The following is a 144,179-nucleotide window of genomic DNA, read 5'->3' as shown; positions in this document are numbered from 1 at the left end:
CATCACATTTCACCACCTGGTTGGTGCCACGAAGATGAGTTCTTTCTTCACTTGGTTGGTGGCATGAGTGGCAAGTTGCCAAATGATGTTAGAGTACGGGTTGTACATTTCATCACCTGGTTGGTGGCACGAAGATGAGTTCCTTCTTCACTTGGTTGATGGCATGAGTGGCAAGTTGCCAAATGATTTTAGAGTACGGATTGTACATTTCATCACCTGGTTGGTGGCATGAAGGAGAGTACGAGTTGTACATTTCATCACCTATTTGGTGGCATGAAAATAAGTTCCTTCTTCACCTGGTTGGTGGCATGAGTGGCAAGTTCCCAAATGATATTAGAGTACATGTTGTACATTTTATCACCTGGTTGGTGGCATGAAGGAGGGTACAGGTTGTACATTTCATCACCTCGTTGGTGACATGAAGATGAGTTCTTTCTTCACATTTCATCACTTGGTTGGGGAGAAAAAGGGCGAGGTGTCGAGGCACATTGTAGCAAGTGTCGAATGACACAAAGTATGTTGAACCCTTTCGAAGCACAGTTGGCTTATGTATGGATGTGTTGGAATGTATGATGTTTATGTATGAATGTGTTGGAATGTATGATGTTCATGTTTATTAACATGAGTGATGCTTATGAATGTTTTGCTATGCATGAAGGGATCCATGCTTTCGATATGTGAACCATGTTGGTTGTAACACTTAGTATCACATACTTTGTGTCAAAGTACGCATGTTGAAGCTCTGAGTTGGAGTATAGGGGTAGGTCAGCATAGACCAAGTGTTCTAGTGCTAGGAATGCAAAAGACTCAGAATAAGTTGTCTGAATTCCCTCTTCTTTAAATATTTGCCGAATGGCTTGTGTGACAAAAGATCTCAAGTGGTTGAGAGTCAAAACATTTGTAAGGTGTATGCCTTCTTATAATGGCATTTCCTTCAGTACCTAGTCCTCCACTTTGAAAAAATGAGGCTTGGCCCCATAGTCATAATAGTCAACGGTACGTTCACCCCTGGTTGTGTTGATACGAACTTTTATCCCTCTTGTTGTAATAAGCTTGCTGAGAGTAAAAATTCTTCCTCTTACCAAGAGACAAATACGTTTGGTGACTTAGCGAGTAGCTAAATAAGGCAGGAGATGATGCAATGGGTGTCTGAATGGCTAAGATCTCCTCACTTGGTAGAACTTGACTTCCACTTCCCATTTGTTGATAGGGGTTAACCATATAGGGGTTCCTTTGGTATGTCCTTGCTTCGATGGAGGCGTGGTTGTACGCCTGTGCCATCACCCCAGAGTAAGTCTTCTAAGTGTTGGCATTGATCATGTACTTGAAGAAACAATCATGTAGGCCTGCCATGAAGGCTTTGAAGGCGGTCTTGTTATTAACCTTAGCGCAGCAATAATACTTATGGCTGAAGCGACCGGCATACTTTCGTAGTGGCTCGTCCGGCTTCTGGCGAATAGTGTACAAGTCATCTGCGGAATGCAAGCGATCTGTCTGGAAGATGTGTTGAGAGATAAACAGTTTCCTCAGTTCCTCAAATGAGTTTACTGTCTCAGGTGGAAGACGACAATATCAATTCAGAGCTCTGCCAGAAAAGGTAGAGGGGAAGAGAAGACATCGTTCTTCGTCGGTGTGCATCTGATATGCCATGGTGGACTCAAAAAGGTTAAGGTGTTCAATCGGGTCCTCCCTTCCAGTGTAGAGCTGTAAGCCAAGCTTTTGCTTTGTCTTTGCTTGGAGGGGGGTGTCGAGGATCCTCCTTGTAAGAGGGCCAGGCCTAGGTTGGTTCCAGTCTAGTATTTCGGCCTGACGTTCGGCCTTCAACTTGTTTACTTCCTCAAGGAGTTGTAGGACAAGGGGGTCCTGAGTGGAGTCAGGTACTGCTGGATCCTTCTTCCGTAACTCTTCATCTCCTCTTGGAAGTAGGAAAGCTTGATCAAGGGCATGAGATTTTTCTTTGGACTCACCATACTGACTTCCAGGGCGAGCCTGTCGAAACGCCCCTGAGTTCCCTGTACCTTCATATTCCTCTAGGACATGTCGCGCATTCCCTAGATTAGCAGTTGGCTTGGGGCATGGGAGATGACTGAATCTTTCAGAAACCCTTGGGTTATTGACCTTCAAGCTTATGTGGATGGGGTTCTCTCGACGTTGCCTCAGGAAGTCCCGACAGTGTGCACGGTATGTGCACTGATTCTTAACCCTTAAATATCTCCTCTTCCTTTTGTAACTTGATGATAATTGAAAGAGAAGAAAGAAATCTATACTTGAAATTCAAGATGGTATCAGAGTGGGCCTTCATTTGAGCCCGTCTCTGTGTGTATCACACTGTAAAGATCTCCAATCTTTAAACAAATGGTTGAGGAAAATTCAGTCAACCAGGAAGTTGAAAACACCATCACTTCTTGACCTGAGAATCCGTCTGAAGTGGATACCAATCCCAACCAAAGGCTCAGCTCAGTACTACTAAATGAGTTCAATTATCTCTCGTGGTCAAAGGCAATTGCTCTAGCTCTTGGTGGAAGAAACAAACTCGGGTTCATCAATGGTAATGTTCCTACTCCAGATGCTTCATCCTCAAATTATGAAGCTTGGCTATGTAAAGATCAACTTGTTATGTCATGGTTACTCAACTCCTTGGAAAGAAAAATAGCTGAGATCTTCAATTATTCTGAGTCTTCTTTCTTGCTGTGGACAGCTGTGAAGGAGATGTATAGGAACCAAAACAACTCCACTCATGTATTCCAACTTAAAAGAGACATCTCATGTATCCAGCGTGAAGGTAAGAGCTTTACTCAGCATCTTGGATCTCTAAAAGGTATGTGGAATGAACTGGATGTCTACCGGCCACATACCACTGACTCCACAGTTCTCCTAAAAAGGGCTAAGGAGGATAAAATATTTTAGCTCTTGTCTAGCCTAAGCTTATACTATAAAGATCTAAGAAGTCATATCCTCATAAATCTCGAATTGCTAACCTTCACAAGCATTTGTGCTACCATTCAATGAGAGGAAATGAGAATGAAGGTTATGAATGCAGGAACCAAAGCGAATGTTATTGAAGCTCGATCCTATATGACCAGTGAAAAGAGATACAAGGGTAAAAACCCTAACTTGAAGTGTGAGCATTGTTACTACAAAGGCCATGATAAAGAGACTTGCTGGATTTTGCATCCAGAGTTGAAACCTGATTTTCTAAAAAACAAGGTTCCACCTCAAAGATATCAACCACCACAACTTTCACACCAAGCCAACATGGCTTCATCTTCAACTATCAATAGTCATGATCATTACAAGCAATTCACAGCTAATCATGTAGATCTTATAAATGAGTTTACAACCTTCCTACAAAGGGAAGGAGGAAGAGAAGAAGCCGATCAAGCTGTTGATCCTGAAGATGGAAATACCACTGCGTTGTTGGGCAAGTTTGCTGGTTTTTTGGCAGTTGCTGATCACATAGCAAAGTAAGACCATCAAGGTATCTTAAATGCTTTCAAAACTGCTCTAAATGTTAATTTGTTGCATGATTTTTGGATTGTTGATTCTGGAACCAAATACCACATGACTAACCAAATGTCAAAACTAAAAGAGTTTGAAAAATTGAATGAACCATCACAAGTGTCAGTTGCAAACGGTGAAGGGGCTAAGGTTGTAGGAAAGGGAATAGTTCATCTAATTTTAGATAAATCGAGTCAATGGCTTTGTATGTGCCTTCATTTCCTTTCCAGCTCTTATCTATGGGGAAAATCACAAATACTTTGAACTGTTAGGTCATTTTTTCACCACAAAGTGTCATTTTTTAGGATTGTATCACTAAGAAGATGATTGGTGAGGGTTCTTATCTAGATGGACTGTATTACATCTCAAAAAATATTCCAAGTGGATTTCAGGTCAAGTCAATTCCCAACCAAGACAATTTTTTTGTGGCATCAACGTCTAGCTCATCATTCCCAACATGTTTTGTCCACTTTGTTTCCCAATTCAAGCAAAAAAGCAATTGAGTGTGAAACTTGTCATATGTCCAAAGCTACTAGATTACCCTTGGGAGAGTCTATATCTAGGGCTAGCAAGATTTTTGAACTTGTACACTCAGATATTTGGGGTCCTACTAGTGAATCTTTTGATGGTTACAAGTATTTTGTAACTTTTGTTGATGATTATTCAAGGGCCACTTGGTTGTATCTTTTGAAATCAAAAAGTCAAGTAACGGATATGTTTAAAGACTTTCATAACCTTGTCAAAAATCATTTATGTTCAAATATTCAAACTCTAAGGTCTGATAATGGCTTAGAATACATGTCTCAAATCATGACATAATACTTTAGCAACAATGGCATTATGCATCAAACTAGTTGTGTTGGAACCCTTCAGCAAAATGGCATTGCTGAGAGAAAAAATCGCGACTTATTGGAGAAAACTAGGGCACTGATGTTGCAAATGAATGTGCCTAATAAATTCTGGTCACATGGGGTCATGTCAGCTGCTTATTTATTAACGGATTGCCTAGTAAGGTGTTGAAGTTAAAGTCTCCAATGGAGATAATAAAAAGAAGAAAAGTGGATCTCTCTCATCTTAGAGTCTTTGGATGTATATGTTTTGTGCACATTCAATCTCTATATCGAGACAAACTTGATCCTTGAGCAGCAAAGTGCATCTTTCTTGGGTATTCGTCATCTCAAAAAGGATATAAATGTTACAACCCTCAACTTAAGAAACTTATTGTGTCTAAGGATGTTAGGTTTCATGAAACTAACCCTTTTTACAGTAAGAATCTTGAAGTTAACACTCTAATTTCTTCAAAGTAACAGCACCGGAGGCACGACCTGGCCAATTAAGGCCAGGAGCGTATCGTCGGCAAAAGGGACGAGCCGACCAGTGCACACCAGAGACTGCCCAGTGCCCACCACCCTTGAATCAAAGTTGACTCCAGAGAAATGAAGTAAATCTGAACCTTTGGAGGAAACCAGAATGCTCTCTGGCCAAAGAAAACACTTATGTTCTTCACCAAGCTTGCGGACAATCAACAAGCACAACTACACATGCCGATTCAACACCACCAAAGTTAAAGATCACCCGCCAAGTGAAGCTCCTCGTGGTCCCATTCATTCAAGATCAAGCCTCGACAGCCCTTGAAGAAATCACAAGTCTGATTCAAGGTCCAGTGTCCACCACCCTTGAATCAAAGTTGACTCCAGAGAAATGAAGTTAATTTGAACCTTTGGAGGAAAGCCAGAAAGCTCTCTAGCCAAAGCTAACACTCAGTGATCTTCATCAAGCTCGTGGAGAATCAACAAGCGCAACAAACACGTGTTTATTTATCCACTACCAAAGCCGAAGATCACCAGCCATGTGAAAATTCCTCGCGATATCGTTTCATTCAAGACCAAGCCTCTACGGCCCTTGAAGAAATTGACAGCCCAATTCAAAACCAACCCTCAACAGCCCTTGAATAAATTGTCAGCCCAATTCAAGATCAAGACTCAACAACCCTTGAATAAACTTTCAGCCCAATTCAAGATCTAGCCTCAACGACCCTTAAATTGACATCTACATTGAAGGACTTCAAAGCACAGTGGTCAAAGTACATTCACTATGCAGAGGGACTTCAAAACATATCTTCTACACGTTACAAGCACATGCATACGATGCACCTTGAAGTGGGGGCATTTATAGACATCGAAATATCGGTGAAATAAATGTTCACCAACACATTAAAGTTTCGACATGCCAGGGCATACGTGGCATGTGCCATGTGTCTCATAAATTGTACATGTGGCGTGTGACTTAACAAAATCAGACAAGTCATCAAGAAGGACACGTGTCAACACTTAGTGGAAAGGAATTATTTGATTTTTAATTTAATTAAATCAAATGTTAATTGATGGAGACAAATCATGAACCGGCCCATAAATCGAGTCCTGGTTTTTTCGTCAATTAATGAAGCCCACAATCAAGGCCAAATCCATACGTGGGCAAGGCTTGGAGAGTCTATAAATAGAAGGCCCCAAGACAAAGAAAGGGGTCCAAAAATCAATTCACACCCAGACGTTGAAGCTTTGAAATTCTGAAGCTCTCAAGCACTTAAACCCACTAAACACTCAAACACTCAAGAAGACTCAGAAAATCCTTCATGTTCTTCGTCAAATCTCATGAAGAGCCACCAAGCACCTCTACACATGTCGGTTCCTCCATTACCAAGAGCCAAAACCTTACGGCATTCATTCATCCAAGATCAAGTCATCGCGACCCTTGGATTAACAACACTACACTTCTACACATTTCAGAGATCGAATCAGAGGATCAAGTTGTAAAGAGATTGTAACCCTACAACTTCATTAACACAAACCTTCTATTTTGTACACGTGTTCTTGTTTCATTCGTCGCAGGATTTTTGTGTTTACAGAAACCAAGACTACGTTAAAGATGGTTCGTTCCAAGTCAACCAATCTCTTTGATTGTAGTCACCTTAAGCTACCAACTAGCTTTGAAGGTTTCATTATTTTGGGTTAAATGGTATTATATCATTTCCTTGTGTATATGTTATACACACACTCAATCTTCATTCTAATTCTTTTGAATTAAGAGGTGTAACTCTATGATCTAGTCACAAAGTTTAAACCATTCAACTGAGATGGATTATAGATCCTTCTTGACTATCTTGGAGCTTATGGAGAAGGAACTAGATTGTTAAGTTTGTTGAGTATCTTCTTGTCTCTCAAAGAACTCTTTACCTGAGTTCTATCTCTCGTTCATTTGCTCTTAGGCAAATCCTATTGTAAGATTACAATGAACTACCTTGTGACAGCCCGTCCTGAATGGGTATATTATTTTATCCTCGATAGCATGAAATCACTTTTATACCCTTGGACATTAGATGGTGTTGTGACATGCATTTTGGTTGTGGTCCAATTCATGTTTTCCTTAGTTTTTGGAACCAATTAGAACTTAGGTTTTATTTTATTTTCTTTTGTTTTGGTTGGCTGCCATCTGGACCACACACACATATCCATACCACTCTCCCGTTGACTTTCTCTCCTCCCTCTCAGATTTCTTTCCATTTTCGTACAATTATATGTACAATTTCTCAAACTACTTGAGCATTCATGGATCGAGGTTGTGGTTGGTGTTTTTGGACTTCTTGCAAGCTCAGAAGTCGATCTTTAGTCGTAGTTGGACGTGAGAACTTCGAAAGCTCAAGAACCAGGAAACCCCGATGAGGTGCACTGTTCATCCATCATGATCGAGTAGGTTTTTCGAGTTTGGAGGTGTTAGAGAGCCTTAGAACTTCTTCATGAAGCTTAGGGAAGAATTTTGGAAGGTTTTGGCCGTTAGGAAGCTTGGGTTTAACAAGTTGCAAAGGTGACCAGATTATTGTGATTTTTCCGGCGAGATCCCATAAGTTTTAGGACCTAAAAGTGGTAAGGTTTTGTTCCTTTCATCCTAAGCTTCATTTTGGTTTAAATTTTTCTAGTTTCCGACGACGTAGACGGCAGCCAGTGGCGACTCCAGCGAGGATCACCATAAAAGACGAAAAATATTCCGTCAACTTTGACGGAATATACTAACGGCGTTACTAACATCGTCAGGTATATTTAACGGTATATTCCATTTTTGGGCAAAATATTCCCTAACGCCGTTAGGGTTTCCGTAATTGTGCCAGGCACATGCATGCGCATGACCAGCGCGTGGGTGATCAGAAATTTTTTCTGAAAATATGGGGATGTTCGTGGGGTTGAGTAGATTACGTTGGTATATTCAAACATCCCAATTGAGCAACGGGTGAGAAGTTATTACCTAGTTTTGTTTATATTCTTTAAAATAACATTTATATAGTTGTTTCGCATATAGGTGAGACCTATCCAGAGGACGAGCGCAGTCAACCGAGACCCAGGGGCTACGACCCTTCCACATATCAGTGAGTGGGCTTTTGGTTTTTAGTATATATATGCTTGGTATTTTTCCTAGAAAATTGATTTAAATAATTCATGTGTTTGAAATGCCATGCCAAATGTCTTATACTTAGAATATGCATTTAGTAGTTGCATATATTGTCGTTGATGCTGCGAATGCTAAGTACCAGGTTAGTTTATTGATTGTGGATGTGAGTTGCATGATTATGTTGAGATGTATTTTGAGCTCATAACCTGCACCCCAGTGTTAGTGCTCCCGCCTGTGGTTAGGGCACAGTCCTTCACGTGATGTTCACCTCCCACACCATACACTCACCTTGGATCCAAGTTAGGTGCACAGTCCTTTCATACAGACCACTATAGGTGGTTCCGACTCGTAGGTGACCCGCGATTAATTGCTTAGTCTTCACGTGATCGTAACACTTGAGCGTATTTATTTACACCTAGTCATGTCGTACATACCACTTTAGGTGGTTCCGACTCGTGTGCAAGTATATTTGTTGAGATGTGGATTTGAGCCTTACAGGTCACGTTAGGTGACTCCCGCTAGATGGATGAGCTCTAGATTCAGCCGTACAGGTCACGTTAGGTGACCCAGCTGACATATCATTTTGCATTGATTTATATCACTTGGCTTACATATTTTTATGCTAAGATATTTGACATGGAATATATGAGGATTTTGCTATTCTAAGCATGGTTGTGGTATAGATATGTATTCTATTTTCTGGGAAATTATACAGGTTTTACGGCGAGCGGTTACTATCTTTGATATTGAAATGGTTTTGAAAAGCTTTGTTTTTGCCCACTCACACTTTCTGTTTGGAGTGCTTATTGGTGGCTTGCGAGGAATCCACAACAGCTCTGACAGATTATCACCATTGTAGGATCACCTTTGGTGTTGTATAATTAGTATTCGTCCTACTGGACTGCACTTAGGTTACTTATGCTCTGGCTATGAATTCACACTTATTTTCGTCTTGCACTTATTCTTATCTAGTGCTCTAGTTAGTTCGGTTTTTATTTATTCGCATTTCTTATATTATTATTGCTTCCGCACTGTGCACATGGCTACGTCACCCTCACGTGACGGCCAGTATGCCTTGATTTCGGTCGAGGTGTGTCATTTTCGTATCAGAGCCTAGGTTCAGTAATCCTGCATATCGTGTGAATATTCTAATTATTTTGATGTTTTCTGTCAGAACTATGTCGCCTCATAGAGAGCCACATTCCTCAACTGGGTCTAGTTTCCCTGATATTGTTCAGTTAGGAGAAGCTATAGCCAATGTTATTCAGTCTTCGCTTCGCCCTACCCAGAGGACTCCTCTGGAGATTATGTATAATTTGAAGTTGGATAAGTTTGAGGGTAATGAAGGATATGAGGGAGCTGAGCAGTGGCTCAATCATCTTGAGAAGACTTTCTGTTTGATGCATAGGTAGGGAAATCTCCCTAAGGATAGGTGGGTCAAGATGACTACCTGGTTTTTAGGTCTAGAGCCTGCATCCTGGTGGAGACAAGAGTCTTATCAGTTAGCACTAGAATATTTCAGAAGAGATTTATTCCTCCAGAGCATATAGATCGCAAGAAGCAAGAATTTACGCATCTGAAACAGGGGAAGATGATAGCTAACTAGTACTACAGAAGGTTTACTGATTTGTCTTTCTATCACCTAGAGATTGCTGCTAATCTAGTTGAGATGCTCCATCGTTTTAAGTTGGGTACTCGAAAGAAGTGGTGCTCTATAACGACCACGACTCTCTGTGCTACTTACCAGGAGTTTTATGAGATTTTTCTTTGAATTGAAGATTCAGAGAATATGCCTAGTGAGAGTGAGGATGAAGAAAAAGATGGAAATCAGAAGAAAGATGGTAAAAGTAAAGGTCAATCATCTTTGGGACTTCAGAAGACTCAAAGCTTTAAGAGAGATAGAGCTAGTTCCAGTTCTTCCAATGGGAGTTGGGGCTCCACTGGTCAGAGGAGAGGTGGGAGATTTTCAAGAGGTCCTCGTTTTCAGAGACAGAGGGATTCTAGTGGCACAGGAGCACCTTTATGTCATAGGTGTAATAATAAGCATTTTGGGGAGTGTAGGCGAGGCAATAACGGATGTAATACTTGTGGTCAATTGGGGCATTGTGTTATGCATTGTCCTCAGAATCAGCAGAGGCCCCAGCAGCCTTCCTTACCACCACTAGTATCGATCTAGCAAGTTCCAGGATCTAGCAGTTATGGTCAAACTGGTCATGGGGGTGCTTATCATTATCAGGGCGATGTAGCTCTTTATTCTGCAGGGCAGTATCAGTATCCGTAAAATCCATATTATCAAAGTGGTTACCCTCAATATCTTGGAGGTTATACGTCGTATCATCCCTATTCAGCAGGTGGATCTCAATGGTATCTTGGAGGACAGTCCCAGTACGTGGAGGTTGCTTCTAGTAGTGCTAGACCATCGAGGCAGCCTAGTCAGCCAAGTCAGGGGCGTAGTGTGCAAGGACGAGGTAATCAGGCTAGCAGAGGTCGAGAAGGACGACAGCAGGCTCAGGAACGTTTTCACCACATTACACTGCAGGATACTCAGAATAATCCTGATTTGATCATGGGTACGTTGAACATTCTTGGTCATTTTGCTAGAGTATTAATTGATTATGGTGCTACGCATTCTGTTATTTCTCATATATTTGCTCAGTTGACATAACCTCATCCCACACCTCTTGGGTATGATATAGAGTTTGCAATGCCTAGAGGGGAGACTTGTTATATTAGTTATGTGTATCCAGGATATCCAATGATAGTGGAAGATATAGTTATGCTAGCTGACCTCATCCCTTTAGATATTGTTGATTTTGATGTGATTTTAGGCACAGACTGGTAGCATTACAATTGTGCCAATATAGATTGCTATGGGAAGTCAGTTATTTTTCGTCGTCCTGGATTACCTGAGGTTACATTTGTGGGTGAGAGTAGTGGGGTGAGGCACGGTGTTATTTCTACCATGACAGCTAAAAAGTTGTTAACGAAAGGTTGTCAGGGATATTTGGCTCATGTGGTGCTGAACGATAATGTTCTTAACAATGTGGAGGATGTGCGAGTAGTCAGGCATTTTCCTGATGTGTTCCCTGATGATTTACCTGGATTGCCGCCAGACCGAGATGTGGAGTTCACTATTGATTTGCTTCCAAGTATAGACCCTATATCTTTAACTCCTTATCGAATGGCTCCTGCTAAATTGAGGGAATTGAAAATCCAGTTGCAGGAATTAGTTGATAAGGGTTTTATTTAGCCTAGTACTTCACCCTGGGGAGCTTAAGTTTTATTCGTTCAAAAGAAAGACGGGAATTTGAGGCTATGTATTGACTATCAGCATTTGAATCAGGCAACGATTAAAAATTATTATCCGTTGCCGCTTATAGATGACTTGTTTCATCAGCTTCAAGGCGCCTGCGTGTTTTCTAAGATTGACTTGAGGTCTGGTTACTATCAATTGAAGATTAAAAGTAAGGATGTTCCTAAGACAGTTTTTAGGACTCAATATGGTCATTATGAGTTTCTTGTGTTGCCATTCGGGTTGATTAATGCACATGCAACTTTTATGGATTTGATGAATCGAGTATTCCAGCCATATTTAGACAGGTTTGTCATTGTCTTTATCGATGATATTCTGGTGTACTCTAAGTCTAAAGCAGAGCATGTTCGACATCTCACTTTGGTGTTAAAGAGATTGAGGGAACACCAATTGTATGCTATGTTTAGCAAATGCCAATTTTGGTTAGATCAAATGGCATTTTTGGGACATGTTATATCCGCCCAAGGTATTTTGGTGGACCCTCAAAAGGTATCTGCTGTTGAGAATTGGGAGCAGCACGAGCCGTCACGGAGGTACGGAGTTTCCTTGGTCTAGTAGGTTATTATCAACAGTTTGTTAAAGATTTTTCAGTTATTGCATGACCACTAACAAGGTTGACAAGGAACGATGTTAAATTTGAGTGGGACGATAATTGTGAGCAAAGCGTCTAGCAGTTGAAGTATTGTCTCACTCATGCACCTGTTTTGGCGCTCCCAGATGATAGTGGTAATTTCGAGATCTACAGTGATGCTTCTTTGAATGGTCTGGGTTGTGTGTTGATGCAGCATGGTAGCGTGATTGCTTATGCTTCGCGACAATTGAAACCTCATGAGATGAATTATCCTACTCATGACCTTGAATTAGTAACCATTATTTTTGCCCTGAAGATTTGGAGACATTACCTTTATGGTGAAAAATGTAAGATTTTTACATATCATAAAAGTCTTCAGTATCTTTTCACTCAGAGGGATCTTAATCTTCGTCAGCGTAGGTGGATATAATTATTCAGTGATTATGATTGCATGATTGAGTATCACCCTGGTCGTGCAAATGTGGTGGCAGACGCACTTAGTAGGAAGTCTCAAGGCCGAATTAATGCTTTATACACTAGTCATATCCTTCTTCTTGCATACTTGAGGGCCGCTGCAGTGAAGTTAGGAAAATTGGGAGGAAGCTTTACTTGATAATTTTCAGGTCAGGCCAATTTTAATTGATCGTGTGCTCGAGGCTTAAATGAATGATGAAGAAATCCAGGAGTCATTTGAAGCAAGAAGTCAGGGGAAGAAGAAAGATCTAAGGATTCGAGAGTCTGACGGTATGCTTATGTAGGAGAACCGAATGTATGTGCCGAATAATGCAAAGTTAAAAAAAGGAAATTCTTGATGAAGCGCATATTTCAGCATAGGCAATGCATCCTGGAGGTACTAAAATGTATCATACCATTCGACCATTTTATTATTAGCCGGGTATGAAGAGAGAAATTGCTGAGTATGTGTGCCATTTGTCAGCAGATTAAAGCTGAAAGGAAAAGGCCATTTGGATTGATGCAGTCGCTTCCTATTCCACAGTGGAAATGGCAAAACATTACCATGGATTTCATGTACAAGTTTCCTCGTACACGAAATGGTTATGATGGCATTTGGGTGATAGTTGATCTGCTTACTAAATCAGTGCATTTTATTCTAGTGAGGGAGAAATATTCTTTAAGCCAATTAGCTAAATTATTCATATCAAAGATTATTAAATACCATGGGGTTCCGGTTAGTATCATTTCAGATCGGGATTCTAGGTTCACTTCTAAGTTCTGGGTGGCGTTTCATGAGGCTCTGGATTCAAGATTACTTTATAGTACAGTATATCATCCTCAGATAGATGAGCAATCTGAAAGGACTATTCAAACACTAGAGGATATGATAAGATCTTTTGTCTTACAATTTGGTGACGTTTGGCATCAGCGGTTAGATTTGATGGAGTTTGCCTACAATAACAACTACCATTCGAGCATTGGTATGTCACCTTTCGAGGCACTTTATAGTAAGTCTTGTCGTACGCCATTATGCTGGTCGGAGGTTGGTGACAGAGTATTGGTGGCCCCTGAGATTTTAGATAAGACTACTCAGAATGTTCAGGTAATTAAGTCTAACCTGAAAGCGGCCCAGGATCGACAAAAGAGTTTGGCAGACAAGCATGCCACTGACTGGGTGTATAACATTGGTGATTGGGTGTTTCTAAAGTTGTCACCGTGGAGAGGTGTTGTACGGTTTGGGACCAAAGGTAAGCTAAATCCTAGGTATATTGGACCGTGTCGGATCACCGAGTGAGTCGGTGAAGTTGCTTACAGGCTTGAGTTGCCTCCAGAGTTGTCTAAAGTGCTCGATGCTTCGTCATTATATTTCAGATCTGTCACATGTGATACCTCATTAACCATTGGAAATTAACCCAGATTTGACTTATGATGAGGAACCAGTGACAATTTTGGATTGGAAAGATAAAGTTATGAGGAATAAGACAATGTGTTTAGTGAAAGTTTTGTGGAGGAATCACTCAGTGGAGGAAGCTACCTGAGAGACAGAGGAGCACATGAAAGAGATGTATCCACGCTTGTTTTATGATTATTAGAGGTTTGTTTGTTGTTGTGTGAATTTCGGGGTTAAATTTTCTTAAGGGGGTAGGTTGTGATAGCCCATCCCGAATGGGTATATTATTCTATCCTCGATAGCGTGAAATGACTTGTATACCCTTGGACATTAGATCGTGTTGTGACATGCATTTTGGTTATGGTCCAATTCATGTTTTCCTTAGTTTTTGGAATCAATTAGAACTTAGGTTTTATTTTATTTTCTTTTATTTTGGTTGGCTGCCATCTGAACCACACACACACACACATCCATACCACTCTCCCGTTGACTTTCTGTCCTCCCTCTCGGATTTCTTTCCATTTCCATACAATTGTACGGACAATTTCTCAAACTACTTGAGCATTCACGGATCGAGGTTGTGGTTGGTGTTTTTGGACTCCTTGCAAGCTCAGAAGTCGATCTTTACTCGTAGTTGGACGTGAGAACTTCGAAAGCTCGGGAACCAGGAAACCCTAATGAGGTGCATTGTTCATCCATCATGATCGAGTAGGTTTTGTCGAGTTTGAAGGTGTTAGAGAGCCTTAGAACTTCTTCACGAAGCTTAGGGAAGAATTTTGGAAGGTTTTGGCCGTTAGGAAGCTCGGGTTTGACAAGTTGCAAAGGTGGTCGATTTATCATGATTTTTCTGGCGAGATCCCGTGAGTTTTAGGACCTATAAGGTTTTGTTCCTTTCACCCTAAGCTTTATTTTGGTTTAAATTTCGTGAAGTTTGGTTGAAAAATGAAGAAGATATGATGATTAGAAGTTTTTCCAGTTTCTGGCGACGCAGACGGCGGCCGGCGGCGGCTCCGGCGAGGATCACCGAAGAAGACGAAGATTGACGGAATATACTAACGATGTTACTAACGATGTCAGGTATATTTAACGGTATATTCCATTTTTGGGCGGAATATTCCTTAATGCCGTTAGTGTTTCTGTACGTGTGCCAGGCACGTGCCTGCGCGTGGCCAGTGCGTGAGGGCGCGTGGGAGATTGGAATTTTTTTCTAAAAATATGGGGATGGTCTTGGGGTTGAGTAGATCACGTTGGTATATTCAAACATCCCAATTGAGCAACGTGTGAGAAGTTATTACCTAGTTTTGTTTATGTGCTTGAAAATAACGTTTATATAGTTGTTTTGCATATAGGTGAGACCTATCCAGAGGACGAGCGCAATCAAGCGAGAATAGATATGGCATATATGAGGATTTTGCTATTCTAAGCATGGTTATAGAATAGATATGTATTCTATTTTCTGAGAAATTATACAGGTTTTACGGCGAGGGGTTACTATCTTTGATATTGAAATGGTTTTGAAAAGCTTTGGTTTTGCCCACTCACACTTTATGTTTTGCGCCCCTCAGGTTCTAGTTAGGAGTGCTTATTGGTGGCTTGTGAGGAATCCACAGCAGCTCTGACAGATTATCACCATTGCAGGATCACCTTTGGTGTTGTATAATTAGTATTCGTCCTACTGGACTGCACTTAGGCTATTTATGCTCTGGTTGTGAATTCACACTTATTTTCGTCTTGCACTTATTCTTATCTAGTGCTCTAGTTAGTTCGGTTTTTATTTATTTTCATTTCTTATATTATTATTGCTTCTGCACTGTGCACATGGCTACGTCACCCTCACGTGACGGCCAGCATGCCTTGATTTCGGTCGGGGTGTGTCATACCTAACATACAACCTATGTTAGTTGGTCCATATAAGTGATATCCTAAGGTTAATTTAAGGATGTTGAATCACAAAATCAGTGAGGCTTTGGAACAATGTAAATTGTCAAGTTTGTGACCTTCACAAGGTTGCTCCAGTCACCTAGTGAGGATAATATGTAAAGAGATAGATATAGGAAAGAAAACACAAGATGTACATGGTTCACCCTAAGTTGGGATACGTCCACGGGATAGAGGAGTTCTCATTAATAGTGAAGAGTTTACACAATGCATAGGTTCAAGCTTAATCATCTTAAGTGAGTTCTAATGACGAGTTTAAGTACAATAGTGGCATTCAAGATTAATTATAGGAGAATGGTCTCTTTTTATAGTTGAGGAGAGTCTCCAGCTTCCGTCCATGGTCAATGTGGGACTCTAGGAGCTTTATTTTGATGTTGATACATGTCGCATTGTGATTGACCTCCTGGTTGGAGAGAAACTCTTGTGCTTAGGCAAAGGTGAATCAACACGAATCCTCCAATGGGTCTTTAAAGGTATGAAGTTGACCAGTGCTCGGTAGTTATTGGTGAACTATGGTACAAACAAAGGATATCCCACAAGAGTGTTCTTAAACAAATATTCCTTATTAGCACACAACCCCAAATCTTAACTTGATTAAAACTTGTCTTTCTTTCTAACTACATCCTATGGAGTTATGAAACATTTTGGAAGACTCTAATTGACAATCAAATTGTCATAGAAGTGCATAGCATAGATATGGGTAATTTGATAATTTCCAACGAATTACATCTAATTAGAACTCGTTCGTCTCCTAATGGAGAAGTCCATTATCATATGATGCTACTATCCCTAATACCTTTCAGGGTAACTCTTCTCAAGTGTTGTTTTTCTTTGATCAAATCCAAGGAGACTAATACTTTAGACGTCTTACTCATCAACTTACATTCTTGAATTCTTTGAAACCTTTTGCAAAGTATTCGGACTTGTGTTTATTCGAAATATACAATAGTCCAACCGAGAGTGATCTTCGGTGAATGTCACACAACATGAGTTTATATAGTGGGCATATGCCACTAACATCTAAGTGAATTAACCTCAACAATTTTGTGACTCTTTCTTCTTTCCAAAAGAATAAAGATTCGAACATTTCTCCTTTATACAAGTTTAATAAGAAGGCATTGGATCCAGATCTAACGATCCAAAGCATCCATCTATGGGCAACTTGTAATTCAGGTTTTTGATGTGTCACAATCAAGTTAGTCATTACCTTGTAACCTTTTGGGTTTTAAGCATCATTATATTCTAAACAGTTATTACTACCGCATTATTTCTACAATGTAGAGACAATCAATTGAATTGCAAGAATCCAATTATTCATTAATAAAGAACAATGTTTTGTCAAACAAATCTATCCATCCATATCTTAAAATAATAGTGTTGGAATTATGTTCTTTATTCAAATTGGAACGTAAAGAAAATCTTTGTTTTTCCAATTTCTTTGGTAGCTTATATGAGGAAGTAAGTACCAACTGCTTTCTCAGAGATCTATATCTTTATTCATGTTCTAAGTGCTCGGCCCGACCAAGATAGAAGAAAAACTACCTGACCGAGAAGAGCACGTGGACCCGCTGACAGTTTTATTGGACAAGTCTCCAAAAATATAACTACTCAAGTGCTACTTAGACTATTCAAAAACGTGCAGACAACAGTAGAGACCTATGATGGGACATATGAGACATATGGGCAGTCGAGGCAATGCTCGACAAAGCGACGCAGAGTAATCGAGGTCTGAGCGAGATGCTCAGGTAAGATAGGCCTTAGAAGATGTGCCATCTGACTGCAAGCACGTCACTTTATCAAAAAAGGCCTCGCTGAATAGGTGAAAAATTATTAGTAAGCTAGTACAAGTGGTTGGCTCATTAAATGCCATTTTGAGATACCTCAATGGGGTAAGGCTTATCTAAAGGTGTGAAAATATTCATTATGAGGGTCGAACAAATTCACACACCCCCGCCTGAATCGAGGCTTGATGGCCATCACATGCTGGTAACGTAGCCATAAGTGCAGTGCAGAAGTGATAGTGATATGAAAATGTGAGTAATTAAAAGCCAAAACTAACTAATTTAAACTAAGATAACCATAAAAGGATGCAGAGATGTTTAATGTAGTAATACGAGTACTCAAAGCGTAGGTAACCTAAATGCAGTCCAGCAGGCTAAGAATTAATTATACAAGACAAGAGAGAAATTCCTACATTAGTTGAAGTCTGTCAGAACCGCCATAAAGTCCTCGTAAGCCACCAAAACAAACATCTAACTAGAACCTGAAAGGGGCACAAAATAGAAAACGTGAGTGGGCAAAAACAAAGCTTTTTAAAACCATTTCTCTTTCCAAAAATAATAACCCCTCACTGTAAAACCCGTATAATTTCCCAGAAAATAATAATACATATATAGATAAAAATCATGCCTGAGAGCAATGAAAACCAAAGTATATGCCATGCCAAGTATCTCAGTAACAAATATGTAAGCCAGGTGATGTGAATGAACATAAAATGATATGCCAGTCGGAGTCACCTAACGTGACCTATACGGCTGAACCTACAACTCATAGACCAATTCTTTCACACAAGTCGGAACCACCTATTGTGGTCTGTACGACAGGGCTAGGTGTAAATAAGTACGCCCAAGTGCTTCGATCACGTGAAGGCTGTGCGAATAATCGCGGGTCACCTACAAGTCGGAATCACCTAATATGGTATGTACAACAAGGATGTGCACCAAACTTGGATCCAAGGTGAGCGTGTGGTGTGGGAGGTGAACATCACGTGAAGGATTGTGCCCTACCCACGGGCGGGAGCATTAACACCGAGGTGCAGGATAATGAGCTCTCAATGCATCTACGCATAATCATAACAATGCAAACACTATCATCACATAGTACTCACCTGAAACTTACCTGGCCTCCACAACGTCATACAATGTTATGCATACACATGCTAATGCATATAATAAAATGGAGTGCAAGCATGACATGGCATTTAGAAGAATACACTCATTTGAAATAGTTTATGGGAAAATGTAAAGCATATATACGTATATATAGAAAACCAAAAGCCCACTCACTGGTATGTAGCAGGGTCGTAACCCCCAAGACTCGCCTGGTTACGCTTGTCCTTTGGAAACATCTCACCTATATATGAAACAACTAATTTAACGTTAATTTTAAGCACATAACCAAACTGTGTAATAACTTCTCATAAGTTGCTTGATTAGGGTGTTTGAATATACCATCGTGACCTACTCAACACCACAAGCATCCCCATATTTTTAGAAAACAATTGCTGATGTCCTACGCGGCCACACACGCTAGCCACGCGCAGGCACATGCCTGGCATGCTGACGGAATCCCTAACGTCGTTAGGGAATATTCCGTTAAATATTAGAATATTCCGTTTAAAAACTAATGGAGTTACTTGACGCCATCAGTATATTCTGTCAAGGTTGACGGAATATTCCTTGTCTTCTCTGGTGACTCATCGGAAACCGCCTTTGGCAGCTGCCTGCAACTCCAGATTCTGGAAAATTTTCTAAAGCTTATAAATACTTCATTTCTCAACCAAAATTCATGAATTTTATATGGATTTGAAGCTCTCAACAAGAGAACATCATCTTACCTATTTGAAGTCCTAAAACTGACGGAAAACGGTCGGAAAAATTCTTGGAAAATCCGGCTAATCTAGAACTTCTCGAAAACACCTACTCCGACGTCAACTTTGTCCCAAATCCCTTCTAAGGTTCCTATAAAGTTGTTTAGGAGCTTCCTTGAGCCTTAAAACCTTGGAAAAAGGCCTCGATCACGACGGAGCAACAACCACCTCGTAGGAGTTCGAGAGATCTCAGGTTCCCGTGACCCATTCCACGGCCAAAAGGTATCACTCAACTAGTGAGGTTACAAGGAATACGATAGTGGTTTCCAACAATTCGATCTGTGACGTTCGGTTAGGGTTATAGGTGATGGTTTCTCGATTGTACGGGCAAGAGAAAATTCGAGAAGGAAGGAGAGGGTGAGGTTGTACGTGTGTGTGTTATGGGATTGGGCAACAGAAGAAAATAATATGATCTGATTAGGCCCAAAAGAATAGGAGCCCATATAATTAGTCCAAAATTTACCCATTTATGAACCTAAATATTTGTAACTTTCTCGTTATAACTCCAATTTGAGCCTAGCTCACGTCAACGCTCTCGTGACATCGAGTACAATTTAATCATGTCATTGGAAAAATAATTTAAAACTATATACGTACATCCACATCACCCAGCCAACGAGGGCATAATCGTCATTTTCACACATTCGAGAATAAAATATGTATTTATTCGGGACGGGTCGTCACACAAATTAGAGAGAACAAAGTGAATATATTAGATGATCGCTATTTAGCTTTGAAATCAATATACATTGAGAGCAATACAATGGATATACCCTGTTTTGAGGTTGAACCACTTACATCTTTGAGTCCATTTAACTTCAGCCCATCTTGTGAGCCCATCTTATGTCGTTAAATTAAGTTTGTTAACCTTACAATCTTGAGCTTTAACATACCGTTAAGTGAGTTTTTCTTTTGACTTTTCATTTTTACTCGGCGCATGTTAGTAAATTTGCATATTACTTATTTCTCTTGTGTATTTTTTGGAAACGAGTCCAAAAATTACACATTTTAAAGCTATTATATATGTATGTACATATGTAATCTTTTCACATTTTATCCTCGAAATTTACTAATACAACGTACCAATCTAATACATGTAGAATTTATATATTCTACACATATTTTTTGAATATTTTTAATTTACTGAATAATATGTGTGGGAATATAAAATATATTGACCATTGAAAAATATGTCACGTGTACAACTTATCAAATATGACTACTCTACTCTTGACAAAATATGTAGACCGTTAGTCAAACCCTAACGGATTAACATGCCACATTCTCTATGAAGGCCTAGAAGCCCACAATCAACAAGCACTCAGACCCAATTCATCGTCAACAGTTCAAGTCGATTGCCACACGACCTACGCAGATTATCCCAATATCCAATAAGCCTACCTATCATTATTCTCTTAGTAGGCAAGACTCTCTAAATCATATTTCAAGAATCTTAAAGGAATATTCCTTCATCGGTGTGTAGACTAGGTAACACTTTGCTAAAAAGTTTAATGCACCTCGACGTCCAATTTAATTCCTCAATTCTCTATAGATAGCCAAAGCCAACTAGTTTATTTTGGTAATAAAAAAGCTCTTACCACAGCCTTATTACTTCTTACCGTCTTTGTGACTTAGACATTAAAGGTCTTTTGGCTAACACCACACATGTGTTAGTCTCATACCCTTCCATAGTATATGAACTTAACACCACACCAATCCTTTGGTATTAGAGGTCTTATTATTTGTGTGTGGAGGTTTTGTTACTTCAATCCGGGGCGAAAATTTCCTCCCATACCTAGTTTTCATATATAACACCCTTCCATTTTACTATTTTTGAGATAAAATTGTTAAAAAAATTAGTTACAAGATACAAAGAAGGACTTGTATAAAATGGGTTCCCTACTTATGCAATGTGTCTAATAGTATCATGTCGCATTCAATTTGGGAAATGCGACGTTAAGGCGGAATCGTTCATGGCAAAAGCCATTACATACCAAATCGGTCTTTTTATTTTATTTTATTTTTTAATGTGAAAGGTGCAGAAGTAGGCAACGTGGACCGAAGAGAGAAACATGGAGAGAAACCAATGGGCGACGACGACCGTTGAATTCAATGCCAAACCCAAACCCAAAATCCCCCTCCTTCTGTCCGATCAAATTTCCCAAAATCTAAAAGTAAAGAAATTTAAAACAATTCAATTGAACCGACGATGATGGCTATGCTTATGCGCTCGCCTCCCCATCTTCCCATTCCATTCTCTTCAGTGAGTCCCTTTCGTTCCATCTCCTCTGTTTCTTGCATTTCATGTAATTTTTATTTTCTTCACATTTCTGGGCTTTTTTTTTTTTTAGAATTCTTTTTATGGCACATTTTCTGGGTTTTCTCTAGGATTCATCAAAGGGAAAAGGAAAAGGAAAATGGAATTCATGTTTATCAACATTTATTCATGAAAAAATTGAAAGGAAAATATAATAAAGTTGTGGTTCCAGTGGTTTTTTCAAAATCTCATGGGATTGATGAACCCAAATTGTTTTCTTTAATTGTTTAAGTTGGGATTGATCAAACCAAATTGCTTACTTCATATTTGTAGAGTTCCAGAAATGCTGCGCAACTGCTGGGGAATATCATGACAGGCAAGTCTGCTCGTCTCGTCTGACTTTGTTACTCTGCAAGTTTGCTTATATGATTGTGGTTACCGTTTTATATATACAGATATTATTCGGTCAAGTAGCACAAATTTGCGATTGCCAAGCAGTAGAGCAAGAGTCATTTCTTTTGACTGCTCCGTCAAGTCTGTCCAAACTTCATGCCGAATGTCTGTCCCTGGAACCTCCTCAAGGAGAGAAGATAAAGTGCCTTCGAGCTTCACGAGGGATAAGATAAAGTGCTTAATTAGGGTGTTTGAATATACCATCGTGACCTACTCAACACCACAAGCATCCCCATATTTTTAGAAAACAATTGCTGATGTCCCACGCGGCCACACACGCTGGCCACGCACAGGCACATGCCTGGCACGTTGACGGAATCCCTAACGTCGTTAGGGAATATTCCATTAAATATTAGAATATTCCGTTTAAAAACTAATGGAGTCACTTGACACCATCAGTATATTCCGTCAAGGTTGACGGAATATTCCTTGTCTTCTCTGGTGACTCACCGGAAACCACCTTTGGCAGTCGCCTGCAACTCCAAATTCTGGAAAATTTTCTAAAGCTTATAAATACTTCATTTCTCAACCAAAATTCATGAATTTTATATGGATTTGAAGCTCTCAACAAGAGAACATCATCTTACCTATTTGAAGTCCTAAAACTGACGGAAAACGGTCGGAAAAACTCTTGGAAAATCCGGCTAAACTAGAACTTCTCGAAAACACCTACTCTGACGTCAACTTTGTCCCAAATCCCTTCTAAGGTTCCTATAAAGTTGTTTAGGAGCTTCCTCGAGCCTTAAAACCTTGGAAAAAGGCCTCGATCACGACGGAGCAACAACCACCTCGTAGGAGTTCAAGAGATCTCAGGTTCCCGTGACCCATTCCACGGCCAAAAGGTATCACTCAACTAGTGAGGTTACAAGGAATACGATAGTGGTTTCCAACAATTCGATCTGTGATGTTTGGTTAGGGTTATAGGTGATGGTCTCTCGATTGTACGGGCGAGAGAAAATTCGAGAAGGAAGGAAAGGGTGAGGTTGTACGTGTGTGTGTTATGGGATTGGGCAACAGAAGAAAATAATATGATCTAATTAGGCCCAAAAGAATAGGAGCCCATATAATTAGTCCAAAATTTACCCATTTATGAACCTAAATATTTGTAACTTTCTCGTTATAACTCCAATTTGAGCCTAGCTCACGTCAACGCTCTCGTGACATCGAGTACAATTTAATCATGTCAGTGGAAAAATAATTTAAAACTATATACGTACATCCACATCACCCAGCCAACGAGGGCATAATCGTCATTTTCACACATTCGAGGATAAAATATGTATTTATTCGGGACGGGTCGTCACACAAATTAGAGAGAACAAAGTGAATATATTAGTTGATCGCTATTTAGCTTTCAAATCAATATACATTGAGAGCAATACAGTGGATATACCCTGTTTTGAGGTTGAACCACTTACATCTTTGAGTCCATTTAACTTCAGCCCATCTTGTGAGCCCATCTTATGTCGTTAAATTAAGTTTGTTAACCTTACAATCTTGAGCTTTAACATACCGTTAAGTGAGTTTTTCTTTTGACTTTTCATTTTTACTGGGCGCATGTTAGTAAATTTGCATATTACTTATTTCTCTTGTGTATTTTTTGGAAACGAGTCCAAAAATTACACATTTTAAAGCTATTATATATGTATGTACATATGTAATCTTTTCACATTTTATCCTCAAAATTTACTAATACAACGTACCAATCTAATACATGTAGAATTTATATATTCTACACATATTTTTTGAATATTTTTAATTTACTGAATAATATGTGTGGGAATATAAAATATATTGACCATTGAAAAATATGTCACGTGTACAACTTATCAAATATGACTGCTCTACTCTAGACAAAATATGTAGACCGTTAGTCAAACCCTAACAGATTAACATGCCACATTCTCTATGAAGGCCTAGAAGCCCACAATCAACAAGCACTCAGACCCAATTCATCGTCAACAGTTCAAGTCGATCGCCACACGACCTACGCAGATTATCCCAATATCCAATAAGCCTACCTATCATTCTCTTAGCAGGCAAGACTCTCTAAATCATATTTCAAGAATCTTAAAGGAATATTCCTCCATTGGTGTGTAGACTTGGTAACACTTTGCTAAAAAGTTTAATGCACCTCGACGTCCAGTTTAACTCCTCAATTCTCTATAGATAGCCAAAGCCAACTAGTTTATTTTGGTAATAAAAAAGCTCTTACCACAGCCTTATTACTTCTTACCGTCTTTGTGACTTAGACATCAAAGGCCTTTTGGCTAACACCACACATGTGTTAGTCTCATACCCTTCCATAGTATATGAACTTAACACCACACCAATCCTTTGGGATTAGAGGTCTTATTATTTGTGTGTGGAGGTTTTGTTACTTCAATCCGGGGCGAAAATTTCCTCCCATACCTAGTTTTCATATATAACACCCTTCCATTTTACTATTTTTGAGATAAAATTGTTAAAAAATTAGTTACAAGAAACAAAGAACGACTTATATAAAATGGGTTCCCTACTTATGCAATCTGTCTCTAATAATATCATGTCGCATTCAATTTGGGAAATGCGACGTTAAGGCGGAATCGTTCATGGCAAAGCCATTACATACCAAATCGGTCTTTTTATTTTATTTTATTTTTTAATGTGAAAGGTGCAGAAGTAGGCAACGTGGACCGGAGAGAAACATGGAGGGAAACCAATGGTCGACGACGACCGTTGAATTCAATGCCAAACCCAAACCCAAAATCCCCCTCCTTCTGTGCGATCAAATTTCCCAAAATCTAAAAGTAAAGAAATTTAAAACAATTCAATTGAACCGACGATGATGGCTATGCTCATGCGCTCGCCTCCCCATCTTCCCATTCCATTCTCTTCAGTGAGTCCCATTCTTTCCATCTCCTCTGTTTCTTGCATTTCATGTCATTTTTATTTTCTTCACATTTCTGGGCTTTTTTTTTTTTTTAGAATTCTTTTTATGGCACATTTTCTGGGTTTTCTCTAGGATTCATCAAAGGGAAAAGGAAAAGGAAAATGGAATTCATGTTTATCAACATTTATTCATGAAAAAATTGAAAGGAAAATATAATAAAGTTGTGGTTCCAGTGGTTTTTTCAAAATCTCATGGGATTGATGAACCCAAATTGTTTTCTTTAATTGTTTAAGTTGGGATTGATCAAACCAAATTGCTTACTTCATATTTGTAGAGTTCCAGAAATGCTGCGCAACTGCTGGGGAATATAATGACAGGCAAGTCTGCTCGTCTCGTCTGACTTTGTTACTCTGCAAGTTTGCTTATATGATTGTGGTTACCGTTTTATATATACAGATATTATTCAGTCAAGTAGCACAAATTTGCGATTGCCAAGCAGTAGAGCAAGAGTCATTTCTTTTGACTGCTCCGTCAAGTCTGTCCAAACTTCATGCCGAATGTCTGTCCCTGGAACCTCCTCAAGGAGAGAAGATAAAGTGCCTTCGAGCTTCGTGAGGGATAAGAAGTTGGTTCCTGATTCTGATCCTCCTAGCATGCAAGATGTCAACCTTCTCTATCAGTTTTTCGACCAAAGGTCTATCAAATATCCTCATCTATTTTGCGTCCTTGTTGCATTTTCTGTTTGGGGAAATCCTTATATCTTTTACCGGTGATGTTTAATACCTGTCGGTTACCTTCAAAGATAAACTTTCAATTCATACTTGTCTTTACCAGTTTTTCTGTTTTTTTTTATCTGTGATTTGCTATGTTCAGTACAAAGCTCATGGTGTTGACAGGAGCTGGAATCAGCACAGAATGTGGAATTCCCGACTACAGAAGGTTTTTTCTCTCCTTATTATTTCCTGTGTTATTGACTCTTCTCAGTTGATCAGATTGATGACTTTGAGTAGTGGTTGCCAACTGTTAGGCTCTCATTGGACTATTAACTTCTTTGGTTGACATGCGCCATTTGCATTTCAAGTCTACCTGTTTCATTCTTATGAATTTGTTCTGTCCACATACTTTGAGAGAGGCGGACCTTGGCATAATGTTAGGATTTGTTCCAGGTGGCCTTATAACATGGGTTTGAGTTGCAGAATCCTCTTATGAATAAGGGTATGGGTGTGTACATTTTGCCTTCTCCACACCCTTCATTTGCACGTCATTGGAATTAGAGGTTACGGTGGTGTACATCCTGCCTTCTCCAGACCATGCACTTGCAGGAGCCTTCGTATTATGGGTTTCTTTTGAAATGTATTATATATTAAGAGGTGTTTTGTATTTAATTATGCTGTTCTTGTGTATATAAGGGAAAATTTATCATTGTTTTGTTTAGAGTTGGTTTTAATATTTATTTCAAAATATCTGTTCTCTCAATGCGTACTTGGTATTATATGGTTGAATTTATTTCAGCCAAGGTTTACCAGGGAGCCTTAGCATATTATTAGACCATGATATTTATAATTGATGATTTGATGTTTCGAAATGCTAAATTTTCTCATCTATCAGTACTGTTTTCCTTCTTTGGCAGCCCCAATGGAGCTTATAGTTCTGGATTCAAACCAATTACCCATCAGGTGATCTGAAGGCATGTGCTGTGATACGTGTTCCTATAGCATTGTTTTTATTATAACAAGAGTTCCAGTTTAACCTTAGATTATTACTTTGTTTTTTTAGATAACCCTAAACAGAAAAAGGCAAAGACCTTCATACTCTTACTCTCCTGGTTTTCAACGTATAAATTAACTATTTGAGTGGTGGCTGTAAATGCAATCTCTTTATACCATCAGTTTTAAATTTTATAGTTCCCTAAATTTTTAATCATTGTCTATTGAAAAATATGTGGTGATGATAGTTGATATGGTTGTTCTGTATGCATCAAACCTAGGATAAAAGCAAACCCTTCGTTTGTGAATCGATTTCTTAACTTGAGATAATGGATTAGCATATGCCTCTGCTAGTATTGAAGTTGTTCCTGCATACATCTTTTGGTTTTAACAGAGAGGTGTCTTTTTCTTGCCTTTACTTCTTCTGCTAACTGAAGAGAGGTCGAGAGGTCTCAAGATTAGTATTATGATGTAATTATGTTAAATGAGGGACATTGTTTAGTTTCACCAAGTTTTCAGGATCATATATTCAAATCTTAAATCACTTATCTTTCAAACAACGAATTGGAGCCTTGTAGCAGAAGAATCATGTTTACATCTCTGCACTGGCTGTACATGTCATTTAGTCAGCATATGAAATTTTGGGAGCAAAGTCCTGAATAAAAGAATCGTGCGATGCATCGTTGTGACTTAGGCCTTAACTCCATTATCCCTAAAACTCGTCTTTAAATGATTAATTTTAAAAGAACCACATAGAATGGAAAACTGCATCTTTAAACTTTACCTTCTTTGATATATTATCAAATATGTCATGTTGGATAATTTGTTTTCACTTCTTTTCCGTGGAGACTTTACTGCTGTTCGGTTTTATAATATAATCTCAAAGCTCTAACTTCCAGATCTGCTTTTACTGGATGGACCAGGAGTTTCTTCGTTCTAGTCAGACCCGAAGGCGATATTGGGCAAGGAGTTATGCTGGATGGAGACGATTTACTGCTGCAGAGCCTGGTTCAGCTCATATTTCTTTAGCATCTCTAGAAAAAGCTGGCCGGATAAATTTCATGATTACACAAAATGTTGATAGGTAAGTCGCGGTATGTATCTAGAGCCTTCCGTATTTCAAGGATTGTTGATTTTAATTTATTAAATCTTGCAAACTAATGGTCTATATTACAGAAAACTTGAGGAAATCAATTTATCGTGGATTTTGATTTGGATAAGGAATTCATACTGCTATATACACAAATTTCTAGGTTGATATTTAAAATATTTCAGAATGAAAGACTCTCAAAAACTCAAACTATGAATATTTCTTTCCATTCAAACTATTCCAAGAAAAAGAGGGTCCTAAACTATCAATAATTCTTTCCCTTCATTTTCTCATGTCAGGTTGCATCACCGTGCTGGTAGTAACCCGGTCGAATTACATGGAACAGTATATTCTGTCATTTGTATGGACTGTGGTTTTTCCTTCCCCCGGAATCTATTTCAAGACCAAGTTAAGGCCCTTAATCCAAAGGTTAGTCTTGTGCAGTTTATTTATATTGTAGGACTCATGGTTTTTAACTTCTAATGTTATGTTGTTTTTAATGATTTAGAAATAAACTTTATGAAGTCCGTTGATTTATAGTTATTGAAACCTTTTTTTTAAGGGGTTTTCCCCCTTTCTGCTTTAGTGTAAAAATGACCGAATATTTCAGTGTTGGCACTACCTAATGAAATACTTTAGTCGGATATTTTAGTTCATCAAGTAGTATAATGGATTACAATTTTGTAAGACAGAGGATTTATGGGAGAAAGAAGACAGTGAATGTACTTAGGGAATAATAATAGGGAACTTATAAGGGCTGTGAAGTATAAGTGTAGACGGATATTACTACAGTAGATGAGATTCGAATAGATGAACCATAAGTGTAGATGGATATTACATATTACTACAGTTCATTACGGGGCACATAGATTTCTAAAGGGAGACCTGGAAAAGTCTTATCTATTGAGAAACAACCAATGCTTTGATAAATACTTGGTTTCTTTTTTGGTAAAATCTGATGTGCCCAAACTGTTGGCACTGACCCCTATAATTTACTCAATAATTGCTCTTCCTCCGTAAGCACCCTTTCAGAAATTTGTACATTTTCATTTAATGAAAATTTTCAGTGCACCTATAAAGTTTTGATGTATGTTTCAAGTATATTTAGTATTCCAAGTTTTCAACTAGAGAAAGAACGGAAAAAATTGACATGTTTGATGCTATGGATAGCGGAATAGATTGTTGCCTGAAAACTGACCCGGTGCACTCTCTCAGCCCTACCCACCCATGGCTACCCACCATCTGAGCCACCACACAAACTGGAGCACGCACACACATATATATATATATAGGCTTTCTATCCCATGGTAAAATTCAGCAATCAGAACAGTCTAGATTTTAGATTCTCATTTAACTGTCAACAACAACAACAACAAAGCCTTTTCCCACTAAGTGGGGTCGGCTATATGAATCCTAGAACGCCATTGCGCTTGGTTCTGTGTCACGCCTTCCGTTAGATCCAAGTACTCTAAGTCATTTCTTAAGAGTCTCTTCCAAAGTCTTCCTAGGTCTTCCTCTACCCCTTCGGCCCTGAACCTCTGTCCCCGTAATCACATCTTCTAACCGGAGCGTCAGTAGGCCTTCGTTTCACATGTCCAAACCACCGTAACCGATTTTCTCTCATCTGTCCATCAATTTCGGCTACTCCTACTTTACCTCGGATATCCTCATTCCTAATCTTATCCTTTTTCGTGTGCCCACATATCCAACGAAGCATTCTCATCTCCGTTACACCCATTTTATGTATGTGTTGATGCTTTACTGCCCAACATTTTGTGCCATAAAGCATTGCCGGCCTTATTGCCGTCCTGTAAAATTTTCCCTTGAGCTTCAATGGCATACGACAGTCACACAACACGCCGGATGCACTTTTCCACTTCATCCATCCAGCTTGTATTCTATGGTTGAGGTCTCCATCCAACTCTCCGTTCTTTTGCAAGATAGATCTTAGGTAGCGAAAGCGGTTGCTCTTTGGTACTTCCTGATCTCCAATCCTCACCCCTAACACATTTGAGCCTCCGTTTGCATTGAATTTTCAACTGTCATTCCTGCAAAAAATTTCAAATCCAAAACTTTTATCATCTAAAATGTGCAAAAAAGAAAAACGGTTTGATAGATAAAGCTGAAATTCAAATGAAAATAATCAAACGGTTAAACAATTATTGATTTACCCATTTTTGGCATGGATAAACATTGAAAGAGAATCTAAAAAATGAACGATTTCGATTGTTGAATAATACCCTAGAAATAGGATGTCGATAACTGAAGAAAGTTATGGACATCCTTAAGATAGAAAGCATTTGCCTCCTTAGAAAGTAATTTTATTTAAATTTTTTCGTTGAGTTATTTCGTGAATAATGGAGTGAAGTTTGTTTAGGTTGCAAACTCATGTATTAATCAGAATGGTGGACTAATGAGCAAGTAAATTTCCTTCTACTGCAGTGGGCAGAAGCAATTGAAAGTTTGGATTATGGTAACCCCGGATCACAAAAGAGCTTTGGCATGAAGCAAAGACCTGATGGTGACATTGAAATTGATGAAAAATTTTGGGAAGAGGAATTTCACATCCCTACGTGTCCAAAGTGCAATGGAGTGCTTAAACCTGATGTAAGACATTTGCCTAATTTATTTAACTGATAGGAACTTAAGTCGTATTTCTTCTTCGTCAAAAATGGTTATTCATATCTTGTAAAAAATCTCTATTAACACTTAAGAATTTTCAGTATCATTCTTAATTGCATAATATTCTCATGCGTTCAGTATTTCATTGATATGTTTCAGTAGTGGTGCTTGTATATTGAGTGAACCTGACCAAGAGGAACTTTGAAGGTCTATAGGCGGTTTTTTTTTAAGAAGTCAAAGAAAAAAAAGTCATTTTTAGGGGCCCTGCGTTTATTGCAAGTTAACGTCAAGGTATTTTAATACTATAAGGGAGTGAGAAGATTTATTCTTTACGTTTTTTTGTAAATGCAAACATGTATGCATAAAGTCAGAGACACTGACAATTTAGTGATGAAGATTAACATCGATGTATTCCAATACAACAAGGGAGTGATTAGATTTATTCTTTACACTTCTCTACACTCAACAATATAGCAAGATAAGCATTCACAAATTTTTCTGATGCAAATCAACCACTGTAATAGAAGTAGCATTAACAAACCCATGTTCATATGTACCAAAGCATATGATTCCTTGAGTTGAGAAAATGCAATATTGTAGTTAGTAAACACAAATATAATATATACGCAGTTAGTTCATTGGAAGTGAATGCTTGAAAGATGTTTGGTTTTTGGTTTCTAATTTTTTTGTTGGATCTGGATTTTGGAATGTTTACCTCCTGTTGTGTGACTTTATTGCCTTTTATTAGTCTTTACTGGGTTTTGTCCTATAGTTGCTATCTTTCCATAGTTCTGTAAATATTTCCAATATACATGTATTGCTGAGTCTCATATCAAGTCAAGCAATTACAGACATATGTTCTAAGTTGTTAATGTAATGCTTTGAGTAGAGAAGTATCCTATGAGGTACTGTCAGGATTCAAAAGAAAATAAAATTTTTTGGAGAATGAAATAGCATTGCAGTAATACTGGTGGTCTCCTTTATTATATTATGTGTCGAATGTCACCTCTGATTTTTGAGCAAGTTCTAATGCCACCCTGTGGTTTATAGTTGATGAATTGATCCAATGCCCCCACAAACTTACGTTTTTGCTTCGGTAGCCCCTCCGTCATCTGTCTGTCAAAACTCTCACATTACGTGATAATGACATGGTGCTCCAAGGAATTAGGTAACAAGTGCTGAACGTTTAAATTATTTCAATTTACTTTCCTACCTTTGTTCTTTATTGTGTTTTTTGAAACTCTTTCTCCTACTCATGTTCTCCCTCTCCTCCACTTAGTCTCCCACCACCACTCACCACTCACCCACCTCCCGTCTCTTCCTCTTTCCTATTCCTCATACCATGACAACCAGACTCAGCTTTTGCACCCCACAGATTATTCATTAACAGCCCAGCTATCCTCCTTACCCAAACATATGGTATCCAGGCAAAGCCTCAAATTTTTATGGTCATCAAAGAAGTAAGTCAAAGCTCCACTTTTGCCCCATTGAAACCGCAAGAAATTATAGCACCAATGACCATGAGCATGCATTTTGACTAGACATGTGAATCCAAAACCCCATACAACCACGGAGCATCCAGAAAATGAAACTCTAACACACTTACCCACGTCCTCCCTCTCACTATTCACCTGCAACCGTGTTGCGTTTCTCCTCATAGCACCACCTTAACATTATTATTATTTTTTTTTTTTTTTTTGGTCATATTTCATTTTATGTATGCTGTGAATTAGTGATGGTGTCTAGATATGGATCTGCCTACTGCTTTGCCTAGAATTATGAGACTACCGGGCAGTACCATTGGGCACTGAGGAAGGCTGAAGTAGGAAGAATGTAGGTGCTGTGGAGGGAGACTTTGGAAGGAGAGAGGGGAGGGTGCATACAAGGAAGGAGAGAGAGAGAGAGTGCGAGGAGTTTTAAGCAGAAAAAGAGAAGACACACTAGATAGTTTGCTTCTTAAGAAATAATATGGGTTGTAGGTATATTATGATTTCTTCATTTTAGAAATAAATAGGCAATGATGGGCTTCTTGAACCTGTCAGAAATTCGATCACCATGCAACATTACTTGAAATAGGAGTTGTATACCTTATGTCGTAACTTCTGAAAGTGAAGGTATCTTGTGTTTCTCGTGGGTTTATTTTTTCTTCTAAGAATGCACAAGTAATTTAGAACATTGTATATGTCAGTTATCCATATTTTGTGGTATCATTCTGGAAATGAGTCACTTATTTATTGTGTAGTCATGCATGTGCTTTCTATGAATTCTCACCCACTTTTCATTGCACCGTTTTACTTAATAGATGTGTACGCTTCCAATATTTCATACATCTCAATACACTTTTTTGTTCCATGGTGAATGTCAAGGTTATCTTCTTTGGTGATAATGTCCCCAAGGACAGAGCTGAGAAGACAATCCAATCTGCAAAAGAATGTGATGCTTTTCTCGTGCTAGGATCATCACTAATGACCATGTCTGCTTACCGGCTTGTCAGGTGCATATCTTTCCTTCATTTTATAGTTGTACTTTAGTTTTTTATCAAATCATTTTGTATGCCCGTCCTAATTCTACACCAGGTTCCCTTGTCATAGGGCATTTATAATACCAAAATCTAACCCAATTTTGGAAGATAAAAAACTTAAAACCATAAATGTATATGCCTTCGAGGCATGCAAATGATTAGGGACACATCACAATCACTTGAGGTTGGTTGCTTTATGCCTTAGTCACTCTCCATTCTGGTGCTAGACAAGGTTTAACAAATTCTAGAACATCGGTGTTTTCCGATGAGAAAATCTGATGTAAGCAAAGCAAAACATGTGTACGTAAACAATAAGAGTATTGGAAACAAGGTCGTCAATGCTTATTATTTATTCATTTTCTGGGGACTTGATTTTGTTTTAAGTATTTCTTGTTTGTGTTTGGGATTTTTCATAAGTAGCTTTGACTTTCCGACTTTACAGAGCTGCACATGAGGCAGGTGCTGCTACTGCAATTGTCAATGTAGGAGTGACTCGTGCAGACGATATTGTACCTTTGAAAATCAATGCTCGACTGGGAGAGGTATAGCCTTTCTTGTTGGCAGATGGGTCTACATAATGGTCTTAGCTTATCAGAATCTAACAAGCATTGCAATTTTACAGATTCTACCTAGAGTACTTGACATGGGATCCCTCGGTGTCCCTGCCATTGGTTGATTTGACCTGTAAAGAGGTGTACTGATCTTTAGAAGCTTGCTTTGGGTTTATGAGTAGATATAGAAGACCACAAGAAATTGAGAGGTGCTGCCAAATTCTTTTAGTTTCTCAGTCTCTGAAATGAAAACATGAAAAGTTGTAGCTGGTCAATGCGGAGACAATGGATTTTCTGCGCGGGACGAGAAAGATAAGGAGAACGTTCGATATGCCAAAAGGAAATAACATTGTTCGCTCCGCGTACATAGATGATCTGGTGTCCGTGTCATAGACGTTTATAGACCCCAGAACATGAAATGCCAGTGTGACTTCATTGAATTGCTTTAAAGAGGGATTTTATTGTCTAAGCCTTAGCATAGAGATTTTACGCATTGGACATGTTTGAAAAATGAGTATTGCGAACAGGTATTTGGACAATTGAAATTATGATATAGAAAAATTATGATTATTGTTAATGTTACCCGTGAGGGTAGTGCGTGAGCACGATTGAGACTTGGATCAACGATGTATGTATATTTCTCAATGAGGGGCAAGATGGTAATATTGCACCCTCGGGAATTTGTTACTTGCTTATTGAGACAACAGTAAGTTGTTGGTATTGCGGGCAGCATATCGTAATATCATTGACTTATTCGTTGGGTTTGTTAAGCAAACAGACAAGTAAGTCATTCTATGTTAGCATTTGTATTTACTTATTTAGTTAGTTATTTATTGTCTGGGCTCGACCCAAAGATGCTATATGTTCATTTTCGGGGTACGTAACGCAACAAGTGTGTAAGTGAAAAATAGTCTATGTTTAGTTTTAATTTTAGTGCAGTAACTTTATGTTATTATATACGTATATAGACCTTTTCCTATCCTTTGGAGTACATTATGTTGAGTAAATGATTTCAAAGTTTCAGGAAAGAAATTTTTTTAAGGTGGGTAAATTGTGACAACCCGTCCTTAAAATTTCGTTTTTATTTATTTTAATCAAGGGAATTGATGAAAATGCCTTAGAGGCAAGGATTTTGACTTCTGTTGACCATCGTCTAAAGGAACGTATGACTTCTTTTGGCGTATTTGTGTAATACTCGTTGGTACAAACGCATAGGCGAAAGCCGTTCATGAGTCCGGATTATAACGCTATAGTTACGAACATTTGAAGTTGTTTCACTAAATTATAGATTTAAAGGAAAATAAACTCCTACCATGTGAGAATTGTAACCAACTAGAAATTAGGGAGGAAGGAGTGGACCAATCAGACAAAAGGGCAAGGGACCAATTAGATGAATAGGAGGGCAGCCAATCAAGAGGGAGGATCCCCCTCTTCCCGTGCACTCCATGCACCCATGTATGATCCGGCCAAAATTCCCACCAATTTCTACCATTTTTCAGTTGAATTTTTCACATCCATCACCTGCAATCTACTCCACCACCTTCCCTCTACCATCTCCATCCAAATTTAAGGATTTTTAGGTCCTAACCGCGAGGAATTTCACCGGAGCACCTGAGGTGCTCGACGGGAATTCCTCCATTCCGGCGAGTTCCACCACCTAAAACTACCCTTAATCAACTTCCCTTGGACCCAGGAACAAGACCCAACCAATGGTAGAGACTTTGGAACATCGAGGAAGGAGAATCGAAGTTCACCCATTTTAGGGTTCTGACGGGTTTGAGTGAAATTGGAGCCTTTCCCGGCCAAATTAGACTTGGTCACTAGTATAAAATTTGCTCTACTCTTTGAGATCTTCATTTCTGTAAAATTTTAGAATTCTTGGAGATAGTTGAATTTTCTAGCAAATTGAGGCGGCCGACTGCCGTGTGCGGCGGCGCGTGGCGGCGGCTCGTGAGCCGAGTCACCCCTGACCTTTTTAAGTTAAGTTTGACACCCCAATTCCATAGGTGAAGTGCGATTGATGAAATCTCATCGTTTGAGCATAGTTTTGATAAAGACCGCTACTTGAACATTGTGTGAATTGACGATCGGACCGTTGGATCGTCACCAAACTTTTTATACATTATAGTATGTAATATTTGAGGATATTAGAAACTTACAGATTGGGAATCTGACATATGGATCTTCTTGAATCGGATTTGTAAGCGCGTAAAATTAAACATTGACTGCCACTTGAGTGGCAATTGGCGGAGATCCAAGCGTTGGATCATAATGAAACTTTAGTATGATGTTTTAGAAGCAAAATTTGGATCTTTGGAAGTTACGGATCGGAAATCTGAGATGCGGATCTTCCGGATTAAGTTACATAGGGTTATGGACCCTACTGTTGATCTTTGACCGACGGTTGACTTCTAGTCAATGAGTCTCAAATCATTCTAGAACGTCATTGAGATGTGTTTTATGTAATTTATATGTACTATTGATAAAAGTTCTGAGACATGATTGAATAATTGTTCTAGGTGAGGATCGTTCGTGACGTTTCGATATTCGTGCTAGGGAGTCATAGCGTGGACCTTAGGTGAGTGGGTCTTTTCCTCTTATCGTATGTATATCATTGATAGTTCCACAAAATGCTTTTAAATTGATTTACGCATTTTATGCCACTTCATATATATATATATATATATATATATATATATATTTGTATATTCTAAAATACTATGATATGGTTGAGTTTTAGATTGCATTATGGTATAACCATATGCATATTACCTACATATAATTGTTGTGAATGCCTTGAAGTGCTAAAGTGAATGCGGGACGTATAGGTAAGTTCAGGTGAGTATATAGTATTATTTGAAATGATTGAGTTAGGGCATGACTATATTAGTGTTTTGTGCAACTCCGACACTGTCGTACAAGTTGCAATGATAGGCAGCTCTGACACTGTCGTACAGGTTGCATTAGGCAAGTCCGACTCAGATGTTGTCATGGATTGATTTATGAGTCATACAGGTTGCATTAGGCAACTCCGACTTAGGTGTTATCATGGATTGATTTATGAGTCGTACAAGTTGCGTTAGGCAACTCCGACTCGTGGGTTACCATATATTGATGAGCACTTGATTTATATTGTTGTTGCCAATATGTAGTGATTTGGAATATTCTTGGATTTACTATTGATTTACATTTGATTTCATAATTATATGTAGTATGATTTCCTGGAACCTATACAGGTATTACAGCGAGGGGTTATATTGTTTAAAAGGTCTTTATTAAAGCTTTATATTCAGGCCCACCCACTCTTGTTTTTATCCCTCCAGGTTCTAGTAGCAGAGTTTTCGTATCGACGAGGATTCGTGGCAAGTCTTGGTATTGAAGATTACCTTTGACGGTATGATTTTCAATCCACTGTACTGTACTTTACTTATACTCTGATGTCACGTGTGAAATGGTGTTGGAACAAAAAGGGTTGGAAGAAAGAAAAAAAAAAATTGTTTTTAGGTTAAAAGTTTTAGATTTTAATCCATGGAGTTTTAATGAAACACTCTCGGTACTGTTCACTTTTAACGAAAATGACATTTTTACTCTAAAAAGTCACTCCTAGTGTTATTCACTTATAACACATTTTTGTCATTTTGATTAAAACTCAAAGTTTTCAAGCACTTTTCATTAGTTTTCTTTTTAATCTAAGACTTTTATAGTATGACGACATCATTTTTGTAATTTTAAATATGAATAATGTAATGGGGCCATTGAACAATGTGAAGGGTGCAATTAGAACTGCTTTTCACACGAATAGTGAAAATAAAAGTATTCTATAGGAAGTTAAGGGTGCGTTTGTTGTACCGGACTATCTCGGACTAGACTAACTTGAGAGATGAAGTTGGACTGGCTTAGAATAGACTAAGTTGGACTAGCTTAGTGAAACGTTTGGTGAACTGTCGGACTAAAAAGTAGGATAAATAATATTATATTATATTATTTAATTAATAAATATTAATATTTTATTATTATCCTATATTTTTCTCCCTCTTTTCCTTCCTTCACCGTCACTCTCTCCCTCTTTCTCTCCCTCTTTTTCTCCCTTCTCTATCCCACCCTTCCTTCTCCCAGATTAGACATCTCAATTCCAGTCTCTATCTCTTTCTTTTTTTCTGTCCAACTCCCTCTCGATTCCAGTCTCTATCTTCTTTCTCCCTCGCTCTAGCTTTGTGTTATTCGACGAAACCTCACATCTCCATTTTTTCCGACGAGTTGCAGGTTCTCCATCATGTTTTCCAGCTAAACCTCGTCGAATTGGATGAGGTTAGCACCACCAACAAACTGCTCTCCATCCCTGGACACAGATCGAAGCTTTGCATGCTTGAATGTGTCATGGATTCAAAGAAACCCCAACATGTTGAGACTTCCGGGCCAATTTTCGGCCACCTCCGACCACCTTTTAGCCTTGATTCAGGTAGAAACAAAATCCCCTCACTCCCAACTTCAGTTTGGTATATTTTTTTTATGTGAAAATTGGTTGTGAAACGTATTTGAAAGAGATAGTCGAATTGGAAAGTTAACGGCAGTGTGTGTGTGGTCGGAGGTCACAAGGAGTGGCCGTGAGTAGTCGTCGAGCATAACAAGGATGAGAGAGATGATGGCCTTAGCTAGTCTCATGGTTCTCGGGGGTACTCGCTAAGATCGGATAGTCCTGCCTTTAGTCGAGGCGAGTGAGAGCTAGTCTCATTAAAGCTAATCCTTGCTGGAAACAAACATGGGACTGGAGGAGCCATTGGCCAGAAACCAAGCGGACACAATTATTTATGGCCACTGTCGATAAGCACAGCGACGGCGATACAGTGTTTCTGCCTTGTAAAAGAGTAGCTGGAAGATTTCTTTACCTCAGTGTTGAGTAAAACCCGTTGGCTTATCAGAGCAACGAGGGTTCTTACTGCTGAACTCCTCCTCCGCAGTGGATCACACGCCCGCACCCCTCATCTGTCCCACCACCGTAGGACCCGCTCCTTAATTCCAACCTCCATCTTATTTAAAAGTGAAAAGTAGGAGTGGCTTATATGCAAAAAAACACAAAAACTGTACCCTTCAAAAGAGTCCCACCTTCCGTGTGAGTTGGAAAGAAGCAATCAAATGTTGGAATGGGGTTCGTAAGAATAGTCCTAGTTGAATGTGCCCTGCAACGTCATCGTCACTGAGAAGGAGCGTTTGGTCATCGTCCAATTTGGCCGTGGTGGGTTCGAGACTTTTATGGAGCCAGTGCGACGACTTCTGGAATCGTGGGATTTTTGCGGGTACACGACAAGGGCAGGAAATTAGGAAATTTTCTACCCCATTCGGCTAATTTACAGGTTGAGTAGTTTGCTAATTAGTTTGATAATTTGGGGTTTGATAATATGAGGTTTGATAATTTCTTTCTATCATTCTCATCTTCTCACCCCTACAATCTTTGTTTGAACTGATTTCAAGTTCTAGGGTTAGGGTTTTCAAAATTTGGGTTTTTTTGGCTTTGTTAATTTAGGTTGGAAAAAGTCAGTTTGTCTTGTTCAAGCTCGGTTTTCCACTCTGGGTGTGTCCTTTTTTAATCTCGAAGAATTTTTTAGGTAAATTGAGTTTTTTTGTTAATTCTGTTGGTGTTGAGAGCTCAAAATTATTTTTCAATGAAGTGCATGGTATGGAATTGTAGGGGTCTTGGGAGACCTGATTTTAGTAGTAGTTTTAATTTTCTGTGTACTTTGATTAAGCTGGACTTTTTTTGCTTGTTTGAAACTAAGATGTCCCTAGACAAGTTCCAAAGCAATTTCTACAATAGGCACTTTGATCAGGTTTTTTGCTATAATCCCATTGGCAGAGCTGGTGGGGTTTGTTTGTTCTAGAACTCATCTTCCATTAATATTACTGTTTTAAGCTCTTCACCTCGTTTTATCCACTATGTAGTTAAAGATTTGTATAATGATAAGGTGCAATTCATTACCTTTGTTTATGCTTATCCTCAAAAACATTTACAAGTTAATCTTTGGGATCAAATTTTAGATCATACACCAACAAACCATCCTTGGTGTTTAATTGGAGACTTCAACAATATTGTGAATTCCACTGAAAGTTTGGGGGCTGCTCTAATACTACTACCTGCATGAATAACTTCATTAATTTTCTTAATAGGGGCAACTTAATTTCCCTAACTGCCTTCGGTGTTCCCTATACTTGGACCGATGGTCATAGTGACAACACTAGGATTTATGAGAGACTTGATCATGGTGTTGCTAATCCTCAGTGGTTGAGGGAGTTCCATGACTATTCTTTACATAATTTTCCTATCTTTGGATCAAATCATAGTCCCATCTTACTTACGAATAATGTAAACCCTGTTAGAAAAGGCTCTTATTCCTTCAAGTTTGAAGCTATGTGGTTACGTCATCCTAATTTTAGGAATTTTGTCAAAAGTGCTTGGACTTGTACAAATACTTCAAGGGCACAAGAAAAGTTTGTTGCTTGTGCAGGGACATCCAAGTATTTGGTAAGGAAGTGGAACAAAGAGACCTTTGGTAATGTCAAAGATTGTAAAGATAAGCTTTTAACCTCTCTCTGTGATATTCACAATAAAATTATAAGAGATCAAGATAACTCTATAAGCATGGAGGATGAGGTTAAAATTAGAAGTGAGCTTAATAAAGTTTTACAGGAAGAGGAAATTATGTGGGCTAAAAAAGCTAAGGTTAAGTGGCTTCAATTGGGAGATAAAAATACTAAGTATTTTCAAACGGTGGCTTCTATCCGCAAGAAAAGAAATGAAATAAAATATGTTAAAGATAATAATGGTTTCTAGTGGAATTATGGGGAAGGTCTAGAGCAAGTTTTTGTGCATGAATTTAAACTGCGTTTTTCTTGTGATAGTTCCCCTACTCAGGAAACATTGGCTACAATGGTTGATATCATAACTCCTTGCATTGATCATACGCATAATATGCAACTACTTGAATGTATTTCAGATGAGGAAGTTTGGGAAGTGGTGAATAGCATTGGTGCATTAAAAGCACCTGAATCTGATGGTCTTTGTGCTGCTTTTTACCAAGGTTGTTGGGAAGAGGTTAAAGATACTATTATTCCTACGATTAAAGAATTAAAAGGCTTAAGCCTTTGCTTGACCTATGCATTTTTGCTAATGAAGGTGCTTTCACTCCGGGGCATTCCATTCATGATAATATCTTAATTGCCCATGAGTTATTTTCCAGCTTCAAGGTAAAGAAAGGCAAGACGGGGACCATGGGTGTTAAACTGGATTTGGAAAAAGCCTATGACTTGTTAAATTGGGATTGCATAAGGTACGTTCTAATTTGCTTTGGTTTTAATGAGAAATGCATCAACTTAATAATGGAATGCATTGCATCAACTTCTTTCTCCATTTTAATTAATGGCTCCCTGCATGGTTATTTCTATCCTAATCGTGGCTTACGACAAGGTGACCCCTTATCACCTTACATTTTCATTTTATGTATAGAACCGCTTATTAGACATTTTAATCGTTTGGCTTCTACTCCTAAATCCCATGTGGGAATCCTATCATCCCCTGGGGGATTTAGAATTTCGAACCTAGTTTTTGTAGATGATTGTCTTCTTTTTGCCTGAGCTACCCCTCAAGGGGCTAGGAATGGCCTTCATATCCTTAAGATGTTTGCATCGGCTGCAGGTCAACAGGTAAATTTTCATAAATATTCTATTTATTTTTCAAATAATACTATCAACCAGGATAGGAACAATATTGTGAATATCTTGACCATTCAACATAAAACTACTATTGGGAAGTACTTAGGGATCCATATTATAGTTTTCTCAAAGGATCCGGTTAACGAGATAGAATTAATTAAATGGGTGAAGCAAAAATTTCCTTGTTGGAAAGGGCAAACCCTTTCCAAGGCCGGGAGACTAACTCTTATTAATTCTAATCTCACTGGGATGCCGAATCATGTAATGTCTTGTTTTAAGTGCCCCTGTAGGGCAACAACTAAAGTTGATTAAGAATGTAAAGATTTCTTTTGGGGGAGAAATACAAAACTCAGACCAATGGCCTAGAAGAATGTTTGTTCTCCAAAGAATCAGGGTGGTTTAGGAATCAAACGGATTGATCATTTTAACAATGCTTGTTTAGGCAAATTAGGTTGGAAAGTTTTAACCAACAAAGAAAATTGGTGGGCTAAAACAGTCAAAAGGAAATACTTATGTAAGCCCGACTTTTTAAATTTGAAGATTAAACAAAACTACTCAATTGCTTGGAAAGGCATTCTTTCTAATAGAAACATCATTCATGAGGGAATGAGATGGATTGTGGGTAATGGTGAAGACATACTTTTCTAGACCCATCAATGGGTTTTTCCTTACCCTTTTTTTTCATTTAATTCCCATGATAGGAATAATATTGGTTGGAATCTTAAAGTAAGAAACTTTATATTTCATAATAGTTGGGATAGCATTAAATTAGCTACTGTAGTTGATGATGACATCATTAGAAAAATTTGTCGCATTCCCCTTCCTTCACAGGAGCCAAAGGACAAGTTAATTTGGGGCTTAACCAATAATGGGAATTTTTCCATTAAGTTTACTACCTAGCTACAAAATCGGAACAATCACTCTAGTAATCGCCTTACATTGTTAAAGAAAATGTGGAAGCTAACTATTCCTCCTAAGGTTAAAATGTTTGCTTTGCTTATGATTCAAGAAAGATTGCAAACCAGAAAACACTTAAGTCGTTTTGTTAAAAATATTGATAAGTTATGTCCGTTATGTAATACAGCTGAAGAAGATCAATGTCATCTTTTTTGTAATTGTGTTTTTGCTACTAAAGCTTGGAGCTCAACTTTTGGTAGTCTTAATAATGGTAACATAAGTACTAATGATAATTTTTTAGATGGGATGGAATCCTTAAGTTCTAATGACAAAAATGGCCTTTCTAATCTTAGTAAAGTAATTCTGAACTGTTGGCAAATCTGGATAGAAAGAAATAACTTGGTGTTTAGAAGTGTGCCCCCCCCCCCGTCCCAGCTCGATGTGTTTTTATCGCTGGTAGTGTTGGTTCGGCTTTTCTCAGGAAGTGTGACCCCAATAAGGCTTTACCTATCTCTTCCTTTATTAAATGGCATACTCCTGACGGGCATGATGTGATTAAACTCAATTTTGATGGTTCAGTTTCGAACAACCGTGCTGCTGCTGCCTAAGCACTTCGTAACAGTAATTCACAGGTGATTGGGGCGGGGGCTCTTAACCTTGATGGTGCTACTATTTTGGTAGCAGAAGCGATGAATTGGCATGAAGGGCTTCAGTGTGATAGGCGCAAGGATTTCACCAAAGTGATGGTGAAGAGGGACTCTAAACTTATCACTGAAGCTGTGCAGGGTCACTGGGGGATTCCTTGGAGAGTCAGCTCTATAATCAATGATATTCGTATCCTGGCTTGATCTTTTAGTCATGTTGACTGGAAGCACATTTTTAGGGAGGCAAACTTTGCTGCGGATGCTTTAGCTCACCTTGGTCTCTCCCTCTCGAATCCTCATTATTGGGATTTCTGTTTACCTGATGTTGCTCTTCCTGCCTGTAATTTTGATTGTATTGGAAATGGTTGTATTAGAGGTTTCATGATTTAATAAATTTCTTTGCATCCAAAAACAAAAACAAAAAAAAAAAAAAAAAAAAAAAAAAAAAAATCAAACAAACAAACAAACAAACAAACATGGGTTTGGACTAACCCTTAATTTTGTCTAGTCTAGTGAACTTTAACGGGGGCAAACAAACGCCCCCTAAGAAGATTTATCTTTCATCATATTAAGTATTTGACTATAGAGCTTAAACTAATATCCACATCAGTATTTTTTATTTATTTAAATTAAATGTCGTTCTTGTATATTTTACAATAAAATAGCTATATTAAGTATTTGACTATATATTGATTTCCCAATTTGAACTTTTAGAGCCTTTTTTTTTCCCTCCGTCGAAAAGATAAAACTTTATTAAAGCCGAATGGCAAGGTTTATATTAGCTGCAAGTATATTAAATACAAATTTCGGGCCAATCTCATTTCAAAGGAACTCGCCACCATGCAAAGCCACCTCGTGAGCAGCAAAATTATCTTCCTGCGGAACGAACCCGAACTTAACAAAATCAAAATGCATAGCTAAAGGATCAATATCAAACAACACCCCTTCTAGTATTGCATCCTGGTCCATTTGTGTATTAATCATACGAATTAACTAGGGGTGGTTCGGTATGGGATCCCAAATTGAAAATGGGATTTCGAATCCCACACCAAAATTTTTCGGGACAGGAGTGAAGATCAATCATGAACCAAAATTTCAGTATTCCCAATTTTTGGGATTCCCGAAGTGTTTTCGGTATTTGGGGATGGATTGGGATTGCGTTTTGGGTTTTGGGTATAAATTTGAGATTTTTGGATTGTGGGCTAAAATTTGGGCCTTTGGCTTAAACTTTTGTTGCCTAATTTCATATCAATTGAAATTTAGGCATTTTACCTATTACTAATTTGAAATTTCTTACCAATTGAAATACCAAATCATTCTTACCAAGTCAAATTGACGTTCCAAAATTCCAAAATCCAAATTACTTAATTTCATATTTCTATTTCTAATATAGTCTACTATCAAATTACTTGAATTCAATATTCATGCAAGCAACCAAAATAAATATACATATATATTTTCGGGTCGGTTCGGCATTCTTGAACCATTGAATATATAATCCCGATTCCCGTACTGAAAGGTTCGGGATCGGTTCGGTATGGATTCCAAAAATTCTTGTATTATCGGTTTAAGAATTTTTCAGTATGGGATCAGGATTTTTTTGGTTTAGTTTGGGACTTCGGGGAAAATTTTCCAGCCCTAGAATCAACGATTGGGAGTTGGACTTCGCCTCCCCCTTGTGCAGCCGCTATTTCTGCAAAACAGCAGTGCTGCCCTCACGGCAGCAGCCTCAGCAACAATGGCAGAGCTAAAAACCAATTTTCCCACACCCCCAGCTCGCTTTAAAATCCTAGCAAAGTCTCTTAACACCCACCCAAAACCACCTACCCTAGTCTTTGAGTTCCAAGCACCATCGCAATTAATTTTCAAGGTTCCAAATTCCGGCTTCTTCCAACTCCCCTGCACGCCCCCTGAATATCAATCTTGACCATAGTATCTCTAAACTCACCCACCTGCCGCCTCCACAGCCCCAAAACATCCGCTGGATTCCACGCCGTCCCATGAAAGATCATATCGTTTCTTACGTTCCAAATTCTCCAGAGGCCAAAAACAACTTCTAGCAAAAGTTCTTCCTTGGCATCCAGATCACAAACCCTTAGACATACATTTTTCCAACACTCCCGAAAGTCGCTTGCCACAATTGCAAGGGAATCAAGATGCAGAGTTGAACCAAACCAAAACATACGACTAAACTCACACCTAAAGAAATGTCCAAATTAGATTGCCTTAATTTTAGGGAAGATCAAAACAAACTGTCAAGCTTAGTTATCTTTTTATTAATAATTAACATGATTGATATTAGTCATCTCTTGTTTTTGAACTTTTATCTGTTTTTAATTTGTATTTTTTATTTTTTTTGAGAATTCATATTTTTTACATCTCAATTTAGAGACAACTAGATATGCCTCATTTCTCCATTTATATTGATACGTTTGGTTTCAAATGTACTAATACGTTAAGGTAAGTTTGTGATAAATTTTTGTTACAATCTATTTATATTGGTACATTTGGATCCATATGTCTCATTTTTCAATTTGTCATATAAACTAAAATTTTAAGCAATTTGTCATACCAACTTTTTGAAATCATTAATTTGTCATCTCTCCTTAACTCCATTAAGTTTCTATCCAATATAAGTCATGTGCCTCGCACATAACTTGTGTTTAGTTTGTTTCGGTCATTCTAATACCTTACTTCCCTTTTATTAAGTTGTATTCGACAAAAAACTATAGGATTTCTCAAGCAATGAAACAATATTTTTGATACGATAGCAATGAAATGATGAAGCAATGCACTGTCTTATGGTTATTCCAACTATGTAATGATACACCAATGGGAGTTTGCATTTTAGTATGTCACGGAGACATAATTTCATACAGGCTCTATAAATGAGAAACAAGTTGATGTTTTGTGCCTTAAATGGAGTTGTAGATGCATATGCGCTAAAGAAAAGTAAAAATTTAAGTGTTTGTACTAAAGAAAAGTAAAAAACTTGTGAAAGATATGTTAAAATGACCTAAATAACCCTAAACACAAGTCATGTGCGAGTCACATGACTTATATTGGATGGTAAACTTAATGGAATTAGGGTGAGATGACAAATTAATGATTTTGTAAAGTTGGTATGACAAATTGCTTAAAATTTTAGTTTATATGGCAAATTGAAAAATATGAACAAGTTCATATGACATTTCAAAAAATTTCCCATTTACGTAAGTTTGTGGTATATTTTTGGTATATTTGTGGTACGTTTGTTTAAATGAACTTATAAATTTAGATATGTTCTTTGCTAAAACAAATAGGATACGTTCATGCAATATAATATTCTTCTGAGGTCATTCTTGAACCCCTCCATGAACAAACATAGTGGGAACAACTTAACTAAATGTAATGGCACCAATATGATATTCTTCTGAGGCATCATTCTCCAGAGGCCAAATGAGATGGAAAATTACAAGAGTTGTAAATGAGCAAGAGTCACTCCCTCATTATTATTAATTCTACCCAATATGATATTCTTCTGAAGTGAGCTTGGTAATGGTGAGTCTCCCATACCCTACTAAGATTTTCCTCCAAAACTCTCAAATTCTAATTGAGGGACTTGGAATTTGCCAAAATATGGGGTGGTGCTATTTGATTTAAAGACCTGGATCAAATGACTTAAAATCAATCAATTATATTCATTATGTAATTATTTACCGATATATTTGCAAACACGTTATCCAAAAAAAAAGCTGAAGGCTAAAGTTTCCTAACTTGGTACCACAACCCCATATATATCCATGGAAGAACATGTTGGATATGTCTAAGATAAGGAGGATAACACAAGGAACTTGAGAAGTTAGCACAAAGACATGGAACTCCAAGGGGAAACATACCTTCTTTATGAAAGGATGGACATTGGAAGGACACACCTTATGAAGGTTTCTTGAAATAGTTCAAAACAATTGGTTCTTCTACTTGAATGTATGATCCTGTACTAGTAACTATGTTTGCAACCATTGTAAAAGAGTGACTAGTAAGAAGTAGAAGGTTAATGAGGGAAGAGAAAGTGCTTCACATTCAAAATGTGAGTAAAGATATAGATCATTGCCAAAGCAGTTGCCACTTCCTCATATGAATTGCCAAGAAATTGGACTATAAAGATTGTCTTTACATTTCAATTTGAATAAGGAACTTAATTCAATCACAATAATATTTAAGAGACGGATGAATTGTTTTGTTTGACAAAACATTATTCCTAATCAATGAATGATTGGTTTACTGTAATCCAATTAATTATCTCTACATTGATAGAGGTGATGTGGTAGTGTTAATTGTTTAGTATACTATGATGCCTAAAATTCGAAAGGTTACAAAGGACTGACTAACTCCACTAAGTTGTGACACCTCTAATGCATAAATGACAAGTTGGCCTTAGATGGATGCTTTGGATCGGTAGATGTAGATCCAATGCCTTCTTGTTAAACTTGTATAAGGGAGAAATGTTCGATTCCTTATTTTTTGAGAAGGAAGAAAAATTCACAAATTTGTTGAAGTTAATTCACTTAGGTGTTAGTGGCATATGTCCACTACATAATACTACTTATGTTGTATGACATTCACAAAAGATCACTCTCGGTTGGACTATCGCATATTTTGACTAAACACAAGTCTGATCATTTTGCAAAAGGTTTCAAAGAATCAAGAAAGTAAGTTGATGAGTAAGACGTCTAAGTATTAATCTCCTTTAGATTTGATCAAAGAAAAAGAACACTTTAGAAGAGTTTCCTTGAAAGGTATCAAGGAAAGTAGCATCATATGATAATGAATTTCTCAAATAGAAGAAGAACAAACTCTAGTAACATATAGTTTGTTAAATATTATCAATTTACCTATATCAAGGATATGCATCCCTAAGACAATGTGATTGTTAGTTAGAGTGTCTTCGAAAATGTTTCATAACTCCATAAGATGTAGTTAGAAAGAAAGATAAGTCTTAATCAAGTTAAGATTTGGGTTTGTCATGCATATGTCAATTGGCATAGTGCAATTGTGCTAAAAGAAATGTTTGTTTGAGCACAATCTTGGGGGATATCCTTAAATTAACCTTTGGATATCACTTCTATAGACCAACTAACAAAGGTTGTTTGTTGGGTAGTTCATTGAAATCCTACAAATAGAATTTGCCTAAGATAAAGCAAATGAACCAGATGTGGAACTCAAGGAATGAGTCATTGAGAGAGAAGATGATGATCAACCAGCTGAACTTTGTGAGTTGTGCTAGACTTATTTTATTATATATGAAAGAGATGATTGAGTGCTTGTGTAGATCAATCATGCAAGGATGGTTGGATGCCTATGTGGATTCAATCGTGATTTGCAAGTGCACTACTACAAAACTAACCAGTAGTGTCATTTTAAAAAACGACAGGAAAAACCCATTTCTGTTGAATATTAGTGAAAATTTGACAGAAATTCATGTAATGGTGGATAAAAGAACTGACAACATTGCTTGTGTCACGCAAAGGCTTTTGTTGTTGGTTAGTTCCCTTAAACAGCCAAGAAAACGCAAAGCGTTTTAAAATTAAAAAAAAGACAGTAGTGTCCGATAAAAGTACTTTAGCGTTAGATACAAGGACATTGAAATTGGTGATGGATACAGGTGACATTAAATACTGAGATAGACTGTCGGATATAGCAGATTTGTGTTGCCCCTAACTGACACCACTAATCATTAATAATAAAAAATATATAAAAAAAAACATATTTCAAATTTTGAATAAATAAAATAAACAAATATTATGTCGCTCATAATAGACACCATTAAATAAAATAATAATTATTTTGCATTGAAAAAATCAATTTTATGTCGCTCCTAACCGATAGAAACACTAACACACCCCAACTTGGAATATCTACTAGGACTCTGAATCGAGCTGTGCTGGCCGACACCTGGAAGGTGACGAAGCCATAAAGTGTGATGATGTGTAAAATGTGAATAAATTTAAACCTAAAAGTGCATATATACGCGAGTGCGCGGTGAGCGGTTATGAACCCATTTCACACGTGATACAGAGCATAAGTAAAGTACAGTGAGGTAAGATAATAGTTATACTATCATAAGGAGCCACCTGAATTGGGGAGTGCCATAAGTCCTCGTCGATACAGAACTTTGCTACTAGAACCTGAAGGGGTGCAAAATAGAAAGTGTGAGTGGGCAACACAAAGATTTTCAAAATCATTTCAATTATCAAAGGTAATAACCCCTCGTCGTAAAACCTATATAGTTTCCAGAAAATCATACTACGTATAAGTATGAAATCAAATGTACAACAATAGTAAATCCAAAAGTATACCACGACACAACATCTCGTTAGCAATATAAATAACCATGTGCTCAATAACCCATACTAGCACACAAGTCGGAGTCACCTGTGGTGACCTGTACGACTGCACCCATATCTCATCAATCAATGCTAGCACATAAGTCGGAGTCACCTATAGTGACCTGTATAACTCATCCATATCTCATCAATCAATGCTAGCACATATGTCGGAGTCACCTATAGTGACCTGTACGACTCATCTATATATCAAGTAATGTGTCAGCCAGATCCACCTCTTGTGGCCTGTACGGCAGAGCCTATAGCTCATCAAATATCACTGTACACGAATCGGAACCACCTATAGTGGTCTGTAAGACAGGACTGGGTGTAAATAAGTACGCTCAAGTGCTACGATCACGTGGAGACTGCGAATGATCGTGGGTCACCTACGAGTCGGAACCACCTATAGTGGTCTGTACGATAGGACTGTGCATCTACCTTGAATCCAAGGTGAGCGTAAGGTGCGGGAGGTGAACATCACGTGAAGAGCTGTGCCTTGCCCACGAACGGGAGCATTAACACCGGGGTTCAGGTTTATGAGTTATAAATGCATCTAATATAACATGTATGACTCATAGGCAACCTGTATGACATTGTTGGAGTTGCCTAAAACATAAACCTAGTCATGCCATAACTCCATCATTTCAACTGATACCATAAACTCAACTGAACTTACCTGGTTGTCCCGTGTTCATCTTTGCACTTCAAAGCGTTCACAATAATTGTGTGTAGGTAATATACATATGGATATACCATGATGCAATGTAATACTCAACCATGTCATAGCATTTCAAATATACACATATACATACTATGGCATAAAATGCATAAGCTGCAACACCCTACTCCCTAACTATTATTTTCGGGAATAATTATTGGTGATAAGCCCAACTAGACACTAGTTTAATTAACTATCATTACTTACATTTCCTACTTCAATTTCTTGATTCTTCACATATTAATGTATGACCAACATTTAACTACCAAAACATAACGTTAAATCTCACATTTTTCACCAATGTCCTTCACATTGCTCAATCCCCAAACAAGGCTATTGTCTCAATTATTTAGTCTCATTTATTGTATGGCTGCATGTAACGTCTCGTTAGACTGCCTACGTACCCTAACAGGGATCAAGCCATTCGTAGTTCGCACTAGTACTTCAAAGCATTTATAGTAATTATATGTAGGTAATATGCATAAGTCAACTTAAAACGTTTGTGGAATTATAAATCATGTGTATATATACGATAGAAAGGAAAATGCCCATTCACCTGAGGTTTGCGCTACAACTCCCTAGCGCTAATATTGAGACATTACGAACCAACGTCACCTGGAACAGTGATCAAATCACGTCTCAGAGTTCTTACCGATAGAATACATAATTCACATAAAACACATCCCTACAAAATTCAGTTTGGAAGATTTGCATCTTGGATTTCTGATCCGTTACTTGCAAAGATCCACATTATGTTGCGAGAACAACATCCTAATGTTTCATTATGATCCAACGGTCGAATCTCCGTCAATTGCCAAAACCAAGTGGCAATCAACATTTTATTTTGTGAACTTACAAATCCAATTCAGGAAGATCTGTACATCGGATTCCTGATTCGTAAGTTTCTGAGGTCCTCAAATATTACGTACTATAATGTATTAAAGTTTGGTGACGATCCAACGATTGGATCGTCGATTCACACTTTTACCAAATAATGTATCGTAGAGAATTTAGGTTCCAACCATCAACCTATGTCATACAATTATCAAAACTGAACTCAAGGCATCTAATTTAGCCTAAGAATGACATTGACAGCCCCCTGGCCACGCGCCGCCGCACGTGTTGCCGTGGGTGATGGTCAGACGCCTTGACTCGCCAAAAAATCCAACTATTTCAAAAAATTCTAGAAATGAAGATCTCAAAGAGTAGAGCAAACTTTATACCTACGGCCAAGTCCAATTTGGCATGGAAAGGCTCCGATTTGCCTCGAACCCATCGGAAACCCTAGTTTTGGGTGTGTTCGATTCAACTCCAAGGATGTTCAGATGTCCTTACCATTGTTTGGGCTTTGTTGTAGACCTCAAGGGGGTACTAAAGGTGGTGGTAATTGAGCAAGAATGTTTCAGATTTAGTGGATCTCCACCTAAGGCCGACGGAACCACCGTGGGTATTCTCCTCAAAATTGGACTCCCCCTCATCGTTTTTAGTGTAAAAATGGAAGAGGGATCGATTGGCCTTGAGGTAAGGATCATTTTGACACCAAGATCGCCGTCCATGGTGGCCGGAGTTGGAGATAGAATCGGGTCGGGTCACGGTTCATCAAGGGAACCGGCGGATCCCCTTCTTTTCTCCTCCTTCGTTTCCCTTCTGGTTCTTCTCTCCCATTCGTCACTCTCTCTCTCTCTCTCATTTTTCCTGATTGGGCAGCGCCTATCCTTTTTCTCTCCCTCTCCTTCGCTGCCATCAGCCAGCCTTCCCCCTTTTTCTTTTCTCTTCTTCTTCCCTCCTAAATAACTAAAAGATAATAATATAAGATTATAAAAATATAAATAGTAACTAAAACAAAAGTACTTCTCGGGTTTACTGTTCCGTAAAACTTTAACCGTATCTCCAAATTCGCTTATGCTTATGCCTACACATCCGTACCGTCGAGTACTACATGAATACTCAAAAGGAATATCTCGTACGTCTCACTATACGTTGGTCAACGAAAGTCAATACCCTCGCCTCAAGGGCCTTTTCATAAAATCACGCTTTTAAAATTTGTAAAAACATAAAATTAGGGACAGGTCGTCACAATCTACCCACCTAAAAAAATTTCGTGTTATACATAAAATACTCCGAAAGATTGTAAGAAAATGTACACATAAAGAAGAAATCAACTAGAGCGGTTGCATAAAAGAGAATGTCATTCCTTCGTGATCGGAGTGCAGTGATTCCTCCTTCATACCTCCCAACTCAAACTTTCATTCTCCTTCAAAACAATACTACAATATAAAATCCTTTACGAAAACATCAAGTCAAAATAGATATATAGAGCAACATATCGCCAAAATACCTATATCATAGCTAACCATAATTACAAGTAACTAAAATAGAGATAATAGTATGTTACAACCATACTACTTATGGGACGAACAAAATGCAACACGTCCACTAAAGTTTGAGTAACTCGCTTCAGTCTAATTGTTAGTCTAGGGGTGGAAATGTGATACTAAACAACATCTAATACTTTCAACCTTTTAAAAAGACTTCCAAAGGCTTGGAAGTGAAACACGTAACACGATGAAGTATAAACACCAAGATGATAATCTTATTGGGTTTCCGATTTCCCGCACTTGTATATAAGTCTAGAAATAGCATTCTCATAATGCCATCATCCTTCGAAAGTAAACAGAGAAGAACTGTGGTTATCCAGAAAGTTTGGACTTTATTTTCTCAACATCTTAGACTGAAATTTCTCTTCAATCACCTCAAGTGGAGCATAAATTTTAATTTTTGTTTTATCTCCACATTTGATCATATCATGAACGAGGACTTTTGGATTACGTTCCATGGATAAGTTAACAACATCCCACTTCTATCTTAGTTGTCTTCACCGTGTTGGAAATTCTACACCCATTTTAAGAAAATAAACCATTGCCAATACTTTAAGCCTTGAGGTTGGAAGAATACTGTTTTCTACTTAAGTAAAACTGCCACCAATTGGAATACCACATGAGTGTAACCTTGGTTCAGCATCACAATTATTGATTTCCACATTCTCTACACATACAAAATACCTCGAACTGAGAGTGTATAATGATACTTCCCAACTCCATTCATATAACAAATTATTATAATCATTCGAATCATTTCTTGATAGGTTAAAGGTAATTCCATGTTGATACTTGTATTTTTCAACTGATGTAGAATAGGACAAGCTGAAAGTGTTCAAGAGTAAATATGTCATTTTCGTACAACGAAAAAGATACACGATAGTACACTCATAACTGTTGATTAAATTCTTCTACCGCTATTGTCAGAAACTTAGCCCGTTCCAAAAAGTAAGTGTATTCAAGAAGTTCTAATGTTGAATCAGATTTTGGACACGTTCTCCATAGAGAAATGTCATTTGATTTCCAAGCAAAGATGATAATTGTTAACTTTAAATCATGGATAAGATAGTTCATTCCAAATGGTTCTACACATGGGTAATATAGATGATAATCCGTTAAACTGCCTCTACATAGTCGAAACATCTAGAGGACGCATCATCATAAATTCCCAAAAGATCAACGTCAACGAAAGACGTAGAACAGAGATGAGGAATATACTAGTAACTCAAAATCAACCTGAGAGTACATACATAGCTGACGTAGACTAAAATATCAAAGAGTCGAACAATTTCAAAAATGAATTACGCTAGAAGACGAAAAAGTTTCCATTATTACCTCAGACCAAGAAGTAAAAAGGTCGAATTGTAGAATGAACTAACAAAGTTTCTTGATGATCGAAAGTAACATTACAATTTATTAAAACTACCAGGAACCAAAAGCAATTTTCCCCAAAATGTTCTTCCGTCGAGTGTGATAGGAGCATATTTATGCGACTTAGTTGGCTTGTTCTCGTGCATTTACGTTATGTTTCCTTAGTTATTTTAGTCTTTTAAGCCATTTTCGTATGTTTTCAGGATCTAAGGGCTAATGGAGCAAAGAAGTGCATTAAGGGCCTTTTGGAGCACTTTTGGGCTAAGAATGGATAGCTTATGCATGGAGCCAAAGTGTTGGACAAAATTGAAGGCCTTGTATGCACTTAGGACATAAAACAAAGGGCCTAGCCCATTCTATTCCCAAAAACCTACAAATTTCAGCCATGCACCCATCCTTGCCGTGGAAACTCCATCCCAATTCCATGCAATCTTCATGATTGCAGCCACATGCATTCATCCTATCATTTTCTGCATATTCACTTCCATATTCCCTTTTTAATCCACTTGCATTCTTAATCATTCACCCTAGCTTGTATCCACATGCTTTCCCAACAAACAAATCAGCCACATGCACACCAAACCCCCCATTGCCATGCATCCCTTGCATTTCCAGCATTCCCATTTGCATTTTCAGATTTCCACCAACCAATTTAGTTGTAGCCACATGCATTCCCTTCTTTATTCATTCCTAGCTGCCATTCACATGTTCTCCCAACCATTTTCTCCCTATAAAACCATGCAATGCATTCATACAATTCATTCCATTCACCACACCACAACACAACACACAACACAAAATCCCCATTCTTGCCGTGCACACCCCTTCCAGTTTTCCAGCATTCTCTCCTCCATTGCAGCCACTCCAACCACTCCCCACTCCATTCAACATACACCTAAAGTCCTAAACATTTCCTTAGACCTTGTGCTACAACAAAGAGGAAGAGAAGAGGGCCTAAACGTTCATACAATTCAAGTTTGAGTTGTTGGAATGTTTAGGTGTTTCTTTGATTTCAATGTTTAAATTTACTTCTCTTTATCTTGTACGTATGAGGAACTAAACCCCCTTGGCTAGGGGGGGATTCGAAATATATGTTTATGCTTGCATTTTGATTTGATTACTTCTAATTGCGTTTCATAAGTTGTGGATTCAATTTGTTTAACCGTTTGATTGATAACTTATTTATGTATGTTTATTGAGAGTGCACGCTTAATTTTCATGCATGAATATGACGCTAGAATATAAGTGAGTTTCACCTAATAGTTACGAACTTATATTCACAAGTAGTGGAGGTTGCTTATAAACAATCGCGTTAAACGAATTCTTGGCATAAGTTTCATGCGTATTCCATAGTAACGAATGCCTCGTCAACACTTATGATTTCCGTTGAACTTAATGATCTTTGTTGAATGTCTCTTTCATGCGTATTCCATAGTTAGGGACTTTGACTAGGAATAATTTGGTTGTAATGCGTATTCCATTCAATCCAATGAATCTAGGGAAATCTGAAAGTTAATTTAAGCGGATCTAATTAACTTGGAGCTTTGAGAATTCATGGTTTATTGAAACGCAATTGGAAATCTTTTTATTATGCAAGTGTAACATGTGTGGAGATGAACCCCTTGGCTAGCATCCATTCATTCCATTTCATCAATTTCATATTTACATTCTGTTTTAATTGCAATTTGTTCATTTAGTTTAATTTCGTCAAAACCTAAATCCCCCTTTACTTTAATGTCCAATTTAGTTAGAAAGTGTATTAGTTTGTGTTTATAAGTGTTATGATTCAATTTGTTACACAAATTCGTCCAAATTCACCAAAGTGCTCAAAACTGCCCAGAAAGTATTTTTAAGGCAGTTTTGAGTGTTTTGGGTGATGTTTGAGTCTTTTGGTTTGTTTTAGTGTTTCAAGCATTTAGTTTCGCATTCTTTGAGTCTAGTTTAGTATTTTAAACTTTATTTTACGTTTTTGAGTCAGTTTCCAAGTGATTTGCAATCCCTCCTAATCCCCGGTTAAGAACGATCCCTACTTACATACTTACTACAATTGATAAAAAGAGGGTTTAATTTGTGTGCGTATAAATCTCGCATCAAATTTTGGCGCCGTTGCCGGGGATTAGCAACTTTGCTAATCCTTTGGATTGTTTACTTTCTGTTTATTTGTTTATTTTGTTAAAGTTTCTGACCTTGTTTTATTTTTCTTATTTTAGGTACTAGTGTATGACTCGGAGGTCTCAACCGATTCGTGAGGATATCTCGAACTTTGACAGTGATTTTGAGAGGACTTTGAGACGAAGGAAGAAGCACCACGAATCAAATCCACTAAGCCCAGGACCTGAGCTTGAAGAACAAGTCCCAGAAGAGAAGGAGAAACCCACGACAAGGGTAGTTGAAGAACCCCAAGGCATGGCCGTGGACAACCGGACACTCAAGGAGCTTTCTGCTTCGGGATTGGATAATGCCGCACCCTTGTGTATCCAATATCCCCTACCAGCCGAAGGCAAGACCGAGGAGTTTGAGTTGAAGTCAAGCTTGCTCCACCACATTCCGAAGTACCATGGATTGTCCATGGAGGATCCGAACAAGCACTTGAAGGAATTTGAGGTAGTGTGTTCAAGCATGACTCCAGTCAACATCGACGGAAGTATTTTGAAGATGAAGGCTTTTCCATTCTCTTTAATGGACAAAGCCAAGGATTGGTTGTATGACTTAGCTCCCGGAACCGTCACATCTTGGGAGAGCATGAAGAGGGCATATCTGGAGAAGTTTTTCCCAACTTCTCGGATCATCCTTTTACGAAAAAGGATAAGTGGAATCCAACAAGAAGAAGGTGAGTCCTTCTCTACGTATTATGAACGTTTTAAATCTCTTGTTGCTTCGTGTCCACAGCATCAGATGAAGGAGGAGTTGCTTCTGCAATACTTCTATGAGGGGCTCCTACCAATTGAACGTCAAATGCTCGATGCCTCGGCGGGTGGAGCATTGGTGGACAAGACACCCAGGGATGCCAAGGTTTTGATTGCTAACCGAGCATTGAATGCTCAACAATACGAAGGAGTAGGCCAAAGAGGACCCCCACGGCAGCAAGTACATGAGGTAAGTTCCACACCCGACATTCATTCACAGTTAGCTAATCTTACTTCCATTATGTCTCAGATGGCCGAAGGAATGAGGGTGCAAGGACCAATTGTATGCGGAGTGTGTTCTATCCAAGGACATGCTTCTGAGAAATGCCCACAACTCATTGAAAATGGTGGATGGGAAAGCGCAAATGCAATTGGGTTTCAAGGCCAAAACCAACCGAGGAACGATCCATATTCGAACACGTATAATCCAGGTTGGAGAGACCACCCGAATTTCAAATGGAGGGAGCCTCAGCAGCCACAACAAGGAGGCTTTAGGCAACAAACCCCGGGCTTCTACAACAAACCATACGTCCCCACACAAGCACCTCCACAATCTGCCCAAACAAGTTCAGGTAACACTTTAGATAATAATACACTTCTTAAGTTACTAACGAATTTGTCTCAGGGGCAAGAAGACCAAGCCAAAGCCATACAAAACCAAGACAAGAGGGTGGAGCAATTGGAGAAACAAATTGGGCAGATTGCAGATTTTGTAGGGAAGTTTCGTGAACAAGGCCAACTTCCTAGTTCTACCATTCCAAACCCCAAGGGAAGCTTCGAAACGGCCAAGGCAATCATCTTGAGAAATGGTAAACAGGTTGGAACGAACTCAAACACATCCAAATCAAGTCAAGACGAGGAGGACAAGTTGCTGCAAGAAGAAGCACAGGGAGCAAAGCCCACGGCCAAAGATGATCAAACCTTGCCGAATTCATCTAGTCCTCCTAAACCGTTCCAAACCACCAAGGTAAGTCCCAATTCGACTTTTTCTAGTTCTATTCCACTAAATGTGCCCTTTCCTGGCAGGTTTAGGCAATCAAAGAAGGAAGAAGCCGAGAAGGACATTCTAGAGACCTTTCGAAAAGTTCAAGTCAATATCCCGCTCCTTGATGCGATTAAGCAAGTCCCGAGGTATGCTAAGTTTTTAAAAGAACTTTGTACAACAAGGAGAAGGATTTCAAACAAAGAGGTGGTTCAAGTAAGTGAAAATGTCTCTGCTGTGTTACAAAGGAAATTACCCCCTAAATGCAAAGATCCGGGTAGTTTTACAATTCCATGCGTTATTGGTAATACTAAGTTTGAACAATGCATGTTAGACTTAGGGGCTTCGATTAATGTTATGCCATACTCTATTTATGCATCTATGAACTTAGGTGAGCTTAAAAATGATGGTGTGATAATTCAACTAGCCGATCGTTCTAATGCATATCCAAAGGGTGTTTTGGAAGATGTTTTGGTACAGGTTGGTAACTTGATTTTTCCAGCGGATTTCTACATGCTTGACATGGAGGATTCACCCCATTCCACCCCATTGCCGATTCTATTAGGGAGGCCCTTCATGAAAACAGCCCGCACCAAGATAGATGTGTTTAAAGGAACGTTAACGATGGAATTTGATGGGGAAGTCATTGATTTCAATCTTTCTGAAAGTATTAAATTTCCTAAGGACGATCATTCTTGCTTTTCTATTGATATAATTGATGATTTGGCGCAGGATTTTCTCGATTCTTTGGAGAGGGATACACTTGAAACAACAATTTCACAAGGAATTGGGCAAAAATCTGGTTTTGCCGTGCCTAGAAGTGTGGAGGAAGCCGAGATAGTGGCTGCCCTTGAGTCACTACCTCAACACCATGGTAAGCCTTCTAACCCAATTTCAATTTCAATTTCCACTAATAAGTTGTTACCCTCAGTGATTCAGGCACCCGTACTTGAGCTTAAACCGTTGCCCGATCAATTAAAGTACGTCTATCTGGGAAACAACGAGACATTGCCCGTCATTGTCTCCTCATCACTCACCGCCATAGAGGAGGAGAAGTTGATCCGAGTGTTGAAAGAGCACAAGATGGCCATTGGGTGGACTTTGGCCGATATTAGGGGAATTAGCCCGACTACGTGCATGCATCGCATACTTCTAGAGGAGGGGGCTAAACCAACTCGAGAGGCTCAGCGCCGTCTCAACCCTCCAATGATGGAAGTTGTGAAAAAGGAGATTATCAAACTTCTTGATTGTGGAGTGATTTATCCGATCTCTGATAGTCGTTGGGTGTCACCGGTGCAATGTGTTCCAAAGAAGTCCGGAGTGACAGTGGTGAAGAATGCCGAGAATGAGCTTGTGCTAACCCGTATCCAAACAGGTTGGCGAGTGTGCATTGATTATAGGAAGCTCAACGCCACCACAAGGAAGGATCACTTCCCTTTGCCGTTCATTGATCAGATGCTTGAAAGGTTAGCCGGTCATTCTTTTTATTGTTTCCTTGATGGTTATTCTGGATATAATCAGATTGTCATAGCGCCGGATGACCAAGAAAAGACAACTTTCACGTGCCCCTTTGGTACTTTTGCTTATCGTCGCATGCCTTTTGGTTTATGCAATGCTCCGGCCACATTTCAAAGATGTATGGTAAGTATCTTTTCAGATTTTGTGGAAAAGATTATTGAGGTATTTATGGATGATTTCAGTGTGTTTGGTGATTCATTTGATGGTTGTTTGGAAAATCTCACAATAATTTTGAAACGATGTGTAGAAACTAACCTTGTGCTTAATTGGGAAAAATGTCACTTTATGGTTAGACAAGGCATAGTTCTAGGGCATATTGTTTCTGAAAGAGGAATTGAAGTGGATAAATCGAAAATAGATCTTGTGCGCTACTTACCCTCTCCTACTTCTGTTCGAGAGGTTCGTTCGTTTCTTGGTCATGCAGGATTTTATAGGCGATTTATCAAGGACTTCTCCAAAATCTCAAACCCTCTTTGCCGTCTCCTCCAGAAAGATGTGGCATTTGACTTCAACGAGGAGTGTGAGAAGGCGTTCAATCACCTCAAAGAAATGCTAACTTCGGCCCCTATCATAGTTCCACCGGATTGGAGCCTTCCTTTTGAGCTTATGTGCGATGCTTCCGATTACGCATTAGGAGCTGTTTTGGGGCAAAGGAAGGAAAAGAGGCCGCATGTTATCTATTATGCCTCTCGGACTTTAAATGATGCACAATTGAATTATTCTACCACTGAAAAAGAACTTCTTGCTGTTGTATTTGCTTTAGATAAATTCCGTTCTTATTTGCTTGGTACTAAAGTTATTATTTATACTGACCATGCAGCATTGAAGTATTTGTTCACCAAGAAAGAGGCCAAACCACGACTCATTCGTTGGATGCTTCTTCTCCAAGAATTCGATATCGAAATCCGGGACAAGAAGGGAAGTGAAAACGTGGTGGCTGACCACTTGAGCCGTATGGTGCATGAGGAGGATGCCGTGCCTATCATAGAGACATTCCCAGATGAGCAACTGATGTCCGTCAAGGTAAGTGAACCCTGGTATGCTGATTTGGTGAATTATTTGGTGTCTAAACATGTTCCTAGTGAATTACAGATGCGTGATTTATACGCGCATAAATTAAACCCTCGTTTGACAATTGTAGTAGAATGGATAAGTGAGGGATCGTTCTAGACCGGGGATTAGGAGGGCTTGCTAAAACCTTCTAAATTGACTTAAGAACATAAAAACTAAATTAAAACAGATTTAAGACACTTGGGAACAAGGAAAAATAAAAAAGGGGGTTTTAGTTTTGACGAAGTTGAAATAAACAAACAAAATGCAAAAATGGACAGATTGTAAACAAGTGTTGTGAAACAAGATGGTTGGTGAATTAGCTAGAGGTTCTTTCTCCACACATGATATTTATGCATATGAATCAATTTCCAGTTATTCCTTCATTGAATTATGAACGACAATGCCCCAAATTAACCGTGACATCACTAGTTAACCCTCAGATTTTCCTTATATTATTGGATTGGATGGCATCATTCGACAACCCAAAACATTCTCAAAAGTTCCCTACATGTCATCATAATAGAGATACAATCGAAGATCATTAAGAATAATGAAAACCATAAGCATTGACAAAGCATTTGCAACTATGACATCATGTTACTCATGCTAAGAATTAAACTTAACGCGATCGTGACAAGCGACCTTCACTACTTTCAAGTATAAGTTAGTAACGATTATGTGAAACCTTCTTAAACTTTAGCCACATATTCATGCATGCTAATTAAGTGTCGACCCTCAATCAACAAACACAAATAAGTTAATCATCAAATAGTTAAGCCAATTGCATTCACGAATCAAGAGTTCATAACCGGAATTCATCAATTCATATCACATAAATAATCATGGTATTGAAATCACCCCTAGCCAAAAAGGGTTTAGTTCCTCATAACTTTGAAATCAAAGAAACACCTAAACATTCCAACAACTCAAACTTGAATTGTATGAACGTTTAGGCACTCTTCTCTTCCATTCCTCATATTACAAAACAAAGAGAATTGAATTTAAACATTGAAATCAAAGAAACGCGTAAACATTCCAACAACTCAAACGTGAATTGTATGAACGTTTAGGCCCTCTTATCTTCCTCGTTGTTGTAGCACAAGGTCTAAGGTGAGGTTTGGGGAATTATGGAAATGGATGAGGAATGGTGGAATGGGGACTCACGGTTTTGGATTCTAAGGGGAAGTGTTTGTGTTAGTTGTGGTGTGTGAAATGGAGAGATGGAGTTTGGATTCTAAGGGAGACTCACGGCTAAGAGAGAAAGGGATGTGTTTGTGGTGTGTTGTGTATGAAATGAGATGATCATGAATGAATGAATGCAAGGGTATTTATAGGAGTAGTGGAGGGAACATATGGCTATGTCATTTGTAGGTGAAGTAGGTGGATGTTGTAGGTGAAGTAGGTGGATGTTGTAGGTGAGTAGGTGGATGTTGTAGGTGAAGTAGGTGGATGTTGTAGGTGAAGTAGGTGGATGTTGTAGGTGAGTAGGTGGATGTTGTAGGTGAAGTAGGTGGATGTTGTAGGTGAAGTAGGTGATAAGTGATAAGTGTATGATATGTTAAGTGATAAGTGAATGATTATGATAAGTGATAAATGAATGTATGATATGATAAGTGGTGAATGATAAGTGATAAGTGGTGATGATAAGTATGGAGCATGTGAATTAACTAATGAAGGAAATGCATGTGCAATGACAATGTGTTAGAATGGATGTGTGTTATGCATGGCATGATTGGGATTAGGAAAGGTTTTAAATGTCCTAAAACTAAAGAGAACAAGGTTCCAACACTTTGGCTCCAATTAGGTCTTCAATTTCGTCCAACACTTTGGCTTCAAGCATAAGCTATCCGTCCTTAGCCCAAAAGTGCTCCAAAAGTCTCCAAAATGCATCTTTTTGCTCCTTTAGCCCTTTGGACCTACAAACACACGAAAATAGCTTAAAGTACTAAAATAACTAAAGAAACATAACATAAATGTACGAGAACAAGCCATTTAAGTCGCATAAATATGCTCCTATCAAATACCCCCACACTTAGCTTTTGCTAGTCCTCGAGCAAAACAGAAAAACAAAACAAAAAGAACAAAACACAACCTACACCTTCCAACAATCGTATCAGGGACTTCCAATGCACATGACAAGTTAAAAATCATTATTCTCACATATTTGAGCCATCTTTACACTTAAGTACATTCTTAATCATAGTCACCACATACTAGTTCACAATTAAGCAATTAAAACACATTTCAAATGTAGTAACATGCCTTTAGAGAATTCCCTCAATTTCTTACTAGATGTACTCTCGTTTTTCACACAGATTTTCTGACTACACACCCTACACTAGGTATATGTGAGAAGATTGATGTAAACATGTAGACGAACACTCACATATGTTATAATAAGGAAAGCATTTTCTGGAGTTAATAAGCATGTTTAGATATGATCTCATGAATGGAATGCTACTACTTAGACGCGAGAACCAGTGACACCATAAGCTCATACCAAGTTCAAACTCCACAATTGAAATACATAACACTCAATATAGAAGTCAAAGGGTAGTAACGGGGCTAGGGTATTGGCTAACAATGAAAGGTGAAGGATAAACAAACATTCTTAAAGCAATAGTGAGCAAAGTATTGAATTAGGCACTTAGAATTCCCTTAAGAACGCAGAAGTCAACTTTGAACACCCAAGGGAAAATCACACAAAACTTAGGGCCATATTCAACTTTTTGGACCCTTTCTTCAACCATCAACGCTCGTGAGTTCATTCTTACTTATTTTCACTCCTTTTTTTTTTTTTTTTTTTTTTTTTTTTTTTTTGTTTTTTTTTTTTTTCTTTTTCTTTTGAATCTCAAAACATACATATAAACGTAAGAACAAACTTTTACTCCCCCACACTCATTTTCTTGCATAATGTAACTCAAAAGGAATTCATTTAAGTCATGCTCACTAAACGGGGCTCAACGGGGTTAAAACTTACAACATATACGAAGTATGGGAAGTAAGGCTATTTGGCTATGGTGGTGGTCACTACACAACTTCTTCTTGAATATGTGTTATGCAAATCAATAACATGCTTTGAATGAAATGGGCATGAGTTCTAGCATTTGGAACTATATGATGAAACGCCTTCTAAGTAGTAACCAAGCAAAGAATAATGAGATCATGCAACGACTTTAGAAAACAAGAAATCACAGATTATACTCTCCAAAGAACGTTATAGGCTCAAGTCTCTCAGGGTTGTAGCGTTTGTTTGAGTTCCTTCCTTCAAGCATGTTACAAAAACGAATTTTTTTCTTTTATGATTGCATGTGAAGTCATACATTATAACCATAACCAAGCATATACCAAGAGTAAATCAAACTTTTCTCTATGTTTATAACTCTTTCTAACCGTCATGCAATTATAAACCAAATCCTTATCATTGTGTTGGAAGTTACCCTAAGACACAAACACACAAAAACGACTCTTAAAACAACTCTTTTTGGGTTTTTCAAAACAATTTTTCAAATTTTTATGGGATTTTCGAATTATAAAACAAAACACACTAAAACAACTTAAAAACACCTTAAAACAGCAAGGAACAACATTTGAAGTTATGGGTGATAAAATCCCACGAATTTGCATTAAATATACTTAGTTACCCCCCCCATACTTAAATCAAACATTGTCCTCAATGTTTTAAGCATATGGTTCACACAAAACATAAGTAAACACACAAAAAGCAACTAAACATACTAAACATGGCAGAATGTAATTAACAAAGAGAAGAGTTTAGAGACGCAAATCTGGTTATGGAGTGTAAATTCCATCTTCTCCTTGGTAATTGCATTGAGGCTTTGATCTTTGTGATTCCACAGGCTTACTCTTGAACTGCGCTGCTCCCATCGTTGATTTTCCTTTGTGCTACTCTTGAACTGGGCAGCAGGCTTCTTTTGGTCTCCCCCGAAGGTCTGAGCTTACTCCTTTGGTCTGTTTCTTTGTTCAATCTTTCCAATTCGTATTGAAAAGGGTTGGAGGATAACTCAGCCTACGTTTGTCTCCACATGCTTCAATGTATCATTTTCACTTGCCTTGCTTGCTCCCCTTGCAGAAGTGGTCCCTTCTCCGGAAGTGTGTCAACCGTTGAAGATGACTACTCGAGAGCAACTCTAGGTAAGCAATCAGGAATGGATTCCAGGCAGTCGGTTCCAGAACAGAAGACTGACTCCAAGTGCCTCTGATTGCTTTTGTTTACTTTGCCATGCGAGTAATAACAAGGACAAAGAAAAGGACAGGGAAAGAGCATGATATGAGATACTTTTGCTTTAGACCTTGATGATATGAGATACCTTTGCTTTTGAAGAAACGGCGAATGAAGCAGCACATGTATTTGTTGTGGTTGTCTCCACATGCTTCGATCGACCGTTTCCTTCTGCCTCATTTGTACTCCAGGTTTCTGGTATCTTCTTTGGGGGAGAAAAAATTGAGTATTTCAAGAGTCTTCGCTGGGAGTGCGCCCTCAGAGGTGAGGAAAAGTTGGGCATTTTCTTCAGGTTTGCCTTGCCATAAGAGACGAAGGTCGACATATATAGAGATAGTGGCGCCTCTTCGATTTCTGAACGACGCCCCTTCGATTTCTGAGCAGGCGGCCCTTCGATTTCTGAACGACGCCCCTTCGCTTTCTGAACGACACGTAGTCGTGCGGATGCGGCTCCTTTAAAAAAAACTGCACGCGTTTTCTGAAAAGCAGAGAAAGCGTCGCCGAAATTTACGCTTGTCGGCAAAAGTGTAGCTGCGATGATGACCTCCACGTGAACTTTTGACAAAGTTGAACGCGTTTCTGAAAAGCCGAGAACGCGTCGCCTAACTTACGCCGGAAAATCCGGCTCTTTGAATCGGTGGACGCGTCGCCTTGGCATTTTATAGAGCTATCGATCACCGCCAACATACACACTCTGAAGATTTCCCATTCCTGAAACTCGACTCCGGCCCTTTGTGAAATTTTTAACTCCATCCACCCCTTTTCTTTGAACACTTTTGAAAAAAATGGCAAACTCATCGAACCTTAGCTTACATTTGAGTCTCAGCAGCGATCCGGTTGCGTCCCGTCAAGGTAATGTATGGCGCCCTTCTTTTTTATCTTCTAACGGTCCTCTTTCAGGTGAAGACTCTGTGATGCAGGACGCCACAACAGCTACAATAGTAGCTAAAAACCTCCTCACTCCAAAAGATAGTAGGCTGCTGTCAGGACGGTCCGATGAGTTGGCCGTTCAAGAGTCCCTCGCACTTAGTGTTCAGTGTGCGAGTTCTGTGTCCAACATGGGCCAACGCCTGCTTGCTCGGTCCCGCCAAGTGGAATCGTTGATGGCAGAGGTGGAAAGACTTAAGCAAGAGATCCAGCAGCTTAAGTACGAGAATAGAAGTTTGCATGTGCTTGCAAATAACTATTCGTCGGGGATGAAGAGGAAGCTTGATGAGCTGCAAGAATCTGAGGGTCGAATTCACAGTGATCGTCAAAGGCTTGCGTCTTATCTCCAGAGGCACCTTTTTCCTGGGTCATCCAGCGCTTGGCCAAGTATTGAAGCCTGGAATGCTCTAGCTCCGATGCCTCCCGCTCCGATGGCTTCCGCTTCGATGCCTCCCGCTTCTATGCCTTCTGCTTCTATGCCTTCCGCTTCTGCGCCTCGTAGTGGGGCTTCACGTAAACAACCTTTGTGAAGCTCCACCTTTCTCCATGTTTAGTATTTTTTTTTTATTTTATTTTATTTTTTATTATTTTTTTTTTTTTTTTTAACATAAATAAAATCAAACGGCATGGAATTTATCTTTGAATGGGCGGTGATACTTGAAATGATCCGATAATAGTTTAAATTCCAGATTGGGTGCCTGAATCATTAACCACATGTTAGTATAAAAGAAAATTGAAATTCGGGGAGGCGGCTTACCTGTGTGCTCCAAAATGAACTCCAGAATAAACATCCCTTCGAAAGTTATGACTTGTCCCGTGTCATAAAATCCAACTTCCTTGGGAATTGTGGTTTCAAATATGTCCTTTTTGATGCCTTCTACATCTTCTCCAGCCACTACCTTCTCTTGAATCATTCTTCTTGGTGTACAAAGTCCTTTGAAGAATTCAACACCATCTAAAACTTGCTGTGTTGCACCAAGAATTTGAATAGCATTTTGCACCTTTGGGAAGGCTTCCACGATGTCCTTTTTACTCTCTTCTTGGTTGGAAATCAAAAACCTGCTAGGAAAAGGGACATTGGGTAGAATAACATCAGAATAACATGGAATTGGGACGTCCTTACTGGTGGTGGGTGGTTTAGAGGGCTTAGGGGGCTGCGGCAAGGGTTGTTCTACCCTTGCCGTGTGCATGTCTTCTTCCTCCTCCTCAATTAGCAGCTCTTCCACTTCTAGGCTATGTTTGGACATTTTTAGGTCAGCTCCAACCTCCATAGCACTTCCCAAAGTGATAGCATTATGGATTTCAAAATCTTCCTTTGAGTTTTCAATAGTTGAGTTGGAAAGTTCACTTTGCTCTTGAATTTGTTTCATGAACTCCATAATCTGCCCAAATTGCTCGTCCAATTTACCCAACTTCTTGTCTTGATTTTGTTCGTCCTGCGTCAAAGAGGTTAGTAATTGAAAATTTTTATCATTATCTATGGACATACTTGAACTTGATTGGAATTGTTGTGGGGGTTGTGGTGGCTGCATAGGTGTTGTATTGAACTCCTCATATGGTTGCCAATATGCTTCTTGTTGAGCCTCCTTGGCTTGATTTTGTGACCCCTGCGCCAAAGAATTTATTTCATTAAGAATTTGAATATAATCTATTGGCGAACTTGAATTTAATTGAGCATATTGCATATGAAGTTGTGGTGGCTGCATAGGTCTTGAATAGAACTCCTCATATGGTTGCCAATATGCTTCACGTTGAACTTGTTGATCTTCCCACCATATAGAGTTTGAATGATCCCTCCAATCTTTTTGTGGACATTGATTGGCTTGAAATCCTTGCCTATATGAAGCACCAAATGTAGGGACACTCTGCATTGTGGTCCTTTCGGCATACGGCAACAATTTAGAAGTAAGATTTGCCAATTGAGCTTGAATGCTAGCAAAATCCATATCTTACTTCTCTAGTACCTAAAATCAAAGAAAGAGAACTAAATCAAATATCAAAAGTAACAACAAACAAAGAAAACAACACTAAGTTAGAAACTAAAACGAAAACAACTAAATGATAGGAGCATATTTATGCGACTTAAATGGCTTGTTCTCGTACATTTACGTTATGTTTCTTTAGTTATTTTAGTACTTTAAGCTATTTTCGTGTGTTTGTAGGTCCAAAGGGCTAAAGGAGCAAAAAGATGCATTTTGGAGACTTTTGGAGCACTTTTGGGCTAAGGACGGATAGCTTATGCTTGAAGCCAAAGTGTTGGACGAAATTGAAGACCTAATTGGAGCCAAAGTGTTGGAACCTTGTTCTCTTTAGTTTTAGGACATTTAAACCTTTCCTAATCCCAATCATGCCATGCATAACACACATCCATTCTAACACATTGTCATTGCACATGCATTTCCTTCATTAGTTAACCCACATGCACTTATCACTTATCATCACCACATATCATATCACTTAATCACTTATCACTTATCATCACCACTTAACCACTTATCATATCATAACCACATATCATATCACTTATCACTTATCACTTAACATATCATCCACCTACTTCACCTACAACATCCACCTACTTCACCTACAACATCCACTTCACCTACAACATCCACCTACTTCACCTACAACATCCACCTACTTCACCTACAAATGACATAGCCATATGTTCCCTCCACTACTCCTATAAATACCCTTGCATTCATTCATTCAAGACACATCTCATTTTCATACACAACACACCACAAACACTTCCATTCCCTCATTGCCGTGAGTCCCCCTTCCCTTATAATCCAAACACAAACCATCTTTCCATTTCCATCACTCTTCACTCCACTCTACCATTTCCATAATCCCCCAAACCTCACCTTAGACCTTGTGCTACAATAACGAGGAAGATAAGAGGGCCTAAACGTTCATACAATTCAAGTTTGAGTTGTTGGAATGTTTAGGTGTTTCTTTGATTTCAAAGTTTAAATTCAATTCTCTTTGTTTTGTACGTATGAGGAATGGAAGAGAAGAGTGCCTAAACGTTCATACAATTCAAGTTTGAGTTGTTGGAATGTTTAGGTGTTTCTTTAATTTCAAAGTTATGAGGAAATAAACCCCCCTTTAGCTAGGGGGTGATTCGAAACTATGTTTATACTTGCAATATGAATTGATTACTTTTGGTTGGAATTTCATAAGTTGTGGATTCAATTCGTTTAACCGTTTGATTGATAACTTATTTATGTACGTTTATTAAGAATGCGCGCTTAATTTTCATGCATGAATATGACGCTAGAATATAAGTGAGTTTCACCTAATAGTTACGAACTTATATTCACAAGTAGTGGAGGTTGCTTATAAACAATCGCGTTAAACGAATTCTTGGCATAAGTTTCATGCGTATTCCATAGTAACGAATGCCTCGTCAACACTTATAATTTTCATTGAACTTAATGATCTTGGTTGAATGTCTCTATCATGCGTATTCCATAGTTAGGGACTTTGATTAAGAATAATTTGGTTGTAATGCGTATTCCATTCAATCCAATGAATCTAGGGAAATTTGAAAGTTAATTTAAGCGGACCTAATTAACTTGGAGCATTGAGTTTCATAATTTATCGAAAGACCAACTGAGAATCAATCTTGTATGCAAGTGTAACATGTGTGGAGAAGAACCCCTTGGCTATTCCATCATCCATATTTTCATCTCATTCATATTTACGTTCTGCCTTTAATTACAATTTGTCCATTTAATTTAATCTCGTCAAATCAAACCCCCCCCCCCCCTTTACTTTCTTGTTCTTTAGTGCTTAGAATCTGTTTAATTTATGTTTTAAAGTATTTTTGAATTCTTTGAGTCTAGTATAGTGTTTTATATATTGTTTTTACGTTTTTAAGTCAGTTTCCAAGAGATTAACAATCCCTCCTAATCCCCGGTCCAGAACGATCCCTACTTATACTTATACTACAAATTGACAAAAAAGAGGGTTTAATTTGTGTGCGTATAATTCTCGCATCACTAAACAAAAAAAAAGAAAAGAACCAAGGGATTAGCAAAGTTACTAATCCCCGGCAACGGCGCCAAAATTTTATGCGCGTATAAATCACGTAAATAATCATGGTATTGAAATCACCCCTAGCCAAAAAGGGTTTAGTTCCTCATAACTTTGAAATCAAAGAAACACCTAAACATTCCAACAACTCAAACTTGAATTGTATGAACGTTTAGGCACTCTTCTCTTCCATTCCTCATATTACAAAACAAAGAGAATTGAATTTAAACATTGAAATCAAAGAAACGCGTAAACATTCCAACAACTCAAACGTGAATTGTATGAACGTTTAGGCCCTCTTATCTTCCTCGTTGTTGTAGCACAAGGTCTAAGGTGAGGTTTGGGGAATTATGGAAATGGATGAGGAATGGTGGAATGGGGACTCACGGTTTTGGATTCTAAGGGGAAGTGTTTGTGTTAGTTGTGGTGTGTGAAATGGAGAGATGGAGTTTGGATTCTAAGGGAGACTCACGGCTAAGAGAGAAAGGGATGTGTTTGTGGTGTGTTGTGTATGAAATGAGATGATCATGAATGAATGAATGCAAGGGTATTTATAGGAGTAGTGGAGGGAACATATGGCTATGTCATTTGTAGGTGAAGTAGGTGGATGTTGTAGGTGAAGTAGGTGGATGTTGTAGGTGAGTAGGTGGATGTTGTAGGTGAAGTAGGTGGATGTTGTAGGTGAAGTAGGTGGATGTTGTAGGTGAAGTAGGTGGATGTTGTAGGTGAAGTAGGTGATAAGTGATAAGTGTATGATATGTTAAGTGATAAGTGAATGATTATGATAAGTGATAAATGAATGTATGATATGATAAGTGGTGAATGATAAGTGATAAGTGGTGATGATAAGTATGGAGCATGTGAATTAACTAATGAAGGAAATGCATGTGCAATGACAATGTGTTAGAATGGATGTGTGTTATGCATGGCATGATTGGGATTAGGAAAGGTTTTAAATGTCCTAAAACTAAAGAGAACAAGGTTCCAACACTTTGGCTCCAATTAGGTCTTCAATTTCGTCCAACACTTTGGCTTCAAGCATAAGCTATCCGTCCTTAGCCCAAAAGTGCTCCAAAAGTCTCCAAAATGCATCTTTTTGCTCCTTTAGCCCTTTGGACCTACAAACACACGAAAATAGCTTAAAGTACTAAAATAACTAAAGAAACATAACGTAAATGTACGAGAACAAGCCATTTAAGTCGCATAAATATGCTCCTATCAATTACTTAAACACCAATGTGATAAATTGAAGAAAGAGGCACGGTTTTATGTGTGGGATGACCCGTATTTATGGAAATATTGCCCTGACCAAGTTATACGTAGGTGTGTGCACGATTCTGAGTTTAATGCTATTCTAACCTTTTGTCACACTTATGCTTGTGGGGGACACTTTGGCACTCAAAGAACAGCACTTAAGGTGTTAGAATGTGGTTTCTATTGGCCTACCATCTTTAGGGATGCTAGAATATTTTGCATGTCTTGTGATAGATGCCAAAGAACGGGCAATATTGGTCCTAAACAACAAATGTCGCAAACCCCCATTTTTAGTGTTGAAATCTTTGATGTTTGGGGTATTGATTTTATGGGTCCCTTTCCTTCGTCACATGGGTTTCTTTATATATTGCTTGCTGTGGACTATGTGTCGAAATGGGTGGAAGCAAAAGCCACCCGAACTAATGATTCTCGAGTGGTTGCAGATTTTGTGAAAACTAACATTTTTGCAAGGTTTGGAATGCCACGAGTGCTAATCAGTGATGGGGGTTCCCATTTTTGCAATCGAACCATCGAGGCGTTGCTCAAGAAATACAATGTCATGCATAAGGTGGCCACACCTTATCATCCTCAAACGAGCGGGCAAGCCGAGGTTTCGAATAGGGAAATCAAGCAGATTCTTGAGAAGACCGTGGGGCCTACAAGGAAGGATTGGAGTTTGCGCTTAAACGATGCATTGTGGGCGTATCGCACTGCCTACAAAACCCCCATTGGGATGTCACCTTTTCGGCTCATCTATGGGAAGCCATGCCATCTCCCCGTCGAATTAGAGCATCGTGCACATTGGGCCGTCAAAACGTTCAATATGGGCCTTGATGCCGTAGGTTTACATAGGAAGCTTCAATTGTGTGAGCTTGGGGAAATCCGAAATGAAGCATATAAGAATGCCCGGATTTACAAGGAGAAAACGAAGGCATTCCATGACAAGATGATTCGTGCCAAGACGTTCTCTATTGGGCAGAAAGTGTTGTTGTTCAATTCTCGCCTTCGGTTGTTTCCGGGTAAGTTGCGTTCCAAATGGGTTGGTCCTTTTATTGTCACTAATGTTTTCCCTCATGGTGCAGTACAAATCAAAAGTTCAAGGACGCAGCAAGAATTCAAAGTGAATGGGCATCGATTGAAGCCCTATTACGAGACGTTTGAGGAGCATGTCGTGGAGGAGGTACCCCTCCATGCCGTGGAACCTAGTCAAGCTTAAACGGAGGTACCGTCCGGCTGCAAGACGTAAAAGAAAGCGCTACTTGGGAGGCAACCCATGCATTCAACAAAGAAAGACTTAGAAAGCACTCTAATTCCAGATTCCTAAAACTCTTCTCTTTGTTGCTATTTCGTTTATGCCTTGTTAGGTTGTTTAGTTGTTGTTTTGTTTGTTTGTTAATTGTGTGAGTCTATGGTTGGAACATTGAGAAAATGTTTGATTTATTGATAGGCACTGCTAAACAAAGAAAGATGGAGCCTTCACAAAGGGCGTTTACTTGAAGCCCCACTACTTGGGAAAACTACAGAAGCAGGAGGCACTAAAGAAGAGGCCTCAACACTTGGCGGAACGCTCGATAAGCCAGGAAAAATGTGCCTCTGGAAGAAAGCCGCAAGCCTTTGACGGTCACTTTGACGGTCACTTTGAATTCGCCCATTGGATTCTTGCAGCTCATCAAGCTTCCTCTTCATGCCAGTCGAATAGTTATTTGCAAGCACATGCAAACTTCTATTCTCGTACTTAAGCTGTTTGATCTCCTGCTTAAGACTTTCCACCTCCGCCATCAATGATTCCACTTGGCGGGAACGAGCAAGTAGGCGTTGGCCCATGTTGGACACAGAACCTGCGCACTGAACGCTGAGTGCGAGGGACTCTTGAACGGCCAACTCATCGGACCGTCCTGACAGCAGCCTACTATCTTTTGGAGTGAGGAGGTTCCTAGCTACTATTGTAGCTGTTGTGGCGTCCTGCATCACGGAGTCTTCACCTGTAAGAAGGCCGTTAGAAGATAAGAAAGAAGGGCGCCATACGTTACCTTGACGCGGCGCGCCCGTATCACTGCTGAGACTCAATTCTAAGCTAAGGTTCGATGGGTTTGCCATTTTTCAAAAGTGTTCAAAGAGATGGGGTGGATGGAGTTAATTCTCAAAGGGCTGGAGTCGATTTTCAAGAATGGGAAATCTTTAGAGTGTGTTTGTTGGCGGTGATCGATATATCTATAAGAAGCCAAGGCGACGCGTCCACCGATTCAAAAAGCCGGAATTTCCGGCGTAATTTTGGCGACGCTTTCTCGGCTTTTCAGAAGGCGAGTTCAACTTTGTCGAAAACACGTGGAGGCCATCATCGCAACTACACATCTTTAGCCGACAAGCGCAAAGTTCGGCGACGCTTTCTCTGCTTTTCAGAAAACGCGTGGTGACAGAGCCGCACCCGTGACTACTTTTGCCATGTTGAAATCGAAGAGGCGTCGTGCAGAAATCGAAGAGGCGTTGTGCAGAAATCGAGAGAGCCGTTTGCTCAGAAATTGAAGAGACGTTTGTCGACAAGGGTAAAAGAACAGTACCACCACTTGCTATTAAGAAAACCCTATATATGTCGACCTTCATCTTTTATGGCAAGGCAGACTTGAAGAAAATGCCCAACTCTTTCTCACCTCTGAGGGCGCACTCCCAGCGAAGCCTCTTGAAATACTCAATTTTTTCTCCCCCAAAGAAGATACCAGAAACCTGGAGTACAGATGAGGCAGAAGGAAACGGTCGATCGAAGCATGTGGAGACAGCCACAACAAATACATGTGCTGATTCATTCGCCGTTTCTTCAAAAGCAAAGGTATCTCATATCATCAAGGTCAAAAGCAAGAGTATCTCATATCATGCTCTTTCCCTGTCTTTTCCTTTGTCCTTGTTATTACTTGCATGGCAAAGTGAAAGAGAGCAATCAGAGGCACTTGGAGTCAGCCTTCCGAGCTGCAACCGAATACCGGGAATCTATTCCTGGTTGCTTACCTAGTATTGCTCTCGAGTAGTCATCTTCAACGGTTGATACACTGCCAGAGAAGGGACTGCTAAGACAGGTGACAATGAAACATCAATCTTTCCAACCCTCTTCAATACGAATTGGAAAGATTGAACAAAGACCTTCGGGGGAGATCAAAAGAATCCTGCTGCCCAGTTCAAGAGTAGCACAAAGGAAAATCAACGATGGAAGGAACCCAGTTCAAGAGTAGCCTGTGGAATCACCCAGATCATGCCTCAATACAATCACCAAGGAGAAGAGGGAATATACACTCCATAACCAGATTTGCGTCCCTAAACTCTTCTCTTTGTTAGTTACATTCTGCCATGTTTAGTATGTATAAATGCTGTTTGTGTGTTTACTTATGTTTTGTGTGAATCTATGCTTAAAACATTGAGGACAATGTTTGATTTAAGTGTGGGGGGGTAACTAAGTATATTTGATACAAATTCGTGGATTTTATCACCCTTAACTTCAAGTGTTGTTCCTTGCTGTTTTAAAACGTTTTTAAGCTGTTTTAGAATTTCTTGTTTTATAACTCCGAAAAGCACATAAAAATTTGAAAAACATGTTTTGAAGACCCTAAAAAGAGTGTTTTGAGTCGTTTTTGTGTGTTTGTGTCTTAGGGTACCTTCCAACACAATGATGAGGATTTGGTTTGTAATTGCATGACTGTTAAAAAGAGTTATAAACATGGAGGAAAGTTTGATTTACTCTTGGTATATGCTTAGTTATGGTTATAATGTATGACTTCACATGCAATCATAAAAGAAAAATTCGTTTTTTTGTAACATGCTTGAAGGAAGGAACTCATACAAACGCTACAACCTTGTGAGACTTGAGCCTAAACGTTCTTTGGAGAGTTATAATCTGTGATTCTTTGTTTTCTAAAGTTGTTGCATGATCTCATTATTCCTTGCTTGGTTGCTACTTAGAATGCAATTGTATCATGATAGAACTAAATGCTAGAACTTATATCCGTTTCATTCAAAGCATGACATTGAATTGCATAACATATATCAAGATGAAGTTGTGTAGTTGCCATCATAGCCAAATATCCTTATTTCCCATATTACGTTTATATTGTAAGTTTTAACCCCGTTGAACCTCGTTTAGCCCATGTTCTTTGTTAACCCATATCATCTCACCTATCCTAGATTAGGACCATCCGTACCCTTGTTCTTGAAGCATAGTGAGCATGACTTAAATGAATTCCTCTTGAGTTACATTATGCAAGAAAATGAGTGTGGGGGAGTAAAAGTTTGTTCTTAAGTTTATTTGAGATTCAAAAGAAAAAAAAGAAGAAGAAAAGAAAGAAAAGGAGTGAAAATAAGTAAGAATGATCTCACAAGCATTGATGGTTGAAGAAAGGGTTCCAAAAAAAAAAAAAAAAAAAAAAAAAAAAAAAAAAAAAAAGTTGAATATGGCCCTAAGTTTTGTGAGATTCCCCCTTGAGTGATCAAAGTTGATTTTTGCGTTCTAAAGGGAATTCTAAATGTCTAATTCATTACTCTTCTCACTATTGCTTAAAGAACCTTTATTTTCCATATTCCTTCTTTGTTATCCAAACACCCCAAGCCCCGTTACAACCCTTGACTTCTATCTTGAGTGTTATGTATTTCAATTGTGGAGTTTGAATTTGGTATGAGCATATGGTGTCACTAGTTCTCGCATCTAAGTAGGAGCATTCCATTCATGAGATCATACCTAAACATGCTTATTAACTCCAGAAATTGCTCTCTTTTTGATACATATATGTGAGTGTTCGTTTTCATGTTTACATCAATCTTCTCACATGTAACTAGATTAGGGTGTGTAGTTAGAAAATCTGAGTGAAAATTGAGTACATATCTTGTAAGGAAATGAGCAAATTCTCTAAGGCATGTTAGTACATTCAAATCATGGTTTTAAATGCTTAATTGTGAACTAGTATGTGGTGACTATGATTAAGTATGCACTTAAGTGTAAAGATAACCAAAATCTGTGGGAATGATGATTTTTAACATGTCATGTGCATTGGAAATCCCTGAGACAACGTTGGAAGGTTTAGATTATCTTTTTTTTGTTTTGTTTCGTTTCGTTTTGTTTAGTTTGTTTGTTTTGCTCGAGGACTAGCAAAAGCTAAGTGTGGGGGAATTTGATAGGAGCATATTTATGCGACTTAGTTGGCTTGTTCTCGTGCATTTACGTTATGTTTCCTTAGTTATTTTAGTCTTTTAAGCCATTTTCGTATGTTTTCAGGATCTAAGGGCTAATGGAGCAAAGAAGTGCATTAAGGGCCTTTTGGAGCACTTTTGGGCTAAGAATGGATAGCTTATGCATGGAGCCAAAGTGTTGGACAAAATTGAAGGCCTTGTATGCACTTAGGACATAAAACAAAGGGCCTAGCCCATTATATTCCCAAAAACCTACAAATTTCAGCCATGCACCCATCCTTGCCGTGGAAACTCCATCCCAATTCCATGCAATCTTCATGATTGCAGCCACATGCATTCATCCTATCATTTTCTGCATATTCACTTCCATATTCCCTTTTTAATCCACTTGCATTCTTAATCATTCACCCTAGCTTGTATCCACATGCTTTCCCAACAAACAAATCAGCCACATGCACACCAAACCCCCCATTGCCATGCATCCCTTGCATTTCCAGCATTCCCATTTGCATTTTCAGATTTCCACCAACCAATTTAGTTGTAGCCACATGCATTCCCTTCTTTATTCATTCCTAGCTGCCATTCACATGTTCTCCCAACCATTTTCTCCCTATAAAACCATGCAATGCATTCATACAATTCATTCCATTCACCACACCACAACACAACACACAACACAAAATCCCCATTCTTGCCGTGCACACCCCTTCCAGTTTTCCAGCATTCTCTCCTCCATTGCAGCCACTCCAACCACTCCCCACTCCATTCAACATACACCTAAAGTCCTAAACATTTCCTTAGACCTTGTGCTACAACAAAGAGGAAGAGAAGAGGGCCTAAACGTTCATACAATTCAAGTTTGAGTTGTTGGAATGTTTAGGTGTTTCTTTGATTTCAATGTTTAAATTTACTTCTCTTTATCTTGTACGTATGAGGAACTAAACCCCCTTGGCTAGGGGGGGATTCGAAATATATGTTTATGCTTGCATTTTGATTTGATTACTTCTAATTGCGTTTCATAAGTTGTGGATTCAATTTGTTTAACCGTTTGATTGATAACTTATTTATGTATGTTTATTGAGAGTGCACGCTTAATTTTCATGCATGAATATGACGCTAGAATATAAGTGAGTTTCACCTAATAGTTACGAACTTATATTCACAAGTAGTGGAGGTTGCTTATAAACAATCGCGTTAAACGAATTCTTGGCATAAGTTTCATGCGTATTCCATAGTAACGAATGCCTCGTCAACACTTATGATTTCCGTTGAACTTAATGATCTTTGTTGAATGTCTCTTTCATGCGTATTCCATAGTTAGGGACTTTGACTAGGAATAATTTGGTTGTAATGCGTATTCCATTCAATCCAATGAATCTAGGGAAATCTGAAAGTTAATTTAAGCGGATCTAATTAACTTGGAGCTTTGAGAATTCATGGTTTATTGAAACGCAATTGGAAATCTTTTTATTATGCAAGTGTAACATGTGTGGAGATGAACCCCTTGGCTAGCATCCATTCATTCCATTTCATCAATTTCATATTTACATTCTGTTTTAATTGCAATTTGTTCATTTAGTTTAATTTCGTCAAAACCTAAATCCCCCTTTACTTTCATGTCCAATTTAGTTAGAAAGTGTATTAGTTTGTGTTTATAAGTGTTATGATTCAATTTGTCACACAAATTCGTCCAAATTCACCAAAGTGCTCAAAACTGCCCAGAAAGTATTTTTAAGGCAGTTTTGAGTGTTTTGGGTGATGTTTGAGTCTTTTGGTTTGTTTTAGTGTTTCAAGCATTTAGTTTCGCATTCTTTGAGTCTAGTTTAGTATTTTAAACTTTATTTTACGTTTTTGAGTCAGTTTCCAAGTGATTTGCAATCCCTCCTAATCCCCGGTTAAGAACGATCCCTACTTACATACTTACTACAATTGATAAAAAGAGGGTTTAATTTGTGTGCGTATAAATCTCGCATCAGAGTGCTACCACTTTAACACCATCGTCGCGCAAGACAATTCTAGAGTCTTGACAAAAATAGACTTCGAAGGAATTCTAATAGGTGATATTCTAATAGATACTACCAAGAAATCAAAACTAGCTGTAATTTCCAATCTCAAAAGGATCAATATCAACGGTGGAAGAATAATGATAGAAGTATTTGGTAAAATCTCCGGTGATACACGGTTATCAATACATTAACTTAGGCTATCAACTTGCCTCAAATCTACGCATTTCTTTCACAAGGAATAACTTCGTTTTAATTCTAAGGACATTCGCCAAAATGATTTCTAAAATGTCATCAAGACAATAAAAATACCCTAAATTTAGGGAAAGCTAACATATTTTTCTGTATTGGACGAGGTGGCAACATTCAAACAGTAGACTCGAGAACCGAGAATGCTCACATCACGCATGTGATGAACACAATACTGCCCAACTTATGCTTTGATACCAAACTGACACACCCCGACCTAGAATGTCCACTAGGACTCCGAATCGAGCTATGCTGGTCGACACCTGGACGGTGACGAAGCCATAAAGTGTGATAATGTGTAAAATTGAATAAATTTAAACCTAAAAGTGCCTATATACGTGAGTGCGTGGTGAATGGTTATGGACCCATTTCACACATGATACAGAGCATAAGTAAAGTACAATGAGGTAAGATAATAATTATACCATCATAAGGAGCCACCTGAACTGGGGAGTGCCACTAGTCTTCGTCGATAGGGGACTTTGCTACTAGAACCTAAAAGGGTGCAAATTAGAAAGTGTGAGTGGGCAACACAAAGATTTTCAAAATCATTTCAATTATCAAAGGTAGTAACCCCTCGTCGCAAAACCTATATAGTTTCCAAAAAATCATACTACGTATAAGTATGAAATCAAATGTCTAACAATAGTGAATCCAGAAGTATACCACAACACAGCATCTCGTTAACAATATAAATAATAATGTGCTTAATAACCCATACTAGCACGGAAGTCGGAGTCACCTACGGTGACCTGTACGTCTGCACCCATATCTCATCAATTAATGCTAGCACATAAGTCGGAGTCACCTATAGTGACCTATACGACTTATCCATATCTCATCAATCAATCTGTTCAATGCTAACACATAAGTCGGAGTCACTTATAGTGACCTGTACGACTCATCCATATACCAAGCAATGTGTCAGCTGGATCCACCTCTTGTGGCCTATATGGCTGAACCTATAGCTCATCAAATATCACTGCACACGAGTCGGAACCACCTATAGTGGTCTGTACGACAGGACTGGGTGTAAATAACTACGCTCAAATGCTACGATCATGTGAAGACTGTGCGAATAATCGCGGGTCACCTACAAGTCGGAACCACCTATAGTGGTCTGTACGACAGGACTGTGCACTTACCTTGAATCCAAGGTAAGCGTAAGGTGCAGCAGGTGAACATCATGTGAAGGATTGTGCCCTGGCCATGGACGGGAGCACTAACACCGGGGTGTAGGTTTATGAGCTATAAATGCATCTAATATAACATGTACGACTCATAGGCAACCTGTACAACAGTGTCGGAGTTGCCTAAAACATAAACCTAGTCATGCCATAACTCCATCATTTCAACTAATACCATAAACTCACCTGAACTTACCTGGGTGTCCCGTGTTCATCTTTGCACTTCAAAGCGTTCACAATTATTATGTGCAGGTAATATACACATGGATATACCATGATGCAATCTAATACTCAACCATGTCATAGCATTTCAAATATACACATATAAATACTATGGCATAAAATGCATAAGCTGTAACGCCCTACTCCCGAACTATTATTTCCACGAATAATTATCGGTGACAAGCCCAACTAGAGACTAGTTTAACTAACTATCCGTACATTAGATTCCCAATCCGTAAGTTTCTATAGTCCTCAAATATTACGTACTATAATGTATTAAAATTTGGTGACGATCCAACGGCCGGATTGCCGATTCACACTTATACTAAATAACGTATCATAGGGAATTTAGGTTCCAACCATCAACCTATGTCATACAGTTATCAAAACTAAACTCAAGGCATCTAATTTAGCCTCAGAATGACATCGATAGCCCCCTGGCCATGCGCCGCCACACGTGCTGCCGTGGGTGGCGGTCGGCCGCCCCGACTTATCGGAAAATCCAACAATTTCCAAAAGTTCTCAAAAATTGCAAAAATGAATATCTCAAAGAGTAGAGCAAACTTTATAGCTGCAGCCAAGTCCAATTTGGCTTGGAAAGGCTCCCATTTGCCTCGAACCCATCGGAAACCCTAGTTTTGGGTGTGTTCGATTCAACTCCAAGGATGCTCCGACGTCCCTACCATTGTTTGGGCTTTGTTCCAGACCTCAAGGGGGTACTAAAGGTGGTGCTAATTGAGCAAGAATGTTTCAGATTTAGTGGATCTCCACCTAAGGCTGACGCACCCACCGTGGGTATTCTCCTCAAAATTGAACTCCCCCTCGTCGCTTTTAGTGTAAAAATGGAAGAATGATCGATTGGCCTTGAGGTAAGGATCATTTTGACACAAAAATCACCGTCCATGGTGGCCGGAGTTGGCAAATAGAATTGGGTTGGGTCACGGTTCATCAAGGGAATCGGCGGATCCCCTTCTTTTCTCCTCCTTCCTTTCCCTCCTGGTTATTTTCTGCCATTCGTCACACTCTCTCTCATTGTTCCTGATTGGGCAGCGCCCATCCTCTTTCTCTCCCTCTCCTTCGCTGCCATTAGGCAGCCTTCCCCCTTTTTCTTTTCTCTACTTCTTCCCTCCTAAATAACTAAAAGATATTAATATAAGATTATAAAAATATAAATACTAACTAAAACAAAAATACTTCGCAGGTTTACAATTCTGTAAAACTTTTACCGTAACTCCAAATTCGCTTCTGCTTATGCCTACACGTCCGTACCATCGAGTGCTATAGGAATACTCAAAAGGAATATCTCATACATCTCACTATATGTTGGTCAATGAAAGTCAATACCCTCGCCTCAAGTGCCTTTTCATAAAATCACGTTTTTAAAATTTGTAAAAACATAAAATTAGAGACGGGTCGTCATAAACACAATTAATAAATTAAAAAAAAATAATTATATGCCATATATGTAACATCCCACATCGCCCAAGGGAGTGGATCCTGTAAGCCTTATATGTATATTCCCATCTCTACCTAGCACTAGGCCTTTTGGGAGCTCACTGGCTTTCGAAGTTCATTGGAATTCCAAAGTTAAGCGAGTTCACGGGAGAGGATTCCCAGGATGGGTGACCCACTGGGAAGTTCTCGTATGAGTTCCCAGAAACAAAACAGTGAGGCCATGGTCAAGGCCCAAAGCGGACAATATCGTGCTATGGTGGAGTCGAGCCTGGGATGTGGTGGGGGCCCGGGTCGGAATGTGACAATTTGATATCAGAGCCAATCCTTGCCCAGAAGTGTGCCGACGAGGACGTCGGGCCCCTTAAGGGGGTGGATTGTAACATCCCACATCATCCAGGGGAGTGGATCTTGTAAGCCTTATATGTATATTCCTATCTTTACCTAGCACGAGGCGTTTTGGGAGCTCACTATCTTCGGAGTTCATTGGAACTCCGAAGTTAAGCGAGTTTGCGCGAAAGCATTGCCAAGATGGGTGACCCACTAGGAAGTTCTTGTGTGAGTTCCCAGAAACAAAACTGTGAGGGCGTGGTCGGGGCCCAAAGCGAACAATACCGTGCTACGGTGAAGTCGAACCCGGGATATGGTGGGGGCCCGGGTCGGGATGTGACAATATACATATAAATTACTAATTAATTAATAACTAAAGTAATGTTAATAATAATATCAAACACTAATAATTATCCACCATAACAAGACTAAATCCACCATTACACAATATACATAATTATCTGCCATAATAAATATTCATATATATATATATATATATATATATATGGGATAGAATCAAGGGACAAATATTTTTACAAATACTTTTACACTCTTTTTAAGCTTTTTGATTACCTGACATCCAATGGTTCTTATTTATTCATTAAATGACATGGATGCTTATGTGGATTTTAACTAATATTACAGATAAAATAAAACTGAAAAAAACCTAAAATCTGGAAAATTAAAACTAAAATTAAAAAAAGAAGAAACTTTAATTGAAATTGGTTCTCCCATTCCCATTTCGATTACGACTTGGATTCAGACTTTGAACCCTAATAAAAAAATCATGAAACTTCATCTTTGCCGATGAGGAAGCTTGATGGAATCTCATTAGGTAAGAAAAACGAAACCCTAAATTCTATATTATTGTTTATATATGCGGGGTGACACACCCTGACCGAAATCAAGGCGTGCTGGCCATCACTTGAGAGTGTCGTAGCCATGTGCACAGTGCGGAAGTATAAATAATAATAGAAAAGCGAACAAATAAAAACCAAACTACTAGATAAACTAGTTAAAATAATACGCTAGTGTAAGATTAAGTGTGATAAGCATAATCAGAGCACAAATAGCCTAAGTGCAGTCCAGTAGGACGAATACTAATTACACAATACCCAAAGGTGATCCTACATTTGTGTTGTTCTGTTCGAACCACCGTTAAAGTCCTCGTGAGCCACCAAAGTGCTTCTACCTAAAACTTGGAGGAGCGTAAAACAGAAAGTGTGAGTGGGCAAAAATAAAGCTTTTCAAAATCATTTCATTCTAAAAAGTTCTAACCCTTCTCCGTAAAGCCTGTATAATTTCCCAGAAAATAAAATATATGAATATATCGAAATCATGCTCAGAATAACAACATTCATAATAATGCCATGGCGAATTTCTCAGCATAAAGTATAAGTAAACCAGGTGATATCAATCAATGCAAATGATATGTCAGCCGGAGTCACCTAACGTGTCTTGTACGGCTGAATCTAGAGCTCGAATCCACATCTCAACAACTATACCTGCACACGAGTCAAAACCACCTAAAATGATCTGTACGACAGGACTGGGTGTAAATAAATACGCTCGAGAACTACGATCACGTGAAGACTGTGCGAATAATTGCAGGTCACCTACTAGTCGGAACCACCTATAGTGGTTTGTACGATAGGACTGTGCACCTAACTTGGATCCAAGATGAGTGTGTGGTGCGGTAGGTGAACATCACGTGAAGGATTGTGCCCTAACTCTGGGCGGGAGCACTAACACCGGGATGCAGGTTTATGAGCTCTCAATGCTTCTCACATAACCACTAATTCACAACCATAAACTATAAACTTACCCGGCACTTACCTATGCGTCCGCAACACCAAACATACATATATGCAACTACTAATGCATAAATAAATAGGCAGACACTTTGCATGGCATTTTAAAACATATAAACATTCAATTTCATTTTCTGGGAAAGCTCTCAAGTATATAGGTATATATGGAAAACCAAAAGCCCACTCACTGGTTTGTGGAAGGGTCGTAGCCCCCGAGCCTTGAGTGACTATGCTCGTCCTAAAGATAGGTCTCATCTATATGCGAAACAACTATAAAAATGTCAATTTAAAGTACATAACCAAAACTAGGTAATAACTTCTCATACAACACTCAAATGGGGTGTTTGAGTATGCCAACATGATCTACTCAACCTCACGAACATCCCCATATTTTAAAAATAATTTTCTGACCACCCATGCGCCGCCACACGCCGGCCAAGGCACGGCTAGACGAGCCAGCCACGCACGGCCAAACCCTAATTGGCATTAACGGCCGTTAGGAATATTCCGTTAAAACCTTAACAGAAGTTAACGGCCGTTACCTAACGCCGTTAGAATATTCCCTCTAACAGAATATTCTTCTCCTTCTTCGGCAAGCCTCGCCGATCGTAGCCGTCCGCCGCCGTCTACAACTTGAATTTTCACCAGAAACTGGAAAATATTCAAATCTTCATATCTTCTTCATTTCTCAACCAAATTCCATGATATTTGTACCAAAATGAAGCTTACAACGAGGAGAGCAAAACCTTACCACTTTCAAGCCTTGAAATCCACAGGATCTCACCAGAAAATCCTTCGATATACCGGCCAAACCTACAACTCACTGAACTCGAGCTTCCTGACGTCCAAAACACCTCAAAATTCTTCCTCGAGCTTCGTGAAGACGTTCTAAAACTTCCTATAACCTTAAAAACTCCTAAAAACCTCACAATAATTAGTGCTTGAACAGTGTATGAAAACTGGGGTTAGGGTTCTCAAGGTTTTCGAAGGTTTCAAGTCTCACAAATGGTATATATGAACTCAGAAACTTGCAAGGAGTTTGAATCTTACCTTTTAGACGTTGATCCATGCGTGTATAGTTGGTTTGAAGTTTGTCTGTACAATTGTAAAGGAATGGAAAAAATCCGAGAGGGAGGAGAGAGAGAAAGTCACGGAAGAGTGGTATAGGTGTGTGTGTGTGTGTGTGTCATGTTGAGTCAACAACCAAAAACAACTAAACGACACCCCACAACGCTAACTAATGTCCAAGGGCAATTTAATCTTTTCACACCTACGGTACAAATAATTCGGGACGGGCTGTCACAACCTACCCCCTTAAGAAAATTTCATCCCCGAAATTACACAACAACCAACACTTAAACACTAGTAATCATAAAACAAGCGTGGATACAATTCTCTCATCTAGTCCTCCGTCTCCCAAGTAGCCTCCTCCACTGAGTGATTCCTCCACAAAACCTTCACTAATCTCACAGTCTTGTTCCTCAGAACCTTTTCTTTCCAATCCAAAATCGTTACTGGTTCCTCATCAAATGTCAAATCTAGATTTATTTCCAATGGTTGAGGAGGTATCACATGCGACGGATCCGCAATGTAATGACGAAGCATGGACATATGAAAAACATTATGCACTTTAGCCAGCTCAGAAGGCAACTCAAGCCTGTAAGAAACTTCACCAACTCGCTCGGTGATCTGATATGGTCCGATGTACCTAGGACTTAGCTTGCCTTTCTTTCCGAACCATACTGCACCTTTCCACGATGATAGCTTCAGAAACACCCAATCACTAACTTTATACACCTTGTTAGTGGCATGCCTGTCCACTAAGCTCTTTTGTTGATCCTGGGTCGCTTTCAGGTTAGATTTAATTACCTAAACATTTTGAGTAGTCTCATCTACAATCTTGGGGCCCACCAAAACTCTTTCTCCGACCTCTGACCGACATAGGGGTGTACGACAAGATAACCATACAGTGCCTCAAAAGGTGACATGCCGAAACTTGAATGAAAGTTGTTGTTGTAGGAAAATTCTAATAAATCTAACCGCTTGTGCCAAGGGTCACCAAACTGCAACACCGAAGACCTCAACATATCCTCCAACGTCTGAATGGTCCTCTCTAATTGTTCGTCTGTCTGAGGATGATATGTCGTACTATAGAGTAATCTCGAACCCAAAGCTTCCTGAAAAGCCACCCAAAATTTAGAAGTAAATCTAGGGTCACGATCCGAGACAATATTCACTGGAACTCCATGGTACTTCACAACTTCAGCTAATTGGCTTAAATAATATTTCTCCCTCATTGGAATAAAATGCGCTGGCTTAGTAAGCTGATCAACTATCACCCAAATGCCATCATAACCATTATGTGTACAAGGAAGCTTGTACACAAAATCCATAGTAATATTTTCCCATTTCCACTATGGAACGGGAAACGGCTGCAACAACCTAAATGGCTTCTTCCTTTCAGCTTTAACTTGTTGACAAATGGCACACCTACTCACATACTCAGTTATCTCTCTTTTCATACCCGACCAATAATAAATTGGTCGAATGGTATGATACATTTTAGTACGACCTGGATGCATTGCATAAGCTGAGATATGCACTTCATCAAGAATTGCTTTCTATAATTCCAAATTATTCGGCACATACATTCTACTCTCCTGCATAAGCATGCCATCAGACTCTCGAATTCTGAAGTCTTTCTTTTTCCCCTGATTCCTTGATTGAATTATTTCCTGGGTCTCTCCATCATCCATCTGGGCTTCAAGTACACGATCAATTAAAATTGGCCTAACTTGAAAATTAGCAAGTGAGGCTTCCTCTTGATCTTTGATCCCTAACCTCACTCCAGTTGACCTCAAGTCTGCCAAAAGAGGAACACGACTAGTGTATAAAGCGTTAATACGACCCTGAGATTTTCTGCTAAGTGCATCAGCTACCACATTTGCACAACCAGGGTGATAATCAATCGTGCAATCATAATCACTAAGAAGTTCCAACCATCTCCGCTGTCAAAGATTAAGATCCCTTTGAGTGAAGAGATATTGAAGACTCTTATGGTCCGTGAAAATCTTACATTTTTCTCCATAAAGATAATGTTTCCACATCTTCAAGGCAAAGGTAATGGCTGCTAACTCCGAATCATGCGTAGGGTAATTCATCTCATGAGGCTTTAATTGTCGTGAAGCATAAGCAATCACCCTACCATGTTCAATCAGCACACAACCCAGACCATTCAAGAAAGCATCACTGTAGATTTCGAAATTACCACTATCATATGGGAGTGCCAAAACAGGTGCATGAGTGAGACAATACTTCAACTGTTGGAAACTCTGCTCATAATTATCATACCACTCAAATTTAACATCCTTCCTAGTTAGCCTCGTCAGTGGTAAAGCAATCACGGAAAAATCCTTTACAAACCGTCAGTAATATCCTGCTAAGCCTAGAAAACTCTGTACCTCTGTGACGGTTTGTGGCTGCTCCCAATTCTCAACGGCTGCTACCTTTTGAGGATCCACCAAAATACCTTGAGCAGATATGACGTGTCCCAAAAATGCCACTTGATCTAACCAAAAGTGGCACTTACTAAACTTAGCATACAATTGGTGTTCCCTCAATCTTTTCAACACCAAAGTAAGATGTCGAACATGCTCAGATTTAGACTTAGAGTATACCAAGATGTTGTCAATAAAGACAATGACAAACCTGTCTAAATATGGCTAGAATACTCGATTCATCAAATCTATAAAAGTTGCGGGTGCATTCGTTAACACAAATGGCATTACCAGAAACTCGTAATGACCATAACAAGTCCTGAAAGCTATCTTAGGGACATCCTCACTACTGATCATCAACTGGTAATAACCAAAACTGAAATCAATCTTAGAAAATACGCAGGCACCTCGAAGTTGATCAAACAAATCATCTATATGCTGCAATGGATAATGGTTTTTAATTATTACCCGATTCAATTGTTGGTGATCAATGCATAGCCTCAAAGTCCCGTCTTTCTTCCTCACAAACAACACTGGAGCCCCCCAAGGTGAAGTACTAGGTTGAATAAAACCTTTATCCACTAGTTCCTACAGCTGAATTTTCAATTCCCTCAACTTAGCAGGAGCCATTCGATAAGGAGTCAAGGATACAGGATTTGTACCTGGAAGCAAATCAATAGTGAACTCCACATCTCAGTATGGCGGCAATTGATGTGAAAATTAACTTGGCACACAAATTAAACCCTATTGTTGACAATTGTAGTATATATGTAAGTAGGGATCGTTGTAGATCGGGGATTAACTAGGGATGCTAATCAACACAAATAAGACTTAAAAACACTAAACTAGACTCTATAGACTCAAAACTAACTCAAAACACTGAAAACAACAACAAACTATCAAGAAGACTCTATTTTAGACCTAACAAGTGTTTTTGACGAAAATAAGACTTAACTTGACTCAAAAAGACTAAAAGAAAACAGATTTTGACTCAAATAACAAGACTAAATGAAAGGGGGATTGTTTTTGATGAATTTAAAACTTAAAACATAAACTTTGCATAAAACACTTTGTAAAAACGAATTTGGTGAATTGATAGGGTGAAAGGCTAGTTAGAGGGTCCTTCTCCACACATGACATATGCATATAAACCAATTTCTAGTTATTATTCCTTTAGACTATGAATGACAACGCCCCAAGTTAATTGCATCGCACAACCAACCATCAGATTTCCCTTATTTCATTGAATTGAATGAATACGCATCACAATCAAATTATCTTTCTCAAGTTCTCTATATGAAATGTATGATAGAGATACATATCAAAAGTCATTAAGTTTTATGAAAATCATAAGCATTGACAAGGCATTCATCACTATGAAACGCATGAGACTCATGCCAAGGATTCACTTAACACGATTGTGACTAGTAACCTCTACTACTTGTGAATATAAGCAAATAACTATTATGTGAAATCCCCTTATACTCTAGCATCAAATTTATGCATGCAAATTCAATGTCGACCCTCAACCAACATACATAAACAAGTTTTGATAACTTAGATAAGCAAATCACATTCAAGACTCAAGAAACAATAACTGGATGTAATCAATTCATATAAAACATATAATCATGGCTTCAAATTCACCTCCAACTATAAAGAAATTAGTTCCTCATGTTCATCATAATTGAAAACCAAATTAAAATAAACATTGAACTAAAACTAAGGATAGAAAGAACCCAGAAACGCTCCACACTCCAATGGCATGCGCATCACTCCCTTTGAATGGTGGCAGATTGCACAAGTCATCTTCTCCTTCCTTCCTTGCTTACGGCACTAGGGTGATGTGGTGTGAATTATGGTGTTTGATGGCTGAATGTATGAATGAATGAATGAGTGAATGGATGGTTTGAATGGTGCGGTAAACACTTATATTTATAGGGCTAGGGAATACACAATTTCTGAAGGGAAAAGGATTGCATAATCCTAGGAAGAAAGGGTTAATGCTTTCAGAAACCAAGGGGGAAAGGGATAGGGAATACACGGCAGGGATTGGGGTTTCTAGAAAGGAATAGGTGCGGCACCTTTGTATGAACAGGTAGGGCGTTCTAGAACCATATATCTAGGTGTTCTAATGTGAAATTAAGTCCTCTATGCAGCTGGAATTAAGGTAGCAAAAGATTAGGATAGGATAAGATAGGATAAGATAAGGTTTGTTTGGATAATGTTTTGGATAAGATAGGATAAGGTTCCTTCTTTGTAGTTGATTCCTTATCTTCAAAACTTCCGATTTTGCTTCTCCAACTCTTTAGCACATTCCTAGACACCTCTGGTCTTCAAATTCGTCCATCTATCTTGCTCCACTCATTAGCTATACAATTGATGCCCAAAACTGCTCTAAAAGGCTCAAAATTGCCTTTTCTTGCAAACTTTGTCATTAGGACCTACAAACACACAAAAATAGCTTAAAATACTATAATAAGTAGTAATTAACTAACTAAATGCAAGGAAACAACATAACTAAGTAGCATAAATATGCTCCTATCAAATTCCCCCACACTTAGCTTTTGCTAGTCCTCGAGCAAAACAAAACAAAACAACAAAACAAACCTAAACCTTCCAACAATTGCCTCAGGGATTTCCAATGCACATGACATATGAAAAATCACTACTCTCACAGATTTTAGTTATCCCTACCCTCGCATTTAATCAATTAAAACAATATTTTGAACGTAGTAACATGCCTTAGAGAATCCCTCAATTCCTCACTGGATATACTCTCTATTTTCACACAGATTTTCTGACTACACTCCCTACACTAGGTATATGTGAGAAGACTCATGTAAACATGTAGATTAGCACTCACATATGTATAATCAAAGAAGGTACTTTTTGGAATTATTAACATGTATATGATCTCATGAATGGAATGCCACTACTTAGATGCAAGAACCAGGAATACCATATGCTCTAACCAATTTTAAACTCCACATATTGAAACACATAACAATCAAGATAGAAGTCAAAGGGTTGTAACGGGGCTAAGGTATTGGCTAACAAAGAAAGGTAAATATAAACAAAAGTTCTTAAAGCAATAGTAAGCAAAGTAATGAAATAAGCACTTAGAATTCACTTTTGAATGCAGAAATCAACTTTGAATACCAAGGGAAACTCCACACAACACTTAGGGCCAGATACAAACTTTTGGACCCTTTCTTCAACAACCAACACTTGTGAGTTCATTCTCACTTATTTTCAACTCCTTTTCTTTCTTTTCTCCAACTTTTTCTTCTTTTCTCTTTCTTTTTCATGTTTTTTTTTTTTTTTGTTTTTTTTTCCCGTGCCCGATTCTTTCTTTGGCACACAAATCATACATCCTCCTAGATTCCCACAAAAAACACCTTCCCCCACACTTGTTTTTCTGCAATTTTTAGATCAAAAGGAATTCCCTCTAAGTTATGCTTCACTATCTTTTAAGAACAAGGGTATGGATAGTCCTATTCTAGGCTAGGTAAGGATAATGTGGTTAACAAAGAAAATAGGCTAACTAAGGCTCAAAGGGGTTAAACCTACAATACATATGCATAGGGTAAGGCTTTTTGGCTCTGGTTTAAATAACCAACTTCATCTTATTGTATGTTATGCAATCAATATCATGCTTTGAATGAAATGGGCATGAGTTCTAGTATTTGGAACTATAGTGATAAAACGTATTCTAAGTAGCAACCAAGCAAAGAATAATGAGATCATGCAACGACTTTAGAAAACAAAAACATCAAGATTAATAACTTTCCAAATAAAGTTTAGGCTCAAGTCTCTCAGGGTTGTAGCGTTAGTTTGAGTTTCTTCCTTCAAGCATGTTACAAAAACTGATTTTTTCCTTTGTGATTACATGTGAATTTGTAAATGTCAACTACAACTAAGCATAAACCAAAGAGCATATCAAACTTCCACCCTTGTTTGTAACTTTCTTTAATAGTCATGCAATTAAAAACCAAATCCTCATCATTGTGTTTGTAACTTTCTGTTTAAGACACATAAAAAACACTTCAAAACACACTAAAAACACTTAAAAATAGTAAATAACAACTTTAGAAGTGATAGGTGGTAAAATCCCACGAAAATCATGCAAAAACAGCTTATTTACCCCCCTACACTTAAACCAAACATTGTCCTCAATGATTTAAGCATAGACTCACCAAAATTTGATGTGAAAATTAACTTGACACACATGGAAAAGTAAAAGCAATAAAGAGTAGGGTTTAGGAACGCAAATCTGGTTGTGGAGTGTTGGAGATTCCTAGGTCTTCTTTATTTATGTGGGTTGCCTCCCAAGAAGCGCTTGCTTTAACATCTTCCAGCCAGACGATACTTCCACTTAAGCTTTATTGAATCCCACGGCATGGAAGGTTGCATTTTCCATGATATGCTCCTCAAAGATCTCATAGGACGACTTCAAACGATGTCCGTTCACTTTGAACTCTTGCCCGGTCTTTAAACATTGAATTTGGACTGCCCCATAAGGAAATATATTAGTAACAACAAACGGGCCAATCCATTTAGAATATAACTTACCTGGAAACAAGCGAAGGTGGGAATTGAAGAGTAGCACTTTCTGGCCTAGAACAAACGCCTTGCTCCGAATCATCTTGTCATGGAATGCCTTTGACTTCTCCTTGTAAATAAAAGTGTTCTCGTAAGCTTCATGCGTTATCTCTTCAAGCTCATTCAATTGAAGCTTCCTATGGATTCCAGCAGCATCAATGTCCATATTGAAAGTTTTGATGGCCCAATGTGCTTTGTGCTCTAATTCAACGGGAAGATGACATGGTTTCCCATAGATGAGCCGACATTCCAATTGGTGTTTTGTAAGCTGTATGATACACCCACAATGCATCATTCAAGTGCAAGCTCCAATCTTTCCAGTTTGGCCCAACGGTTTTCTCCAAAATCTGCTTGATTTCCCGATTAGAAACCTCAACTTGCCCACTTATTTGAAGATGATAAGGTGTTGCCACCTTATGTGTGACGTTATATTTCTTGAGCAATGCTTCAATGGTTCGATTGCAAAAATGGGAACCTCCATCACTTATTAGAACTCTTGGCATTCCAAATCTAGCAAATATGTTAATTTTGACAAAATATGCAACCACTTTGGAATCATTAGTACGGGTGGCCTTTGCTTCCACCCATTTCGACACATAATCAACCACAAGTAAAATATAAAGGAAACCATGAGATGATGGAAAAGGACCCATAAAATCAATGCCCCAGACATCAAAAATTTCGACAGTATAGATAGGTGTCTGCGGCATTTGGTCTTTTGGACCTATATTTCCGGTTCTTTGACAACGATCACATGTTATACAAAAAGTTCTAGCATCCTTAAAGATAATAGGCCAATAAAAACCGCATTCAAGTACTTTACGTGCAGTCCTTTGAGTGCCAAAGTAACCTCCACATGCATAAGTGTGACAAAAAGTTAAAATTGAATTAAACTCCGATTCATGCACATACCTACGAATGATTTGATCAGCGCAATATTTCCACAAATAAGGATCATCCCACACATAAAAACGAGCCTCCTTTTTAAGTTTATCACGTTGGTGCTTATTTAGGTTGGTTGGAACTTGTTTAGACACCAAATAATTCACTAAATCGGCATACCATGGCTCACTTACCTCAATGGACAGCAGTTGCTCATCTGGGAATGCCTCTAGGATAGGCACGGCATCCTCTTCATGCACCATATGGCTCAAATGGTCAGCCACCATGTTTTCACTTCCTTTCTTATCCCAAATTTCGATACCAAACTCTTGAAGGAGAAGCATCCAGCGAATAAGCCTTGGTTTGGCCTTCTTCTTTGTGAGTAAGTACTTTAACGCTGCATGATCAGTGTAAATAATAACTTTAGTTCCAAGTAAATAAGAACGAAACTTATCTAAAGCAAAGACAACAGCAAAAAGTTCTTTTTCCGTTGTGGAGTAGTTCAATTGGGCATCATTCAAGGTCCGGGATGCATAATAGATGACATGTGGCTGCTTGTTCTTCCTTTGGCCTAAAACAGCTCCTAATGCATAATCTAAGGCATCGCACATAAGCTCAAAAGGAAGGCTCCAATATGGTGGAACAATGATGGGTGCCGAAGTTAGCATTTCTTTGAAGTGTTTGAAGGCCTTCTCACATTCCTCGTCGAACTTGAATGGGATATCTTTTTGAAGGAGTTGGCAAAGGGGGTTGGATATCTTTGAAAAGTCCTTGATGAATCGCCTATAGAATCCTGCATGTCTAAGAAAAGAATGAACCTCTCTAACCGAAGTAGGAGAGGGTAAGTAGCGTACAAGATCTATTTTTGATTTATCAACCTCAATACCCTTGGCCGAAACTATATGGCCTAAAACTATGCCTTGTTTTACCATAAAGTGACATTTTTCCCAATTTAAAACAAGGTTAGTTTCAATGCATTGTTTCAAGATTAAAGTGAGATTATGTAAACAATCATCAAACGAATCACCAAAAACACTAAAATCATCCGTGAAAACTTCAATAATCTTCTCCACAAAATCTGAAAATATACTTACCATGCATCTTTGAAATGTGGTAGGTGCATTGCATAAATCGAATGGCATGCGACGATAGGCAAAAGTACCAAAGGGGCACGTGAAAGTGGTATTTTCTTGGTCATCCGGAGCTATGACAATTTGATTATATCCCGAATAACCATCAAGAAAATAATAAAAAGAATGACTGGCTAACCTTTCAAGCATTTGATCAATGAACGGCAAAGGGAAGTGATCTTTTCTAGTGGTGGCATTGAGTTTCCTATAGTCAATGCAAACCCTCCAACCTGTTTGGATACGAGTTGGCACAAGCTCATTCTCGGCATTCTTCACTACTGTAACTCCTGATTTCTTTGGAACAACTTGAACCGGCGAAACCCAATGGCTATCCGAGATAGGATAAATCACTCAAGAATCAAGAAGCTTGATAATTTCCTTCTTCACCACTTCCATAATTGGAGGGTTGGGTCGGTGTTGAGCCTCTCAAGTTGGTTTAGCCCCCTCCTCTAGAAGTATGCGATCATGCAAGTTGTAAGGCTAATTCCCTTAATGTCGGCCAAGGTCTATTTTATGGCTATTTTGTGCTCTTTCAACACCCATATCAATTTTTCTTCCTTTAATGCCATGAGTGTTGAAGAGACAATGACGGGGAACGTTTCTTTGTCTCCCAAATAGACGTACTTCAAATGACTTGGCAATGGTTTAAGTTCAAGAATAGGTGCCTGTAACATCCCACATCGCCCAGGGGAATGATCCTTAAATGTATATTCCCATCCCTACCTAGCACGAGGCCTTTTGGGAGCTCACTGGTTTCGGGTTCCATAGGAACTCCAAAGTTAAGCAAGTAGCGCACGAGAGCACTCCCAGGATGGGTGACCCACTAGGAAGTTCTCGTGTAAGTTCCCAGAAACAAAACCATGAGGGCGTGGTCGGGGCCCAAAGCGGACAATATCGTGCTACGGTGGTGGAGCGGGCCCGGGAAGTGGTCTGCCCCGAGCCGGGATGTGACATTTGGTATCAGAGCCTAACCCTGGCCGCGTGTGTGCCGACGAGGACGTCGGGCCCCTAAGGGGGGTGGATTGTAACATCCCACATCGCCCAGGGGAATGATCCTTAAATGTATACTCCCATCCCTACCTAGCACGAGGCCTTTTGGGAGCTTACTGGTTTCGGGTTCCATAGGAACTCCGAAGTTAAGCGAGTAGCGCACGAGAGCACTCCCAGGATGGGTGACCCACTGGGAAGTTCTCGTGTGAGTTCCCAGAAACAAAACCGTGAGGGCATGGTCGGGGCCCAAAGCGGACAATATCGTGCTACAGTGGTGGAGCGGGCCCGGGAAGTGGTCCGCCCCGGGCCGGGATGTGACAGTGCCTGAATCACTGAAGGTAACAACTTGTTAGTAGAAACAGGAATTGGAATTGGGATTGGAGGCTTACCAAGGTGTTGTGGCAATGACTTAAGTGCAGCAACCATCTCGGTCTCATCTTCACATGTAGGCACGGCAAAGACTTCCTCATGCATGCCGTGAGTGTGGTCTTTCCTTGCTCCTTTGTTTTTGAGTCTCATTCCTTTTGTAATGGTTGTTTCAAAGGGATCCCCCCTCCAAGGAGTCAAGATAGTCTTGCGCCAATGAATCAAATATATCAATAGAAAAACGAGAATGATCATCTTTGGGATATTTTATAGTTTCAGAAAGATTGAAATCAATAACTTCCCCATCAAATTCCATTGTTAACGTCCCCTTGAACACATCTATCTTGGTGCGGGCTGTCTTCATGAAGGGTCTCCCTAGGAGGATCAACAATGGGGTAGAATGGGCTGAATCTTCCATGTCAAGCACGTAAAAGTCCGTCGAAAAGATCAAATTGTTAACCTGCACCAAAACATTTTCCAAAACTCCTTTTGGATATGCATTAGAACAATCGGCCAATTGAATAATCACACCATCATTTTTAAGCTCTCCTAAGTTCATAGATGCATAAATTGAGTAAGGCATGACATTATTTGAAGCTCCTAAGTCTAACATGGCATGTTCAAATTTAGTATTGCCAATAACACAAGGAATTGTAAAACTACCCGGATCTTTGCATTTAGGTGGTAGTTTCAGTTATAACATCGCAGAGACATTCTCACTTACCTGGACCACCTCTTTGTTTGAAATCCTCTTCCTTGTTGTGCAAGTCTCTTTCAAGAATTTGGCATACTTAGGAACTTGTTTGATTGCATCAAGGAGCGGGATATTGACTTGAACTTTCCTAAAGGTTTCCAGAATGTCTTTCTCATTCTCTTCTTTCTTTGATTGCTTAAACCTGCTAGGAAAGGGCACATTTAGTGGAATAGAACTACAAAAATTTGAATTTGGACTTACCTTGGTGGTTTGGGATAGTTTTGGTACACTAGGGGGCTGCAACAATGTTTTGGCTTCCCTTGTTGTGGCATTTGCTCCCTGTTCTTCTTCTTGCAGTAGCTTTTCTTCCTCGTTAAGGCCTTGTTTGGATGGTTTTGGATGATTTCCAAGCTCCTTACCACTTCTCAACGTAATGGCCTTGGCAGTTTCAAAGCTTCCCTTTGGATTCACAACGGTTGAACTAGGAAGTTTGCTTTGCTCTCGAAACTGCCCAATTAACTCTGAAATCTGCCCTATTTGCTTCTTCATGTCACTCATCTCCTTTTCTTGGTTCGCTATTCTATTATTTTGATTTTGTAATCCTTGCGATATAGAAGTTAGTAATTCAATAGTTTGATCATTATCAACTAGCGAACTTGAGTTTTGTTGGGCAGTTTGTGATTGAGGTTGAGATTGTGCGAATGGCCTTTGATATCTCCCAGGGGGTGGTTGTTGAATTCCTCCTTGTTGTTAAGGTTGTTGAGGCTCCCTCCACTTGAAATTTGGGTGATCTCTTCATCTCGGATTGTATGTATTTGAGTATGGACCATTCCTTTGTTGATTTTGGCCTTGATAACCTATGGCATTGGCGCTTTCCCATCCTCCATTCTCTATCAATTGAGGACATTGATCATTGAGATGCCCTTGCATAGAGCACACTCCACATATTGCTTCACCTTGCACTTTGGATCCATCGACAACCTGTGATATAAGAACAGTGAGATTAGCTAATTGAGATTGAATTTCAGAAATTGCACTTACCTCATTCACGTGGGGGGTTTCTTTGTCCAACTCCCTCGTATTGTTGTGCATTCAAGGCTCGATTTGCATTTAAGACCTTGGCATCCACCGGTGTTTTGTCAACCAAAGAACCCCCTGCCGAGGCATCTAGCATTTGTCTCTCAATTGGAACGAGTCCCTCGTAGAAATATTGAATTAAGAGCTCTTCCTTCAATTGATGTTAAGGGTATGATGCAACTAGAGTCTTGAAACGCTCATAGTACGCTGGAAAAGACTCTCTTTGGTTTTGTTGAATGCCACTAATTATCTTCCTCAAGAGAATGACTCTCGAAGTTCGGAAAAACTTCTCTAAGAATGCCCGCTTCATGCTTTCCTAAGAAGTGACGGTTCCAGGTGCCAATTCGTATAGTCAATCTGTAGCCTTTTCCAAAAGAGAAAATGGAAAGGCTTTCATCTTCAAAATATTCCCATCGACATTGATGGGTGTCATGCTTGAACATACCACTTCAAACTCCTTAAGATGCTTGTTTGGATCTTCCATGGACAACCCATGGTATTTGGGAATGTGATGCAATAAGCTAGACTTCAATTCGAAGTGATCGGTCTTGCCTTGAACTACCATAGGATATTGAATGCATAAAGGCACGACATTGTCTAATCTCGAGGCCAAAAGTTCCTTGATAGTTCGATTATCCTCAGCCATGGCTTGTTCTTCCTCTTCCACTTCTTCTTCTTCAGATTCGGCTTCAGAACTAGATAGACTAGGTTTTGGATTCTTCCTCTTCCTTCTCAAAGTTCGTTCAAAATCGTCGTCAAACTCCAATATATTTGCACAAACAGGTTGGGAAAGTCGAGTCATAAACTAGTACCTAAAACAAAGCAAACAAAAAAAAATAAAATCAGATAACAAAACAAAACAGAAATAGACACAAAAGAAAAGAAAACACACGGCACTAACTAGGGGAAGATTAGCAATTTTGCTAATCCACGGCAACGGCGCCAAAATTTGATGTGAAAATTAACTTGACACACAAATTAAACCCTATTGTTGACAATTGTAGTATATATGTAAGTAGGGATCGTTCTAGACCGGGGATTAACTAGGGATGCTAATCAACACAAATAAGACTTAAAAACACTAAACTAGACTCTATAGACTCAAAACTAACTCAAAACACTCACAACGGCAACAAACAATCAAGAAGACTCTATTTTAGACCTAACAAGTGTTTTTGACGAAAATAAGACTTAACTTGACTCAAAAAGACTAAAAGAAAACAGATTTTGACTCAAATAACAAGACTAAATGAAAGGGGGATTATTTTTGACGAATTTAAAACTTAAAACAGAAACTTTGCGTAAAACACTTTGTAAAAACGAATTTGGTGAATTGATAGGGTGAAAGGCTAGTTAGAGGGTCCTTCTCTACACATGACATATGCATATAAACCAATTTCCAGTTATTATTCATTTAGACTATGAATGACAACACCCCAAGTTAATTGCATCGCACAACCAACCATCAGATTTCCCTTATTTCATTGAATTGAATGAATACACATTACAATCAAATTATCTTTCTCAAGTTCTCTATATGAAACGCATGATAGATGTGACATCCCACATTGCCCAGGGGAGTGATCCTTAAATGTATATTCTCATCCTTACCTAGAACGAGGCCTTTTGGGAGCTCACTGGCTTCGGGTTCCGTAGGAACTCAGAAGTTAAGCAAGAAGAGGGCTAGAGCAATCCCATGATGGGTGACCCACTGGGAAGTTGCTCGTGAGTTCCCAAAAACAAAACCGTGAGGGAATGGTAAGCCCAAAGCGGACAATATAGTGCTACGGTGGTGGAGCGGGCCCGGGAAGTGGTCATACCCGGGCTGGGATGTGACAATAGAGATACATATCAAAAGTCATTAAGTTTTATGAAAATCATAAGCATTGACAAGGCAATCATCACTATGAAACGCATGAGACTCATGCCAAGGATTCACTTAACACGATTGTAACTAGCAAACTCCACTACTTGTGAATATAAGCAAATAACTATTACGTGAATGTAAACACGAAAAATTCCTGAAACAAGAAACAAGAATAAGTGTACAAAATATATTTTGTATTAATGATTTTGGGGTTACAATCTCTTTGTAATTTGATCCTCTGATTCTATCTTCGTAGGGTGTAGGTTTGTGGATGAGTTGTTGATCCAAAGGGCCGTCGGGGCTTGATCTAAGGATGAACAGTTGATGAATGGATCTTCAAGCGGCGTTGGGCTTGATCTTGAAGAATAGGTGTATGGGTTTGTTGAGGTTGTTGATCCAAAGGGCCGTTGGGGCTTGATCTTAGGATGAACGGATGATGAACAATGAACATTTTCTTTAAGGGCCGTCGGGGCTTGATCTTGAGTTGGTGGAAGTTCTTCAAGGGCCGTTGGGGCTTGATCTTGAAGGAGGATTTGACGAAGAACGAAGATTGCTTTCTTGATCCTTCGGGATTTTCTTGAGAGCTTTAGAGCTTCAAGGCTTCAAGGTTTTGGTGTGTATGTCAATTTCTCTTTTTCTTTTTCTCTTGATGGAGAAGCCTATTTATAGGCTTTGAGAGTGAATCACCACCATCCATTTTTTTGGTGAAGTGAGTGGATGTTGTAGGTGAAGTAAATGGAGGTGGTAGGTGAAGTAAGTGTGTGAGGTTGGTGAAGTAAGTGGAAGTTGTAGGTGAAATGAGTGTGTGATGTAGGTGAAATAACTGTGTGAGGTTGGTGAAGTAAGTGGAAGTTGTAGGTGAAATGAGTGTGTGATGTAGGTGAAATAAATAAATGTTGTAATTTTAATACATTGGTTAACATTTATTTCACTTAAATTTCGATGTCTACAAATGCCCCCACTTCAAGGCGCGTTGTATACATGTGCTTGTCACATGTAGAAGATGCGTTTTGAAGAACCTTAATGTAGATGTCAACCCAAGGGCCGTCGAGGCTTGATCTTGAATTGGGCTGGAAATTTCTTCAAGGGCTGTCGGGGCTTGAACTTGAATTCGACTGGAAGATTTTCTGGTTTCCTCCTATCGTTGATTTTCCACAGGCTTAATCTTGAACTGGGCTGGAGGATTCTTTTGGTCTCCTCCGAAGGTCTGAACTTACTCCTTTTATCTGGAGTTGAATTTGATTCAAGGGTGGTGAACACTTGATTTTGAATCGGACATGTGATTTCTTCATGGGCTGTCGAGGCTTGATCTTGAGTGAAAATAGGAGCATGAATGGTTTCAGGATTCAGACACATGGCAGGCAAGCACGAGGTGGAGGTGATGACCTGTTTCTTTGTTCAATCTTTCCAATTCATATTGAAGAGGGTTAGAGGATGACTCAGCATATGCAGTTGTTGCGTAACGATCCACAAGATTGATGTTTCATTGTCACTCGTTTTAGCTGTTCTCCAGGCAAATGTGGTCCCTTCTCTGGAAGTGTATCAATCGTTGAAGATGACTACTTGAGAGCAACGCTAGGTAAGCAACCAGGGAATAGATTCCAGGCAGTCGGTTCTAGATCGGAAGACTGATTCCAAGTGCCGGCTGATTGCTCTCTTTCTCTTTGCCTTGCGAGTAAGAACAAGGACAAAGGAAAGGACATGGAGAAAGCATGATATGAGATACTTTTTCTTTTTGAAGAAGTGTTGACGATTTAACAGCGTCGCGCGGCGAGGCTTTGCTCTTTGGCGACGGCGCCAGCGGAGGGTTGTTGAGGCTTCTCGAGCTCTTTGATTAGAACAATGATGTCGAGCTTGGATTTGACTTAAACTCCTCTGTTTGGATGGTTCTGCTTGTTTCTTTTACATAGCCCGAGGTGGTGCGCAACCCTTTGCCTTTAAATGATCTTTCAGGGCATCATTTCTCAGTAATTCATCTATGTTTGGCAGCTTCGGTGTAAAGAGCCGACACTTCGTCACCTGTCCTGGAGTATGCGTTGAGGGAATTCGAGACTCACCAACAATTGAAGATAAGTACTCGAGAGCAACGCTAGGTAAGCAACCAGGCAAAGGTTCTAGGCAATCAGTTCCAGATTGGAAGTTTGATTTCGGGTTCCGACTGATTGCTTTCTTTCTCCTTGTCTTGGAGGCAAGAGCAAGGGCAAAGGAAAAGACAGGGAAAAAGCATGATATGAGATACCTTTGCTTTCGCCCTTGATGATATGAGATACTTTTGCTTTTGAATAAGCAGCGAATGAATCAGCACATATATTTGTTGCGCTTGTCTCCACATGCTTCGATCTACCGTTTCCTCCTGCCTCATCTGTACTCCAGGCATCTGGTATCTTCTTTGGGGGTACATCAATGGTTGAAGATGAGTACTTGAGAGCAGGGCTGGATAAGCAATCAGGGAAGGGATTCCAGGCAGTCGGCTCCAAACGGGAAGCTTGATTCCAAGTGCCGACTGATCTCTCTCTCTCTCTTTGTCTTTCAGGGAAGAACAAGAACAAAGGAAAGGATGGGGGAAAGGCATGTTATGAGATACTCTTGCTTTTAACCCTAATGATATGGGATACGTTTACTCTCGAAGACTTGGTTGAATAGGTGTTCTCAAGGGAAGAAGAAAAATGAGCATATTGAGAGGTTTGGTTGCAGCTACATTCTCGGCCGAGAAGAAGAGTCATGCATTTTTGGATGTATGCCTTGCCATGAATGTTGACATATATAGGGATTTTAATGGCAAGTAGTAGTGCGGGTGCGGCTTTGTCACCCACGCTTGTCGGCAAAAGTGTGGTGGTTGGGATAATGACCTTCACGCGTTTTCAACTTTGTCAAAAATCTTTCACAAAGTTGCACGTGTTATCTGAAAAGCTGAGGTTGCATCTGAAAAGCATTGACGAACTTTACGCAAGAAATCTGGCTTTTAAGATTTGAAGCGTGGTGTCTCTTCAATTTTTTTTTTAATCGGTGGCTGTGTCGCCTCTCCTTTTATAGAGGTATCGATCACATCCAACATGCACACTTTGAAGATTGCCCATTCGTGAAAATCGTCTCCGGTGTATTTTGTTTTTTTTTTTTTTTTTTGTTAGATTTTACTCCATCCAACCCTTCTCTTTTAACATCTTTGAAAATGGCTAACCCATCTAACATTTGCTTAGATTTGAGTCTCAACAGTGATACGGGTGCGCCGCGTCAGGGTAATATATGGTGCCCGTCTTTCTTATCTTCTAATGGCCCTCTTACAGGTGAAGACTCTGTGATGAAAGATGCAACAACAGCTACGATAGTAGCTAGGAACCTCCTCACTCCTAGAGATAATAGGCTGTTTTCAAGACGGTCCGATGACTTGGCCGTTCAAGAGTCCCTAGCTCTCAGTGTTCAGTGTGCGGGCTCTGTGTCCAACATGGGCCAACACCTACTTGCTCGAACCTGCCCAGTTGAATCATTGATGGCGGAGGTGGAAAATTTTAGACAAGAGATCAAACAGCTTAAGCGCGAGAATAGTGAATTGTACATGCTTGCAAATAATTATTCGACGAGCATGAAGAGGAAGCTTGATCAGCTGCAAGAATCTGAAGGTCGAATTCAAAGTGACCGTCAAAGGTTTGTGGCTTTTTTTCAGAGGCACCTTTTGCCTTCGTCATCTAGCGTTCAACCAAGTATTGAGGCCTCGAATAATCTATCTTCGCTGCCTCTCACTCCTGGAGTTTTGCCAAGTAGTGAGGCTTCTCGTGAGCAGCCTTTGTGAAAGCTCCTTTTTTTTTTTTTTTTTTTTTTTTTTGTATGCATTTGAAATTTCTCGGAGATCAATGGATATGCTTTATTTCATTCAGTGTATTGTGTTAAGTACAAGCAAAACATATTAAGATGTGTTGCTTCCTTCCTTTTTTTTTTTTTTTTTTTTAATTTTTTTTTTTTTTTTTTAAATGATACTTTTGCAAGCTGGTGCCGTGCACCATCTTTCCCCTATTTTCTTCTTTTCAATGATTCTGTCACCACCATCTCTTTTCCTTTTTCTTCTTGATTTGCTAACAGTAGCTTGCACCTTTTTTTTGTGTGCATGTACATTGTTCTGATGACGAGTATGGTAGATTGGCATTGCTGGGTTCCTTGCTGCACCGCATGCAGACTTTTTTTTTTTAATTTATTTATTTGCAATCATCTTATTACATTCTTCACTGCATACAGATTTCTGTTTGCACAGTTATCTCATTACATTCTTCACTGCATGTGGATTACTATTTGCACAGTCACTGCAACATTATTTGCACAGTCGTTGCACTTCATTCGCTTATCTGGGTTCATGTGCACATATGTATATATGTATTTATATCGGATCGAATCGTCACTGCACAACCATTGCACAGCCACTGCATTGCTTGCTTTCTCGCATCCCGACTGCCCTGTCCTACAATCCTGCGCTGCCGATAACTGAGTATTCTTCCTTGCGTGCTATTTCCTTGAAGAAGTTGAGTCAAAATGTTAGAGTTCACCAGCTTGCTGCAATAGACTTGTCACTAACCCAAGTCTGGTCTTCTCAGCAAGCTGCTTCGGGAGATTATCAAGCCACAAAAACTTATTTAGCTTCCGTCCAAGTACGTCTAGATGCGTTGATACGAGAGCAAGAGCAATTGGGCATCGAAGCATCACGACTTGAAAGTGTTCTCGGGGAGCGGGGAGCTACACTTTCTCAATGCCAGGAGGAGATTTCTCAATGCCATCTTGTCTCTCACCGAGGTAGAGACTTTGAAGACTTTGGAAGGCTTGCTTGAAGATCGCCTCCGCAGTTTTAGGGACATAGTTTTCGAGTAGTGTCTTCTGCCTTCTATTTTGTAATCAGACTTTTTCCTTCAAAGAAATAAAGTGTTTGCATTCTTGAATTTACTCTTTATTCTCCAAGGTGTTTGTATTTTTGTTGATGATGTGACTGTACTTGAAGTTTTGAAGTTTCAAGTTGTCTACGTACCCTTGGTTGAGGAGGGATCAAGTCATGACGTAGTTCAAATGAGTGATGGTTTTTTTTTTTTTTTTTTTTTTTTTTTTTTTTTAATGGTGATTTTGGTGATGATTTTGCCGTACACAGTTTATGCTCTTGTGGGCCAGGAGCATGGTGCGTTTGCTTTAGGGGTAGTAACGCTTCAAAAATCTGCCGTTGATGGGGCTGATCTTTAACTCGTCTTTTGCCATGATTAAGTAGGCGCCATTGGTGTAGACCTCTTGTATTACGTAGGGTCCATCCCACTTTGATGTGAACTTGCTTTTTGTCTTGTGAGTTGTAATGATAGGCCTACGCAATGCCAGCACAAGATCTCTGGCTTGGAAAGACCTTGGACGGACTTTCTTGTTGAATGCCTTGGATAACCGTGCTTGGTAGCATTCCAAGTGTTGTTGAGCTTCAAGCCTTCTTTCATCTAGCGCTTCTAACTCTTGAAGGCGCAACTTTGCATTTTCTTCATCAGTCAAGCCTTCTTGTATAGCCATCCTTAGTGAGGGGATTTGACTTTCGAGCGGTAAAACAGCTTCTACGCCATATACGAGAGAATAAGGTGTAGCTTGGGTAGGAGTCGTATGTGTAGTCCTATATGCCCAAAGTGCTTCACTTATTCTTTCATGCCAGTCTCTCTTTGTTCGGCCGATTACCTTTTTCAGGAGGTTGCACAACGTCTTGTTGAGTGCTTCCGCGAGGCCGTTGGCCGGAGCATGATACATGGAAGACTTGTGCTGCTTGAACTTGTATTTGTCGCAAAGCTCGTCCACGAGTCGGTTGGAGAACTATTTTCCGTTGTCAGTGATAATGTAGCGAGGCACCCAATATCGGTGGATGATATGCTTCTTGATGAAACGAACAACAGTTTCCTTTTTGACTTCCCTTAAAGGTATGGCTTCAGCCCACTTGGAGAAGTAATCTGTTGCAGCTAGGATGTAAGCTTCTCCTGCAGATGACTTTGGCGTAATTGGTCCTACAACGTCCAATCCCCATGCGTCGAGCGGCCATGAAGCAACTGTAGGGTGTAATGGTTCAGGCGGTTGATGTATGAAGTTGGCGTGGAATTGGCAGGCTTGGCACCTTTTGGCGTGTTCCAGGCAATCCTTCACCATGCTCGGCCAGTAGTAACCCATTCTTTTAAGCTGGAAATGTAGCTTTGGTCCAGACTGATGTGCCCCACACACACCTGAATGTGCTTCTTCCATGGCTTGATTAGCTTCTTCCTTACCTAGGCATCTCAAGAGCACTCCTTCAAAAGAGCGTCGGTAGAGTGTTCCTTTGTAGTAAAGGAAGCGAGGTGCTCGTCAACATATTTCAGAACGGTGTCTAAGATCATCTGGAAGCTTTCCGTGCTCTAAGTAGTCGATCAACGGCTGTCTCCACTCTTCAGCATCGACTGGAAGTACTGAGATGACATTTGTATCATCTAGTGACATTTCATTAACGAGCGGAATCACCCATCTTTGGCAAACTGGCACGTCTGCAGCTTCATCTTTTCCTAGTGTCATACTCGAGGCTAGATTGGCGAGAGCGTCTGCCATTTGATTTTCCTTTCTTAGCACATGTTCTAGTGTCACGGCTTCGAACTTTTGTAGCAGTTGGGTCGGTAGCCGGAAGTATGGGACGAGATCATCTTTTCTCACCTCATATTCAGTTAAGAGTTGATTGATTATGAGCTTGGAATCACTATATACCTCAAGAGCTGTGATTTCCATGTTGATCGCCATTTGTAGCCCGATGATCAATGCTTGGTACTCAGCAACATTGTTGGAGCATAGCTCACTCAGTTGGAAGGAGTAAGGTAGTATTTGCCTTTGTGGCTACATGAATACTACTCCTGCCCCCGCTCCGTCTGCTCGTGCAGATCTGTCGAAGAACATCGTCCATGTTGGGAAGATGTCGATGTAGAACACCTCCTCGTCAGGCAAGTCGTTTGAGATTTTCCAATCAGCCGGGATTGGATGATCGGCAAGGAAGTCTGCTAGCGCTTGTCCCTTGACGGCTTTAGCTGGGACGTAGATGATCTCATATTGATTAAGAAGCAAAGCCCATTTAGCGAGTCGCCCTGTCAAGACTGGCTTAGACATCACGTATTTGACAGGGTCGGTTTTAGCAACCAAGTGGATGGTGTAAGCATGCATGTAATGTCTGAGTTTCTGAATGGCAAACACCCAAGCGAGGCACATCTTTTCTATTGGGGAATAGTTCAACTCAGTGCCGGTGAGAGTTCGACTGAGGTAGTAAAGTGCTCCTTCTTTTTAGGATTCATTCTCTTGCGCCAAAAGTGCTCCGATTGAACTTTCCTGAGCAGCAATATACAATATGAGCGGTTTCCCGGGCACAGGTGCCCCCAGGACAGGTGGACTTGACAAATATTTCTTTAAGCTTTCAAAAGCATTATGGCATGCTTTGTCCCATACGAATGGAACATCTTTCTTCATAAGGCGACTAAATGGTTGACAACGCCCTGCGAGGTTGGAGATGAAGCGTCTGATGAAGGCTAGCCGTCTTGTCGATCTCGACCTCGATTTGTGGGATAAGCTCAGATCGATAGCGTCTTTGAGTTTTCTTTATCGGTCGTGTTCCAGGCCTGATCGCAAGATGATGAACAGCGATGATAGGGTCCAGGCCGGGCATTTCTTTGTAGGTCCAGGCAAAGACGTCTTTGTACTCTGACAACAGCTGATAATACTCCTCTATCTCATCTGTACTTAATAATGCACTTACGAAGATAGGCTTTGGTTCCTTTCTTGTAGCTAAGTTGAGTTCCTTGAGATCATCGACTGTGGCTTGCCCCCCATCTTCGAGCTGTGGTGGTGCAGCAGTGACATCTTCCTCGGGGATTTCGTCTTCTTTACCTTCTTGAACTGTGATGTGGAAAACATCTTGGACCTCCTCTTCAGTACTGTCTTCTCGAGCTTGTTGGCATAAAGATTGTCTGGTGTGGATGATAGTACGCCTTCTTACTTTCAGTGGTCCCTTTGTGTCGACCTCTAGGATTGCTTGGCGCTTCATCCTTGAAGGAATCAAGCTTCGAACGTCGTCTTTTTCTGCTAACCCATCGAGCTTTTCTTCCTTTGGTGTTGTCTTCCTCTTTCCAAAAGACTTCTCATTATCTTCAAATCTTTCTGAAGCTGATCGTCGCAGAGGAGAGATAGCTGTGTTGCTTTGTTTCTTAAGCTTTAACAACCTTTCAAAAACAGAGCTTTGGGATGTTGGCGCGTTAAGCCTCTTGAAGACAGAGGTTCGGTCTTGACCACCAATGCGATTAAGCACTGAAATTCTGGAGCTTGAATGGCTCATCCTATCGAAGACCGACGTCCGAGGGGCGGGTTTAGGCTCTTCTTAGTCTTGTTCAATGCTCACGCTGACGTATTGAGTGCTAGTGTTTTTCGCTTTGTTTGAAATCATCACAGGTGCATTTGGTGTGAAGCCAAGTCTGGCTTTGTTGTTGTCAACTCCGTAACCATGCTTCTTCAACTTCTTTTGAGTTTTGGTGAGGTTACGTTCTTCGTCATTGACAGTGTTTGAAACCTTCTTTCCAGCCGCAGCAGAAGAAGCGAAGTCGTACCCGGCCTTTGACATGAGTTTGTAGGCGTTAGGGTCGAAACCTTCCTCGGTCCTCTTGGTTGGAAGAAAGCTTGATTCCACCTTCTTTGGTAGAGCTTTTATGAAGCCTTGTGGTAGTCTTGCGACCTTAGCACCCCCTAGCTGTGTCAAAGGCAAAGCTGCATTCGTCTTGAGCAACTTCACATTATCCGTGTGCCACTGTGTGTCGGCTTTTCTTGTTCCAGTTTCGAATGGAGATTGACCATTCTTTCTTCTTGACATCGGGATATACCGGAATATGGGTGCGTTCGGTCCTTCTGACGGCATCCTACTCCCTTTGGTTGTTGCAGGTTTAGCAAACTCGTCATCGTCTTTGCTTGAAGATGGCACAACCTGCTCTTTTTGCTTTTTAGGCATGGCTTGCCACTCCTGCTTTTTAGGTGCTGCTTTGCCCGTGGATCTGATCTCTTCCGGAAGGGCTTCGGGTACCATGTCTTCATCCATGTAGAACTTGGCGTCTGCAAAGTGTGATTCGGCTTCGGTGAATGGCTTGGTGTCACCTTGGATCACCTTCACTCCTTCTCGGTAAAATTTTAGGCATTGGTGAAGGGTGGACGGCACTACCCCATTTGCGTGGATCCAAGGTCTTCCTAAGAGCAAGATGTAGGAAGTTCTTGCATCAATCACGTGGAATATCGTTCTTGATTTGAGCTCACCACTGGTCATCTCTACTCGGATCATGCCCATCGCCCTTTGTCCTCCTTGGTTAAAACCCTGGATCAGCAGACGGCTCAGGGATAGTTCATTCACCTTGATGCCGATTATGGTCATTGTTGATTTTGGCATGATGTTTATGGCCGACCCACCATCCACAAGCATGCGGTTGACTTTGTATTCCCTTACGTACCCGGAGACGAAGAGAGGACGGTTGTGAGGCTTTGATCCCAACAGTAGGTCTTCGTCAGTGAAGTTAATTACGTCATGGGTGGCACAACATGTGGCACATTCATGTGGCTGAAGCTTCGAGCCTTCGTTGTTACTTTCTTGCACTTCGTGGTCGCCGGGACCTGCCAAGACTGCTGCTAGTGCTCTTCGCATCTTTTTTGGCAATGGTAGTGCTTCCTCGATGCTAAAGTGTGTTGGCAGACCTTCTTCAGGTGTGAGGGTCTTTTCTACCTCAGTGGCGATAGCTTTGCCTTTTGAGGGCTCTTCTATTTCTACTTCAACCATTTGACAGGCCACAGTAGTGCACTGTTGGAAAAAGTCATTCGGGAAGTACTCATGCAAGGAAACGGGAATGCGTGGCTCCTGCTCCATAGGTTCCCCAACATATGTTGTTTTATCATGCTTTATGTTTCTTTCAGGCTTCACATTGTTGCGGTCGTGGTGATTTCTTCTTTGTTCCACCTTTGGCTGTATGACTCATGGTCTTGGTTTCCTTGTCTTTTTGTAGGTTACCAATATCCATCCTTCTTCATTATCAGCATGTGCATCTTGGTCGCTTCCCTCCAGTGATGGTTGTGTAGGAGGTGCCTTGCAGCTTGAGCATTCACAGGAATGGTCAGGTGTCGCTTAGAGAAGCACAGGATTAAACGATCCAAACACAATTGTAGTGGTATGCGTTGCGGCCGTGTCCTCAAGGTCGAGCTCAATTTGCCCTTGTTGTGCTAGCTTCATGATGAGTTCTTTAAGAACGAAGCACTTGCCAACATGATGGCTCACAATACGATGGTACTTGCAGTACCTAGGATCGTTTGTGCGATTCATTTCTTCAGGACGCTTGCATTCGGGTAGCTCAATCACCTTTTTTTCCAGCAAGTCATCTAACATGGCAGCCATGTCAGAGTCAGGAAAAGGGTACGTTTTCTGTTCCAACTCTCTCAAGGTGTTCTTGTATCTGTCTTGGGTGTGAGAAGGCTCACTTGTCTTTATCTCCTTTGTTTTCTTCTTGGAGGAGATCTTGATGGGCGCTGAGGAGGTCTTGATGGGGGTAGTGTTGACGGTGAAAGCTTCCTTAGCGGGCTTCTTCCCGGTCTTGTCTACATTTGGGGCGAATACGTTATCCTTCTTGAAGTTAGTAATCGGCTCCTTTTTCCCGTGATTAGCGATACTCAACTCCATGTCGTGGGAACGAGTTGCTAGCTCTTCAAATGTTCTTGGTTTTATGCCTTGGAGGACGTAATGTAACCCCCAGTGCATGCCTTGAACGCATATCTCAATGGCAGAGGTTTCAGAAAGCCGATCTTTGCAATTGATGCTAACTAATTAAGCACACAAATTAAAACCCTCTTTTGACAATTGTAGTAAAGATGCAAGTAGGGATCGTTCTAGACCGGGGATTAGGAGGGATTACTAAATCACTTGGAAACTGACTCAAAAACGTAAAACAAACGTTAAAAACACTAAACGAGACTCAAAGAATGCAAAACTAAACAAATAAACACTAAAACAAATTAAAAGACTCAAAGAATACAAAACAATTATAAACACAAACTAAGACACTTTCTAACTAAATTAGACACTAAAGTAAAGGGGGATTGAGGTTTTGACGAAATTAAACTAAATGCACAAATTGTAATTTAAAGACAGAATGTAAATATGAATGTGATGAAAATATGGATGAATGCTAGCTAGAAGGTTCTTCTCCACACATGTCACACTTGCATACAATTTGATTTTCAGTTGGTCTTTCGATGAATTATGAAACTCAACACCCCGGGTTAATTAGGTCCGCTTAAATTAACCGTCAAGTTTTCCTTAAGTTAATGAATTGGATGGGTTAGCGCAACGCAATTCAAAACATTCTCCAAAAGTCCTTTACGTGAAAAGCACAATAAAGATACAATCAAAGATCATTAAGCATCATGAAAACTATAAGTGTTGACGAGGCATTCGTTACTATGATGAGCATGAAACTAGTGCCAAGAATTTATTTAACGCGATTGTTTATAAGCAACCTCCACTACTTGTGAATATAAGTTCATAACTATTAGGTGAAATTCACTTATATTCTAGCGTCATATTCATGCATGAAAATTAAGCGTGCACTCTCAATCAACATACATAAATAAGTTATCGATCAAGCAGTTAAACAAATTGAATTCACCATTCATGAAATTCCAACCAAAAGTAATCAATTCATATTGCAAGCATAAACATGGTTTCGAATCACCCCCTAGCTAAATAGGGGTTTAGCCTCTCATGTTCACAGAAAGAGAAATAAAATTGAATTTAAACATAAAGAACAAAGGATTGATTACACCTAAAACGCCCAACGAATCCACTTGAATTTCTGCGCGTCTAAGTCCTATTTCCTCTTCTCCTTGATGCGGCAGTGAGGTTAAATGGATGATTTGGATGTTATTTTGGGTTGGGGATGGATTTAGGGAGGATTGGTGGTGCGGCAAGGTGGTGGAGTGATGGAGGAAGGTGTGTAAGGTGGCTGCGAGGTTATGGGGTGGTGTAGGAAGGTGGAGGAAGGCTGCGGCAAGATGGGGGAAAGCTGGAATGAATGGGAAAGCTGCGGCAAGGTTCAGGAAAAATGGGATTATGCTGCCGCTTCGTTTTTAGGTGTTTTTAGGGTGAATAAATGGATGGAATCCCCAAGTGCGGCTGATTAGAATTAAGGAATATGGTGGCTCCTAAATTAGGGTGAATAGCTAATTAGAATAATGGGCTATATGGTGGATGCGGCAAAATGGGGGAAATTAGGGTGCATTATTCTAGAATGCACGGCAAAGGTAAGAAAATAAATGGGATATGGTGGCTACGGCTTTTTAAGCCTTTTTGGTTTATTAGGGTCCATTCTTAATGGGAGACCACGGTTAGAAAGGCAAAATAGGTTTTGTGGCTGAATGGAATATAATCATCCCCCTAAGGTACGGCTAAGGTGGTAAGACCTAGGGTTTTCTGAAATTTAAAACCTAATTTATTTTTTTGTTAATTAAAATTAAGTTAAAAGCTTCTAGAATTAGGAAATAGAATAAGAAATTAAAAGGGATTAATTAAAGGGTGCGGCTAGGGTTAGGTTAGGAGAGGGAAATAGGGTTTAATTTCACAACATTGGACAAAAGTGCCCCCCTTGCACGGCAAGGGAAGGGAATTAGAGTTAAAGCACGGCAAGGTTGTGTAATTGGGCTAGGGCCTTGGTTTTGTGTCCTAAAGTGCCTACTAATATTTCAAAGTGGCTAGAAAATACGGACGTTTAAGTTTAGGAAAGGTTACCAAAACGGGAAACCTAGGGTTAACTTTCCTACTTAAAGTAGGAAACCTTGTTTGAGTAGGAATCCTCGTTTTGGTAAGAATTCATCGTTGGAGTAGGAATTCGTCGTTTCTTCAAGTCTTCAACTCATTCATTCCTCTTTCGCTCCAAAAGACTCCAATTTGCATCTTATTGCACACTTTGGCCTTATAATCTGAAAATACACAAAAGTGGCCTTAAACACTAAAATAACTAAATAAACACAACATAAATGCACGAGAACAAGCTAATTAAGTCGCATGAATATGCTCCTATCAGCAATCTAGACTTAAGGAGCGCCATCTATTGATGTAGTCGACGACAGGTTCATCTTTCCACTGTTTCGTACTGGTCAGCTCTAGCATGCTTACAGTACGGCGAGTGCTGTAGAAGCGGTTGAGGAATTCCCTTTCTAGCTGGTCCCAACTGTTGATAGACTCGGGTTCGAGGTCGGTGTACCAGTCAAAAGCATTACTTTTCAACGAACGCACGAATTGTTTGACGAGGTAGTCCCCCTCTGTCCCAGCATTGTTGCAAGTTTCAATGAAATGGGCGACATGTTGCTTCAGGTTGCCTTTTCCATCGAACTGCATAAATTTTGGGGGTTGATAACCCCTTGGCATCTTCAAAGCATCAATCTTCTTGGAATAAGGCTTTGAGTACAGTACGGAGTCATGTGAGCTTCCTTCGTACTGTGTCTTGATAGTGCTTGCAATCATCTCCTGTAGCTGTTGGATAGAGAAAGACCCCATGAACGCCGTTGCTTGGTCCATCTTCAGCTTCTCTTCGATTTTCTCTGATGGAGGCTCCTCTTCTTCGTCGACTTCTTTCTTTACTAGGCCAACATTTGGGTCGACTTTCATGTCGGGCTGCGCATCTAGTTGGTTGACAAGTGCGGCAATCTGCAAGTCCTTCTCTTCCACAGTCCGTGTGAGCTTTGCGATTGCTTCATTCATCTGAGCTAACTGCTCCTCGATTGAAGTTGCTCCAGTGGTCATGACTTGCATGGTTGTATTGCCGCTCGAATCAGCGTCAGAGAGTAGGGACTCTGAGTATTTCCTCGGGCTCTCTCCTCTTGACGCCCTTAACGAGGCTAGGGTGATCACAGGCTCGTGCCTCAGGTGCTCTTGTTCCTTTGACAGAGTTAATGCAGGGGCGGAAGCTGCGGCAAAAAGAGCTCTTGCTTTACTTCGGGTTGTGATGCCCGAAATATCACCACTTGTGGCGATGATGTTCTTGTTCTTCGCTTTGATTGCGGGAACAGCTTGATCTTTTCTTGATGCCATTTGCGTTTTTCGATGATTTGAGGATAGAGATGAGAGGTAGAGAGGTCCCACCGGGCGTGCCAAGTTTGTAAACACGAAAAATTCCTGAAACAAGAAACAAGAATAAGTGTACAAAATATATTTTGTATTAATGATAGGAGCATATTTAGGCGACTTACTTAGCTTGTTTTCGTGCATCTATGTTGTTAATTCATAGTTGTTTTAGTAGTTTAAGCCATTTTCGTGTGTTTTTAGGTTCATATGGCTAAGGAAGCAAAAAGATGCATTTTGGAGCAAAATTGGGCTTGGAATGGATAGCATATGCTTGGAGCCAAAGTGTTGGACGAATTTGAAAGCCTTGTATGCACTTTGGACATAAAACAAAGGGCCTAGCCCAATCAAACAATCCTTTGAGCCATGCAAAACCTCTAGCCCAATCAACAACCCTTAGCCACATGCATTCACATGCATCACAACCCCAAAACCATCAAGAAACACCCATTGCCGTGCCTTGCACTCCCCCTTGCATTTTCAGCCATTCCACTTCATCATTACACCACCTTCTCCATCTTTATTCCACATGCATTCATCATAATTCACCCTAGCTACCACCATTCACACACACATGCACTTACTCTTTCATCATTGCACCACCAATTCAACACATGCATTCACACACCAACAACAACACCTTGCCGTGTATTCCCTTGCCTTTCCACCAACAACCTAGCTGTTTTTCCATCATTATTTCATCCACATGCACTCTCAATCATAACAGCCACATTCACTCTTAAACAATCATCCACATATTCTCCCATTCCCCCTATAAAAACCCATGCATTCATACACAAAAATTCATTCATTCCATTCACAACACAACACACAACACAAACACACATCCATTGCCGTGCATATCCTTCCATTTCTGTGCAGTTTTTCTCCTCCATTGCAGCCACTATCCAACCACTTCCCATCCCTCCAAAACACTTCACATAATCCCCAAAGCTCACCTTAGACCTTGTGCTACAACAACGAGGAAGAGAAGAGTGCCTAAACGTTCATACAATTCAAGTTTGAGTTGTTGGAATGTTTAGGTGTTTCTTTGATTTCAATGTTTAAATTCAATTCTCTTTGGTTTGTAATGGAAGAGAAGAGTGCCTAAACGTTCATACAATTCAAGTTTGAGTTGTTGGAATGTTTAGGTGTTTCTTTGATTTCAAAGTTATGAGGAACTAAACCCCCCTTTAGCTAGGGGGTGATTCGAAACTATGTTTATACTTGCAATATGAATTGATTACTTTTGGTTGGAATTTCATAAGTTGTGGACTCAATTTGTTTAACCGTTTGATTGATAACTTATTTATGTATGTTTATTGAGAATGCACGCTTAATTTTCATGCATGAATATGACGCTAGAATATAAGTGAGTTTCACCTAATAGTTACGAACTTATATTCACAAGTAGTGGAGGTTGCTTATAAACAATCGCGTTAAACGAATTCTTGGCATAAGTTTCATGCGTATTCCATAGTAACGAATGCCTCGTCAACACTTGTAATTTTCATTGAACTTAATGATCTTTATTGAATGTCTCTATCATGCGTATTCCATAGTTAGGGACTTTGATTAAGAATAATTTGGTTGTAATGCGTATTCCATTCAATCCAATGAATCTAGGGAAATATGAAAGTTAATTTAAGCGGACCTAATTAACTTGGAGCATTGAGTTTCATAATTTATCGAAAGACCAACCGAAAATCAATCTTGTATGCAAGTGTAACAAGTGTGGAGAAGAACCCCTTAGCTATTCCATCATCCATATTTTCATCACATTCATCTTTACTATCTGTTTTAAATTATAATCTGTCCGTTTAATTTAATCTCGTCCAACCACAATCCCCCCCCCTATTTTGTTAAGTCTTAATCATTTGATTTGTCTTATTTTATGTTTTTAAGTATTTGGAGTCTTTTGAACTTGTTTTGAGTCTTTTAGTTTGTCTTAGTGTTTTAAAAGTTAATTTTATTTATTTGAGTCAAGTGTTTAGCATCCCTAGTTAATCCCCGGTTAGAACGATCCCTACTTACATCATTACTACAATTGTCACAAATAGGGTTTAGTTTGTGTGCGTATAAATATCGCATCAATTAATGATTTTGGGGTTACAATCTCTTTGTAATTTGATCATCTGATTCTATCTTCGTAGGGTGTAGGTTTGTGGATGAGTTGTTGATCCAAAGGGCCGTCGGGGCTTGATCTAAGGATGAACAGTTGATGAATGGATCTTCAAAGGGCGTTGGGCTTGATCTTGAAGAATGAGTGTATGGGTTTGTTGAGGTTGTTGATCCAAAGGGCCGTTGGAGCTTGATCTTAGGATGAACGGATGATGAACAATGAACACTTTCTTTAAGGGCCGTCGGGGCTTGATCTTGATTTGGTGGAAGTTCTTCAAGGGCCGTTGGGGCTTGATCTTGAAGGAGGATTTGACGAAGAACGAAGATTGCTTTCTTGATCCTTCGGGATTTTCTTGAGAGCTTTAGAGCTTTAGAGCTTCAAGGCTTCAAGGTTTTGGTGTGTATGTCAATTTCTCTTTTTCTTTTTCTCTTGATGGAGAAGCCTATTTATAGGCTTTGAGAGTGAATCACCACCATCCATTTTTTTGGTGAAGTGAGTGGATGGTGTAGGTGAAGTAAATGGAGGTGGTAGGTGAAGTAAGTGTGTGAGGTTGGTGAAGTAAATGGAAGTTGTAGGTGAAATGAGTGTGTGATGTAGGTGAAATAAGTGTGTGAGGTTGGTGAAGTAAGTGGAAGTTGTAGGTGAAATGAGTGTGTGATGTAGGTGAAATAAGTGTGTGAGGTTGGTGAAGTAAGTGGAAGTTGTAGGTGAAATGAGTGTGTGATGTAGGTGAAATACATAAATGTTGTAATTTTAATACATTGGTTAACATTTATTTCACTGAAATTTCGATGTCTACAGTGAAACACCCTTATACTCTAGCATCAAATTTATGCATGCAAATTAAGTGTCGACCCTCAACCAACATACGTAAACAAGTTTTGATAACTTAGATAAGCAAATCACATTCAAGACTTAAGAAACAATAACTGGATGTAATCAATTCATATAAATCATATAATCATGGCTTCGAATTCACCTCCAACTATAAAGAAATTAGTTACTCATGTTCATCATAATTGAAAACCAACTTAAAATAAACATTGAACAAAAACTAAGGATAGAAAGAACCCAGAAACGCTCCATACTCCAATGGCATGCACGGCACTCCCTTTGAATGGTGGTAGATTGCACAAGTCCTCTTCTCTTTCCTTCCTTGCTTGCGGCACTAGGGTGGTGCGGTGTGAATTATGGTGTTTGATGGCTGAATGTATGAATGAATGAATGAGTGAATGGATGGTTTGAATGGTGCGGCAAACACTTATATTTATAGGGCTAGGAATACACAATTTTTGAAGGGAAAAGGATTGCACAATCCTAGGAGGAAAGGGTTAATGCTTTCAAAAACCAATGGGGAAAGCGATAGGGAATACACGGCAGGGATTGGGGTTTCTAGAAAGGAATAGGTGCGGCACCTTTGTATGAACAGATAGGGTGTTCTAGAACCATATATCTAGGTGTTCTAATGTGAAATTAAAGGTGTTCTAGAACCATATATCTAGGTGTTCTAATGTGAAATTTAAGTCCTCTTTGCAGCTGGAATTAAGGTAGTAAAAGATTAGGATAGGATAAGATAGGATAAGATAAGGTTTGTTTGGATAATGTTTTGGATAAGATAGGATAAGGTTCCTTCTTTGTAGCTGATTCCTTATCTTCAAAACTTCCAATTTTGCTTCTCCAACTCTTTAGCACAGTCCTAGACACCTTTGGTTTTCAAATTCGTCCATCCATCTTGCTCCACTCATTAGCTATCCAATTGATGCTCAAAACTGCTCAAAAAGGCTCAAAATTGCCTTTTCTTGCCAACTTTGTCATTAGGACCTACAAACACACGAAAATAGCTTAAAATACTATAATAACTAGTAGTTAACTAACTAAATGCAAGGAAACAACATAACTAAGTAGCATAAATATGCTCCTATCAGTAATCTAGGTAAATTATCAGGGAATATGATGTGATAAATAATAGCACTCAAATTAAACCCTCTTTTTGACAATTGTAGTATAGATATAAGTAGGGATCGTTCTAGGCCGGGGATTAGGAGGGATTGCTAATCTAATGAAAATCGACTCAAAGATGTAAAAATATACTTTAGAACATTTAAACAAGTCAAAAGACTCTTAACTGAACTTGTATGACTCAAAACTACTCAAAACAATAAAAAAGACTCAATTCAGACTCTAGGACTCAATTTGGACGAAAATACAATTAGTTTTGACTCAAAAAACTCAAAAAGACACTTTTGGACAGATTTGGAACAAGTAAGTAAAGGGGATTTGATTTTGGACGAATTTAAAAGAAAAACAAGTAAATTAAAACTTTAAAACAGATTTTGATGAAATTAAGAAAAATCAATGGATGATGGGATAGCCAAGGGATACTTCTCCACACATGATACATTCAAACATAAATTGATTTCCAGTTGCTTTTTCGATAAACCATGAACCTCAACACCCCAGATTAACCGTGACATCACTAATTAACCCTCAGATTTCCCTTAAGTTAGTGGATTGGATGACATCATACGACAATCCAAAACATTCTTCAAAAGTCCCCTACATGACATCATAATAGAGATACAATCAAAGATCATTACGTTCAATGGAAATCATAAGTATTGACAAAGCACTTGTAACTATGACATCATGATACTCATGCTAGGAATTTACTTAACGTGATTGTGAAAACAACCTTAACTACTTGTGAATATAAGTTTGTGATGATTATGTGAAACTCCCTTATATTCTAGCACCAAATTCAAGCATGAAAATTAAGTAGGCCTCCCTAATCGACATACAAGAATAAGTTATCCATCAAACGGTTAAGTAAATTGTATTCACAATTTATGAAATCACAACTGGAATTTATCAACTCATATTATAAACGTAATCATGGTTTCAAAGCATCCCTAGGCTACAACGAGTTTAGCCTCTCATATTCATAACAAAACAAAGGAAAATAGAATTAAACATTGAAAACAAAAGATAGATTACATCTAAAAATGTTCCAACACTCCAACTCGAATGCACAAACGTCCAAGGCTTCATCTTCCTTCTCCTCTTCCTTGCTAAGTCACGGCACAAGAGTCTAGGGTGGTTTTGTGGATGATTTTCTGGGTTTTGAATGGATTTAGTGTCACATCCCTGCCCGGGGCGGATTGCTTCCCGGGCCCGCTCCACCACCGTAGCACGATATTGTCCGCTTTGGGCTTACCATTCCCTCACGATTTTGTTTTTTGGGAACTCACAAGCAACTTCCCAGTGGGTCACCCATCATGGGATTGCTCTAGCCCTCTTCTCGCTTAACTTCGGAGTTCCTACGGAACCCGAAGCCAGTGAGCTCCCAAAAGGCCTCGTGCTAGGTAGGGATGGGAATATACATTTAAGGATCACTCCCCTGGGCGATGTGGGATGTCACAATCCACCCCCCTTAGGGGCCCGACGTCCTCGTCGGCACACAAGCGGCCTGGGTTAGGCTCTGATACCAAATTATCACATCCCGGCCCGGGGCGGATCACTTCCCGGGCCCGCTCCACCACCGTAGCACGATATTGTCCGCTTTGGGCTTACCATTCCCTCACGGTTTTGTTTTTGGGAACTCACGAGCAACTTCCCAGTGGGTCACCCATCGTGGGATTGCTCTAGCCCCCTTCTCGCTTAACTTCAGAGTTCCTACGGAACCCGAAGCCAGTGAGCTCCCAAAAGGCCTCGTGCTAGGTAAGGATGAGAATATACATTTAAGGATCACTTCCCTGGGCGATGTGGGATGTCACAATCCACCCCCTTAGGGGCCCGATGTCCTCGTAGGCACACACGCGACCAGGGTAAGGCTCTGATACCAATTTGTCACATCCCCGCCCAGGCGGGACCACTTCCCGAGCCCAACTCCACCGTAGCACGATATTGTCCACTTTAGGCTTACCATTCCCTCACGGTTTTGTTTTTTGGGAACTCACAAGCAACTTCCCAGTGGGTCACCCATCATGGGATTGCTCTAGCCCTCTTCTCGCTTAACTTCGGAGTTCCTACGGAACCCGAAGCCAGTGAGCTCCCAAAAGGCCTCGTGCTAGGTAGGGATGGGAATATACATTTAAGGATCACTCCCCTGGGCGATGTGGGATGTCACATTTAGGAAGGTAGGGTGGTGCGGCAAGGGTTATGGGTGGTGTATGGAGGCTTGGATGAAGGTTTGGAAGTAGGGGAATGGTGGAAAGTTGGATGGAAGGCTGCGGCAAAGATAAGTTTTCTGAGTGAATGAAGGCAGGTTGTATGGAAGGGTGATTAGGTTTTATAAGGGTGTGGCATAGGGGTTTTTATAAGGAAGAAAGAATCCTAAGGCTTTATTACTTAGTTTAGGAAAGGAATTAACTCCAAATCTTTAAAGAAAAGGAAACACAAAGTCAGAAATTGAAGGAAAAGGGAAGGGAACCTGCGGCGTTCAATTGTGAGAAGGGGAATGTCATTTATTTCTGAAATTAGGCAAGGACTTTGGAATAGAAAAGGGTATGTGAGTTATGGTTGAGTTTGATATGAAAAAGGAATGTGTTTGAATGCTTTAGAATAGGAAAGAAGGCCCTCCCTTGCACGGCAAGGAAGGGAAACACCTAGGGGATACACGGCAAGGAATTTAGGTTGCAAGGGAACTTTGTTTTGTGACCTAGAATAGGTAGAAGTCCTTGATATTGCTGAAACATGGAGTCTTGAAGGATTAGGAAAGGTTAAACCAAAATAGGAAACCTTGGCTTAACTTTCCTACTTCAAGTAGGAAACCTTCTTTGACTAGGATTCCTCATTTGATTAGGAATCCTCTTGTGATTAGGAATCCTAACTCTTTTAGGTCTTCAATTTCGTCCATTCCTTTTGCTCCAAGCATAAGCTATCCATTCCAAGTCCAATTTTGCTCCAAAATGCACCTTTTTGCTTCCTTAGCCATGGGAACCTAAAAACACACGAAAATGGCTTAAACTACTAAAACAACTATGAACTAACAACATAAATGCACGAAAACAAGCCAACTAAGTCGCCTAAATATGCTCCTATCAGAATACATCAGGAAAATGCCTTACTACCCTTACGTCCTCCACACTACTAAGAGCAACATCATTCAACACCACATGGGCTAAATATCCCTCGCAACCTTTTGATAATAGCCTTTTTGCTTTCACAGCAGAAATAACACCATGTCTCACCCCACTTTGCTCACCCACAAAAGTAACCACAGGTAATCCAGGACGACGGAAAGTAACTGTTTTCCTGTAGCAATCTATATTGGCACGATTATAATGCAACCAATATGTGCCCAAAATCACATCAAAATCAACAATATCGAACGGGATAAGGTTAGCTGGCATAACTACATCCTCCACCATCACTGGACATCCTGGATACACACAATCGACATAACATCTCTCCCCTTTAGGCATAACAAACTCTAAATCATACCCTAGAGGTGTAGGGTGAGGTTGCGTCACTTGAGTAAATGTATGAGAAATAACATAATGTGTAGCACCACAATCAATCAATACTCTAGCAAAATAACCAAGGATATTTAACGTACCCATGATCAAGGTCAGGATTATTCTGAGCATCCTGCAGAGAAATATTGTGGATACGCCCCTAGGTCTATTGTCGTCCACCACGACCTCTGCTAGTCTGACCACCTCAACTCTACACATTATGCCCATGACTAGGCTGACCAAACCGCCTTGAAAATCCTGCATTACTAGAAACGATCTCTCCTTGCTGGTGTTGTACCACTGAGATCCACCAACTGGAATGGGAGGATATGGCATATAACCTCCAGAATACTAAGGATACCCACTTTGATAATAGGAATCCTGGGGATACTAATATTGCCCTGAATCATAAGGAACGTCGTCACCCTGATAATGGTAAGCACCACCATGACCCATTTGACCAAAACCACTAGACCCTGGAACTTGCTGGATCGGCACTGGTGGTGGTAAGAAAAGCTGTTGGGGCCTCTACTGATTCTAAGAACAACTTACAGCTCTATGTCTCATCTGTCCACAAGTGAAACATCCACTGCTGCCTCTCTTACACTTTCCAAAATGCCTATTGTTACATCTGCGGCACAACGGAGCTCTTCCTCTACTAGCATCCCTTTGTCTCTGGCCTCTAGGACCCCCAGAAAATCTACCACCTCTACCCTGACCAGTGGCACTAAAACCTCTGCTGGAAGAACTGGAACTGGCTCCACTTTAGCTTTGGGTCTTGCAAGGTCCTTGAGATGCTTGACCTTTACCTTTATCATCTTTCTTTTTATTGCCATCATTTGCTTCTTCTTCACTCTCGCTAAGCATATTCTCAGAATCCTCAATCCTCAACAAAATCTCATAGAACTGCTGATAAGTATCGCAAGGAGTAGTGGTTGCCATAGAACGCCACTTCTTCTTAGTACCCAATCTGAAACGACGAAGCATCTCAACCGGATTAGCAGTAACTTCCAGATGATAACAAGACAAATTAGTGAATCTCCTGTAATACTCATTCGCCGTCAACTTCCCTTGTTTCAATTCAGTAAATTCTTGCTTCTTGTGATCAATATACTCAGTAGGGACAAACCTTTTCCGAAACAACCGTTTAAACATTTCCCAGTCAGCAACTTCCTCTGGGGTCAAATGACGAATCTCCTGTCCCCACCAGGAAGCTGATTCTTTACCTAAGAACCATGAAGTCGTCTCTACCCACCTTTCAGAAGGAAGATTCCATTGACTTTGCAACACTTGAAAAGTCTTTTCAATATGTTCAAGCCACCGCTCAGCTCCCTTATATCCTTCAATACCCTCAAACTTATCCAGCTTTAAATTATACATGGTCTCCAAGGCAGGACTGCTAAACCTAGGCTCTGATGTCAAACGGACACACCCCGACCGAACAACCAAACCTAGGCTCTGATGTCAAATGGACACACCCCGACCGAAATAAAGGCGTGCTGGCCGTCACGTGAGAGTGATGTAGCCATGTGCACAGTGCGGAAGTATAAATAATAATAGAAAAGCGAATAAATAAAAACCAAACTACTAGATAAACTAGTTAACGTCATACGCTAGTGTAAGACTAAGTGTGATAAACATAATCAGAGCACAAAAAGCCTAAGTGCAGTCCAGTAGGACGAATACTATTTACACAACACCCAAAGGTGATCCTACATTTATGTTGTTCTGTCAGAACCACCATCAAAGTCCTCGTGACCCACCAAAGCGCTTCTACCTAAAACCTGGAGGGGCGCAAAACAGAAAGTGTAAGTGGCCAAAAACAAAGCTTTTCAAAATCATTTCATTCTCACAAGTTTTAACCCCTCTCGGTAAAACCTATATAATTTCCTAGAAAATAGAATATATGAATATATCAAAATCATGCTCAGAATAACAACATTCATAAATATGCCATGACGAATTTCTCAGCATAAAGTATAAGTAAACCAGGTGATATCAATCAATGCAAATGTTATGTCAGCCGGAGTCACCTAACGTGACATGTACGGCTGAATCTAGAGCTCAAATCCACATCTCAACAACTATACCTACACACGAGTCGAAACCACCTAAAGTGGTCTGTACGACAGGACTAGGTGTAAATAAATACGCTCGAATGCTACGATCACGTGAAGACTGTGTGAATAATCGCGGGTCACCTATGAGTCGGAACCACCTATGATGCGAGATTTACTTGACACTCAAATTAAACCCTCGTTTGACAATTGTAGTAGAATGGATAAGTGAGGGATCGTTCTAGACCGGGGATTAGGAGGGCTTGCTAAAACCTTCTAAATTGACTTAAAAACATAAAAACTAAATTAAAAGACTCTTAACAAGACTACTATGACTCAGAATAGCTTTGAAAAACTCAAACTGCCTAAAACAATCAAATTGACTCAAATAGAAACTAGAACTTGATTTAGACGAATTTGAAAGTGTTTATGACTCCAAAAGCTTAAAGATACAAAAATAAAACAAATACGAATGATTAAGACTCAACGAAGTATGGGGGAAATGTGTTTGGACGATATTAAATTAAATGGACAGAATATAATTAAAGGCAAAATGTAAATATGAATGTGATGAAAATATGGATGATGGAATAGCCAAGGGGTTCTTCTCCACACATGTTACACTTGCATACAATATTGATTCTCAGTTGGTCTTTCGATAAGTTGTGAAACTCAATGCTCCAAGTTAATTAGGTCCGCTTAAATTAACTTTCAGATTTCCCTAGATTCATTGGATTGAATGGAATACGCATGATAAAGACATTCAACAAAGATCATTAAGTTCAACGGAAATCATAAACATCGACGAGGCATTCGTTACTATGGAAAACGCATGAAACTTATGCCAAGAATTCGTTTAACGCGATTGTTTATAAGCAACCTCCACTACTTGTGAATATAAGTTCATTACGATTAGGTGAAATTCACTTATATTCTAGCGTCATATTTATGCATGAAAATTAAGCGCGCATTCTTAATAAACATTCATAAATAAGTTATCAATCAAACAGTTAAACAAATTGAATCCACAACTTATGAAATTCCAACCAAAAGTAATCAATTCATATTGCAAATATAAACATAGTTTCGAATCACCCCCTAGCTAAAGGGGGTTTAGTTCCTCATAACTTTCAAATCAAAGAAACACCTAAACATTCCAACAACTCAAACTTGAATTGTATGAACGTTTAGGCACTCTTATCTTCCATTCCTCATACGTACAAAACAAAGAGAATTAAATTATAACTTTGAAATCAAAGAAACACCTAAACATTCCAACAACTCAAACTTGAATTGTATGAACGTTTAGGCACTCTTTTCTTCCTCGTTGTTGTAGCACAAGGTCTAAGGTGAGCTTTGGGGATTATGTGAAGTGTTTTGGAGGGATGGGAAGTGGTTGGATAGTGGCTGCAATGGAGGAGAAAAACTGCACAGAAATGGAAATGATTTGCGGCACAAGGGTTGTGTTTGTGTTGTGTGAAGTGTTGTGAATGGAAATATGGAGTGGGGAGTGAATGAATGCATGCAAGGGTATTTATAGGAGGAGTGGAGATGTATATGGCTGTTTGTTTAAGGTGTTTGTGTGGAGGAATGATGGAAAAACAGCTAGGACAACATGTGAAAGCTGGAAAATAAAAGGGAAAGCTGGAATGTGGAATGGTGCCCACGGCAAAGTGTTGTTTGTTTGATGATGATGCATGTGATGGGTGGGAACAAAGGGGGAAACATGGCACAAGGGTGCTTGAGTGAATGATTGAATGTGCATGTGGATTAAATAATGAGTGGTGGTGTAATGATGAAGTGAATGCATGTGGAATTGCAAGGAGGAAAGGTGCAGAAAATGGGAAGAAATGCACGGCAATGTGTTTTGTAAAAGGGAAGATGGTGTGTGAATGCATGTGAAGATGCTAATAAATAATGCATGTAGGGTTAGGAAATAAAATCATAATTTAAAGGGGAATGATTAAAGGGTGTTGAAAGGTTTTGCATGGCTTTGAAGTGATTGTGGATTGGGCTAAAGTTTAAGTACATGAAATGGACCCAAATTGCTCCCCCTTGCATGGCAAGGAATGGTGTTTGTGTTAAGCCCAAGGCAAGGTGAATGTAATTGGGTTAGGGCCATTGTTTGGTGTCCTCAAGTGCTTACAAGGCCTTCAATTTCATCCAACACTTGGGCTCCAAGCATAAGCTATCCATCCTTAGTCCAATAGTGCTCCAAAACACTCCACAATGCATCCTTTCGTCAAACACGTCATACTATCCTGAAAACACACAAAAGAAGCATAAAGGACTAAACTAACTAAAGAAACATAACGTAAATGTACGAGAACAAGCCATTTAAGTCGTATGAATATGCTCCTATCAACCTATAATGGTATGTACGACAGGATTGTGCACCTAACTTGGATCCAAGATGAGCGTGTGTTGCGGGAGGTGAACATCACGTGAAGGACTGTGCCCTAACTCTAGGCAGGAGCACTAACACTAGGGTGCAGGTTTATGATCTCTCAATGCATCTCACATAACCACTAATTCACAACCATAAATTATAAACTTACCTAGCACTTACCTGTGCGTCCGCAACACCAAACATACATATATGCAACTACTAATGCATAAATAAATAGGCAGACACTTTGCATGGCATTTTACAACATATAAACATTCAATTTCATTTTCTGGGAAAACTCTCAAGTATATAGGTATATACGGAAAACCAAAAGCCCACTCACTGGTATGTGGAAGGGTCGTAGCCCCCGAGCATTGAGTGACTGTGCTCGTCCTCAGGATAGGTCTCACCTATATGCGAAACAACTATAAAAATGTCAATTGAAAGCACATAACCAAAACTAGGTAGTAATTTCTCATACAAAGCTCAAATGGGGTGTTTGAATATACCAACGTAATCTACTCAATCTCACGAACATCCCCATATTTTTAAAATAATTTTCTGACCACCCACGCACTGCCACACGCCGGCCAAGGCACGGCCAAACCCTATCTGGCCCTAACGGCCGTTAGGAATATTCCGTTAAAACCCTAATAAAAGTTAACGGCCGTTACCTAATTCCATTAGAATATTTTGTCAACTCTAACCGAATATTCGTCTCCTTCTCCAGCAAGCTTCGCCGGTCGTCGCCGTCCACCGCCGTCTGCAACTTGAATTTTCATCGGAAATTGGAAATTCCATGAAATTTGTCAACGAAATTCCATGAAATTTGTACCAAAATGAAGCTTACAACGAGTAGAACAAAACCTTACCACTTTCAAGCCTTGAAATCCATGGGATCTCGTCGGAAAATCCTTCGATATATCAGCCAAACCTGCAACTCACTGAACTCGAGCTTCCCGATGCCCAAAACACCTCAAAATTCTTCCTCGAGCTTCGTGAAGACGTTATAAAGCTTCCTATGACCTTAAAAACTCCTAAAAACCTCGCAATAATTAGTGCATGAATAGTGCATGAAAACTGGGGTTAAGGTTCTCGAGGTTTCCGAAGGTTTCAAGTCTCACAAATGGTATATATGAACTCAAAAACTTGCAAGGAGTTCGAATCTTACCTTCTAGACATCGATCCATGCGTGTATGGTTGGTTTTGAAGTTCGTCTGTACAATTGTAAAGGAATGGAAGAAATCCAAGAGGGAGGAGAGGGAGGAGAGAGAAGGACATGGAAGAGTGGTATAGGTGTGTGTGTGTGTGTGTATCCTGTTGAGTCAACAATCAAAAACAACTAAACGACACCCCACAATGCCAACTAACGTCCAAGGGCAATTCAGTCTTTTCACACCTACGGTACAAATAATTCGGGACGGGCTGTCACACGGGGTTATTAAATTAGGTTTTGCAAAAAAAAAAAAAAAAACAAAACAAAAAAAAATTAGTTTTGTCAGTTCATGTGTTTCAATTGGACTTGAACTTATGTTTTAGGGTTTTAAGTAAGAAAACAACAAAGTACGGAGGAAGCCAAAGACGGCAAAGCCGACAAGAAGACGACAATAAACAACAAACCTCAAGAAAATGCAACTCAATTGTCATCTTCCGGTCAGTCAATCTTTTGAATGAGATTGTGCTTGTTTGTTTTTGGTTTAATTTCTTGGTTTTTACCAGTTTGAATAATGCCATGCGAGTTTAATCCGATCTTAAAACTTTAGACTTAAAGAAAAGACTTGGTGATGATTCTGTTTCGTTCTTGTTTACAGAATTTGGATTCTCATTGCATGCATTGTAACTGAATTAAGTGACAATTGATGGATTGAAACCCTTAAGTTTAGATTTACTTACTTAACATGATGCGGTTAAAAAAAAATAAAAATGAATCTTGGCGTGAAGATGGCGATATAGGAAGAGTGTTGGCAATATAATGTGTGAATGCGAAATCGTAAAGTGAGAGAAAGCTATACATATTCTGACTGATCGCTACTGCTAGTGCAAGTCTTGTAGATTGAATTTGAGGAGCATATAATGTTTTGCTAACCGAACTGGGTCTCTACTTGCAGGTTGAGCAGCGAGGGTAGTTGTGATTTCTGCAGCTCTAGTTTTTGATATGTTGGTACCCACAAGAATCTATGTTTTTGGTTCTAGATTATAACTTATATATTGAATTTCTTGCCTCACATTGTTTCAATTTTCCAACCATATATTTTTTTTTCTAGTATACAGGCCAATCTTTAATCTTTCTAACGAGCTTACTGTGGAAATAAGAGCATCAAGCTTTACACTTCACAAGGTGAGTGAAATTTATTCAAAGTAGTTGATTAAGACATAATGGTTGGCATTTTATTTTTAAGTAACAGGATGGTAGTATTTTTAGGTTTATTTTTCTAGCGTTAATGGATCCTCAACTTAAGGATATTGAGTTAGCACCAATTCAAGAAATAAGTGACACAGGCAATTGTCACACTCCAAAGAGAACTGAGGAAGCATTGGAAACGTCATATGTGGGTATGGTTTTTGAGACAATGGAAGCGGCAAGATATTATTATGAAGATTATGGCCGACAAGAAGGATTTTGGATTCGTATTCGAACTTCATCAAATTCTAGATGAGGTTCAAATGAAGGGACAAATGCACAATTTGTTTGTTCACATCAAGGAAAATACAAGAAACTATCCAAAGAGAAAAAAAGATTGATTCAGCAAATTAAACTAGGGCAAGTGAACTTATTTACTTTGAATTAGTTTTAGTTTATTGGATACACCATTTTTAATACTTTTCATGTTTTAGTCCAACTCATATTATATTTTTTCGATATCTTATAGTTTCTTTACACCATGATGAAGAATGTTGTTGATCAGAGGATTCAGAGAATGACAATCATGAAGAATGATGCTAATTTTCTGTCACGATCGAGATAATAACCAAGTTTTTAATTTGTATGGCAATTACATGAAGTTGAATATATTACCCTTGTTCATGTTATTTCAGTTTAAATTGTATTTCGGTTGTTGAATGATGGGGATTCGGTTTTGTTTTCTTGGAAGGTACTTGAATATTTGAATGATTATTTTGCAAAATTACTTGTCTAAAAAACTGTCTATAAATATAAACTCGAACATGTTCTTATTAGACCAATCCGGAAACAAGATGATAAATACGATAAAAGCTCCAAGGAAGGAAAAGAGTATGTTGTTTTTTTTATTATTAGGGTCTATATTTGATAAAAATAAAAACTCAATCCTTGTTTACGCTGAGTATTACCTATGCCTGTATCATGTTTTTTTAATTTAAAAAGTATGTTGTGACAGCCCGTCCCGAGAATTTTAAAAACGTACGCGTGAAATGACGAAATTGCCCCTAGTTCGATTTCTTTAAGTTTCTTGGTTGTTTTTGAGTTTGGTTGGCATGTTTGGAGCCACACACATCTTTCCACACACCACCACCTTTCTCCCTGTTTCCCTGCTCCTCCCCCGTGTTCCCATTCCTTTCCTCTTCCTTCGAAAACGTACGGACACACACACTAAACCTCCACAGATCGAAGAAACTAAACCCATATTCGAACTCATGAAGCTTGTAGGAGCCCAACCATACCATTTTCAGGTAAGAATATCAACGTTTTCACGTCGATTCCACGAAGTCCGATTTGGGGTACTATTCATGCAAACGTGATTTCTCACGTTTTAGGAAATTTGAAGCTCGTAGGTAGCTTGGTGAGGTCCCAAGGAGGCTCGGAGTAGTTCGTTTGAAGGAATTGGACGTCGGGATCACTGTATTCGAAGTTGGTCAGAGTTGGATTGTTTTGACAGGTGAGATCTCGTGGTTTTTAACCCTTGAAAGTAGTATAATTGTGTTCCTCTAGTCCTAAGCTTCAGTTTGGTACCAAGTTTGTCAAATTTGGGTGAAAAACGAACGAGATATTGAAGTTTGAAAATTTTCCAGTTTTCCGGCACCGGCGACGGCGCCGAATGCTCGCCGGGGAAGGAGACGGAATATTCCATCAAGTCTGACGGAATATTCCTGACGCCGTTAACGGCATCTGTCAAAACTGACGGAATATTCCTAACGGCGTCAGTTGACGCCGTCAGCGTGCCAGGCACGTGCCTGCGCGTGGCCGGCGCGTGGGGGCGCGTGCGGCGGTGAAAATTTTTTCTAAAAATTTGGGTGTGTTCCTGAGGTTGTGTAGAGCACGTTGGTATATTCATTTGCCCCATTTGAGCATTGTATGAGAAGTTATTTCTAAAGGTTGGTTATGTGCTTTAAAATTGACGTTTTTGTAGTTGTTTCGCATATAGGTGATACGTATCCCGAGGACGAGCGTGGTCACTCGAGGCAGGGGGGCTACGACCCTTCCACATACCAGTGAGTGGGCTTTTGGTTTTCCGTATATACCTATATACTTATATTTTCCCAGAAAATGATTTAAATTGTTATTCTTTATATGCCATGCATTTTATATTGCCGTTGATTATGATTGGTTAGTTGTATTTATATACATATGCATATTGGGTGCTGTGGCCGCACAGGTAAGTGCCAGGTAAGTGTTATTCATGTTTATATTCAGTAGTGGTTTGAGATGCTTAGAGAGCTCATAACCTGCACCACCGGTGTTAGTGCTCCCGCCCAGAGTAGGGCACAGTCCTTCACATGATGTTCACCTCCCGCACCACACGCTCAGCTTGGATCCAAGTTAGGTGCACAGTCATGTCGTACAGACCACTTTAGGTGGTTCCGACTCGTAGGTGACCCGCGATTATTCACCCAGCCTTCACGTGATCGTAGCACTAGAGCGTATATATGTATTACACCCAGGCCTGTCGTACAGACCACTTTAGGTGGTTCCGACTCGTGTGCAGGTTCAGATAGTGAGATTGAGATTTGAGCTCTAGATACAGCCGTACAGGTCACGTTAGGTGACTCCGGCTGCCAGATTATATGTTATTGATAAGATTATATACCTGAGCACTTGCATTTCATTATGAGGTTTTGGCATGACATATTCTTGAGCATGATTGGAATATATGCTATACTTATATCTACTTTCTAGGAAGTATACAGGTTTTACGACGAGGGGTTAGAAAGTATTTATAAATGGTTTTAGAAAATCTTTGTTTTTGCCCACTCACGCTTTTGTTTTGCGCCCCTCCAGGTTCTAGTTGATTAGCAGGTTCGGTGGTTTCCCAGAGGGCTTCCCGGCATTTCTGACAGACCCTCACCAGCGTAGGGCCACCTTCGGGTGTATTGTTGTCATATCTTTTCCATTTGGACTGCTTTAGGCTTGCTCTAAACTAGGTGTTGCACTTATTATTATTACTTATTGTAAAATCAGTTTTATTTATTCGTATTACTATTTTTTCCATTATTATTTTATTAGCTTCCGCACTGTGCACATGGCTTTGTCACTTCCACGTGACGGCCAGCATGCCCTGGTCTCGATCGAGGTGTGTCAATGTTGTTTTGTTACTATTAGGGTTTATTTTTGATAAAATGAAAGAAGATAGTCCATCAAGCTTCCTCATCAGCAAAGAAGAAGTTTCATGATTTTTTTATTAGGGTTCAAAATCTAAATCCAAGTCTTGATCGAAATGGGAATAGTAGAACCAATTTCAGTTAAATTATCTTCCTTTTTTAATTTTAGTTTTAATTTTCCCAGCAAAAAATAAGGAACCATCTCACCCGGCTCTCCATCCTTCCTTGGTTGGAAGAAGAAAAAAAAACATCAGTTAAATGATGTTTCATGAATCCAATGTCTGAATCCAAGTCTTGATCGAAGTCTAAATCGAAGTCTTAAAAAAAAACATCAGTTAATGATTTTTTTATTAGGGTTCAAAGTCTGAATCCAAGTCTTGATCGAAATGGGAATGGGAGATGTAAGATCCCACATTGCCCAGGGGTGAGGATGTTGTAAGCCTTATATGTATATTCCCATCTCTACCTAGCATGAGGCTTTTTGGGAGCTCACTGGCTTCGGGTTCCGTAGGAACTCCGAAGTTACGCAAGTTCGCATAAGAGCAATCTCAGGATGGGTAACCCACTGGGAAGTTCTCATATGAGTTCCCAAAAATGAAACCGTGAGAGTGTGGTCGGGGCCTAAAGTAGACAATATCGTGCTACGGTGGAGTCAAGCCCAGGTTGTGGTGGGGGCCCGGGCCGGGATGTGAAAATTTGGTATCAGAGCCAATCCCTAGCCGGAAGTGTGCTGACAAGGATGTCGGGCCCCTAAGGGGGGTGGATTGTAAGATCCCACTTCGCCCAGGGGTGAGAATCCTGTAAGCCTTATATGCATATTCCTATCTCTACCTAGCATAAGGCCTTTTGGGAGCTCACTAGCTTCGGGTTCCGTAAGAACTCCGAAGTTAAGCAAGTTCACATGAGAGCAATCCCAGGATGGGTGACCCATTGGGAAGTTCTCGTGTGAGTTCCCAAAAACAAAACCGTGAGGGTGTGGTAGGGGCCCAAAGCGGACAATATCGTGCTACGGTGGAATCAAGCCCAGGTTGTGGTGGGGGCCTAGGGCGGGATGTGACAATTGAACCAATTTTAGTTAAAGTTTCTTCCTTTTGTAATTTTAGTTTTAATTTTCCAAATTTTGTGTTTTTTTTTTTTTTTTTCAGCTTTATTTTGTCTTTATAGTTAAAATCCACATAAACATCCATGTCATTTAATGGATAAATAAGAACCATTGGATGTCATGTAATCAAAAGGCTTAAAAAGAGTGTAAAAGTATTTGTAAAAATATTTGTCCCTTGATCCTATCCCTATATATATATATATATATATATATATATATATATATGTATATATGTATATAAGTTCGTTAATTATGTTTATAATCTTTTACTAATCATACAATTTGTAAGAAAAGCAAAAATATACTTACATTCGACTTCCTTTTCATCTTCCTTAATCAAACACCAATCCTTCCTCAAAGGAATATTTGGGAGGATCGTTGACCTCAAAAGCAATAAACTTTGAAAAATGGCCACTATTCAAATTTATGTATTTTCCAACAGTTTGGTTTTCCTATCCATTTTGGGATTCCACAGCTCTAATTTCTCCGTTGAGGCATTGCTCCTTGTTAATAACAAAAAAACATTTGTGATGCATATTTAGAAAAACAAAACCTACATAAAAGCTCTAAATAAAGACCAATTTTCAATTGATGCATAATATTTGATGAGGTATCTCAAGTCAAGATTCAAAATACAAACTCAATTTAATAACATAATCAAAATTTAAAACACAAACTGAACATAATACAAATAATCTAAAATGTACTGGTTTTCGGAATGTTGCTCCTTGAATTGGTCATCCATGGTGATTGAAGCGAGAAGGAGAAGAAGAGAATAGAAGGAGAAGGAAAGAAGAAGGAGAGGAGAAGGAAAGGGCGAAGGAATGTAGCGGGAAGGAGAAAAAACTGGGGAAGGGAGAAGGCATCGTTGTAAGGAAGAGACTTTTTCAGTTAAATTGGTAGTATTGTCGGTTAAAATCGATAACAAACTTTTTCGTGTAAAGAATAAAAAAAATGTCTCCGACACACGTTCCTATTGTCGTTGGATAGAACCAACATCACTCTTTTCCGTGTAAAGAATGGTGGGAAATATCCCTCCCAAAATTCCCTCCCAAAATTTTGTCATGATTTAAAAAAATAAAATAATAATTGTTTGGTTTAATAAATAATACGTATTTAAATAGAATACGTTTTTAAAAATAAATAAATAATTGTTTAGTTTAATAGATAATATGTATTTAAATAGATAATAACCCATGTAAAATATGACACATCCCAACCCAGAATGTGACAACCCGTCCCTAATTTTACGATTTTATTAATTTTAAAAGAGAGAATTAACAAAAATGCCCTTAAAGGCGAGGACGTTAACTTTCGTTGACCGGCGTATTGTAAGATGTATGAAACATTCTTTCAACGTATCCTCGTAATGCTCATCACTACGAACATGTAGGTGCAAACGGAATCAAATTTAGAGTTACGGCGGAGATTTTACGGAACTACGAACATGGAGGCCATTTTGATAATTTCACATCGCTGAATATTTTTCTGTTTTGTCTTTTGTGGCATTGGTTTGTGCAGCTAGTGGGGACCACCAGCGTACTCAAGCAAGCCCTCAAGTCACCATACCACTGTCTTTCTTGTCTGTTCTCTCTCTTTCTCAACCTCTCCCCTTAACTCTCTTTTCTCTCGGTGCAACACCAAGGAGTTGCAGTGGCCAACACCACTGCCTGCTACTCATGGCGATGGGCATTCTGGCGAGCCATATCACACCATCATATCATCACCACCATGTCTCGCATTCTTTTCCTCCAGCCTTGGAATGAGCATCGACGCCATGTTTTCCAACAAACTCGCGAAGCTCGACCAAGGCGAGTTTTGGGACCCCTAACCTCAAATCCTCTTTATTTTGAAGGTCTATATTGTTTTTCAACCTTAAAATAAGATTTAGGGGAAGGTTAGTGTAGATTGGACGAAAAGGAGGATCTTCCAGTTTTTTGGGGAACTCAAGAACCGTGGCCATCCGGCCTCTTTTTGGCCCATTTTCCAGCTATCACTGATGTGGACTCGACCCCCAATAGGTATAAACTGATTCCTCACATATCTAGTTTTGCTCTGGTTTTTAAATCATTGAAAATGAATGAGATTGGAGCTTGTTAGGAGCTCTGAAAGTCGGACCAAAAACTTACAAAATTGCAGGAACTCATGAGGAAGGCAAGTACAACTGTACTCGTAGAAGCATGAAAGTGTGAGGTGGTCAGCGCGTGGAGGAACCTGAGGTCCCTCTTTAGGTTTCTTGACATGCCGGACCTGAATCAGCCATCCATTTTCTAAACTTCGACCGTTTTAAAATAGTTCCTTTATTAGCCGTACTTTGTACGAAAACACATTTATACGTTAATACATTACGTATTGACATAAATGGTTTCGTATCTAGACGCATCACAATGATCTTCGATGCCTGTGAGGCGGGTTCGACTCGACGACATGATTTGTGAGTGGGTCTTTTCTTTGATATAGACATATATATGTTTAGTTTCCATATATACATTTAATAATGAATTTTCTATATAAATGTCGTAGTTAAATTAATATTTATAGGAAATGACATAACGAAGAGAATTAGAAAATCATTATGAATCTTACGGGATTCCTTAGCTAAACTTATAGCGATGAATAATGTTATGTTGACCAGAATTATCAAATCACTATGGCATGACTATATTTATGTTATCTGCTCATTGTTTGTTGCACCGGTGTTGGTACTTAGGATCCAAGGTAGATGCCAATCCTATCCTAGATTGCTATAGGCAATTAGGACTTGTATGCGCTACGCATAGTGCCAGTCTTCATGCAATTGTAGTACTAGAGTGTATATCATTATTACACCCAGTCCTATTCATGTCAGAATAACTTTGCATGAACTCGTGTGCCAGCATGTGTCAATGAGCACTTGATATGATATGTTTGCTTATGTGAGATTATATGATTATGGACGTAATATGTCTACTTACGAAATATTGTGCCATATTGAATTCTTGAGATATTGTAGGCTACAGTAAGTATTTTCTTACTATACGTATTATGTATATTGTGGAAACTATACTTGTTTTACGCCGAGGGGTTATTATATTTTCATAAAGGTTTTTACTAAACTTTATTTTTAGGCCCACTCACCCTTGTTTTTTGCCCCTCCAGGTTTTAGTGCTAAGCTTTTGTGTCGACGAGGATTCTTGGCAAATCTTGGTATTGGAGATTACCTTCGATCGTATAATTCTCATCCTACTTTACCGTACTTTACTTATGCTCTGACATCACATGTGAAATCCTGCTCACAAGCACACTCTTATATTTAGGCACTTTTAGGTTTAAACCATTTAATTGCTTATCCATCTCATTTATATTTCTTCACTTTCATCCTTACTTGATGTACGATCCATTAGGTTCCAATTAGATTGTTACTCTTAACGATCAATTGTGAATTGAAACTACATTTCAATTCTCCCTTTGATGAAGATTAGTGTTTGCTAATCTTCAAGGCTTCCAAAAACCAAGAGTTACACCTAGTAGTGTGCCATGGCTACCCAAGCTAAGTAGAAGTGGTTGGAGAACCTATCCAATTACAATTACAATGCAATACGGTCCTTCTCTAATACAATACTCTTAATCACATTGTTTGAGTGATAGTTTGTTTCATGTCTACTATCCAATGTGATACTTCTCTATATGATACAATCGAATATGATTTGGAGCAAACTTCCGAAGTCATATTCGTATGCTTTGGCCAAAGACTCCCAAATCTTATCTCAGAGTATCCTTCCTCCACTATGGAAGGTTAGAGATCCCTTGTTGTGCATTCATATGCCTACATGACTAGATAGCTTGACCCCAACAATGTCGTGGACACTCTTGATGGAATGCCTTTGACATGATCAAAGATCAAGGACCTAAACATTAGACATCTATGATGTCTCAGGTCAAAGGACTACTTTGCATATGGCAACTTATGAGTTCTTACATAACATATATGTTCAAACTCTCTTTTGATCGTAGCGCAGTGTACTACATTACCATTTTGAGCACCTATGTGCTTGTTTCAGTGTCCAACACTAAATGACTTGAGACTAGTCATACTCATGCTTGAGTTAACATAACATATACTAACCTTAGCGAATTGTCAATGCCCAATTGGCAATACTATGGCCAGGAACGTTTTAGGAATGAACATAAGAGAAAGGTCTTGTTAATCTAACTTACTCAGATCACTTCACTCTTAGATTAAATACATTCCTTGGATTCCTTTAATGCTTAAACACATAATACAATAAATAATGATTAACAATAAGCTTTGCCCTTCATTAAACATATAATAGTTTAACACAATAAGTATTCCAAAAGCTTTTAAGTCAAATGAGTGGCTTGTGAGCATACTTCCAACAATCTTTGACTTGCACTCAAATCCAATTTCCCAGTATCTAATACCTATCTTTTCCATATGGCGGTCAAGTTGGATTTGAGACATTGGCTTCGTCAGTGAATCTGTTATGTTATCGGCTGTGGCAACCTTGAGAATGTTGACTTTCCCCTTGACATCATATCTTCTAATGATGTCAAACTGTCTATCAAAATGTTTGTTCTTTTGATGAGCCTTGGGTTCCTTGGCTTGAGTTATCGCCCCACTATTACTGTACTGGTGATGTAATTGTTAGAACCATTCCAAGTTCAGTAATGAACTTCTTCATCTAGAACGCTTCTCTGCTGGCTTCAGCTGTAGTGACATATTCAGCCTCTAGTATGGAATCAGCAATTACATCTTGTTTCTTGCTTTTCCAGTTGACAGCCCCACCATTTAGAGTGAACACATATCTGGAGTTGGAACTTCTATCATCGACGTCAGATTGGAAATCTGCGTTTGTATAAGCTTCCACTCGTAACTTTGATGCTTCTCCATAAACGAAGAACATGTCCTTAGTTTTTCTTAAGTACTTAAGGATCGTCTTGATAGCTGTCCAATGTTCTGATCCAGGGTTAGATTGATATCGACTAGTAATGCTCACAACATTTGTGATATCAGGCCTTGTGCATATCATGCCATACATGAGACTTCCTATGGCAGAAGAATAAGGAATATCACTCATCTGCTGTATTTGTTCAGGAGTTTTAGGTCCTATAGACTTAGAAAGGTGAATTCCATGTCTCATAGTAAGAAAACCTTTCTTAGATTGTTCCATCTAGAACCTACTTAGCACCTTATCTATGTACATAGATTGGGATAATCTAATTAATTTTCTAGATCTATCACGATAGAGCTTTATCCTAAGCACATAAGATGCATCTCCCAAATCTTTCATGTGGAAGGCTTTGGACAACCACACTTTTACAGAAGAAAGTATTGCAGTGTCATTCCTGAATAGTAATATGTCATCTACATATAACACTAGGAATACAACTGCATCCCAACGACCTTTTGATAAACACAATTTTCGTCTTCGATTTGAGTAAAACCAAACAATTTGATTTCAGTGTCAAAATGAATGTTCCAGCTCATGGAGGCATGCTTAAGTCCATAAATGGACCTTGAAGCTTGCATACCTTAGTCTTTTCAGAATTAGACACGAAACCTTCAGGTTGAGTCATATAGAGCTCTTCCTCTAGGTAGCCATTTAGAAAGGCCGTCTTCACGTCCATTTTCCATATCTCATAATCATGGTATACAGCTATAGCAAGTAAAATCCAAATGGACTTAATCATGGTTACAGGAGAAAAGGTTTCTTCATAGTCAATCACTTCTCATTGCCTGTAACCCTTGGCTACTAGTCTAGCCTTATAAGTCTCCACGTTCCCATCACCACCTATCTTCCTCTTGAAGGCCCATTTGTTTCCAATGGGTACTATACCTGATTTTGATACATGGAATCCATCTCGAATTTCATGGCCTTTTGCCATCTCTTTGAATCAATGTCGGATATTGCTTCAATGTAGTCTCTAAGGTCCTTCTTTGTGTCGTTGTCACCTAGAAGGTACAATTCCCCAAAGTCATTATCTAAACTACTTAACCCAAACATTCATAATGTAAAGCGGCCAATCACATTAACTAAGAAAGCAACTTAAACACTTGGTTTTTGGATTCATAGAATTGATTTAAATGGAACTAAATGAAATGAAAATCCAATTCTCATTAAAGAGACTAAACAATTTTGTTATTATCATAATTTGGCCCAAAAATGTAACGACCACAACTATTGGGCCACAATGCAAAAACAAAAACTTTTGGGGTCACTTTGTAAAAACATAAAATTCCACAACTTCATGTAATTACAACTAGAACCCAAAAAATTTCAACAATTACAAAAACTTCATCAAAGGAGCAAAAAAATTTGTCCTTTAGTGATTTTGGGCCTTTACGTAAAAACGTAAATTTTTGGGCCAAAGTGCAAATGCACAAATGTATCAAAACTTTATATAATTGCATTAAAGCCCCAAAAATACCCCCACTAAGGGGTGGTCGGTTTTAGATAGTGTAAAGGGAGGGTTAGTTTTGGTGAAAATTCAAAATTTTATAAAGTGTTGAAAAAGTGAAAGGTATGGGTTCAATAGTTGATTGGCATGGTTGAATAGGTTGATTGGTATGGGTTGTAAGATATAGGTAAGGTGTAGAATTTATCAAACAATAAAAAAAAAATTAAAAAAAAAAAACACCAATCATCCATCACCAATCAATAACAAACCAAAACTTTATGAAAAACATCAAACACATTGAATCAAAACACCAAACCTTTTGTTCTTGGTATGAACATCAAGAACAAAGTAAGAACATTGAAGAACACACATGAAAACTCATAAGAGCTCCATGAATGTTTTCACTGAATTAAAATTCAAAATTTACACTACTCAAAAGAGGGTTAACATCCTAGGGTACTTAGGGGTTCCAAATGTCACTTTAAAACACTTTTAACAAGACAAACATGAACCCAAAAATCCACCCTTTGGATTTGGCCGAATTTCCCCACATACATGGCACCAAATTTTAGTTCCAATATTCATGCTTAAATAAACTACATCTACAACACTTCAGATGCTAAATTTTCAAGCAAAATTTATATTCAAAAGGCAAAAACCAAGCTTGTAACATTTACAACATTTAAATAAAAAACCATGAAAAACACAAAACCCAGAAGGATTCACCATACACTAGACCTAGGCTCTGATACCACTTGAAGGAAAAATTTGTCCTAGCTAAGAACATGTGAGAACATTTGAACACATAAACAAACTATTAACACTTTAAAGTAGGCATGCATTTAAAAACAATTCTAAAACCCATGACTTTCAAAGCCTAGTGAATGGTGAACCAAAAGACTCTTTAACAAATTAAAGAGAAGAGAGAGTTTGAGTTTCATCACACTTGAAGCTCATCCTTGTTTACACAAGGGATTCACCCAAGTGGAGGGCCTTCAAGTCACCTCCTTTGCTCCTTGGATGGTTGCTTCTTTGCTTCTCCTTTCCTCCTTGAGGATTTGAGGAGAGGAACTCCAAGAACCCCAAAAGTTTGGTGTCTCTAAGTCTCCACACCAAGGATGAGGTGTGAAGATGAAATGGATGACTCAAAGGAAGGAAGATTGCTAGCTATTTTTCTCTAAGTGTGGCCAGCCTCTTTGGAAGACAAAGAGAGAAAGAATTTTGCTCTTTTGCCTCAAAGAAAACCTTGATGTGGTAAAGTTATAAAGTTCCTTTTATTGCACCTCATATTTGAGTGGCAAACTTGCAATTATGCCAAGTTCACTACCACTCACCCTATGGCCGGCCATCCTTTACTTATTGGGCTAATTGCCCATTTTGTTTTAGTTGTCATTCAACTTAAACATAATGGGCCTTGTGGACCAAAACCCTTTTAGGCCTGAGACTCGAAACTAACTTGAAAGCCCAATACAAACCTTTCGTATAATTAATTAACTAATTAATTAATCTTGACCATTCTCAATTAAACCATTTAATTCCTTATCCATCTCATTTATATTTCTTCACTTTCATCCTTACTCGATGTACGATCCATTAGGTTCCAATTAGATTGTTACTCTTAACGATTTGATGAAGATTAGTGTTTGCTAATCTTCAGGACTTCCACAAACCATGAGTGACAACTAGCTATTTGTCATGGCTACCCAAGCTAAGTAGAAGTGGTTAGAGAACCTATCCAGTTACAATTACAATGCAATACGATCATTCTCTAATGCAATACTCTTAATCACATTGTATGAGTGATAGTTTGTTTCATGTCTACTATCCAATGCGATATTTCTCTGTATGATTCAATTGAATATGATTTGGAACAAACTTCCTAAGTCATATTCGTATGCTTTGGCCAAAGACTACCGAATCATATCTTAGAGTATTCTCCCTCCACCATGGAAGGTTAGAGATCCCTTATTGTGCATTCATATGCCTACATGACTAGGTAGCTTGACCCTAACAATGTCGTGGACACTCTCGATGGAATGCCTTTGACATGATCAAAGATCAAGGACCTAACCATTTGACATCTATGATGCCTCAGGTTAAAGGACTACTTTGCATATTGCAACTTACGAGTTCTTACATGACATGTATGTTCGAAGTCTCTTTTGATCATAGTTCAGTGTACTCGATTACCATTTTGAGCACCTATGTGTTCGTCTCAGTGTCCAACACTAAATGACTTAAGACTAGTCATACTCATGCTTGAGTTAACATAACACATACTAACCTTAGTGGATTGTCAATGCCCAATTGGCAATCCTATGGCTAGGAACATTTTGGGAATGTACATAAGAGAAAGGTCTCATTAGTCTAACTTACTTAGATCGCTTCCCTCTTAGATTAAATACATTCATTGGATTCCCTTATTGCTTAAACACATAATACAATAAATAGTGATTAACAATAAGTTTTGCCCTTCATTAAACATATACTAGGTTAACACAATAAGTATTCCAAAAGCTATTAAATCAAATGAGTGGCTTTGTGGGCATACTCCCAACAACCACTCCTCTTGAATTACTGGTTCTAGTGGGGGCCGAAAGGAGACTGACCAAGGTTATTCTTCTTCTGAGAGCTTCCACCTGCCTCATCAACTGTGTCGCTCGGGCCATTCTTAGATTCCTCGATTTGAAGCAAAGCCTCATAAAATTCCTGGTAGGTAGTGCATGGAGTGCCCGATGCTAAGGATCGAAGTTGTTTCCATGTCCCCTTCCTAAATTGGTGTAGCATCTCAGAGGGGTCGTTGGCAATGGCGGGGCAATAACAGGAAAAGGTAGTAAACTTCCGATAGTACTCCGTCTGCCTAAACTCTATGAACTCAGTTTTCCTTCAGGCTTGGTACTCCGATGGCAAGTAGTTGATCACAAAGCAGGCCTTAAAGACTTTCCAATCCTCCTTTTCAATTTCTAGTAATTGATCCCTCTCATACACCCACCAAGCCTCGGCTTCTTCTTGTAAGAACCATGTAGTTGTATGTGCCCATTGCTCATCCGGAAAGTTACCTTGGCGTTGCATGGCTAAGAAAGTCTTCTCTACGTGCTTAAACCATGTTTTTGCCTTCTCAAGTGCCTTAGAGCAAAATAATTCTTTCACCTTGAGGCCATCGGCTATCTCAATGGAGGGACGAAAAACATTTTGTAAGGTGCCAGCAATAGTCGCTCCAATATCTGTGAAGTCTGGGAAGGCAGTGTTTGTACGAGCTTGATGAGGAGACATATTCTGGCATCGAAGATTTCAAGAAAGATCGGTGGTCAACATCAAGTCTGTGATGAGTACGGGACTAACTACAACTAGGCTCTGATACCAAACTAACACATCTCAAGCTAGAATGTCCACGTGTCCATCCGAATCGTAATGTGCTGGCCGACACCTTGAGGGTGACAAAGCCATAAAATATGGTTAACATGTAAAAGTGAGAATAAATTTAAACTTTAAATAAATAAACCATGGTGCACAACGTGATTAGGTGGTAACCCTTATTACAAATGTGAAGTTCAGAGCATAGTGCATAAAGATAAAAGTTGTCTCATCCATAAGGGATGATTATTTAATACATAAGCAACCTACTTTGATCGAAGAACAGTCAGCTACTTCCACTAAAACCTCGTACTCCTATGAGCCCAATCTTTATGTCCTAGAGGGGTGAAAAACAGGGGTTAATGGGCCTTTAAAATAAAGTTTTCTAAAACCTTTTTGAAAACGTGTAACCCCTCACTATAAAACAAGTATATGATTTCCCAAAGTAATAATATAGTAATAGGTAGTAGGGAACCCTGCAGCACAAATGAGTTAAAGGATATTGGGTGCTACTACAAAATATTACATCAACAACTCAAAACGCTGTCATAAAATCACAGTTATGAAAATTATTAAAAATCACGGCTATGAAAATCGCGCTTCATTATCTATGTAAGCACATAAGTCATACAGAAAGTAACTGCATGAACAGGCTAGGTGTAGGTTTATGTTCTAGTACTACATCACGTGAAGCTGGCGCTACCCACATCACATACGAGTCCAAACAACAAACCTAGGGACAAGCTGGCACCTAACTTTGGATCCAAAGCGAATGCAAACGGTGCATGTGAACATACATGTGAAACTAATCCTTGGCCCATGAAAGCATAACTAACTAATAAACACCGTTCACACATGTAGCAATAAGCATATATAATGAATAAATGTCACATCCTAGCTTGGGCCCCCACCACATCCCGGGCTCGACTCTACCGTAGCACGATATTGTCCGTTTTGGGCCTCGACCACACCCTCACGATTTTGTTTCTGGGAACTCACATGAGAATATCCTAGTGGGTCGCCCATCCTGGGAATGCTCTCACGGGCTACTCACTTAACTTCAGAGTTCCTACAGAACCCGAAGCTAGTGAGCTCCCCAAAGGCCTCGTGCTAGGTAGAGATATGAATATAAATATAAGGCTTACAGGATCCACTCCTTTGGGCGATGTGGGATGTAACAATCCACCCCCTTAAGGGCCCGACGTCCTCGTCGGCACACATCCGGCCTAGGATTGGCTTTGATACCAAACTGACACACCCCGACCCGGAATGCTCACATCACGCGTGTGATGAACACAATACTGGCCAACTTATGCTTTGATACCAAATTATCACATCCCCGCCTGGGCCCCCATCACATCCCGAGCTCGACTTTACCGTAGCACGATATTGTCCACTTTAGACCCCGACCACGCCCTCACGGTTTTGTTTCTGGGAACTCACACGAGAACTTCCTAGTGGGTCACCCATCCTAGAGATGCTCTCGCGCGCTACTCATTTAACTTCGGAGTTGCTACGGAACCTGAAGCTAGTGAGTTCTCAAAAGGCCTCATGCTAGGTTGAGATGGGAATATACATATAAGGCTTATAGGATCCACTCCCTTGGGCGATGTGGGATGTAACAATAAAGATGTTATGCCACATTTTGTACTCGCAGTTAATAAAAAATATAAAGTGTAGAAAATCTAATAGGAAGATAAACACGACATGTCACATCAATTATTTAAAGAAACAGTTATGCGAAAAATCACACACACACACACACACCCACACACACAGATATATATATATATATATATATATATATATATATTAAGAATCAAAAGACCCACTCACTGATATGTCGCAGGATCGCAGCCACCCAACCTATTCTATCCGCTGTACTCCTCTGGGTGGTCCTCTCCTATATGGAAAATTACTATACTAATCATTAAACTAATAATAATTGATGCAAAACACCTAATTTCCCCTTAGTTTTCTCAAAAATGGAATTTGGAGACCATTGGTACTGAATTTGGAAAAATGGAGTGCGGAAACGGAATCAGTGCATTGAAATACTCTAGGGAGGGTCCAGAGCAATTTTTCAAAAAGTCAACTTTGGTCAACTAATGGTTAATAGTCAACTTTAATGGAATATAACTGAGAATTTTCCCTCTAGATTCTGAAATGGACTTTGAAATGGTTTGGTTTGTTGCAGATTTTCATCGGATTTTCTGGAGAAAATTCAAACGCTCCGTTCAAAGCCATTTTACAACCAAATTTTGCTCATAATATATCAAACGAAGCTTAGGATGAGAGGAATAAGATTATACCTATTTTAAGGCCAAAAGTTGGTCGGACATAGTCGGAAAATGACTTGAAAGTGACGGCCCGAGTTGGAGCTCTTCGTTTTTGTCGATTTCAAATTGGATTTGAGCATGCAAGCTCAAACTTGCGGCCTAGGGGTTGTGGGAAGTCACCCTACTAGAAGAAAAAAGGTCATCTACCACAGTGGATGTCTGTTGTAGATCAAAATTCACCACGAACACATTGCCCATTAGTATTAAGGATGTGGTAAAAAGTTTAGATTTTTACCACAGCCAAAGCGCGTTGTCAATTAATAATCACAGACTTCGCTCATAGTAAATTCGAATCTAACACCACACGCTAAAACCGTTGTGGACCATTAATTAACCACAGCTAATGCCCATTATAAAAAAAAATTCTCAAAAAAAAAAAAAAAAAACTATTTAATTAAAAAAGAGTTACAAGCATTACACGTTTAAAAAGAATTACAAGCATTGCACTAAACTTCAACAAAATCACCTATAAAACCAATGTGATGTCCTAAGAAATATGAAACTATCAATTATGAAATACGCCTCCATTTACAAGGAAATTGTCACTTAGAAGACTTTAGTTTTCCTTGAACACCTCCAATCAAATTCCTTTCAAATTTGCAATTGCCCACCCATGTCCACACTTCAAATTTGTAATTTCCTGTTGATGTAATAGCTGGCATTGGAGTTATGGACCCTCATGAATTAGAACCACCAACCACCTTTGAGATAAAACAAGAAAATATATATATCTTCGAAAGCAACCTCATGTCTCAACTCAAGGACATGATATACAAAAAAATTTCATCCATAAAGTCAATTCCCAAAAGGCAAGCAATCCATCATCTAAGTGAAAAAAAAAAAAATGTCCAAGTACCGATTATCCCAAAGGATATGCTAAACTAGTGAGACAGGCAGTGGATTAACAGGTATCAAATGCTGAACCCTGTGGATAAACTCAGCCCCAGTCCAAACTTCTACATTCCTAATAAAGATACTAACAGAAATAGGCATTCATTCTGTAACAACCTTATGAAACCCTCTAAATAATACCCTCTAATCAAAGTCCCAATCATGGGCAGGAAAGAAGCTTAGTTATTGTTGGCTACAATCAAGCTCTTCACATTTTGTTGATCATTCATCAATTCTTATCTTTACATTTATCAAGATTTCACCCCAAAATGGATCAAGGGCAAGTTTTTCTGAACATACATCAGTAGCTAATGTATTGCAAAGCCAATCCTATTTATTTTCTAAAAGCTCTAATCCATTTTGCTTTGGATGCCCTTTTTTCAATTCTAATTCTTATTAGCAAACGTCTACTTAGTTTATATAACTATGAATCTCCCAAGTTTACACAATTCTGCTTTCCTTTTAATCTCTAAAATTTTAACAAATTCAGCACTTTTGGATCATCAAATTCTCAATCATTCAATAGCATATCAAAATTCAGAAAGAAAAATAACGAAAGGTTAAAT

The 144,179-nt window shown here is 39.3% G+C and overlaps 2 protein-coding genes, 1 long non-coding RNA gene and 1 pseudogene across 7 annotated transcripts in view; 3 read left to right on the top strand and 1 right to left on the bottom strand.

The window, feature by feature from the left end:
* Positions 1–9,776: 9,776 nt before the first annotated feature.
* Positions 9,777–12,435, top strand: LOC148699385 (uncharacterized; annotated as a pseudogene).
* An 8,900-nt stretch (positions 12,436–21,335) lies between these two features.
* SRT2 (sirtuin 2) lies at positions 21,336–33,904 on the top strand. Of its 2 annotated transcripts, none has more exons than XM_088699788.1 (11): positions 21,336–21,518; positions 21,846–21,888; positions 25,294–25,531; positions 25,711–25,776; positions 26,468–26,513; positions 27,467–27,627; positions 27,933–28,062; positions 30,076–30,240; positions 32,622–32,749; positions 33,219–33,318; positions 33,399–33,904. In XM_088699788.1, the coding sequence occupies exons 1-11, from the start codon at positions 21,465–21,467 to the stop codon at positions 33,450–33,452; spliced, it is 1,185 nt and encodes a 394-aa protein (XP_088555914.1). In that variant the 5' UTR covers positions 21,336–21,464; the 3' UTR covers positions 33,453–33,904. The 2 variants fall into 2 exon arrangements, with proteins under 2 accessions (XP_088555914.1, XP_088555920.1); XM_088699794.1 differs by lacking the exons at positions 21,336–21,518; positions 21,846–21,888 and adding exons at positions 24,496–24,843; positions 25,172–25,214.
* Positions 33,905–55,627: 21,723 nt separating this feature from the next.
* Positions 55,628–102,670, top strand: LOC148699383 (uncharacterized). The gene is made up of 2 exons (XM_088698794.1): positions 55,628–57,775; positions 102,365–102,670. The coding sequence occupies exons 1-2, from the start codon at positions 55,628–55,630 to the stop codon at positions 102,668–102,670; spliced, it is 2,454 nt and encodes an 817-aa protein (XP_088554920.1).
* Positions 102,671–143,094: 40,424 nt separating this feature from the next.
* Positions 143,095–144,179, bottom strand: part of LOC148699382 (uncharacterized) — a 1,755-nt gene continuing 670 nt past the window's right edge. Inside the window, exon 2 of one of the 4 annotated variants that reach the window (XR_015956242.1) lies at positions 143,095–143,423. This is a non-coding gene — a long non-coding RNA (uncharacterized LOC148699382). The remainder of the gene's footprint in view (positions 143,424–144,179) is intronic. The other 3 variants (XR_015956258.1, XR_015956306.1, XR_015956272.1) reach the window with 3 other exon arrangements.

The sequence above is a fragment of the Pyrus communis genome, chromosome 1 (genome assembly GCF_041283825.1).
Source record: "Pyrus communis isolate YQ-2024b chromosome 1, ASM4128382v1, whole genome shotgun sequence".
NCBI lineage: Eukaryota > Viridiplantae > Streptophyta > Magnoliopsida > Rosales > Rosaceae > Pyrus > Pyrus communis.
The sequence above is the reverse complement of the archived record's forward strand: the minus strand, read 5'-3'. Positions and strand labels throughout refer to the sequence as shown.

What these genes read in the sequence shown, in the direction of transcription:
- SRT2 (XM_088699788.1), top strand. Translation starts at nt 21,465, where the DNA reads ATGATGGCTATGCTTATGCGCTCGCCTCCCCATCTTCCCATTCCATTC. An exon ending in TCAAACCAATTACCCATCAG is followed by an intron (nt 26,514 to 27,466) that starts GTGATCTGAAGG and finishes TGGATGGACCAG; the next exon opens with GAGTTTCTTCGTTCTAGTCA. An exon ending in ATGGAGTGCTTAAACCTGAT is followed by an intron (nt 30,241 to 32,621) that starts GTAAGACATTTG and finishes GTGAATGTCAAG; the next exon opens with GTTATCTTCTTTGGTGATAA.
- LOC148699383 (XM_088698794.1), top strand. Translation starts at nt 55,628, where the DNA reads ATGACTCGGAGGTCTCAACCGATTCGTGAGGATATCTCGAACTTTGAC. An exon ending in TGGAAGATGTTTTGGTACAG is followed by an intron (nt 57,776 to 102,364) that starts GTTGGTAACTTG and finishes ATTTCCTTGAAG; the next exon opens with AAGTTGAGTCAAAATGTTAG.